Source organism: Scyliorhinus torazame, chromosome 7 (genome assembly GCF_047496885.1).
Source record: "Scyliorhinus torazame isolate Kashiwa2021f chromosome 7, sScyTor2.1, whole genome shotgun sequence".
Classification (NCBI taxonomy): Eukaryota; Metazoa; Chordata; class Chondrichthyes; order Carcharhiniformes; family Scyliorhinidae; genus Scyliorhinus; species Scyliorhinus torazame.
In genome coordinates this window covers 11872336-11996717 of record NC_092713.1, presented here as the reverse complement: position 1 = coordinate 11996717, position 124382 = coordinate 11872336, and the positions used below count along the sequence as shown (strand labels likewise).

Here is a 124382-nt window from a genome sequence, read left to right as displayed (position 1 = left end):
TAAATTGAGGCACGATCAATTGAACAAAGACTAGAGTTGGATACAACTGAGGCTTTATTGCTCTAAGGTATGTGGCCTCCCACAGCAGCTGGCGAAATGGCTGCTGAATGGAGGACACGCATATTTATACTCCGCCTACTGGGCGGAGCCAGCAGGCAGGAGCTACTGGCGAACAGGTCCTCCCTTACATCACCTAATACGGGGCAACAGTGGTTTACCACATCATGTTGAATCTAAAAGTACTTTTCTTTATTTTACTCAGTGTGGGCTCTCCCGTGTCCTTATCAAACATATGGACAGAGGACCTGAAGGTAGCACAGTGGTTCGCACTGTTACTTCACAGCACCATCGACCCAGGTTTGATTCCCTGCTTGGGTCACTGTCTGTGCGGAGTCTGCACGTTCTCCCCGTGTCTGCGTGGGTTTCCTCCGGGTGCTCCTGTTTCCTCCCACAAATCTCGAAAGACGTGCTTGTTATGTGAATTGGACATTGTGAATTCTCCCTCTGTGTACCCGAACAGGCGCCAGAGTGTGGCAACTAGGCGATTTTCACAGTAACTTCATCGCAGCGTTAATGTAAGCCTACCTGTGACAATAATAAAGATTATTATTACTTAAGAGCAGGAGTCAGCCATTCGGACCCTTGAGCCTGCTCCACCGCTCAACAAGATTATGGTTGATTGGTTGTGCTCTCAGCTCCACTTTTCTCCCCTGCCCCCCCGCACCCCCCCCCCCCCCACCCCCCCCCCCCCCCCCCCCCCGGCCCGCCCCCATGATAATTCACTCCCTTGCCGAACTCAAACCAGCTCACTCAACCTTGAATAATTCCAATGACCCAGCCCATACTAACTTCTGAAGATGTGAATTCCACAATCTAATGACCTTCTGAGAAAAAGAAAATTGCTAAATTCGCTGACGAAGTGTAGCCACCCGGGTTGTCCACTTCCCGACTTAAAACGGAGATCCGCAAAGAATGCAGGGAAATTCAGTCAAGCCAGGAAAAACAAGCAGGTGCAAAATTTCCTGTGTATTAGAACTTGCAGAAACCCAGACAGCACTGAAACTAGCAACCATCTGCATATTAATGAGCGATCCCCGGGAACAATTGGAAACATTTAAGGTAAACAAGGCCAAGCCAGACTCCTCGGCGCCAGCAGGAGCCAAGACAAAGGAAGGCCAACGGACACTCAGGATCCGCCCAGCGATCAGGGAACAGCTCCAGTATTGGAGAAATCGATCCAAGTGATCAGAACCTAGTCCAATCACTTGGAACCAGGTACGGGGTCCGCCCCGAATGGCACGAAGCCCCTGGGGACTATAAAATAGAGTCCCCAAGTTCAATTTGTCCTTCTTGGCAGGGTCACTCAGCAGCTCGAAACAACCCTTGACAGTGACCTGCCTAGTAGCTGCATCAACCAAGTAAGTCTCCAGTCAACGCACGCTGCGAGATAGGCGCTCCTAGCTACCGGTCCGTACCAGCTTTCAATCCTGCAGACTCCGAATCGAATGAAAGGCCATTTGTTCCCCTGACCTGGTGGGCCAGTTCCAAACCTAAGTATAGGCCTTTTAGTGATAGAGATAGTCTAGTAAGTAGAGTTTTATGCATGAGTAGTGATTGACTGTGTATAATAAATGTGTTTTGATTTGAATCTTACTAACTGGTGTATTGAGTTATTGATCAGCACTTGAATTTGAACCTTTGTGGCGGTATAAAGCTACCTGGCGACTCTAGAGCAAAGGTTATAAAAACAGAGCAAATTAAGTAAAGACACAACGAGCAACGAATTAAGAGCCAACCAAAAGTTAGCAACAAAAGATAGGTGGAAAATAATTTATGAAGAAGACATAAGGAAGTGATAAAGGGGAGGCAGTGGGGCAGTGGTATTGTCACTGGACTAGTAAACCAGAAACCCAGGGCCATGCTCTGGGGACCCGGGGTAGAATCCCACCAGGGCAGATGGTAGAATTTGAATTCAACAAAAATCTGCAATTAAAAGTATAATGATGACCTTGAAACCATTGTCGATTGTCGTAAAAACCCATCTGGTTCACTGATGTGCTTTAGAAGAAGTATTATTATCTCAGAGGTGCAGAGGAATCTGGGTGTCTGAGTGTATGAATTACACAAGGCTAGCATACAGGTCCAGCAAGTAATTAGGAAAGCTAATAGAATGTTACTGTTTATTGTGAGGGGAACTGATTACAAAAGTAAGGAAGTTATGCTCCAGCTGTACAAGGCACTGGGGGGACCACATCTGGGATATTGTGCACGTACTGGCCTGCTTATTCAAAGTTAGATGTAAATGCATTAGAAACAGTTCAGAGAAGGTTTACTCGACTAATATCAAGAATGGGCAGGTTGTCTTTTGAGTAAAGGTTGGAGAGGTTAGATTTGTATCTGCTGGGGTTTAGAAGAGTAAGAGGTGACTTGATCAAAACCCTAAGGGGTATGGACAGGGTGGATGTGGAGGGGATGTTTCCTCTTGTCGGAGAATCTAGAACTAGGGGATTACTATTGAAAAATAAGGGGTCCAAAAACCTTCTACGAAAGGAGACAAGGACGTACCCACAACCGCCACGACAGACATTACTGGAGGAGTTACTGGACGTAAGCACACTGAATAAAGGAAACTGTAGCGACATGTATGACCGATTGGTATAAGGGACCAACATCGTACTGGGCGCAACAGGAATGAAATGGGAGAAGGACCTGGAGATTGAAATAGGGTGGGGACTCTGGAGCGAAGCACTGCATTGGGTCAACTCCACCTCCACGTGCGCAAGGCTCAGCCTGACGCAACTAAATGTGGTACATAGAGCCCACTTAACAAGGACCCGTATGAGTAGGTTCTTCCCGGAGGTGGAGGACAGATGTGAACGATGCCAAGGAGACCCGGCCAACCACGCCCACATGTTCTAGTCTTGCCCCAGACTTGTGGAGTACTGGACAGCCTTCTTCAAGGCAATGTCCAAAGTGGTGGGGGTGAGGGTGGAGCCATGCCCGAAAGCGGTGGTCTTCGGGGTTTCAGACCAGCCAGATCTATTCCTGGGGAGGAGGGCGGATGCCCTTGCCTTTGCCTCCCTGATCGCCCGCCGTAGAATCCTGTTCGGCTGGCGGTCAGCAGCACCACCCAAAGCTGCAGACTGGCTGGCGGTCAGCAGCACCACCTAAAGCTGCAGACTGGCTGTCCGACCTCTCGGAATCTCTCCAAATGGAGAAAATCAAATTCGCCGTCCGAGGGTCAGACGACGGCTTCCACAGGATCCATTCACCCGATTGTTCCGGGACCTGTTTGTGGCCAACGAACAAGCAGAAGAATTGCCAGGTAGCCAAGAACCAGGGGAAAGTAGCCAAAGCATGAGAGGGAGAGATAGACCGGGAGAGGGGGGGGGGGGGGGGGGGGGGGAGACAGCTAAATCTAAGAGGAAGGAAAGGCGAACCACAGGGCAGGGGGGAGGGGGGGACGGGGCAGAAGCGGGGGGAGGGGGGGAAGAGGGAAGAGACAGGGAACAATAGAGGAGAGCCAGGGAGGTGGGGTGAGGGGGGGGGGGGGGTGGGAGGCAGGGAAACATTAACAAACTTGGCATCCACAGGAACAGAGAAAAAGGAGAATCCAGGCGGAAGAGGGGAGGGCCGGCTGAAGCGGAAGCGAGCACGAGACGACAACGGCAGCGAAATCCGTCCAGGAGAAGCAAGAGACAACACTGGCACCAGACCCATTCGAGTATTGCCCTCCACAATTGTCTCTCCGGCACCCAAATGTATATCTACCCCCCCCCCCCCCCAGTCTCCGCACCCCCCTCTCCGCCACAAACAGATGCCTACCTATGTGTGTAAATCATTGATTTTGTATTTCTCTCGTGGTGTTAGCTTTTTTGTTCCTTTCCTTTGTGATTTGTGTGTGTGTGTCCTTCTCTTCTATATATATAAAGATATATCATACCCTGTGTACATAACGGCAAATATACTTTGTGCAAAAACCCAATAAAAAATATTTAAAAAAAAAAATAAGGGGTCGTTCACTCAGAAGGTTGTGAGTCTTTGGAACTCTCTTCTTGAAAAGGCAGTGGGTAATAATCTTTGGATGTTTTTAAGGCAGAGCTGGATAGGTTTAGGATTAGCAATGGAGCGTAAGGTTATCGGGGAAGGGCAGGAATGTGGGGTTGAGGGTACAATCAGTTCAGCCACGATCTGACCTGATGGCAGAGCAAGCTCGAGGGGCCGAGTGGCCTAAGCCTGCTCCTAATTCAGCAAAAGAGAACCATGGGATTGATTATTAAGAAGGAGGAAATTGAATAGGCGAGTAAGCTCGCAGGGAAGAGAAAAACCTGATTGTAACAGTTTCTATACGTACGTGAAGTGAAACAATTGGTGAAGACAAATGTAGGTCCCTTGCAATCAGAAACAGGAATTTAAAGTGGGGAACAATGAAATGGCTAAGCAACTAAATACGTACTTTGGTTCTGTCTTCACAAGTGAGGACACAAAGAATATAACAAAGATGTGGGGGAACACAGGGTTTAGTGAGATGGAGGAACTGAAAGATACCAGTATTAGGAAGGAAATTATTTTGGGGAAATTGATAGAATTGGAGTCCGATTAATCATCAGAATATGATAATTGACATCCCTGAGTAGTTCAGGAAATGGCCCTAGAAATAGTGGTTGCATTGGTGGTCATCTTCCGGGATTCTATACTCTGGAACAGTTCCTGCAGATTGGAGGGTGGCTAATGTAACTCCACTATTTAAAAAGGGAGGTAGAGAGAAAGCAGGGAATTATAGACTAGTAAGCCTGACGTCGGTAATTCTAGAATCCATTGTCAAGTATATTATAGCAGAACACTTAGAAAACAGTGGCAGGGTCGGACAGAGTCAGCATGGATTTATGAAGGGGAAATAATGCTTGACCAATCTACTGGAATTCTTCGGTGGTGTAACTAGTAGGGTTGATGAGGGAGAGCCAGTGGATGTAGGTTATTTGGACTTTCAGAAAGTTTTTGATAAAGCCCACATAAAATGTTAGTGTGCAAAATTAAAGTGTGGGATTGGGGGTAGTGTATTGAGATGGATAGAAAACTGGTTGGCAGACAGGAAACAAAGAGTTGGAATTAACAGGTCTTTTAACAGGTCTTTTTCAGAATGGCAAGTAGTGACTAGTGGAGTACCGTAGGGATCGGTGCTGGGACCCTAGCTGTTCACAATGTATATTAATGATTTATATGAGGGAACTAAATGTAATATCTCCAAATTTGCAGATGACACAAAGCTGGGTGGGAGGGTGAGCTGTGAGGAGGATGCAGAGATCCTTCAGGGTGATTTGGACAAGTTGAGTGAGTGGGTAAATGAATGGCAGACACAGTATAATTTGGAAAAACATGAGATTATCCACTTTGGTAGCAAAACCCGGAAGGCAGATTGTTATCTGAATGGCCATAAACTAGGAGAGGGGAATGTGCAACGAGACCTGGGTGTCCTCATACACCAGTCACTGAAGGTGGGATGGCAAGGTAGCACAGTTAGCAGTGTTGCTTCACAGCTCCAGGGACCTGGGTTTGATTCCCGGCTTGGATCATTGGACAGCGGAATCTGCACGTTCTCCCTCGTGTCTGCGTGGATTTCCTCCGGCTGCTCCGGTTTTCTCCCACAAAGTCCCGAACGGTGACTAGGGAAATTTCACAGTACCTTCGTTGCAGTGTTAATGCAAGCCTACTTGTAACACTAAATAAAGATTATTATTATTAAGCATGCAGGTGCAGCAGTCGGTAAAGAAGGCAAATGGTAGGTTGGCCTTCATAGCGAGAAGATTTGAATATGGAAGCAGGGATGTCTTGCTGCAATTATACAGGGCCACGGTGAGGTCGGACCTGGAATATCGTGTGCTGTTTTGGTCTCCTTATCTGAGGAAGGATGCTCTTGCTCTAGAGGGACTGGACAGGGTAGATGCAAGAAGGATGATCCCAATCGTGGGGGTGTCTAGAACCAGGAGTCACAGTCTGAGGATTTGGGGTAGTCCATTTCGGACTGAGATGAAGAGAAATTTCTTCACCCAGAGAGTGGAATTCGCTACCACAACGTAATTGAGGCCAAAACATTGTATGTTTTCAGGAAGCAGTTAGATATAGCTCTTGGGTGAAGGGGATCAAAGGATTGGAGAGGAAAATGGGATTAGGCTATTGAGTTGGATGATCCACCATGATCATAATGAATGGCGGAGCGGGCTCGTAGGGCCGAATGGCCTCCTCCTGATCCTATTTTCTATATTCCCCAATGTCCGCAGTATTGGTGGAGGCAGCCTGCTAATTGCTACACCCTTTTCTCTGTGATGACCTTGGTGGGCTCCTCTGGAGGGCTCAAACGGGGATAGCCCCAGCCTACTGTGGGGTCCTGCTGTGCGGCTGTGCCATCCTCCTTGGCCAGTGGAGCTGGAGATGAAGCGGTCACAGGAAGAAGGGGTTCGGATGTGCGGGACACTCCCGGGGTCACCTGAGTGGATGGCCCCAGGGTGTGCACCTGTTGGGTCTCCTCCCTATGCGTGCCCGAGGGCTCCCGGCTGATTCTTTATCGTGGAGGGCAGCTGGTGAATTTGAGATGCCCCCTGTCATTGACACACATGGAGGTGAACAGATTTTCGGCCATGGAGTGCAGCTCCCGCAACAGTGCAGGACCATGTTCCTGGGTTAAGGCCTTTACGGCGGCCGTCACCCTATCAGTGTTGACCGTGGTGCATTGGCCTGTCGGCGCTATCACTTCGGTTTGACAGAGGATGGATTCCTCCATTGAGTATTGCAATCGGAGGAGAGCAGCAAACGTGCCTTCCTGGTTTTCCCGACTTTGCCTTTGGAGCTCCAGAAACTGAGGCACGACCAAATCCAGAGGCTCCTCATCCGACTGGGACTCTGCAAATTCCGGGTCTCCAGCAATCTTGCGTGCTGTAACTCTAGGATGCTCCAACCTCTGCCTGCTGTGGATCACAGTAAGAAGTCTTACAACACCAGGTTAAAGTCCAACAGGTTTGTTTCAAACACTAGCTTTCGGAGCACTGCTCCTTCCTCAGGTGAATCAGACAGTGTGGATCAGACAGTGCAACGTGCTCACCAGATTGTGACTCCGAGGGTCACTAGAACCAGGTCCCATCAGGGTGTCTCTCTATGATCATGGAATGTGTGGGTGGACGCTGTGATGGATCAACAATGTTGGGGTCTGTGGTTCCTCGTCTCTGCTCTTGTTGGGTCTGGATTCGTGGACCTGTCTTGCGGACCCCCTCAGCTGCTTCTCGGGCATGCCAGAGAAAGAAAGGAGGGATTATTAGTGCCTGGCCTGTGAAACAGGAGACTTCACCCACCAGCATGACTGTCTGATGGATGTTTAACGCCTCCACCATTTCCTTCTTTACCATTATCAGTTCCACAAACTCACTGTTTAGAGCAGTGTTTTTCAAACTTTTTTTCCAGGGACCCATTTTTACCAACCGGCCAACCTTCGGGACCCACGCCCGCCGACCTTCGCGATCCACGCCGACCAACCTTTGCCAGCCGGCCGAACTCTGCGACCCATGCCGGCTGACCTTTGCGACCCACGCTGGCCGACCTTTGCGACCCACGCCGACTGACCTTTGCCATGCCGGCCGACCTTTGTGACCCACACCGGCCAACATTCGCGACCCACCATTTTCTCTTACCTTGAATGCGACAGGGGAGCCTGCTTGGTCCTCACGATCGCACTCCAATCAGGTTCACAGGAGGAGAGGGCTATGCACATATCCAGCTGCAGCGTTCAGCCAGGTCCCTTGTGCCGTCTTCATCTTTCTGAGAATGGAAAATCCAACCTCGCACATGTAGGTCGTTGTGAAGGACAAAAGCAACAAAATGCTTGTTTTACTCAGCTCTGGATACTCCTCGGAGGCTCTACTCCAGAATGCTGACAGTGTCATTGACTAGTGTGTTTTTAATGTGCTGTCAAAGCTGAGTCAGCTTCATTTGGAGTCAGATTTGGCACTCCATTTACAGTTTCCTTACTAATGCTGTCTTCTTCGATATGTCGTAGCAGTGTGGGAAACATGTAGCAATTTTGGCTTTGTATTCGCAATTGCCAAACTTTCAAAGGGTTTTGGAAAGTGTTTTTGAAAACTCACCACTATTCTTAGAAGTCCCCCTATACTAAAAAGGGCCGACATTCTAAATGGTGAACAGGGATTCTCACTCCCCGACTCCGATGCAAGCTTCAGTGGGTGCTACTCAGGTCAAACTATGTTTTCAAGTTATCCCCGGTATAACCCATACCTTCACCGAAGATTTCATCTACTTACCACTTAGTAGCATCGATCCTGGGTCCCGCGTTGCTAAGTAAGTAAAGTAGGCTAATAACCACTGTTTCAGGTTAAATTAAGTTTTTTTTTTCTGTTTAAAAGATGCACTCACTGTCTTTACAGAAAAGTAAAAAGATCTTGCTTCTGGATCCTTCTGGTTGGTTGAAGGGACCTTCAGGCCCAACTTGACAATCAATCATCTTTTTAAAATCTGGTCTTCTTTAGATGTATTCGCTGATGAGCTTGGTTGCTGTGTCCTATCTTTCCCATGTACCGAGCTGTGAGAGCTGGCTCTGCTGGCTGTCACTGAGCTCACTCTGAGCTGACTCTGGCTACTCTTTAAATTCTAGTCTTCCTTGGATGTATTAGCTGTTTTAGCTTGGCTGCTTTGCACTGTCTCTTTCCCATGGCCGAGCTGACTGTAATCTGACTCTGCTTCTCCCCTCTCTCTCTCTCTCTCTGAGTTCTGGTTCTGGTTCTGCCTGCTGTTCCCTTTCTTCGGGTTTATATATTTTCCTAACAGTTATTAAGTTTTTATGACGTTATTGTCAAGTAACTCTTATTTAACTTTGATTGTAAAAAGTATCTTTGATCTAAACTTTCTAATCTAAGTATTCATTTTGACATGACTTCATCTCATAGATCTGATTACATGGTTTCCTTTGTGATGTTCAAACTGCTTTGACTTCAAGAGGTGTTACTTTTAACTCCTGTCATTTCTATAGTTTTATTTTCCAATTGTGTCCTCAGCTCATAATTTTGACTTTGATTCTGGCTTTGAATTATGTTTCTCGTAGACTGATAGTCTCCAGTTTTCTTTAATTTACCTGGTGTTAGCAAATTTTCACACCTAGAATTATCACCAAATTCAACTGAACCTCATCCTTTCTTCCAGCTGCTAACTAAGATAGTTACTTTCAATGAAGGTGTGAGCCATTGTTTTTGGCTTCTTTCAAAATCCTGTTTGTCTTGTTTGCTAAGACTGCTTGACCAAGGCTATCTGCATTTTACAATCCTTCCCTGGCAGCTGCTGTTAACCCTTTGTGGGATCTTTCCCTGTATCCTCTCATGTTTCTCTCAGACCAGATATTGCCAGACTTCCATGTTTCAAATGACACATCTTTCCATATTTTCAATTACAAAAGCCATGGGGCTGGATTCTCCGTTTCAGGGACTATGTCCCCACGTCGTTGTGAAAACTGTGGTCTTTTACACCAGAAAAACTGGCGTCAAAAGGCCACAGATTCCCCGTTTTGCATTGGGCTAGCAGGCAGACTTCGTGGAGCTCGCAGCTCCAGCTGCCGATTCCACCCCCCCACCCCCCCCCCCCGGCACATCCAGGTCAGAGGCCGCGCATGCACATGACGGCGACCTCCAGCAGCCGCGCCCTGCTTCGTGGGGACTCAGACCGCGGACCTGGACCGTGGAATTAGTGCCTCTGATCAGCGTTGGGGTGCAGAGAATCCAGCCCGTGATTTCTTCACAATACCAAAAGCAATCATCATCCTTCCCTTGCAATTTGAGGTTCAGTTCATTTAGAATTGAAAAGATGTCTGCAAGATAAGACATAGTTAGAACAGAGAACATAGAACATAGAACATTACAGTGCAGTTCAGGCCCTTCGGCCCTCGATGTTGCGCCAACCTGTGAAACCACTCTAAAGCCCACCTACACTATTCCCTTATCGTCCATATGTCTATCCAATGACCATTTAAATGCCCTTAGTGTTGCCGAGTCCACTCCTGTTGCAGGCAGGGCATTCCACGCCCTTACTACTCTCTGAGTAAAGAACCTACCTCTGACATCTGTCCTATATCTATCTCCCCTCAATTTAAAGCTATGTCCCCTCATGCTAGACATCACCATCCGAGGAAAAAGGCTCTCACTGTCCACCCTATCCAATCCTCTGATAATCTTGTATGCCTCAATTAAGTCACCTCTTAACCTTCTTCTCTCCAATGAAAACAGCCTCAAGTCCCTCAGCCTTTCCTCATATGATCTTCCCTCTATACCAGGCAACATTCTGGTAAATCTCCTCTGCACCCTTTCCAATGCTTCCACATCCTTCCTATAATGCGGCAACCAGAATTGCACGCAATACTCCAAATGCGGCCGCACCAGAGTTTTGCACAGCTTCAACATGACCTCATGGCTCCGAAACTCAATCCCTCTACCAATAAAAGCGAACACACCGTACGCCTTCTTAACAACCCTCTCAACCTGGGTGGGAACTTTCAGGGATCTATGAACATGGACACCGAGATCTGTCTGCTCATCCACACTGCCAAGAATCTTACCATTAGCCCAGTACTCTGTCTTCCTGTTATTCCTTCCAAAATGAATCACCTCACACTTTTCTGCATTAAACTCCATTTGCCACCTCTCAGCCCAGTGCTGCAGCTTATCTATATCCCTCTGTAACTTGTAACATCCTTCCGCACTGTCCACAACTCCACCGACTTTAGTGACACGACTTTAGTGTCATCTGCAAATTTACTCACCCATCCTTCTCCTCCAGGTCATTTATAAAAATGACAAACAGCAGTGGCCCCAAAACAGATCCTTGTGGTACACCACTAGTAACTGGACTCCAGTCTGAACATTTCCCATCAACCACCAGCCTTTGTCTTCTTCCTGCTAGCCAATTTCTGATCCAAACTGCTAAATCACCCTGAATCCCATGCCTCCGTATTTTCTGCAGTAGCCTACCGTGGGGAACCTTATCAAACGCTTTACTGAAATCCATATACACCACATCAACTGCTTTACCCTCATCCACCTGTTTGGTCACCTTCTCAAAGAACTCAATAAGGTTTGTGAGGCATGACCTACCCTTCACAAAACCGTGTTGACTATCTCTAATCAAATTATTCCTTTCCAGATAATTATACATCCTATCTCTCATAAACCTTTCCAAGATTTTTCCCACAACAGAAGTAAGGCTAACTGGTCTATAATTACCAGGGTTGTCTCTACTCCCCTCCTTGAACAAGGGGACAACATTTGCTATCCTCCAGTCTTCTGGCACTATTCCTGTCGACAAAGATGACTTAAAGATCAAAGCCAAAGGCTCAGCAATCTCCTCCCTAGCTTCCCAGAGAATTCTAGGATAAATCCCATCCGGCCCAGGGGACTTATCTATTTTCACACTTTCCAGAATTACTAACACCTCCTCCTTATGAACCTCAAGCCCTTCTAGTCTAGTAGCCTGAATCTCAGTATTCTCCCCGACAACATTGTCTTTTTCCTGTGTGAATACTGACGAAAAATATTCATTTAGCACCTTTCCTATCTCCTCGGACTCCAAGCACAACTTCCCACTACTGTCCTTGACTGGCCCTACTCTTACCCTAGTCATTCGTTTATTCCTGACATATCTATAGAAAGCTTTAGGGTTATCCTTGATCCTACCTGCCAAAGACTTCTCATGTCCCCTCCTGGCTCTTCTTAGCTCTCTCTTTAGCTCCTTCCTAGCTAACTTGTAACTCTCGAGTGCCCTAACTGAACCTTCATGCCTCATCTTTACATAAGCCTCCTTCTTCCTCTTGACAAGTGTTTCGACTGCTTTAGTAAACCACAGTTCCCTTGCTCGACCACTTCCTCCCTGCCTGACAGGTACATACTTATCAAGGACACGCAGTAGCTGTTCCTTGAACAAGCTCCACATTTCCATTGTGCCCATCCCCTGCAGTTTTCCTCTCCATCCGATGTATCCTCAGTCTTTCCTTATCGCATCATAATTGCCTTTCCCCCAGATATAACTCTTGCCCTGCGGTATATACCTATCCCTTTCCATCACTAAAGTAAACGTAATCGAATTGTGGTCACTGTCACCAAAGTGCTCACCTACCTCCAAATCTAACACTTGTCCTGGTTCATTACCCAGTACCAAATCCAATATGGCCTCGCCTCTCGTTGGCCTATCTACGTACTGTGTCAGGAAACCCTCCTGCACACATTGGACAAAAACAGACCCATCTAAAGTACTCGAACTGTAGCGTTTCCAGTCAATATTTGGAAAGTTAAAGTCCCCCATAACAACTACCCTGTTGCTTTCGCTCCTATCCAGAATCATCTTTGCAATCCTTTCCTCTACATCTCTGGAACTTTTCAGAGGCCTATAGAAAACCCCTAACAGTGTAACCTCTCCTTTCCTGTTTCTAACCTCAGCCCATACCACCTCAGTAGACGAGTCCTCATCAAACGTCCTTTCTGCCACCGTAATACTGTCCTTGACTAACAATGCCACCCCTCCCCCTCTTTTACTACCGTCCCTGAGCTTACTGAAATATCTAAACCACGGCACCTGCAACAACCATTCCTGTCCCTGCTCTATCCATGTCTCCGAAATGGCCACAACATTAAAGTCCCAGGTACGAACCCATGCCGCAAGTTCACCCACCTTATTCCGGATGCTCCTGGCATTGAAGAAGACACACCTTAAACCACCTTCCTGCCTGCCGGTACAGTTGGCATCCAAATTTCACCAGGAAACGAATTAGTCCAAGAGGACAATTTTTTCGAGGAGGAAAGCGTGGATTTCATACCTCAGTTGGTAAACTCTGAGTAGCTCCCCTGTTGACTGATCGTTACAGTAACTCTTGAAGCGGATGAAGTCCGCCGTCATTGGGAATGACTGGAACTGTTTCAATTCAATGCTTTAATGTGGTCTAAATGGTCAGCAAAAAACGTATATCCACCCTTCAGTACACATAGGGCGACGTTGTGATGATTTCCTGTGGCTTTCATTCTATCCCTTGCCAAACGTTCAGTTCTGTCCATGATGAAACCATGAGGAATATCTCCTCTCTCCAGATCATTTGAGTAATGTTTAGGGCTGCAAAACAGATCGAGGCCATAGCCTTGTTCATCGTCGGTGACCACCACGCAGTCAGCCGCCGCCATGCCGCGATCGCACTTTGACCCCGGGTTCATGTCCCAACACTCCCGGGCCGTATGCGCACTGATGAGAGGGCACGCATGAACAGTGCGCCCGCATCTCTTTAGCTGGTCACGGCCGCCATTTGTAAAGCTGGCATTGTTAAAACCGGCTGCTGCGCAGAAGGTCCCACGAGCTGGAACGCCGCGATGGACGTTTCCGCGACCCCCCCCGACACCCGTCCGTGACCCACCCGTGGAACACGATCCCCACTTTGAAAATGCCGGGTCTAGAGGCCAACACTAGCTTTTCTTCTTCAAATACGTGCAGGAACTCTCACTATCTGTTGTCATATTACCGGTTAGCTTTCTCTCATAATCTGCCTTCTGCCTCTTTATTATTTTTTCAGTCACTCTTTGATGGTTCTCAATGTCTGCCTAATCCTCTGACCCACCATTAAACTTTGCAGATTTGTAGAGTGTTTCGTTCAGTTTGACACTATCCTTAACTTCCTTATTTAGCCATGGATCATGTGTCCTTCTCAAAGAGTCTTTCTTTCTCACTGGGAGAAACCTTTGCTGAGACGTATTATATATCTCCTTAAAAGTACTTAAATCTCCTGCCTGGCAATTTATCATTGGAAGTTTGTAGTTATTAAAAGCTTTAATGCTTCACTATTTACATTACTGGCACCTTCAGGACTCGAACCAATACCAACAAGATCACTCTTATGTCTCGGATCGTGTTTTCCGGGTCCTTAAGGGGGAGGGGGAGCAGCCCCAAGTCGTGGTCCACATTGGCACTAACGACATAGGTAGGAAAGGGGATAAGGATGTCAGGCAGGCTTTCAGGGAGCTAGGATGGAAGCTCAGAACTAGAACAAACAGAGTTGTTATCTCTGGGTTGTTGCCCGTGCCACGTGATAGTGAGATGAGGAATAGGGAGAGAGAGCAATTAAACACGTGGCTACAGGGATGGTGCAGGCGGGAGGGATTCAGATTTCTGGATAACTGGGGCGCTTTCTGGGGAAGGTGGGACATCTACAGACAGGATGGTCTACATCTGAACCTGCGGGGCACAAATATCCTGGGGGGGAGATTTGTTAGTGCTCTTTGGGGGGGTTTAAACTAATGCAGCAGGGGCATGGGAACCTGGATTGTAGTTTTAGGGTAAGGGAGAATGAGAGTATAGAGGTCAGGAGCTCAGATTTGACGTCGGAGGAGGGGGCCAGTGTTCAGGTAGGTGGTTTGAAGTGTGTCTACTTCAATGCCAGGAGTATACGAAATAAGGTAGGGGAACTGGCAGCATGGGTTGGTACCTGGGACTTCGATGTTGTGGCCATTTCGGAGACGTGGATAGAGCAGGGACAGGAATGGATGTTGCAGGTTCCGGGGTTTAGGTGTTTTAGTAAGCTCAGGGAAGGAGGCAAAAGAGGGGGAGGTGTGGCGCTGCTAGTCAAGAGCAGTATTACGGTGGCGGAGAGGATGCTAGATGGGGACTCATCTTCCGAGGTAGTATGGGCTGAGGTTAGAAACAGGAAAGGAGAGGTCACCCTGTTGGGAGTTTTCTATAGGCCTCCAAATAGTTCTAGGGATGTAGAGGAAAGGATGGCGAAGATGATCCTGGATATGAGCGAAAGTAACAGGGTAGTTATTATGGGAGACTTTAACTTTCCAAATATTGACTGGAAAAGATATAGTTCGAGTACATTAGATGGGTCGTTTTTTGTTCAGTGTGTGCAGGAGGGTTTCCTGACACAGTTTGTTGACAGGCCAACAAGAGGTGAGGCCACATTGGATTTGGTTTTGGGTAATGAACCAGGCCAGGTGTTGGATTTGGAGGTAGGTGAGCACTTTGGGGACAGTGACCACAATTCGGTGACGTTTACGTTAAGGATGGAAAGGGATAAGTATACACCGCAGGGCAAGAGTTATAGCTGGGGGAAGGGAAATTATGATGCCATTAGACGTGACTTGGGGGGGATAAGGTGGAGAAGTAGGCTGCAAGTTTTGGACACACTGGATAAGTGGAGCTTGTTCAAGGATCAGCTATTGCGTGTTCTTGATAAGTATGTACCGGTCAGGCAGGGAGGAAGGTGCCGAGCGAGGGAACCGTGGTTTACCAAAGAAGTGGAATCTCTTGTTAAGAGGAAGAAGGAGGCCTATGTGAAGATGAGGTGTGAAGTTTCAGTTGGGGCGATGGATAGTTACAAGGTAGCGAGGAAGGATCTAAAGAGAGAGCTAAGACGAGCAAGGAGGGGACATGAGAAGTATTTGGCAGGAAGGATCAAGGAAAACCCAAAAGCTTTCTATAGGTATGTCAGGAATAAGCGAATGACTAGGGACAGAGTAGGACCAGTCAAGGACAGGGATGGGAAGTTGTGTGTAGAGTCTGAAGAGATAGGCGAGATACTAAATGAATATTTTTCGTCAGTATTCACTCAGGAAAAAGATAATGTTGTGGAGGAGAATGCTGAGCCCCAGGTAAATAGATTAGATGGCATTGAGGTAAGTAGGGAAGAGGTGTTGGCAATTCTGGACAGGCTGAAAATAGATAAGTCCCCGGGGCCTGATGGGATTTATCCTAGGATTCTCTGGGAGGCCAGGGAAGAGATTGCTGGACCATTGGCTTTGATTTTTATGTCATCATTGGATACAGGAATAGTGCCAGAGGACTGGAGGATAGCAAATGTGGTCCCTTTGTTCAAAAAGGGGAGCAGAGACAACCCCGGCAACTATAGACCGGTGAGCCTCACGTCTGTAGTGGGTAAAGTCTTGGAGGGCATTATAAGAGACAAGATTTATAATCATCTAGATAGGAATAATATGATCAGGGATAATCAGCATGGCTTTGTGAAGGGTAGGTCATGCCTCACAAACCTTATCGAGTTCTTTGAGAAGGTGACTGAACAGGTAGACGAGGGTAGAGCAGTTGATGTGGTGTATATGGATTTCAGCAAAGCGTTTGATAAGGTTCCCCACGGTAGGCTATTGCAGAAAATACGGAGGCTGGGGATTGAGGGTGATTTAGAGATGTGGATCAGAAATTGGCTAGCTGAAAGAAGACAGAGGGTGGTGGTTGATGGGAAATGTTCAGAATGGAGTTCTGTCACAAGTGGAGTACCACAAGGATCTGTTCTGGGGCCGTTGCTGTTTGTCATTTTTATCAATGACCTAGAGGAAGGCGCAGAAGGGTGGGTGAGTAAATTTGCAGACGATACTAAAGTCGGTGGTGTTGTAGATAGTGAGGAAGGAAGTAGCAGGTTACAGAGGGATATAGATAAGCTGCAGAGCTGGGCTGAGAGGTGGCAAATGGAGTTTAATGTAGAGAAGTGTGAGGTGATTCACTTTGGAAGGAAAAACAGGAATGTGGAATATGTGGCTAATGGAAAAGTTCTTGAAAGTGTGGATGAGCAGAGGGATCTAGGTGTCCATGTACATAGATCCCTGAAAGTTGCCACCCAGGTTGATAGGGTGGTGAAGAAGGCCTATGGAGTGTTGGCCTTCATTGGTAGAGGGATTGAGTTCCGGAGTCAGGAGGTCATGTTGCAGCTGTACAGAACTCTGGTACGGCCGCATTTGGAGTATTGCGTACAGTTCTGGTCACCGCATTATAGGAAGGACGTGGAGGCTTTGGAGCGGGTGCAGAGGAGATTTACCAGGATGTTGCCTGGTATGGAGGGAAAATCTTATGAGGAAAGGCTGATGGACTTGAGGTTGTTTTCGTTAGAGAGAAGAAGGTTAAGAGGAGACTTAATAGAGGCATACAAAATGATCAGAGGGTTAGATAGGGTGGACAGTGAGAGCCTTCTCCCGCGGATGGAAATGGCTAGCACGAGGGGACATAGCCTTAAACTGAGGGGTAATAGATATAGGACAGAGGTCAGGGGTAGGTTCTTTACGCAAAGAGTAGTGAGGCCGTGGAATGCCCTACCTGCTACAGTAGTGAACTCGCCAACATTAAGGGCATTTAAAAGTTTATTGGATAAACATATGGATGATAATGGTATAGTGTAGGTTAGATGGCTTTTGTTTCGGTGCAACATCGTGGGCCGAAGGGCCTGTACTGCGCTGTATTGTTCTATGTTCTATGTTCTATGTAAAGATGGAGTGAGTTGTGAAGAGGACCCGAGGGAAAAGAATCTTGACCAGAATTTTATACTCTCCCAACTCCTTTTGACCCACCCCCACCCTTCAGGTGGACTATGAGCCTGGGTGGTGTATAGGGGGAAACATTAAATTACGTAGAGGGGATTCCCTCCTGTTTCCTGCCCACTCCAAATTCATCGATTTTACGCTGGAGCGGACAGGGCCTCGGAACGGAATCCGGGCCTTGCCCCAATTGATGTCAATTAATGGCCACTTCAGGGCTGTTTCCGACCCAGCCTCAATGTTTAGGCAAGCGGGCGTAGGAACGGAGGACCATGGGACATAGAAATTAGGAACAGAAGTAGGCCAATTCAGCCCTTTGCGTCTGCTCCCTCATTCAATCAGACCATGGCTGATCTCTTCCTGGTCTCAAATCCACCGCCCCACCTGTCCCCCATATCCCCTTAACCCGTTTTTAAAATCAGAAATATATCTATCTCTTTCTTGAAACCAATTAATGCCTCAGATTCTACCGCACTATGGGGCAGCAATTTCCACAAGTTCACCACGCACTGCGAGAAATAGTTCCTCCTCATCTCAGTTCTAAATCTACAGCTTCTCAACCTATATCTGTGACCTCTCGTTCTAGATTGCCCCACGAGGGGGAACATTTGGTCTACATTTACTTTATCAATCCCTTTTAGTATTTTATACACCTCGATCAGATCCCCTCTCATCCTTCTAAACTCACAATCTGGTGGACCTCCTGTGAACTGCCTCCAATGTCCCACATCCGTCCTCAAATAAGGAAACCAAAACTGGACACAATACTCCAGATGTGGTCTCACCAACACCCTATACAATTGCAACAACACCTCTCTACTTCTATACTCCAGTCCTTTTGCAATAAACGCTAACATGGGCAGCACGGTAGCACAGCGGTTAGCACTGTTGCTTCACCGCACCAGGGTCCAAGGTTCGATTCCCGGCTTGGGTCACTGTCTGTGCGGAGACTGCACGTTCTCCCCGGGACTGCGTGGGTTTCCGCTGGGTGCTCTGGTTTCCTCCCACAAGTCCCGAAAAACGTGCTTGTTGGGTAATTTGGACATTCTGAATTCTCCCTCCGTGTACCCAAGCAGGTGCCGGAGTATGGCGACTAGGGGCTTTTCACAGTAACTTCATTGCAGTGTTATTGTAAGCCTACTTGTGACAATGGCTAAACTGGTGGTGTAGTGTCATGTGAGGGTACATTTAAGACATGGATGTTTAAGCAATGTACCTTTACGAAAACAGTGATGTCAGAGAGTGGGTGGGGCTGAGGTCAGGTCAGCCATTTTGCAGTTTTGTTTTGCAGTTTAGTTTTGCAGTTTGCAGGAAGAAAGCAAGATGCTGGAGCTGAAGTCACCCAAGCTAATATATCTCTGCCATTCTACAGAAAATATATATATCCTTTAACCTGATGTGATACTGTTTAAAGGTGTTAAGTCTCTTGGAAGTTTGAAGGAACATTTTAAGGAGTTATTTACTGTTGCAATATTTTCTGAGTTATCTTTGAAGTAAGGGGTGTTAAGAGATCCAATGTTTATTTGCGATGTTAAGTTGAGTTCATGGAATAAACAGAGTTTTGTGTTTCAAAACCCACGTGTCCAGAATTGTAATCCCACCCCTAGGGAAAAAGCCGCGTGCTCGGAAAAGAAAAGCAACAAATCCATTAAAGGGAGGGGTTGGTTGAACTCCATGATACATTTTGGGGTTCTGAACACGCCTCGCCCATAACAGTAAGAGGGAGGGTTTCAGATTTCTGGACCACTGGGATCTCTTCTGTTGAAGGTGGGACCTGTACAAGAAGGACAGGTTGCATCTAAACTGGAGGGGCACCGATATCCTGGCTGGGGGGTTTGCTAGTGTCACTCGGCAGGATTTAAAATAGTATGGCAGGGGGGTGGGAACCAGAGCACTAGCTTAGAAGGTGTAATAACTGAATGGGAAATAGAGAACAAAATAAGAGAACAATATCACCATGTCTGATCAAACGCATTGGTTTGAAGTGTATTTGTTTCAACGCCAGAAGTATAGTGGGTAAGACAGATGAACTTAGTACTTGGAATTACGAGGTTGTGGCTACCAAGGAAACATGGTTAAAGGAAGGGCATGATTGGCAGCTGAAGGATATAGATGCTTCAGGAGAGATAGAGGGGGTTGTAAAAGGGGTGGGGGTGTAGCATTACTGATTAAGGAGCATATTATAGCTGTACTGCGGAGGACACCTTGGAGGGCTCATACAATGAGGCAATCTGGGTAGAGCTTAGGAACAGGAAGGGGGCAATCACAATGTTGGGGGTTTATTACAGTCCCCCCCCCCCCAATGCCAGCGAGAGATAGAGGAGCAGATAGGTAGAGAGATTTTGCATAGATGCAAAAGTAACAGGGTTGGTGTGGTAGGGGATTTTAATTTCCCCTATATTGACTGGGACTCACTTAGGGAATCTACGTGTTGAGCCAGAGGAAATGGGCGAGGTACTAATTGAGTACTTTGCATGAGTGTTCACCAAAGAAAGGGACTTTGCGGAAGATGATTCTTGGGTAGAATGTGTGGACAGTCTGGATCATGTTAACATCGAAAAGGAGGAAATATTGGGTCTTTTCAAAGATATTAAGGTAAATAAGACTCCTGGGCTGGATGGGATTTACCCAAGAATAAAGAAGGATGGGGCAGCAAGGGGAGGGGGGGCAGTGAGGGGGGGAATTGATCTAGAAGGGGAGAAGAAGTCATAATAGCAGAACACAGGTGAAGTAGGGCAGAGGGGAGCCAAAGGGGCCCGGGGGAATACCGGTCAGCCCAGGGAAGATTCCCAGAACAGCACCTGGGGGACCGGTATTGTGCTCCTGGTATTTTTCAATACCAGGGAGCCACACATAAATAAAAGAACAGAGAGGTTGGGTCGCCAACCACCCGGGGCCTATAGAAAACAACCTCCACCCTCCGAAACCTGCACATATGTTCTCCGGAAATTCGTAACAAATTACATTAACTCCCAGACAGAGTTTACTGCTGTCAGACCGCCATTTTGATTTGATCGGGCGCCCGCAACCCAGCGTCCAGGGACAGGCTCCCCTCCCCCGCACAGTGCAAGTGTTGACCCCTCAGCTGACAAGGGGAGCACTTCTAACCCCTCACCAAGGAGGGGCATCTTCCCACTCACCACGGGAATACCAGGTCACCCTCCCCCACACCACGCATGCAAGAGACTGACCCAACCGCCTCACCCGACAACACCCCCCCCCCACCCCCGCTCCTTTTCAGCGATCCCCCCCAGGTCCTGCACTTCAGGCTCCACCCCCTGGCATTGCCATGGTGCACTGCCCCCTGGCACCATGCCATTGACACAATGTGTATAAACATTCTGCTTCTGATTAACAGCTGCTGGACACTTCAAAGCATCTAAGAGCGTTCACATCCTCTTTTCTAACCACAGCAAGCACTGGACATTGTTGAAGTAGCTTACAGCTGTCAATCAGAACAACAATGTTTATAAACATTACAATTAATATCAATGAAGAGTACTTCAGATGCATTCAAGCATGAAGGGAAAGATAAATAAATAAATCTCTTGGTAGTTGTGCTTAAACCTGTCAATCAAAGGCCAGTTAACTGTGAAATTGAATGAATACTTAGTATTTCAAAGGACCTCAGGGGATTTATTGTGGGCTTTCTAGGATGGCTCAGACACTTTAAAAAGCTATAGTTTTCAAAGCATAGGGCTGCCGGGGCAGATGTGAGGAAAGGGAAAGTCTTCCTGCCGTGAATCTTCAACAAACTATCTGATCTGCTCATCTGTTGTCAGGCAGAGTAGCTCAGACTGAGAAGGCCACTTCAGAGTCAGACAAGAATGATTATTTTGTACAGTGGGCTGTCTGAGATCACTATGCCAAGAGCGATCTTCAGGTTGTCCAGGCCTGGACGGAGCAGTCCATACATAGGACCATTTTCCCAGAGGAGGGTCCCAGGCTCAACCCCATACCCACAGCCAGAGCTTACCGAACCCCAGGACCCCTGGGGAACCCTCTCTGTGCAGCCTGGCAGTGGAAGAGGGCACATGAACAATGGGCTAACACCCTTGACCCTCTTTGGGATCCAGCGCACCCAGACAGCCGTTGTCAATATTTACACCAAAGCCCGGGCAGTGGAGTTCCCATTGTTGGGGTTGGAGCATAATGGGGGCCGCGGCGGAGTGCAGATTCAAACTTCCAGCCTGTTACACACGTTCTAACCATTGCACTTGAGATGTTTGCATGTTCCCACTGGTGTGGGCGGGACCGGAGACTGGGGACCACCGGTCTGTCGCCCTGCACCAATCCCATTTGTGGGTCAAGGCGAGATTCCCGATCTTAACGGCGGAGAACAGAGGGCTGGATTCTCTGCACCCTCGCGCCAAAATCGCGGCCGGCGGGGGGCGGAGAATCCATGTTCCCGCAAGAAATCAGGACCGGCGCCGGTTCACCGATTCCGCGGGCCCCGAAAAACGGCGTACTCAGGGAGGACACCGCGCCACCTGGTACCAACCTGGGGCCATTGCCAGAGGCCCGCTCAGCCATTCTCCGACCCCTGACCAGCCGAAGTCCTGACAGCGTGGAACAAATGTGCTCAGTCCGTGGCCGCCCTGGTCGGGGGGTGGGCCGATCGGTGAGCAGAGAGGCCTTACAGGCGGGCAGAGAATGCTTGTGCGGGGGTTGAGGATTGGGCACGCGGCCGATCGGGGGGTGGGTCTCTTTTTTGGGTTTAGTCCGCGGTCCGAGTCCGGCATGGAGCATGGCGCAGCCGCTGGAGGACGCCGCCATGCATGTGCACGACATCCGACCTGGAAGTGCGTGGGCCATATCTGCAGCAAAAGCTGCGAGATCTACTCCACGTCCCTGATAGCCCCCTGCAGAGCTGGAAATTCATGGCCCTTTTATCCAAGTTTTTCTGGCGTAAAACCCGACCGTTTTGACGCCGGCTTGGGGACATAGTCCCAATAATGGAGAATCCAGCCCACAGAATCCCTGTCTATGGACAGGGTTCTCTAATCTGACAGGCTCCATCAGAGACCACATTAGACTCCCCCATCAGAGACTCCCAACAGAGACCCCCATCTGGCCCCCAACAAAGGCAGCACGGGAGTACAGTGGTTAGCACTGTTGCTTCATAGCGCCAGGGTCCCGGGTTCGATTCCCGGCTTGGGTCGCAGTCTGTGCGGAGTCTGCGCATTCTCCCCGTGTCTGCGTGGGTTTCCTCCGGGTGCTCCGATTTCCTCCCACAAGTCCCGAAAGAGGTGCTTGTTAGGTGAATTGGACATTCTGAATTCTCCCTCTGTGTACCCAAACAGGCACCGGAGTGTGGCAACTAGGGGATTTTCACAGTAACTTCATTGGAGTGTTAATGTAAGCCTACTTACTTGTGACAATAATAAAGTTTATTAAAAGACTCCCAACAGAGACCCACATCAGAGAGCCCTGTCTCTGCAAGCTGACAAACAATCCAGGCTGTAGGGGGAGAAATCACTGCATTTTCACGTACCCTTTCCTGACATCTGCTGCCTCAGGCAAAAGTGTTTACAGAGTTGATTTCCTCTTTCTTACAGCACAAAGCACTTACTGCTTTCAGTGTGATGAGCAGCAATCAATCACAGCAAGATTATTTAGAAATACTGTGGTTAGCATCAAAGCAGGGTAATGGAGATCTTTTCAAGCATAAAGGGAAATATAGATCAAGATTCCATCAAGCAGCTTTCTCTGGAGTAACAAAACTGCCAATCACTGGCTAATGCAATGGATTGCAATTTTAAATTGAATGGAAGATTTGAGTTTCAAAGGGTATCAAGGGATTTCAAGCCCTTGAAATGTATTTGGTTTCAATGAAGCCTCTGACACTTGTAACAGCTACTGCTTTAAAACTTTTGTTTGCAGATATTAGGGAAGGGTAAGTGAAAATGCAATGATTTTTCACTTTACTGCCTAGACTGCTCTTCAGCTTTCAGACAGGGCTCTCTGATTGGGGGTGGGGGGGGGGCTGGAGGGGAGGCGTCTCTGATGGTATTGTCTATGTTGGGGGTTTCTGCTGGCTCTCTGATGTTGGGATCTCTGATCGGTGTCTCTAATTGGGGTCTCTGATGGGAGGGCCTCTGATGGTGGGGGTCTGTTGGGAACCTCTGTTGGGGGGGGTGTCTCTGTTGTGGGGTCTGATGAGGGGCTGGGGTGGTCAGGTGGGTGAGGCAGGCTTTGTATTGTGGGGTGCCTTCCAATGGACTTTGCGGGTGGGGGGGGAGGACATCCGTTATGCACTGACCTCCTTGACTCACCACCGGGTACACCACATCAAGGCCAAGTTTGAAAATACCTGCACTAATTCACACTGCTTGAATCCTGGCCAAGAGGGCCTGGAGTATCACGGGGTGGGGGGGGGGGGGGGGGGGGGCTGGAGAATCTGGCTTCCAGTCTATGAATTGGATGTAAATAGATGCAAACGGCCCATTTACGTGGAGCTGCCAGCCAGGGCGCGTAACACGTGGCCACCGCCAGTGAGGGACCGGAACGTCGGAACTTGATCCGCTGATCCTGTTTTTTGGCCGATGTTCGGTTCTGTGCCTGATCAGGAAACCCACTATCGACAGCGAGCAATAAAGAATCTACCCTTATATCTTTACGGTCAGAGTTAGAATTATAAATACTGAACAATTGATGACTGGATCTCTGGCCAGGGTGTCTGTTGTTATTTCCATAAAAAGCCAAAAGCAAGAAATTCTGCGAAAGAGGGTCATAAAACTCCATTACAGATAGAAATTGTTCATGCGGGTTACATTTCAAAAAGTTATGTTTAAGGTAAAATAATTTGTTTGCATTCCTACCAAAGCGTGTCATTTTGTCATGGAAATGAGATGTGGGGCCCATTGTTTAATTAATGCGCTCGCTGATAAAAGCAGACAGTTCAGTTTGAGAATAGAGAGAAGCAATTGTAGCTTCGCTCTCATAAAAACCACATCTCACGGGATTGAGGGAACAGGCAAAAGGCGTGTCAGTTTGGCCTGCATTTCAAGCAGAGAAAATACTAAATTATTTATGGTATGAAAGGATGGTGGGGCTCCTTTTCAGTTTTGATTAAATGAGAGAAAGCAGCTGGAAGATTTGTCTAGCTTGAAGCCAGAGAAAGATACCTACAATGGTCCTCACAGGGCTTTGTAGCAGAATGTAGCTAGCAGAAAGAGTTTTTTAAAGCTGTGCAAAGACAGTGGTTGAGGCATTCACAGCTGTATGGTCAGTAAAGGAAACCGTGGAAGCTCATGTAGACAAAAAGCTAATGGAAAGACCCCATGCATCTTACGTGTGAGGAATAGCTGGAACACCATGGAGAATTTATGGAGGGCTGTGGCATACCTTTTGGGTTTGTTACAGGAAAAGTGAATGAACCCATAAGATTTTGTGAGATAAGGCAAGTAAAAATGTAGAATTGAGTTTATATATGCCTTTATAAGCTACAGGGTAAAGTAAATAGTGTTTATTCTGTTTAATTCTTTTTGATGTGAAGCTGTTTTTTGTATAAAAATGTTGAATCATGTGGTGTAGTTTCGGCGATTAATTGATGGGTGTTCAGATTTTGACTTTGAAAAAAAAACTAACAGGATGAAAACGCCTCCATTGCTTTATCAAAGACAACTAGTGTTGGCAAATGAATACTGACCTTGCCAGTGATGTGCCTAAGCAAAGGAAGAGGGTGGGGATTTCTACCCCATCACCCCCACCCCCAACTTCATGGCATGCTTAGCGGAATCGAAGGCATCTTGCCAGTGCCTGTTGGTGGGATATTCTGGTCCCACCGATGTCTACGTGTTTTGCGTGGTCCCGCCTGTTCTGCTGTTGGGGAATATGCCACGGGAGGGGGGGGGGGGGGGGGGCATCTTGGGCCAGACATGAAGATCCCGCCAATGGGAAGGGCTGGAAAATCCCGCCCAGAATACTTTTTTTAAAACCAGCAAAAAAAAAAGTACAGGTAAACATTGTGAATCCTGTTAATGCTTTTAGGCTTGTTTAAACACTGTTCCTACTGCAGATCACGTTTCTGGAAAGAAAAAACTTGCATTTATACAGTGTCCTTCAGAACCTCAGGAGAGCCCAATAGCTAATGAGGTGCTTGTGAAATGTAAGCAATGGAAAACCAATAGGGTGAATTTCCCCATTGAAAACGTGTTGAAACTGTTCTTGAGAAGCCTGTTGAATCAAAGCTGATTGAACCTCAATCCAAAATAAAATCCTTGCTACTGAAGCACACACCATGGCTATCACAAGACAAAGAAAAGAAAGACAGAGGATGATGTAAACTGAACAGATTTAAGCTCCTGAGAAATTGAAATATGTAAGAGCCCATTGCTGACAAAAAATTGCATTCGGACAAACTTAAACAAACGACATTCCAGTTGGCTGTAATCAGTACTTTTGTTTGCATAGCTCTTCAGGTTTTATCGTTTCATTTTAAAAGGTACCATTTTATGGATGGGATTCTTCAAGTCACCATTAACAAAATTAATATGACCTTATCTGTAACTACCAAATCATACTGACATTTAGAAGTGGCTTCAAACAGAACTTCCTGTTACACTGATGTGACAGAGCATTCTACATGTTAGGACAGTGGAGAACACCTGACCTTCCAGACATACACATTTTCTCTTGCGTCGAGGTGTAGCAAATAAAAGGTGGAATTTAAGGTCAGCGTGGTGTTTGCTCGGTGCTGCGACTGCACAGTTAGACAGACATACGATGTGGCTGCGCGCCAGACATCTGGTTTCCAAGCTGTACAAAAAAAAGCTCTTCAATTACTTTCGGCCTTCCTGCTCAAGTGATGCCAAGCCAATCAGCGGGAGCCTTTGATTAAATGGATGCTAGTTTTGGTTGTACGCGTTAAGTCCTTTACTCATTTAGTTACAACAATCAGAAACAGTTAGGAGAGTCAATGGAACAGGTGTTTACAGTAGTAGCTTGTCATCATCATCAGTACTGCCATGTCTGTGGAAAAACATTATCCGTCAATAGTGTCACATTTATCCATCAATAGTGTCACATTTATCCATTACTAGTGTCACATTTATCCATCAATAGTGACACATTTATCCATCAATAGTGACACATTTATCCATCAATAGTGACACATTTATCCATCAATAGTGTCACATTTATCCATCAATAGTGACACATTTATCCATCACTGGTGAGACATTTATCCATCAATAGTGTCACATTTATCCATCACTAGTGTCACATTTATCCATCACTAGTGAGACATTTATCCATCAATAGTGACACATTTATCCATCAATAGTGACACATTTATCCATCAATAGTGTCACATTTATCCATCAATAGTGACACATTTATCCATCACTGGTGAGACATTTATCCATCAATAGTGTCACATTTATCCATCAATAGTGTCACATTTATCCATCAATAGTGACACATTTATCCATCACTAGTGAGACATTTATCCATCACTGGTGAGACATTTATCCATCACTGGTGAGACATTTATCCATCAATAGTGTCACATTTATCCACCAATAGTGACACATTTTAGTAACTCACATCCACAGGTCAATAGCCCGCCAGAAAGATAATTCTACAGCCTCACTTTGTAACAAATCAATCTGTAGCCCTGGAGCATTGAGGATTTGGGGAGGACCATCCTTAATGACACGAAAGATTGTACAGTAAAACTGATGGGAAAATGGGATAAGACTCTCTGATATAGGCTCTGAAAGCACAGACGGAGGCCACTCGCTCCATCATGGTTGTGCTAGCTCTTTGAAAGAACATAAGAGCCAAGAACTAGGAGCAGGAGGAGGCCATTCAGCCCCTCGAGCCTGCTCCGCCATTCAATGCGATCATGGCTGATCTCGGCCTCAACTCCACTTTCCTGCCCGCTCCCCATCACCTTTCACCCCTCTACTAAAAGGTGTCACCGGGTACCATTGGACACGTTCACAATTCAGTTTGTTTCATAGAATTATGAGTGGGTTACATTTGGCCCATTGTGTCTGTGTTGGCCCTCTGCAAGAACAAGTCTGCTCATCTCACACACTTGCCTTTTCCCTGTGGCCCTTTAATCTTTCCTATTGAGATAATTATCCAATTCCCTTTAGAGGGTCATGATCAAACGTGACGTCACCACACTCTCGGGCGGAACATTCCAGATCCTAACCCTCGGCCGCTTATAAATATTTTTCTCATGCTGACGTTGGTTCTTTTGCCAATTGCCTCAAGTCTGAGCCCTCTGGTTCTGGACCATTCTGCCAAAGGGAACAGATTTCAAACACCTGCTCACTTACCTCAAAACATTCTCTGTCTGAAGGATAACAACCACAACTTCTCAGGTAAGGACAACAAATTTCCTTCCCTAAAGGACATCAGTGAACCAGATGGGTTTTTACAACAATTGCCAATGGTTTCATGATCATCATTAGACTTTTAATTCCAGATTCCTTTATATCAAATTCAAATTTCACCATCTGCCCTGGGGGGATTCGAACCCAGATCCCCAAAACATGGCTGAGTGTCCCTGGATTGCTAGTGCAGTGACAATACCACTACGCCACTGCTTCCCTTATCCGAGTACCATTATCGGACAGGCTCAATGGACAAGCTGGCCCGATCCTGTCCTGTGTATGTTCTTATTTTTGGAATTTATAAAGAAATCTGGAATTTGAGTTTTATTCGCACTTTGTCTATTTAGTCTGTAATATATGCATAATTCTGACTACACGACAAAGCTATCCACTCCACTGATTATCTCTCCTGATTGCACTTTGATTATTAAAATGTTATATTCCACAGAGGTGCCTGAAGACAGCTTGTGAACCATACTCCAGGAATAAGGCGTTCGTCTATATCTGGCAATCACAATCAACCTGTACAGCTGATCTACAGCAGGGTTGCAGTTAAAATGAACTATTTAATCAAAACAGATTAGAGTAGGAGACTGACAGCGCTCCATCTTTGTAGCAGGTGGGTGAAAGGTGTCCAATTGAGAGAGATTGCGTTTTCCACGCTCTCTCTGGAATCCAAAGTGCACCAATTTGGATGATGGTGTAGTGGAAGTGCCACTGGACGAGGAATCCAGACATGGATCCAAATCCTACTTCCCAGCTGAATGAATAAATCTGGAATATGAAGCTAGTCTCAGTGAAACTACCATGGATTGTTGTAAAATACCATCTGGTTCACTAATGACCTTTAGGGAAGGAACTCTGCCCTCCTTAGCAGGTCCCACCTACATGTGACTCCAGGCCCATAGTCATATGCCCTCTGAAACATTCAGCTCAAGGGTAATTAGGGATGGACAACAAAAGCTAGCCTTGCCAGTGAGGCCCACATACCACAAAAGACTAAAGACAAATTGTTCCTGCTACGTCTCCTTGTCTGAAGGCGGTGCCTCATATTGGATCTGGGTTCTACTTGCACCGTGGTCCAATCGCAGGCAAACTGCATCACACCCATCAGAAACATTCATCGAAATGAATGCAGATACTGAGGGTGGTGACTAATGTCCAGGCAGAATAGAGTGGGTGACTATAAATGGGTGGCACAGTAGCCACAGTTGCCTCACAGCTCCAGGGTCCCAGGTTCGATTCCCGGTTTGGGTCACTGTCCGTGTGGAGTCTGCACGTTCTTCCCGTGTCTGCGTGGGTTTCCTCCGGGCGCTCCGGTTTCCTCCCACAAGTCCCGAAACAAGTGCTGTTCGGTGAATTGGACATTCTGAATTCTCCCTCTGTGTACCCGAACAGGCGCCGGGATGTGGCGACTAGGGGCTTTTCACAGTGACTTCATTGCAGTGTTAATGTAAGCCTACCTGTGACAATAATAATAATCTTTTATTGTCACAGGTAGGCTTACATTAACACTGCAATGAAGTTACTGTGAAAAGCCCCTAGTCGCCACATTCCGGCGCCTGTTCGGGTAATGAGCCGATACGGGAATTGAACCCGCGCTGCTGGATTTGTTCTGCATTCCAAACCAGTTGTCTCGCCCACTGAGCTAATAAAGATTATCATGACAATTATTATTAAAAAGCTCGACTGTGATGCCCCAGTAGCCCCAGAGCAGATGCAGCCGACAGTGGTGAGGGGTGGCCCCAATACCCCCACCCACCCTCCACTATCCAAATCCTTACCCTACTGACACTTGCTATCAAACGCCTTGTAATGCACAGTCATGGAGTTAGCTGTAATAAGGCAAACAACACCCCAAAAATTGAGAAATGGTGTTAGGCATTGTTTCTGAAGTTAGAATCTTTTGCATCACGTTGGACATCAGCTCAGGTGACCCGAGGGACACAGTTCTTTATCAAATGGATCAGTCTGCAAATCTCATCTTGACTGAGGCATACCTGCTGAGGTGTGGGGTCATGCTGCAGGCTGTCATGAAGTTGTGTAAATCTGTCTGTGGAAATCCATTCCGCTGGCATTTCTGTAACGTGAAACCGACCGTGAGGGGTTAATCAGTGAGATCTTTACCATTAATAATTGCACATGAAACAACTCTCTGCTCGCAGAATGAGCAATCTTTCACGGTGGCTGTACAAAAACTGACCTTCCGAATCAGCACTCGAGTCTTAGTTTGATTAACAGGGGCGAGGGATCGCAGTCAACGTGGAGGAATTGGCGAGGCGGGGTCTGAACTCAGAGAGAAAATGTCACAGGGAAAATTAATGGAAGTGTTCAAAATGATGAAGCTTTTTGGTGGAGTAAATAAAGAGAAAGTGTTTCCACTGGCAAGAGGGTAAGTAAAATGATTGGCAAAAAACCCCAGAGGCAACATGAAGGGACATTTTTTGATACGGCGAGTTATGATATGGAGTGTGCTGCTCCCGGAATAGGCAGTGGAAGTAGATTCAATACAAACTTTTTGAAGGGATTATTAGATGTATACAGAAAGTCTTTGTTTATTGTTGTTTTGCTTTAATGTTGTTAAATTAATGGGGCCTGTAGTCTTGTTGAGCATCACAGCATTTGTTTAACATTGTTTCCCACAGGGGCAGCACGGTGGCGCAGTGGGTTAGGCCTGCTGCCTCACGGCGCCGAGGCCCCAGGTTCGATCCCGGCTCTGGGTCCCTGGCCGTGTGGAGTTTGCACATTCTCCCCGTGGATTTCACCCCCACATCCCAAAAGATGTGCAGGGTGGGTGGATTGGCCACGCTAAATTGCCTCTTAATTGGAAAAAATGAATTGGGTACTCTAAATTTATTGAAAAAAACATTGTTTCCCAGGCATCCTGATTGGTACTGTTTTGGAGAAGCCGATCTTGTCTCCCCAACCTCGGAGTTTCAGCCCCACCCACTCCGCCCCCCCCCCCCCCCCCCCCCCCCCCCCCACCCCGCCCGCCCCCCTGGACCTGCGTTCCAGTACAGGATCCAGATCTGATCCGGAGCTCCCACTTGCGGAGGTGCGTGCCGCGATGCTGCCGAAATGCTGAGCTGCAATCCAAGTCTCTTAAATTTAACAATAATAATCTGCCATTGGTTATAGATTGAGAGAGGGGAATGTACAACGAGACCTGGGTGTCCTTGTGCACCATTCGCTGAAGGTAAGCATGCAGGTGCAGCAGGCGGTAAAGAAGGCTAATGGTATGTTGGCCTTCGTAGCGAGAGGATTCGAGGACAGGAGCAGGGGTGTCTTGCTGAGATTATACAGGGCCTTGGCGAGGCCACACCTGGAATGTAGTGTGCCATTTTAGTCTCTTTACCTGAGGAAGGATGTTCTTGCTCTGGAGGGAGAGCAGCGAAGGTTTACCAGACTGATTCCTGGGATGGTGGGACTGATGTATGAGGAGAGATTGAGTCGGTTAGGATTATATTCACTAGAGTTCAGAAGAATGAGGGGGGATCTCATCGAAACCTATAAAATTCTAACAGGGCTGGACAGGGTACATGCAGGAATAATGTTCCCGACGGCGGGGGTGTCCAGAACCAGGGGTCACAGTCTGAGGATACGGGATAAAGTATTTAGCACTGAGATGAGGAGAACTTTCTTTATCCAGAGAGTGATGAATCTGTGGAATTCGCTACCACAGAAGTAAGTCGAGGCCAAAATATTGTATGCTTTCAAGAAGCAGTTAGATAGCTCTTGGGGCTAAAGGGATCAAAGGATATGGAGGGAAATGAAATGAAAGTGGCTTATTGTCACGAGTAGGCTTCAATGAAGTTACTGTGAAAAGCCCCTAGTCGCCACATTCCGGCACCGTTCGGGGCTCGAATAGCTCGAAATGCCGAATGGCCTCCTCCTCCTCTTTTTTATGTTTCTCTGTTTCTATCAGAGTACAGATGAGAGACCAACCACATTGCTGTGGGTTGGAAGTCATAGATTGGCCAGAGCAGATAGACGTTAGTGACCCAAATGGAGTTTTAATGACAATACTGCCACAATTACTGAGATTAGCTTTTCATTTAGAACTTAGAGAACATAGAACATAGAACATTACAGCGCAGTACAGGCCCTTCGGCCCTCGATGTTGCGCCGACCTGTGAAACCACTCTAAAGCCCATCTACACTATTCCCTTATTGTCCATATGTCTATCCAATGACGATTTGAATGTCCTTAGTGTTGGCGAGTCCACTACTGTTGCAGACAGGGCATTCCACGCCCTTACTACTCTCTGAGTAAAGAACCTACCTCTGACATCTGTCTTATATCTATCTCCGCTCAATTTAAAGCTATGTCCCCTCGTGCTAGACATCACCATCCGAGGAAAAAGGTCCACCCTATCCAATCCTCTGATCATCTTGTATGCCTCAATTAAGTCACCTCTTAACCTTCTTCTCTCTAATGAAAACAGCCTCAAGTCCCTCAGCCTTTCCTCATAAGATCTTCCCTCCATACCAGGCAACATTCTGGTAAATCTCCTCTGCACCCTTTCCAATGCTTCCACATCCTTCCTATAATGTAGCAACCAGAATTGCACGCAATACTCCAAATGCGGCCGCACCAGAGTGTTGTATAGCTGCAACATGACCTCATGGCTCCTAAACTCAATCCCTCTACCAAAAAAAGCTAACACACCGTACGCCTTAACAACCCTCTCAACCTGGGTGGCAACTTTCAGGAATCTATGTACATGGACACCGAGATCTCTCTGCTCATCCACACTGCCAAGAATCTTACCATTAGCCCAGTACTCAGTCTTCCTGTTATTCCTTCCAAAATGAATCACCTCACGTTTTTCTGCATCAAACTCCATTTGCCACCTCTCAGCCCAGCGCTGCAGCTTATCTATGTCCCTCTGTAACTTGTAACATCCTTCCGCACTGTCCACAACTCCACCGACTTTAGTGTCATCTGCAAATTTACTCACCCATCCTTCTACGCCCTCCTCCAGGTCATTTATAAAAATGACAAACAGCAGGGGCCCCAAAACAGATCTTTGTGGTACACCACAAGTAACTGGACTCCAGTCTGAACATTTCCCATCAACCACCGCCCTTTGTCTTCTTCCAGCTAGCCAATTTCTGATCCAAACTGCTAAATCACCCTGAATCCCACGCCTCCGTATTTTCTGCAGTAGCCTACCATGGGGAACCTTATCAAACGCTTTACTGAAATCCACATACACCACATCAACTGCTTTACCCTCATCCACCTGTTTGGTCACCTTCTCAAAGAACTCAATAAGGTTTGTGAGGCACGACCTACCCTTCACAAAACCGTGTTGACTATCTAATCAAATTATTCCTTTCCAGATGGTTATAGATCCTATCTCTTATAAACCTTTCCAAGATTTTTCCCACAACAGAAGTAAGGCTCATTGGTCTATAGTTACCGGGGTTATCTCTACTCCCCTTCTTGAACAAGGGGACAACATTTGCTATCCTCCAATCTTCTGGCACTATTCCTGTAGACAAAGATGACTTAAACATCAAGGCCAAAGGCTCAGCAATCTCCTCCCTAGCTTCCCAGAGAATCCTAGGATAAATCCCATCCGGCCCAGGGGACTTATCTATTTTCACACTTTCCAGAATTGCTAACACCTCCTCCTTATGAACCTCAAGCCCTTCTAGTCTAGTAGCCTGAATCTCAGTATTCTCCCCGACAACGTTGTCTTTTTCCTGTGTGAATACTGACGAAAAATATTCATTTAGCACCTTTCCTATCTCCTCGGACTCCAAGCACAACTTCCCACTACTGTCCTTGACTGGCCCTACTCTTACCCTAGTCATTCGTTTATTCCTGACATATCTATAGAAAGCTTTAGGGTTATCCTTGATCCTACCTGCCAAAGACTTCTCATGTCCCCTCCTGGCTCTTCTTAGCTCTCTCTTTAGATCCTTCCTAGCTAACTTGTAACTCTCGAGCGCCCTAACTGAACCTTCATTTCTCATCTTTACATAAGCCTCCTTCTTCCTCTTGACAAGTGTTTCGACTGCTTTAGTAAACCACGGTTCCCTCACTCGACCACTTCCTCCCTGCCTGACAGGTACATACTTATCAAGGACACGCAGTAGCTGTTCCTTGAACAAGCTCCACATTTCCATTGTGCCCATCCCCTGCAGTTTTCCTCTCCATCCGATGTATCCTAAGTCTTGCCTCATCACATCATAATTGCCTTTCCCCCAGATATAACTCTTGCCCTGCGGTATGTACCTATCCCTTTCCATCACTAAAGTAAACGTAATCGAATTGTGGTCACTATCACCAAAGTGCTCTAAGCTTTAAGTAAGTTTAAATTCCTCAGCTGCTATGGTGGGATCGGAACTCAAAATGCAGAACAAATACAATCCATCCTGGCAATTTACTCTTGACCATCAGCAAAGGTGTGGTTGATTGTGCTATCAAGCAGCACTGACTCAGCAATAACCTGCTCACGGATGCTCAGTTTCGGTTCCGCCAGGGTCACTCAGCTCCTGACCTCATTACTGATGCACGATCAATTACACAAAGATGAGAGTAGGATGTAATCGAGGCTTTATTACACTGAGATGTGTTGCCTCCTACAGCAGCTGATGAAATGGCTGCTGTACTGGGAGCACACATATTTATACTCCGCCTACTGGGTGGAGCCAGCAGGCAGGGATCTACCCCCGTACCTGTAGTACAGGAGCCTTACCGTAAAGCACCTATATCAACATCCTATATATACAATATATATATCAGTGGTGACTACCACAATTACAGCCTTGGTTCAAACAATGGACAAAAGAGCTGAACTCCAGAGGTGGGTTAGAGTGACTGCCCTCGACACCAAGGCAGCATTTGATCGAGTGTGGCATCAAGGAGCCCGAGCTAAACTGGAGTCAATGGGAATCGAAGGGAAATTCTCCACTGAATTCATACCCAAGACAAAGGAAGATGGTTGTGGTGGTTGGAGGTCAATCATCTCAGCTTCAGGACATCACTGCAGGAGTTGCTCAGGGTAGTGTCCTCAGCCCAACCACTTTCAGATACCTCATCAATGACCTTCCATTCATCAGAAAGTAAAATGTAGCAAAATTCTCTGATAATTGTTGTGTTCAATACTGTTTATAACTCCTCAGATACTGAAGCTGTCCATGTCCAAATGCAGCAAGACTTGGGCAATATTCAGGTTTCAATGATAAATGGCTAATGTGGAAGGCTGGAGATTTCTTACACCAGGGACATTGTGGTACTCTTGAGCTGAAGGCATTTCTGATGCTGGCAGGATAAGGGCAGCTAATTTTTAATTTCAAGGGGGAGCAGTTTGTGGTGGTAACACTAGTGGACCTCGCCGGGTCGGGCAAAACTTCGGACACCTCAGCCACCATTTTGAGGTTGGAAATGCATGTTCTCAATGTAGGAACCCTAGAGCAAGTGAATATTAACAAGGTGCCATTGTATTCTCCCCGGTATTATTCTTTTTGTTTACAGATGGTCGGGACCAAAACTTTGAACAGTTGTGGTGCTGGGACTGGGTGGTGTACTTGAAAATGTTAACTTTCTAAATGAAATTTTTTTTGGTGCAACTTAGCTGTAGCTAGAAACAGAAGGTAAGATTAATCAATAGTGAACACTTCTTAAAAAATAAAATAGTTTTGAGATTGCTGGCTGAGGGTTTAGGTTGAGCTATTGGCTATTTAGATGTGACAATAGTATTGATTTTAGATGTGACAATAGTATCGGTAATACAACAGTTATGTGGATAAATATTGTGTGGAAATACAAAAAAAAAGTAACATTCGTGCCACACAAGTGCCGGGCAATGTCCTTCTCCAACAAGAGAGACATTCAATGACATTACCATCACTGAATCTCCCATTATCAATATCCAGGGGGTTACCATTGATCAGAAACTGAACTGGACTAGCCACATTAATACTGTGCCTACAAGGGCAGGTCAGAGGCTGATAATCCTGTGGCGGATAAATCACCTCCATCTACAAGGCACAAGTCAGGAGTGTGATGGAATGCTTTTCACTTGCCTGGATGAGTGCAGCTCCAACAACACTCAAGAAGCTGGACAATTGGCTCCTTTGAAAGCACCTTCCAAACCTGTGACCTCTCCTGACCTAGAAGGACAAGGCCCGCAGACGCATAGGGACACCACCACCTGCAGGTCTCTTTCCAGCTCATGCACCATTCTGACTTGGCGCTATATTGCCACTCCATTACCGCGCTGGGGGGCAAAAAACCTGGAACTCCCCCAATAACATCCCTGTGGGTGTACCTACAGCATGTGTCTTGCTGCAGTGCAAGGTGGCAGCTCAACACCCCCTCAGTTAGCGATGGGCAATATGGTTAAGGTGTTAGGGATAGAGTTAGCTCTATACCTGACCCAATTGAGATGGGTAATAAATTATGGTCTTGCCAACGATACCCACATTGCACAAAGGAGTTTTTTTAAAAAATCTAATTCTCCTGCACGAAAATCTATTGATGCAAACTATCAACCAGTCTGTTTTTAGTTTGAATTTAGCTTACCTTAATTGTTTCATAAGTGTCAGTAATTAGGGCAATAAATAGGCTCAGGATCATGTAGATGAAGAGGCTGATGAAGGAGTACAGGTAGATCCTGCTAAAGAGCCAGAGCAAGTTACTTTTCTCTTGTATTTCCGCAAATGTTGCAAACATGTCATCGCCATTGATTAGAGAGAAAAGGCATTCAGCAACAGCGCTTAACTTTTCAAACTGAAAGAATAGAGAATATAACAAATAGGGTTATTCAAATGTGACTCATACAGATATATTAATCTAGATGGGTAACTGGCAATGCAACATTGTGTATGACCAGCCCTGCTTCCTGATTGGTGCACACCAGCAACAGGAAACGTTATCACATGCTCAGCAGAGACCAATCATATCAGCATAACACAACCCACAATACCACCACCACCTTGTTTGAAAGCTCAAGTTAAAATAATTTGAGTTATAAATCTAACTGGTTATTAAATAATATAACAATAATATTCATTGTCACAAGTAGGCTTACATTAACACTGCAATGAAGTTACTGTGAAAAGCCCCTGGTCGCCACATTCCGGCGCCTGTTCGGGTACACTGAGGGAGAATTCAGAATGTCCAATTTACCGAACAGCACGTCTTTCGGGACTTGTGGGAGGAAACCGGAGCACCCGGAGGAAACCCATGCAGACAGGGGGAGAGCGTGCAGACTCCGCACAGACAGTGGCCCAAGCCGGGAAGCAACAGTGCTAACCACTGTGCCACCATGTACCGCGCATCTGTAAATGCAGCAAAAATGACTTTGAACTGAACCTCGAGCCAAGCCAGGTGGATGAACTGAGTCCTGGGGCGGGGGGGGGGGGGGGGGGGGGGGGGGGGGGGCCTCATGGCTGAATGTCGATGAAACCCATGTAGAGGTGTTGGCTGATTTTGAGCAGTACCACAAGAGGCTCAGCTAGGTGCCTCCCCTTCCGCAAATTAACACATCCCAGCACCACCCACCTCCCGCCATCACTCACCTGTGCCTGGGTCCCCTTATCCTCAAACTGTGACCCCCCTCGTTCTGGACTCCCCCACCATCAGGAACATTCTTTCTGAATCTACCCTGTCTAAACCTGTTAGAATTTTATATGTTTCTATGAGATCCCCTCTCACTCTTCTAAACTCCAATGAATATGATCCTAACCGACTTAGTCTCTCCTTAAACGAGTGTCCCGCCATCCCAGGAATCAGCCTGGTAAACCTTCGCTGCACTCCCGCCACAGCAAGAACATCCTTCCTCAGATAAGGACACCAGAACTGCCCACAATACCCCAGGTGTGGCCTCACCAATGCCCTATGCAATTGCAGTAAAACATCCCTATATACAAATCCTCGCGCTAAGAAGGCCAACATACCGTTTGCCTTCCTTGCTGCCTGCTGTATCTGCGCGCTTACTCGAAATGAAAGCAGGACATTCTGGGAAAAAATGTTGCAGCTCTCTTAGCCTCTGGGAGAGAATAATAGGACAGATTTCATATTCACCAAGTTTGTGTGTTGGCAGTGATTACCTTTGAGTGATACGGTCCCAGTACAATCCAGCCACAGAACATATAGCCCAGGTAGATCATGCCAGCGCAGCAACAGAAGCGCAACACCTTCGGAAAAGCTCCTCGCATTGTTAAAATAAGCACCTGTGAACAGGTAGAGCAGCATTTAACAGAGGATTAATTCTACCAACAGATGGAAATTTGGAGTTGGGTCTACCTCTGCCAGTAACATTGGCGCAGTTTGCCCATTCTCGACTGGAACGGTGTAAAGGACTGGGTTATTTTAAGTGCAACTGTGTTATGCCTGGAATTACTTCCGCCCATGCTTACCCTGACCTGTCTCACTGGTTCCAAAACACAATTCCCTGGATTAGGACCTGACCACAAACCTCACCGCTCCCCAGGCCACAGTTTCGAGATTCCACCAAGTCCGCTCTTTGGGGAAGACGCTTTGAGTTACACTCCCCGTCTGAGGTGTGCAGCCAAGTGTCAGCACTTTTTGAAGGGGTTTTCCACTTTACTGAAAACGTTTCAACGATTCAGGAATTGACTGGTGAAAAAAAAAAAGAAAATCGCTTATTGTCACAAGTAGGCTTCAAATGAAGTTCCTGTGAAAAGCCCCTAGTCACCACATTCCGGCACCTGTTCGGGGAGGCTGGTACGGTGTCCACCTGTGCAACTATTAAATGTTTGATTTATCAAGTCATTTTAAATCAGGTCACTTAAAAGTTGCAGATTGGACAAACTTATTAAAAATGAGATAATCCCATTTCCAGCTGTATTCGTACACCTGCACCAGGATACCATTCGTAAATCCATCATGGAAAACATCATTAATGGAAAAAAAATCGTTCCACTCTATTCTGCTTTCCAATTGTGTTGCTTCATGGAAGATTATACATTACTGATTACGTAGATTGGTTATCCCAATTGGAAACTCTACCCTGCAAAGCTATCCTGCAATGATACTTACATTGTATTTCTGGAAACACCCCAGGTACCTGAGGACACCAACCCAGGCAAAAAGTGTCGAGGTGCCCAGAGAGATGCTACAGACGTCATAGGTCGTGAGGTTCTGAAATCAGAAACAAGGATTAATTTTGCACCTTGGAAAATGGGGCAGTTGGTGGTGGGGTAGTGGTATTGTCACTGGACTAGTAACCCAGACACCCAGGGTAACGCATGGGGAGCGGGTTCGAAACCCACCATGGCAGATGGTGGAATTTGAATTCTTATTCGTTCGTGGGGTGTGGGTGTCACTTGCTGGGCCGCAATTTATTGTCCGCCCCCCAGGGCAATTAAGAGTCAGCCATTGCACGTTGCTGTGGACCTGGAGGTCAGACCAGGTAAGGGTGACAGGTTTCCTTCCCGAAAGAGCATCATTGAACCAGATGGGTTTTCAGCAACAATTGACAATGGTTCCACGGTCGTCGTTCGACTTAATTCCAGATTTGGAATCAATTCAAATTTCACCGTCTGCCATGGGTACGATTCGAACCCAGGTCCGCAGAGCGTTACCCTGCGTCTGACAATTACGAGTCCAGTGACAATGCCATTACGCCACTGCCTCTGGAGTTATTAGACCATGAAACCAGAGTCAGAAAAACCCAACTGGTTAACTAAAGAGATCTGCCGTCCTTACCCGGTCTGTCTGACCTGTGACTCCAGATCCACGGCCATGTGGTGGACTCTTTAATACCCTCAGGGCCATTATGATGGACAACAAATGCAGGCCCAGCCAGCACTCCCACAGTCCATGAACACATTTTTAAAAACTGAATTGGATAGAAGAGCAAAGAAACCGAATGTTAAAGCTAACGAATAATCAGACGTATTGTAAATTAATTCAATAGATTATTAGAAGAGATATTACTAATTATTAGAGATTAAAATGATTTTAAACATTAACAAAGCACCGGGGTGTATTTTTTTGGTGTATAGAATTCAAACTAGTGAAGTTCTGGGATATAGAAGTGTGTAGGATACTGGTCGGGGTGAACTTAGTGTGCTGTGCATAGCTCTGTGCATAGCTCTGTGTATAGCTCTGTGCATAGCTCTGTGCATAGCTCTGTGTATAGCTCTGTGCATAGCTCTGTGTATAGCTCTGTGCATAGCTCTGTGTATAGCTCTGTGCATAGCTCTGTGCATAGCTCTGTGTATAGCTCTGTGCATAGCTCTGTGCATAGCTCTGTGTATAGCTCTGTGCATAGCTCTGTGTATAGCTCTGTGCATAGCTCTGTGCATAGCTCTGTGCATAGCTCTGTGCATAACTCTGGCCAGAAACCATTGATACGGTGCCACGTCAAAAGTTATTGTAGAAAATAAATGTTCATGGCGCAGGGGTAACATATTGACGTGGGCTGAAGACTGGCGAGCTACCGGGAAACAGAGAGTAGGCTTAAATGGGTCATTTTCTGGGTGGAAAAATGTGACAAGTGGTGTCCACAGGGATCAGCGGTGGGGCCACAACTGAGGTGAGTGTGTGGGGAGTGAGGTGAATGTGATGGGAGTGAGGAGAGAGTGGGGGGAGTGAGGTGAATGTGTGGGGTGTGGGGGGAGTGAGGTGAGTGTGTGGGGAGTGAGGTGAGTGTGTGGCGAGTGATGGGAGTGTGTGGGGAGTGAGGTGAGTGTGTGGCAAGTGATGTGAGTGTGTGGGGAGTGAGGTGAGTGTGTGCGGAGTGAGGTGAGTGTGTGAGGAGTGAGGTGAGTGTGTGGGGAGTGAGGTGAGTGTGCGGGGAGTGAGGTGAGTGTGTGGGGAGTGAGGTGAGTGTGTGAGGAGTGAGGGGAGTGTGTGAGGAGTGAGGTGAGTGTGTTGGGGGTGAGGTGAGTGTGTGGGGAGTGAGGTGAGTGTGTGGGGAGTGAGGTGAGTGTGTGGGGAGTGAGGTGAGTGTGTGGAGAGTGAGGGGAGTGTGTGAGGAGTGAGGTGAGTGTGTGAGGAGTGAGGTGAGTGTGTGGGGAGTGAGGTGAGTGTGTGGGGAGTGAGGTGAGTGTGTGAGGAGTGAGGTGAGTGTGTGGGGAGTGAGGTGATTGTGTGAGGAGTGAGGTGAGTGTGTTGGGAGTGAGGTGAGTGTGTGGGGGTGAGGTGAGTGTGTGGGGAGTGAGGTGAGTGTGTGGGGAGTGAGGTGAGTGTGTGAGGAGTGAGGTGAGTGTGTGAGGAGTGAGGTGAGTGTGTGGGGAGTGAGGTGAGTGTGTGAGGAGTGAGGTGAGTGTGTGAGGAGTGAGGTGAGTGTGTGGGGAGTGAGGTGAGTGTGTGAGGAGTGAGGTGAGGGAGGAGTGAGGTGAGTGTGTGAGGAGTGAGGTGAGTGTGTGGGGAGTGAGGTGAGTGTGTAAGGAGTGAGGTGAGTGGGTGGGGAGTGAGGTGTGTGGGGAGGGAGGCGAGTGTGTGAGGAGTGAGGTGAGTGTGAGAGGAGTGAGGTGAGTGTGTGGGGAGTGAGGTGAGTGTGTGGGGAGTGAGGTGAGTGTGTGAGGAGTGAGGTGAGTGTGTGAGGAGTGAGGTGAGTGTGTGGGGAGTGAGGTGAGTGTGTGAGGAGTGAGGTGAGGGAGGAGTGAGGTGAGTGTGTGAGGAGTGAGGTGAGTGTGTGGGGAGTGAGGTGAGTGTGTAAGGAGTGAGGTGAGTGGGTGGGGAGTGAGGTGTGTGGGGAGGGAGGCGAGTGTGTGAGGAGTGAGGTGAGTGTGAGAGGAGTGAGGTGAGTGTGTGGGGAGTGAGGTGAGTGTGTGAAGAGTGAGGTGAGTGTGTGAGGAGTGAGGTGAGTGTGTGAGGAGTAAAGTGAGTGTGTGAGGAGTGAGGTGAGTGTGTTGGGAGTGAGGTGAGTGTGTGAGGAGAGTGGTGAGTGTGTGGGGAGTGAGGTGAGTGTGTGGGGAGTGAGGTGAGTGTGTGAGGAGTGAGGTGAGTGTGTGCGGAGTGTGGTGAGTGTGTGGCGAGTGAGGTCAGTGTGTGAAGAGTGTGGTGAGTGAGGTGAGTGTGTGGGGAGAGAGGTGAGTGTGTGAGGAGTGAGGTGAGTGTGTGAGGAGTGAGGTGATTGTGTGGGGAGTGAGGTGAGTGTGTGGAGAGTGAGGTGTGTGTGTGGGGAGTGAGGTGAGTGTGAGGGGAGTGAGGTGAGTGTGTGAGGAGTGAGGTGAGTGTGTGAGGAGTGAGGTGAGTGTGTGAGGAGTGAGGTGAGTGTGTGGGGAGTGAGGTAACTGTGTGAGGAGTGAGGTGATTGTGTGGGGAGTGAGGTGAGTGTGTTGGGAGTGAGGTGAGTGTGTGGGGAGTGAGGTGAGTGTGTGGGGAGTGAGGTGAGTGTGTGGGGAGTGAGGTGAGTGTGTGAGGAGTGAGGTGAGTGTGTGAGGAGTGAGGTGAGTGTGTTGGGAGTGAGGTGAGTGTGTGGGGAGTGAGGTGAGTGTGTGGGGAGTGAGGTGAGTTTGTGGGGATTGAGGTAAGTGTGAGGAGTGAGGTGGCTGTGGTGGAAGTGAGGTGGGTGTGTGAGGAGTGAGGTGAGTGTGTGAGGAGTGAGGTGAGTGTGTGGAGAGTGAGGTGAGTGTGTGATGAGAGTGTGAGGAGTTAGGTGAGTGTGTGGGGAGTGAGGTGAGTGTGAGGAGTGAGGTGAGTGTGTGGGGAGTGTGGTGAGTGTGTGGGGAGTGAGGTAAGTGTGAGGAGTGAGGTGAATGTGTGGTGAGTGTGTGAGGAGTGAGGTGAGTGTAAGGAGTGAGCTGAGTGTGTGGGGAGTGAGGTGAGTGTGAGGGGAGTGTGTGGGGAGTGAGGTGAGTGTGTGGTGAGTGTGTGAGGAGTGTGGTGAGTGTGTGAGGAGTGAGGTGAGTGTGTTGGGAGTGAGGTGAGTGTGTGAGGAGAGTGGTGAGTGTGTGGGGAGTGAGGTGAGTGTGTGGGGAGTGAGGTGAGTGTGTGAGGAGTGAGGTGAGTGTGTGCGGAGTGTGGTGAGTGTGTGGCGAGTGAGGTCAGTGTGTGAAGAGTGTGGTGAGTGAGGTGAGTGTGTGGGGAGTGAGGTGAGTGTGTGGGGAGTGAGGTGAGTGTGTGGGGAGTGAGGTGAGTGTGTGGGGTGTGAGGTGAGTGTGTGGGGAGTGAGGTGAGTGTGTGGGGAGTGAGGTGAGTGTGTGAGGTGAGTGCGTGGGGAGTGAGGTGAGTGTGTGGGGAGTGAGGTGAGTGTGTGGGGAGTGAGGTGAGTGTGTGGGGAGTGAGGTGAGTGTGTGAGGAGTGAGGTGAGTGTGTGAGGAGTGACGTGAGTGTGTGAGGAGTGAGGTGAGTGTGTGGGGAGTAAGGTGAGTGTGAGGAGTGATGTGAGTGTGTGAGGAGTGTGGTGAATGAGTGGGGAGTGAGTTGAGTGTGAGGAGTGAGGTGTGTGGGGAGTGAGGTGAGTGTGTGAGGAGTGAGGTGAGTGTGTGGGAAGTGAGGTGAGTGTGTGGGGAGTGAGGTGAGTGTGTGGGGAGTGAGGTGAGTGTGTGGGGAGTGAGGTGAGTGTGTGGGGAGTGAGGTGAGTGTGTGGCGAGTGAGGTGAGTGTGTGGGGAGTGAGGTGAGTGTGTGAGGTGAGTGCGTGGGGAGTGAGGTGTGTGTGTGGGGAGTGAGGTGAGTGTGTGGGGAGTGAGGTGAGTGTGTGGGGAGTGAGGTGAGTGTGTGGGGAGTGAGGTGAGTGTGTGGGGAGTGAGGTGAGTGTGTGAGGTGAGTGTGTGGGGAGTGAGGTGAGTGTGTGAGGAGTGAGGTGAGTGTGTGGGGAGTGAGGTGAGTGTGTGGGGAGTGAGGTGAGTGTGTGAGGAGTGAGGTGAGTGTGTGAGGAGTGAGGTGAGTGTGTGGGGAGTGAGGTGAGTGTGTGGGGAGTGTGGTGAGTGTGTGAGGAGTGAGGTGTGTGGGGAGTGAAGTGAGTGTGTGGGGAGTGAGGTGAGTGTGTGAGGGGTGAAGTGAGTGTGTGAGGAGTGAGGTGTGTGGGGAGTGAGGTGAGTGTGAGGAGTGAGGTGAGTGTGTGGAGAGTGAGGTGAGTGTGTGGGGAGTGACGTGAGTGTGTGGGGAGTGAGGTGAGTGTGTGGAGAGTGAGGTGAGTGTGTGGGGAGTGTGGTGGGTGTGTGGGGAGTGTGGGGAGTGTGTGGCGAGTGAGGTGAGTGTGTGGGGAGTGAGGTGACTGTGTGGGGAGTGAGGTGAGTGTGTGGGGAGTGAGGTGAGTGTGAGGAGTGATGTGAGTGTGTGAGGAGTGAGGTGTGTGTGTGAGGAATGAGGTGAGTGTGTGGGGAGGTGAGTGTGTGAGGAGTGAGGTGAGTGTGTGGGGAGTGAGGTGAGTGTGTGGGGAGTGAGGTGAGTGTGTGAGGAGTGAGGTGAGGGTGTGGGGAGTGAGGTGAGTGTGTGATGAGAGTGTGAGGAGTGAGGTGAGTGTGTGAGGAGTGAGGTGAGTGTGTGAGGAGTGTGGTGAGTGTGTGGGGAGTGAGGTGAGTGTGAGGAGTGATGTAAGTGTGTGGGGAGTGAGGTGAGTGTGTGAGGAGTGAGGTGAGGGTGTGGGGAGTGAGGTGAGTGTGTGATGAGAGTGTGAGGAGTGAGGTGAGTGTGTGAGGAGTGAGGTGAGTGTGTGGGCAGTGAGGTGAGTGTGTGGGGAGTGAGGCGAGTGTGAGGAGTGAGGTGAGTGTGTGAGGAGTGAGGTGAGTGTGTGAGGAGTGAGGTGAGTGTGTGGGGAGGTGAGTGTGTGAGGAGTGAGGTGAGTGTGTGGGGAGGTGAGTGTGTGAGGAGTGAGGTGAGTGTGTGGGGAGTGAGGTGAGTGTGTGGGGAGTGAGGTGAGTGTGTGGGGAGTGAGGTGAGTGTGTGGGGAGTGACGTGAGTGTGTGGGGAGTGAGGTGAGTGTGTGAGGAGTGTGGTGAGTGTGTGGGGAGTGAGGTGAGTGTGTGGGGAGTGAGGTGAGTGTGTGAGGAGTAATGTGAGTGTGTGGGGAGTGAGGTGAGTGTGTGGGGAGTGAGGTGAGTGTGAGGAGTGAGGTGAGTGTGTGGAGAGTGAGGTGAGTGTGTGGGGAGTGAGGTGAGTGTGTGGGGAGTGAGGCGAGTGTGTGGGGAGTGAGGCGAGTGTGTGATGAGGGAGTGAGATGAGTGTGTGGGGAGTGAGGTGAGTGTGAGGAGTGAGGTGAGTGTGTGAGGAGTGAGGTGGGTGTGGTGGGAGTGAGGTGAGTGTGTGGGGAGTGAGGTGAGTGTGTGGGGAGTGAGGTGAGTGTGTGGGGAGTGAGGTGAGTGTGAGGAGTGAAGTGAGTGTGAGGAGTGAGGTGTGTGGGCAGTGAGGTGAGTGTGTGAGGTGTGAGGTGAGTGTGTGGGGAGTGAGGTGAGTGTGAGGAGTGATGTGAGTGTGTGAGGAGTGAGGTGAATGAGTGGGGAGTGATGTGAGTGTGAGGAGTGAGGTGTGTGGGCAGTGAGGTGAGTGTGTGAGGTGTGAGGTGAGTGTGTGGGGAGTGAGGCGAGTGTGAGGAGTGAGGTGAGTGTGTGAGTTGTGAGGTGAGTGTGTGAGGAGTGAGGTGAGTGTGTGGGGAGGTGAGTGTGTGAGGAGTGAGGTGAGTGTGTGGGGAGTGAGGTGAGTGTGTGAGGAGTGAGGTGAGGGTGTGGGGAGTGAGGTGAGTTTGTGGGGAGTGAGGTGACTGTGTGGGGAGTGAGGTGAGTGTGTGGGGAGTGAGGTGAGTGTGTGAGGTGAGTGTGTGGGGAGTGAGGTGAGTGTGTGAGGAGTGAGGTGAGTGTGTGGGGAGTGAGGTCACTGTGTGGGCAGTGAGGTGAGTGTGTGGGGAGTGAGGTGAGTGTGTGAGGAGTGAGGTGAGTGTGTGGGGAGTGAGGTGAGTGTGTGACGAGTGAGGTGTGTGGGGAGAGAAGTGAGTGTGTGGGGAGTGAGGTGAGTGTGTGAGGAGTGAGGTGAGTGTGTGAGGGGTGAAGTGAGTGTGTGAGGAGTGAGGTGTGTGGGGAGTGAGGTGAGTGTGAGGAGTGAGGTGAGTGTGTGGAGAGTGAGGTGAGTGTGTGGGGAGTGACGTGAGTGTGTGGGGAGTGAGGTGAGTGTGTGGAGAGTGAGGTGAGTGTGTGGGGAGTGTGGTGGGTGTGTGGGGAGTGTGGGGAGTGTGTGGCGAGTGAGGTGAGTGTGTGGGGAGTGAGGTGACTGTGTGGGGAGTGAGGTGAGTGTGTGGGGAGTGAGGTGAGTGTGAGGAGTGATGTGAGTGTGTGAGGAGTGAGGTGAATGTGTGGGGAGTGAGGCGAGTGTGAGGAGTGAGGTGAGTGTGTGAGGAGTGAGGTGTGTGTGTGAGGAATGAGGTGAGTGTGTGGGGAGGTGAGTGTGTGAGGAGTGAGGTGAGTGTGTGGGGAGTGAGGTGAGTGTGTGGGGAGTGAGGTGAGTGTGTGAGGAGTGAGGTGAGGGTGTGGGGAGTGAGGTGAGTGTGTGATGAGAGTGTGAGGAGTGAGGTGAGTGTGTGAGGAGTGAGGTGAGTGTGTGAGGAGTGTGGTGAGTGTGTGGGGAGTGAGGTGAGTGTGAGGAGTGATGTAAGTGTGTGGGGAGTGAGGTGAGTGTGAGGAGTGATGTGAGTGTGTGAGGAGTGAGGTGAGTGTGTGGGGAGGTGAGTGTGTGGGGAGTGTGGTGAGTGTGTGAGGAGTAATGTGAGTGTGTGGGGAGTGAGGTGAGTGTGTGAGGAGTGAGGTGAATGAGTGGGGAGTGATGTGAGTGTGAGGAGTGAGGTGTGTGGGCAGTGAGGTGAGTGTGTGAGGTGAGTGTGTGGGGAGTGAGGCGAGTGTGTGGAGTGAGGTGAGTGTGTGAGGAGTGAGGTGAGTGTGTGAGGAGTGAGGTGAGTGTGTGGGGAGGTGAGTGTGTGAGGAGTGAGGTGAGTGTGTGGGGAGGTGAGTGTGTGAGGAGTGAGGTGAGTGTGTGGGGAGTGAGGTGAGTGTGTGGGGAGTGAGGTGAGTGTGTGGGGAATGAGGTGAGTGTGTGGGGAGTGACGTGAGTGTGTGGGGAGTGAGGTGAGTGTGTGAGGAGTGTGGTGAGTGTGTGGGGAGTGAGGTGAGTGTGTGGGGAGTGAGGTGAGTGTGTGAGGAGTAATGTGAGTGTGTGGGGAGTGAGGTGAGTGTGTGGGGAGTGAGGTGAGTGTGAGGAGTGAGGTGAGTGTGTGGAGAGTGAGGTGAGTGTGTGGGGAGTGAGGTGAGTGTGTGGGGAGTGAGGCGAGTGTGTGGGGAGTGAGGCGAGTGTGTGATGAGGGAGTGAGATGAGTGTGTGGGGAGTGAGGTGAGTGTGAGGAGTGAGGTGACTGTGTGAGGAGTGAGGTGGGTGTGGTGGGAGTGAGGTGAGTGTGTGGGGAGTGAGGTGAGTGTGTGGGGAGTGAGGTGAGTGTGTGGGGAGTGAGGTGAGTGTGAGGAGTGAAGTGAGTGTGAGGAGTGAGGTGTGTGGGCAGTGAGGTGAGTGTGTGAGGTGTGAGGTGAGTGTGTGGGGAGTGAGGTGAGTGTGAGGAGTGATGTGAGTGTGTGAGGAGTGAGGTGAATGAGTGGGGAGTGATGTGAGTGTGAGGAGTGAGGTGTGTGGGCAGTGAGGTGAGTGTGTGAGGTGTGAGGTGAGTGTGTGGGGAGTGAGGCGAGTGTGAGGAGTGAGGTGAGTGTGTGAGTTGTGAGGTGAGTGTGTGAGGAGTGAGGTGAGTGTGTGGGGAGGTGAGTGTGTGAGGAGTGAGGTGAGTGTGTGGGGAGTGAGGTGAGTGTGTGAGGAGTGAGGTGAGGGTGTGGGGAGTGAGGTGAGTTTGTGGGGAGTGAGGTGACTGTGTGGGGAGTGAGGTGAGTGTGTGAGGTGAGTGTGTGGGGAGTGAGGTGAGTGTGTGAGGAGTGAGGTGAGTGTGTGGGGAGTGAGGTCACTGTGTGGGCAGTGAGGTGAGTGTGTGGGGAGTGAGGTGAGTGTGTGAGGAGTGAGGTGAGTGTGTGGGGAGTGAGGTGAGTGTGTGACGAGTGAGGTGTGTGGGGAGAGAAGTGAGTGTGTGGGGAGTGAGGTGAGTGTGTGAGGAGTGAGGTGAGTGTGTGAGGAGTGAGGTGAGTGTGTGGGGAGTGAGGTGAGTGTGTGGGGAGTGATGTTAGTGTGTGGGGAGTGAGGTGAGTGTGTGGGGAGTGAGGTGAGTGTGTGGGGAGTGAGGTGAGTGTGTGGGGAGTGAGGTGAGTGTGTGGGGAGTGAGGTGAGTGTGTGAGGAGTGAGGTGAGTGTGTGGGGAGTGAGGTATGTGTGGGGAGTGTGTGAGGAGTGAGGTGAGTGTGTGGGGAGTGAGGTGAGTGTGTGGAGTGAAGTGAGTGTGTGGGGAGTGAGGTGAGTGTGTGGGGAGTGAGGTGAGTGTGTGAGGAGTGAGGTCAGTGTGTGGGGAGTGAGGTGAGTGTGTGGGGAGTGAGGTGAGTGTGTGGGGAGTGAGGTGAGTGTGTGGGGAGTGAGGTGAGTGTGAGGAGTGAAGTGAGTGTGAGGAGTGAGGTGTGTGGGCAGTGAGGTGAGTGTGTGAGGTGTGAGGTGAGTGTGTGGGGAGTGAGGTGAGTGTGAGGAGTGATGTGAGTGTGTGAGGAGTGAGGTGAATGAGTGGGGAGTGATGTGAGTGTGAGGAGTGAGGTGTGTGGGCAGTGAGGTGAGTGTGTGAGGTGTGAGGTGAGTGTGTGGGGAGTGAGGCGAGTGTGAGGAGTGAGGTGAGTGTGTGAGTTGTGAGGTGAGTGTGTGAGGAGTGAGGTGAGTGTGTGGGGAGGTGAGTGTGTGAGGAGTGAGGTGAGTGTGTGGGGAGTGAGGTGAGTGTGTGAGGAGTGAGGTGAGGGTGTGGGGAGTGAGGTGAGTTTGTGGGGAGTGAGGTGACTGTGTGGGGAGTGAGGTGAGTGTGTGAGGTGAGTGTGTGGGGAGTGAGGTGAGTGTGTGAGGAGTGAGGTGAGTGTGTGGGGAGTGAGGTCACTGTGTGGGCAGTGAGGTGAGTGTGTGGGGAGTGAGGTGAGTGTGTGAGGAGTGAGGTGAGTGTGTGGGGAGTGAGGTGAGTGTGTGACGAGTGAGGTGTGTGGGGAGAGAAGTGAGTGTGTGGGGAGTGAGGTGAGTGTGTGAGGAGTGAGGTGAGTGTGTGAGGAGTGAGGTGAGTGTGTGGGGAGTGAGGTGAGTGTGTGGGGAGTGATGTTAGTGTGTGGGGAGTGAGGTGAGTGTGTGGGGAGTGAGGTGAGTGTGTGGGGAGTGAGGTGAGTGTGTGGGGAGTGAGGTGAGTGTGTGGGGAGTGAGGTGAGTGTGTGAGGAGTGAGGTGAGTGTGTGGGGAGTGAGGTATGTGTGGGGAGTGTGTGAGGAGTGAGGTGAGTGTGTGGGGAGTGAGGTGAGTGTGTGGAGTGAAGTGAGTGTGTGGGGAGTGAGGTGAGTGTGTGGGGAGTGAGGTGAGTGTGTGAGGAGTGAGGTCAGTGTGTGGGGAGTGAGGTGAGTGTGTGGGGAGTGAGGTGAGTGTGTGGGGAGTGAGGTGAGTGTGTGAGGAGTGAGGTGAGTGTGTGGGGAGTGAGGTGAGTGTGTGGGTGAGGTCAGTGTGTGGGGAGTGAGTTGAGTGTGTGAGGAGTGAGTTGAGTGTGTGAGGAGTGAGGTGAGTGTGTGGGGAGTGAGGTGAGTGTGTGGTGATTGTGTGGGGAGTGAGGTGAGTGTGTGGGGTGTGTGGTGAGTGTGTGGGGTGTGAGGTGAGTGTGTGAGGAGTGAAGTGAGTGTGTGGGGAGTGAGGTGAGTGTGGTGAGTGTGTGGTGAGTGTGTGGGGAGTGAGGTGAGTGTGTGGGGAGTGAGGTGAGTGTGTGGGGAGTGAGGTGAGTGTGTGAGGAGTGAGGTGAGTGTGTGGGGAGTGAGGTGAGGGTGCGAGGAGTGAGTTGAGTGTGTGAGAAGTGAGGTGAGTGTGTGGGGAGTGAGGTGAGTGTGTGGTGATTGTGTGGGGAGTGAGGTGAGTGTGTGGTGAGTGTGTGGGGTGTGAGGTGAGTGTGTGAGGAGTGAAGTGAGTGTGTGAGGAGTGAGGTGAGTGTGTGGGGTGTGTGGTGAGTGTGTGGGGAGTGAGGTGAGTGTGTGGGGTGTGTGGTGAGTGTGTGGGGAGTGAGGTGAGTGTGTGGGGAGTGTGGTGAGTGTGTGGTGAGTGTGTGGGGAGTGAGTTGAGTGTGTGGGGAGTGAGGTGAGTGTGTGGGGAGTGAGATGAGTGTGTGAGGAGTGAGGTGAGTGTGTGGGGAGTGAGGTGAGGGTGCGAGGAGTGAGGTGAGTGTGTGGGGAGTGAGGTGAGTGTGTGAGGAGTGAGGTGAGTGTGTGGGGAGTGAGGTGAGTGTGCGAGGAGTGAGGTGAGTGTGTGGGGAGTGAGGTGAGTGTGTGAGGAGTGAGGTGAGTGTGTGGGGAGTGAGGTGAGTGTGTGGGGAGTGAGGTGAGTGTGTGGGGAGTAAGGTGAGTGTGGGGAGTGAGGTGAGTGTGTGGGGAGTGAGGTGAGTGTGTGGGGAGTGAGGTGAGTGTGTGGGGAGTGAGGTGAGTGTGTGAGGAGTGAGGTGAGTGTGTGGGGAGTGAGGTGAGTGTGTGAGGAGTGAGGTGAGTGTGTGGGGAGTGAGGTGAGTGTGTGGGGAGTGAGGTGAGTGTGTGGGGAGTGAGGTGAGTGTGTGGGGAGTGTGGTGGGTGTGTGGGGAGTGTGGGGAGTGTGTGGGGAGTGAGGTGAGTGTGTGGGGAGTGAGGTGAGTGTGTGGGGAGTGAGGTGAGTGTGTGGGGAGTGAGGTGAGTGTGTGGGGAGTGAGGTGAGTGTGTGGGGAGTGAGGTGAGTGTGTGGGGAGTGAGATGAGTGTGTGGGGAGTGTGGTGAGTGTGTGGGGAGTGAGGTGAGTGTGTGGGGAGTGAGGTGAGTGTGTGGGGAGTGAGGTGAGTGTGTGGGGAGTGAGGTGAGTGTGTGGGGAGTGAGGTGAGTGTGTGAGGAGTGAGGTGAGTGTGTGGGGAGTGAGGTGAGTGTGTGAGGAGTGAGGTGAGTGTGTGGGGAGTGAGGTGAGTGTGTGGGGAGTGTGGTGGGTGTGTGGGGAGTGTGGGGAGTGTGTGGGGAGTGAGGTGAGTGTGTGGGGAGTGAGGTGAGTGTGTGGGGAGTGAGGTGAGTGTGTGGGGAGTGAGGTGAGTGTGTGGGGAGAGAGGTGAGTGTGTGGGGAGTGAGGTGAGTGTGTGGGGAGTGAGGTGAGTGTGTGGGGAGTGAGGTGAGTGTGTGGGGAGTGAGATGAGTGTGTGGGGAGTGTGGTGAGTGTGTGGGGAGTGAGGTGAGTGTGTGGGGAGTGAGGTGAGTGTGTGGGGAGTGAGGTGAGTGTGTGGGGAGTGAGGTGAGTGTGTGAGGAGTGAGGTGAGTGTGTGGGGAGTGAGGTGAGTGTGTGAGGAGTGAGGTGAGTGTGTGGGGAGTGAGGTGAGTGTGTGGGGAGTGTGGTGGGTGTGTGGGGAGTGTGGGGAGTGTGTGGGGAGTGAGGTGAGTGTGTGGGGAGTGAGGTGAGTGTGTGGGGAGTGAGGTGAGTGTGTGGGGAGTGAGGTGAGTGTGTGGGGAGTGAGGTGAGTGTGTGGGGAGTGAGATGAGTGTGTGGGGAGTGTGGTGAGTGTGTGGGGAGTTAGGTGAGTGTGTGGGGAGTGAGGTGAGTGTGTGGGGAGTGAGGTGAGTGTGTGGGGAGTGAGATGAGTGTGTGGGGAGTGAGGTGAGTGTGTGAGGAGTGAGGTGAGTGTGTGGGGAGTGAGGTGAGTGTGTGAGGAGTGAGGTGAGTGTGTGGGGAGTGAGGTGGGTGTGTGGGGAGTGTGGTGGGTGTGTGGGGAGTGTGGGGAGTGTGTGGGGAGTGAGGTGAGTGTGTGGGGAGTGAGGTGAGTGTGTGGGGAGTGAGGTGAGTGTGTGGGGAGTGAGGTGAGTGTGTGGGGAGTGAGGTGAGTGTGTGGGGAGTGAGGTGAGTGTGTGGGGAGTGAGGTGAGTGTGTGGGGAGTGAGGTGAGTGTGTGGGGAGTGAGATGAGTGTGTGGGGAGTGTGGTGAGTGTGTGGGGAGTGAGGTGAGTGTGTGGGGACTGATGTGAGTGTGTGGGGAGTGAGGTGAGTGTGTGGGGAGTGAGGTGAGTGTGTGAGGAGTGAGGTGAGTGTGTGGGGAGTGAGGTGAGTGTGTGAGGAGTGAGGTGAGTGTGTGGGGAGTGAGGTGAGTGTGTGGGGAGTGTGGTGGGTGTGTGGGGAGTGTGGGGAGTTTGTGGGGAGTGAGGTGAGTGTGTGGGGAGTGAGGTGAGTGTGTGGGGAGTGAGGTGAGTGTGTGGGGAGTGAGGTGAGTGTGTGGGGAGTGAGGTGAGTGTGTGGGAAGTGAGATGAGTGTGTGGGGAGTGTGGTGAGTGTGTGGGGAGTGAGTTGAGTGTGTGGGGAGTGAGGTGAGTGTGTGGGGAGTGAGATGAGTGTGTGGGGAGTGTGGTGAGTGTGTGGGGAGTGAGATGAATGTGTGGGGAGTGAGGTGAGTGTGTGGGGAGTGAGGTGAGTGTGTGGGGAGTGAGGTGAGTGTGTGGGGAGTGAGGTGAGTGTGTGGGGAGTGAGATGAGTGTGTGGGGAGTGTGGTGAGTGTGTGGGGAGTGAGGTGAGTGTGTGGGGAGTGAGGTGAGTGTGTGGGGAGTGAGGTGAGTGTGTGGGGAGTGAGATGAGTGTGTGGGGAGTGAGGTGAGTGTGTGAGGAGTGAGGTGAGTGTGTGGGGAGTGAGGTGAGTGTGTGAGGAGTGAGGTGAGTGTGTGGGGAGTGAGGTGAGTGTGTGGGGAGTGTGGTGGGTGTGTGGGGAGTGTGGGGAGTGTGTGGGGAGTGAGGTGAGTGTGTGGGGAGTGAGGTGAGTGTGTGGGGAGTGAGGTGAGTGTGTGGGGAGTGAGGTGAGTGTGTGGGGAGTGAGGTGAGTGTGTGGGGAGTGAGGTGAGTGTGTGGGGAGTGAGGTGAGTGTGTGGGGAGTGAGGTGAGTGTGTGGGGAGTGAGATGAGTGTGTGGGGAGTGTGGTGAGTGTGTGGGGAGTGAGGTGAGTGTGTGGGGACTGATGTGAGTGTGTGGGGACTGATGTGAGTGTGTGGGGAGTGAGGTGAGTGTGTGGGGAGTAAGGTGAGTGTGTGAGGAGTGAGGTGAGTGTGTGGGGAGTGAGGTGAGTGTGTGAGGAGTGAGGTGAGTGTGTGGGGAGTGAGGTGAGTGTGTGGGGAGTGTGGTGGGTGTGTGGGGAGTGTGGGGAGTGTGTGGGGAGTGAGGTGAGTGTGTGGGGAGTGAGGTGAGTGTGTGGGGAGTGAGGTGAGTGTGTGGGGAGTGAGGTGAGTGTGTGGGGAGTGAGGTGAGTGTGTGGGGAGTGAGATGAGTGTGTGGGGAGTGTGGTGAGTGTGTGGGGAGTGAGGTGAGTGTGTGGGGAGTGAGGTGAGTGTGTGGGGAGTGAGATGAGTGTGTGGGGAGTGTGGGGAGTGTGTGGGGAGTGAGGTGACTGTGTGGGGAGTGAGGTGAGTGTGTGGGGAGTGAGATGAGTGTGTGGGGAGTGTGGTGAGTGTGTGGGGAGTGAGATGAATGTGTGGGGAGTGAGGTGAGTGTGTGGGGAGTGAGATGAGTGTGTGGGGAGTGTGGTGAGTGTGTGGGGAGTGAGGTGAGTCTGTGAGATACATTGAACTGGGGTGAGTTTAAATATCTTTTGCAAAGTGATGGTAGAATCTGAGGTGCAGGGTGAGTCTAAGGCAGGCATCGTCCAACTCGGGGGCGCGACCCGCGGGTGGGTCGCAGGCAGGTGTCGGGGGGTCGCGGAGCCGTCCATTGCAGCGCTTCCGATCACGCAAATCCCACGCATAATAACGCCAGCTGCAAGCGGCCTTCAAAATGTCCTCGAATATGTAAAAATGTGGCCGCACTGTGCATGCGCGCCAACGATCGGGCATGCATGCGCAGTGCGGTCGCTTTTTTTTTATGGTCGCAGCTTTTTGTTTTACAAGGGCGGGGTGGTTTTATTCCATTCCTTCATTTATTTTATTCATTTTTTTTCTTTTTCTGCCGTTTATTTATTTATTTTCACAAGTTCGGCGGGGGTTTTATTTGATAAAATTTTACAGGAAAAAAATGCAGAACTTTGGACAGATGGAGACTCCATACTTTCTGACACCGGACGGCTTCACCTTCATCCAACAGGTTCCATTGGAGGAGCGGGTACGAGGGCCAAAGGGACCCAAAGCCATTTCCTCCATTTTTGTCAGCAGCAAACAAGGTAAGAGAAAATGGTGGGTCGCGAAGGTCGGCCGGCGTGGGTCGCGAAGGTCGGCCGGCGTGCGTCGCGAAGGTCGGCCGGCGTGGGTCCCGAAGGTTGGCTGGTTGGTAAAAATGTGTCCCCGGAAAAAAACGTTTGAGAAACACTGGTCTAAGGAATGACAGCTCTGGAAAAGTGCAAATTGTGTGACAGTAATCCCTCTTTACCTTTGATGTTATTTCCATTTTAATAATAGAGCCAACAATAGTCATCAGGTCACTGATAATGATCAGGATGTACCATCCATTCAAAAACTCTAAATGGTCGGATAAACACACAGCCTTGTGTTTCTTCAGAAAGAAAGTGATGAACCTCTGGAAGAATCAGACAAAACGTAAATTAACATCAGCTGTTTGTTCACACCGCAATATCTTACATTAATACCGCATTCTCTGCACAATGAACCATCACATGCTGTTTTGTGGGAATGATTATTAAATAAACTTGGTCATCTGACCCAACATCTCCCATTGTGGTTTGGCGTCAAACTTTGTTTACTGATGTCCGTGGAGGGTTTACAACATTAAAGGGTGACTGCCTTCCACAAATGGCAATTGGTGGTTGGTCAATTATTAATTTTAAAAGTGGGATTGATAGACATTTCCGAGCCAAGAATATTCAAGGATATGGGACAAAGTGGTTAGGTCGTATTTCAACCATGGTTTCACTAAACAGCAGAACCAGCGAATGGCTATCACTTATTTTAACTCATTTAAGCAAAAGAAGTGACAGCCATTCGCTGGTTCATTCCTCAGGGAAATACCTCGACCCACCAGAGTCAAGCTGCCTAGTTGAAATTTTCAAACAATGCTTGGCGGTTAACTGTCGGTCACCATTCACTGGTCTGTTGTTTCCCTTGAAATTGGTATCCTTACGATTGTGCGAGGTGAAAAGCTTTGATAAAATATCTTTTTCAGCAATACTCAGGTTTTTATTCTTAAAGGCAATATGATGAACGCAGGTTGTTGCGGTTAAGAATAATTTTAAACATTTCTATTTGTTCCATTGGAAACGTCCAGAGTTCCTTTAGTTCCAGCCTGTTACACAACCTGGACTCCTGCTCACAGGGCCATATTTTCAAGTCGCACATCATGTCAGGGATTTTGGGGGAGATGGGGGTGTAGTAGTAATGTCACCAGTTTAGCAATCCAGCGGCCTGAATTAATGCTCTGGGGACATGGGTTCAAACCCCACCAAGGAAGCCGGCGGAATTTAAATTCAATGAATAAACCGGGTCTCAGTAATGTTGAAACCACTATCGAAAAAAAAAAACATCTGGTTCACTAATGCCCTTTAGGTAAGGAAATCTGCCGTCCTTACCTAGCCTGGCCCACATGTGACTCCAGACCAGGTCCACAGCAATGTGGTTGACTTAAATGCTCTCTGAAGTAGCCTAGCCAACCACTCAGTTCAAGGGCAATTAGCGATGGACAACAGGTTCTGGCCCAGTGATGCCCACATCAAGGAATTCTATGCACACTTTTGTCGTTTGTTTCTTCAGTCCTGCCATTTCCATTTGAGGAGCAGAAACATGTGAAGTGCGAGTGTCAGCCAGCCAATCGAGATCCTCCCAGCCCTTGAGCATAAAGCTTCAGACTGATGCCCCCTCTGCCGTAGCGCGGGGGAATTGTTCTGTCTGAGCTGCTGTCTTCAAGACCAGACATCAAACTCTCGGCCACCTCTGCCCTCGCTGGTAGACTGGAAAGATCCCATGGCTCCCACTGGGAAGGATTTCAGTGCAATTATCCTCTGGCCAACATTTACCCCCCCAACATCACTAAAGTCCGAAGATGTGCAGGTTAGGTGGATTGGCCGTGCCAAATTACCCCCTTAGGGTCCAATAGGTGCAGGTTAGGTTGGGTTATGGGGTTACGGGGATAGGGCAGGTGAATGGCTTAGGTTGGGTTCTCTTTCAGAGGGTCGGTGCAGACCCGATGGGCAGAATGGCCTCCTTCTGCAACGTAGGAAATCCATGGTTCTAAATCTGATGAACAGAATTTCGCTGTCTGTGGGATCTTGCTGTGTGTCCCATTTCCTACAGAACGGCAAGGGAGTGTCAAACGTTAGCGGTGTCCGGAGACGGTTCGAGACTCGGATTGCCGCGGGAAGGGAGCAGGTGAGCCTTCCTGTCGCATCAGCCCAGACCCTGTGGTGAGGTTGGAGTGTCGGAGCTCGCTCACAAATTCTTGCTGCCAGTTGGTCGATCTTTGCTTTATCAGATCCACAGGTTAAAGAACGGAGCGACAACCCATTTAAAATCAGTCGGGAGTTTAAGACACGGCCGAATCCGTGTCGATTCCAGGCTTCTTTAACCATCCCATTCTCCAGTAAAACACGGCGCCCCGCTAAAACCAAACATTAAAGCGAAATGCTACACAGCTAACTTGTCGGAACAGACAAATCATGAGAAACGTTTAATGCTGAGCGCAGCTGCAGTTGGTAAGATACCTGGTGTAGGTTCCAGCCAAGAACAATAGATCGAGTGCAAAGGACAACTGACGTCAAACAGATCAACATGACAAGGGCGTCAATGACCAGGATTTTGTGCATGTTCTTTGAAACTGGAAAAATAAAGCAATATAGACTTGTTTGATTATATAATATGAGGAGTAAAGTGCTAAAATCCTTCACTGAAGAACGCCATGATTAGACCCACAACCTAAAGGGTGAGAGTTCAAAATCTATAATGTCAGAGTGCCAAGTTAGCATGAACAGCCAATGAACTCACTAATGTCCTTCAGGTCTGTCCTGCACACTCTAATTCCAATTCACCCTTGATGTCAATCAGTTACTGCCAGCCACCGCTAAGTGAGGAGCACTCTCGCCCCTGAGTTAGAAGGTTGTGGGTTCAAACCCCACTCCAGGGTGTTCAAATCCCACTCCAGGGCGGCACGGTAGCACAGTGGTTAGCACTGTTGCTTCCCAGCTCCAGGGTCCCAGGTTCGATTCCCGACTTGTGTCACTGTCTGTGTGGAGTCTGCACGGTCTCCCCGTGTCTGCGTGGGTTTCCTCCGGGTGCTCCGGTTTCCTCCCACAATTCCTCAAAGACGTGCAGGTTAGGTAGATTGGACATTCTGAATTCTCCCTCTGTGTGCCCGAACAGCCGAGTGTGGCGACTAGGGGCTTTTCACAGTAACTTCACTGCAGTGTTAATGTAAACCTTCTTGTGACACTAATAAAGATTATTATTATTAGGTACACATCACTGAGTTTTAATTTATAACTGAACCCCCACTGGTGGTCAGTTCTTGGGCAGGATTTCAGCACTAACTTGGAATTATTTGAAGCAAGCCACACTAGTCTCCCTGTTTCACTCTCTCCCCGTAGCTCTGTATCTTCAGAGAAGCATAGAAGGATACACAGAAAGAAGCCATTCGGCACATCATCTCTGTGTCTGCCGTAAGAGCTTATCCAGTCTAACGTAACCTTCCAGCTCTTGGTCCGCAGCCCAAGTGTTTTTTTTTTCAAATGTGAGGAGGGCTTCTGCCTCTATCATTCTTTCGGTCAGTCAGCCCCTGGCCCTCGGCAACCTCAAAACGTCCCTTCAACTCTCTCCCCTAACCTTTCCACCAATCGCTTGAAATCTAAGCTCCCTGGCTATTGATCTCTCCGCTGAGCGAAAGGGATCCTTCCCCTCCAAACAAATCCTGGCCCATCATCATGTTACCTCAGTGAAATCTCCCCTCGGCCTCAGCTGTCCCAATGAAAACAACTCCAGTCTATCCGATCATTCCTCCGAGCTAAAATTCCCCATTCGCGTAAACCTCCTCTGGACCCTCTCTCTCGTGGTCCCATCCTTCCTCCAATGTGGTGACCTCGAATATTGATCCGATTTTACTCTTAAAAGATGCAGTAGTGTTTGATTGATGAAGTCCAATCACAGTTTTATTTACAACACAATATATACGCAGTCTGATAGATCCCCTGTTCTGCTTGGTCCGCCTTACTGGCCAACAGTTTAAACAGAGGTTAATAGAGATCCCCGGTCCCTAGCGGGGGAGCTCGTACTCCACATGGACCACAGGGAAGGTAATGTTGAGGCGCTGCATCCGGGAGATGGCCGGCGCACTTTCCGCCTCGTGGGAGGCTAGTTTATCATTTTCTGCCGTTTTGTACTGGGCATAGCGATTTTCAGAGTGCTCATGCACTGTGCATGTTTCAATCGCAACTGGCAGGGTCATTTGCTTGATTTTCAGTAGCTGCTCTCTCAGAGGATCAGAGTGAACTCCAAACATGATTTGGTCTCTGATCATGGAGTCCGTGATATCGCCGAAGTTGCAGGATTGCAGCAGCAGTCTAAGGTTAGTTAAATATGAGTTGAAGGATTCGGCTTTACCTTGCAATCGCTGCTTGAATATGTAGCGCTCGAAGATTTCGTTGGTGTCCACCTCACAGTGGCTGCCAAACTTGTCCAGGATGGTCTGAAACTTTGTCTTGTGCTGGTCTTCGGCGAAGTGAAAGGAGTTGAATATTTCCAAGGCGTGACCACCCGCTGTGGTGAGGAGAAGAGCTATCTTCCGTGCATCAGACGCACCATTGAGGTCTAATGCTTCGACGTGAAGCTGAAATATCTGCTTGAATGTCCGCCAGTTGGCACTGAGATTGCCGGAGGTCCTTAGCTGGCGAGGAGCCTGAATCTTCTCCATTGTGCCAGGATACATTCGCTGGTCATCACGGATCTTGCTGAGTTGAACTAACTAGATTGAACAGACCCCTGGTATCATGTTGTGTGATGTAATTTGGAATAACACAAGCTGCCACTCGATGCAGTTTTGAGTAAAAGGTGCTCCGGACTTTGAAGTGAGTTCACTGTGTTTTATTGAACTATTAGCACAGTTCTCAATGAGTTCGACTCTCTGCTAATCTAAATGTAGTAACTCAGTCTAACTGAGCCAGCCTTGCTCTAAGCCACGTGCTGGGGTGTGATGCTGAGGATACGCCCTGTCTCACTCTGTAGATGTTGGTCTGTGGAAAGAGGCGGGGTGTGAGTGGCCTCATCCCTTTTATAGTGAGATACCACCCCTGAGTGTCCTGACTGCTCATTGGTCATGTCCTATTCTATGTGTTCATTAGCTGCATTTTTGCATATCATGACAATTCCCACGCCGCAGGCCCCGCACCGGCTATTACACAGGGGTTTCCATGGTGAGGTGTCAAGGCGCAGGCTTCAGTCGAACTAAAACTGGCCATGTGTATGCACAATTGAATCTGGAACAATGCTGCCATCGAGTGGCTCTCCCGGGAACTGCAGCTGTGAAGATCTCTCATTTCTCAGTCGCTGGCTTATTTGACAGAATCCCCAAACACTCCTCACCCTTCATACGTACCAAAACACAAATCAGGAGCAGGAATAGGCAGGCCTGCCCGCCATTCAATACGTTCACGGCTATCCTGACTGCGCACCACCGCCCCCTCCACCCCCCCCCCCCCCCCCCCCACCCCCACCCACCACCACACCCCATCTCACACGGCAGGGCACCCCGGGGTCCGATCCTCACCGTGGCCGCCCATGCCAACCTGGCACCGCCATCCCAGGCCCACTCACCCCCAACTCTATCCCCGAAGCCCCACCCAACCTGCACCACTGAGGGACAATTGACCACGGCCAATCCACCTGACCTGCACATTTTGGATTGCGGGCGGAATACCGGAGCGGAGAAAATCCACGCAGACACGGAAAGAAAGTCCAAACTCCATACAGACAGTCACCCGAGGCTGGAATTGTACCCTGTGAGGCAGCAGTGCTAACCACTGTGCAACCCTGCCACTCAGTAGTTGGACGGTCATCCTCACCCGCTTCATCAGTGACCTTCCTTCCACAAAGAGGCCAGAAGACGGGACGCTTGTTAATGAGTGCACAATGTTCAGCTCCATTCACAGACCTCCCTAACAGCACTGTGGGTGTACCTACACCCCATGGAGTGTTGCGGTTCACGCTGGCATCTCACCACCCACTGGTCAAGGGTAATTATGGAAGGGCAATAAATGCTGGCAGAGCCAGTGACTTTGTGTGTTCATAGGAATGGATAAAAAGAAACTAGTATTGCTGAAAAAAATGAGACATTATTGTTGAAGTTTTTTGTCTTGCACCCATCAGAACGTTTTGCAAGAATGCAAATCCAAGGGGGACAACAAATTTATACTCCCCAGAAGAGGCTGCTGATTGCTAGGCAATTGCACCCTGATTGGTACAGGTGTTGCCATGGAGAACTCAGCCAGTTAACGAAAGGCTGATGGCCGAAGCTTGGCAGTTAACTGCCAGTCATCAGTTAACTGGTGCATTCTCCATGGCAATGCCCCAACCAATCAGAGTCCACCTGCCAAAAAACAGCATTTTCTTCCCATGAAGTATAAATTGTTGTTCTCTTTATATTTGGTATTCTTGCGAATTTCCCTGGTGAGTGCGAAACAAAAAGCTTTGACCTGTCTCTTTTTTCAGTGGTTAAGTGTTTCTTCACAGGCAACAAGCCCTGCCCCAACCAGCCCACCAGGCAAAGCACCCATACACTGGAACAACCTTCCGATAGGCTGCAGAAAGGACGTGTTCAAATGGACCATCAACCTTTACGGTTTGCTGTACAGCTAACCTATGCAATACCTGGAATAACTGATTTGTCAAAATATGGCTTCCAACAAAAAGTAGGATATTCCATAGTATTCCATAGTATGCCCAAAGTCACTGGTTGTGCCTGGAATGGATCTGAGCGATTTTATTTGCCTTATCTTTGTCTAAGTCTGGAGTGTTTGACGTAGCGCATGTTGATATATAAAAGTCACAATTACCGTATATTTAGATTTTGTAAAAAAATTTAATTACGTACGGTATCCGGAGATCTCCCAATCTTTACATTCCCTGCTGCTCGTCTCAGTGTCCAAACCTATCTTGATGATTCCACTGTGGGCTGCGTTGTTAAAGGTGATCTGAAATTGGATGGAGTCGAATAAACCATCAGATATCGATCACAAGGATTTCAGAAAACCTCTTCTGGGAAACTCTCATCACCGAGTGAGTCGGGTGCGCAATCGAGGAAACATTGAAAGTGGAGTGATCGTTCTGCCCGTCAAGCTGTCCCTTATCACATTATTAGAGACTCCGTTACATCCACTTATCCCTGGACAAATCCGTGGATTTGAATTAAATCCAGCAAATCCCCCACCCAATGTTCATCCAGACACTTCCCACTCTGCGCAATCCACATTCTCTAATATTCAACTCCAGTCGGATGTTCTCCATAGCTCCTCAACTTCTCAAAACCCAGATTTACTCAGAGAGTGGTTAGGGTGTGGAATGGACTGCCTGCTGTGATAGTGGAGTCGGACACTTTCGGAACTTTCAAGCGGTTATTGGATAGGCACATGGAGCACACCAGAATGACGGGGAGTGGGATAGCTTGATCTTGGTTTCGGACAAAGCTGGGCACAACATCGAGGGCCGAAGGGCCTGTTCTGTGCTGTGCTGTCCTATGTTCTATGACAGGAATCAATGTTCCTAGGGGGACAAGGTGGTGGGGAGGGGGGGGGGGGGGGGGAGGGGGGGGGGTTGGTGAGGGGCAAGATGGTGGGGGGAGGATGAGAGGGTGGGTCACAAGGCACAGCGAGTTCCCGGCACCCACTACCCTCTTTACACAGAGGGTAGTGGGTGCCTCGAACTCGCTGCCGGAGGAGGTGGTGGAAGCAGGGACGATAGTGACGTTTAAGGGGCATCTTGACAAATACATGAATAGGATGGGAATAGAGGGATACGGACCCAGGAAGTGTAGAAGATTTTAGCTTAGACGGGCAGCATAGTCGGCACGGGCTTGGAGGGCCGAAGGGCCTGTTCCTGTGCTGTACTTTTCTTTGTTCTTTAAGGCAAGAGAGAGGAACAGGAGAATGGTGAAGGACTGTCGGGAGGAGGGGCGAGAGGGGAGAGAGGGTGAAAGGTGGAGTCAAGAGTGAGGGGGGTCCTAGAGGAGTGCGGGGGTGTATGGGAAGGGGTGAGAGGGGATGGCCGAGAGGGGTTGGAGGATCAATACAGCGGGGGGGGGGGGGCGGGGGGCAATATGGGCAGGGCCGACAATCTGGGTGAGAGTGAGGAGCAACATGGAGTGACGGGGGAGCCAAAGGGGGGAGGTGAGGCGGAGGGATTGAGGAGGGAAGGTGGGAGGGAAGGTGAAAGAGGAATGAAAGGAAGAGACCTGTGGAATTATCCTGCTGGAAGGAACCAACACCTTCGAGAGAGGTGGAAAGGAAACTGAGAGTCCAGGAGAGATTGGAGGGGCTGAAGATATTTTCTCTTCATGTTTACATTGAAAACGTGAATAGTTTGAGTCAGATTCTGCTACAAAGAGTTTGTGAATGATGCTGGCTGAAAACCGGGTATACAGATCAGCTGAAGCCATGTGGTGAGGAAGACACAGTGAATTCCAAATCAGCACAAAGATGATTAGCGCTGCCCTTTGTTAACTATGTGGAAATAGCCATCCCACGCTTAATGTCAGTTTCATTGTTGCTACATTTACACATGAATTACTGTTTAAATTTTCCACAGACTCTCCAGTCTAGTAATTAACAGTGTACTTAACCTTTGCCTTATTATCTCACAAGATTTAAGCATTGCTGCCGAGACCAGCAGTTATTGACCATCCGTAATTGTCCTTAAGAAGGTGATGGTGAGCTGCCTTCTTGAACCATTAAGTCTATTTCGAGTAGCTACACCAAGGTGCTGTACGGGTGGGAGCTCCAGGACTTTGACCCAGCGGCAGTGAAAGAATTAGCCGAGATATTTCCAAGTTGGGATGGCGAATGGCTTGGAGGGGAACTTCCAGGTGGTGGGGTTCCCAGGTGTCTGCTGCCCTTGGCCTTCTGGGTGTTAGAGGTTGTTGCTTTGGCAGATGCTGCCAAAGGAGCCTCAGTGAGTTGCTGCAGCGCATCCCGAAGACGGTCCACACTGATGGTAATGGAGCGAGTGAACGTTGAAGATAGCTCACTGGGTAATCATGTGGTCATTGTTACTGTCGGCCAATCAACCGATTGGAAAATTTACATGTTTGGTCTCACCTTTTCTAATATTGACCAGCTCGTGATTACAGCTGGGTCATCACTTACTCACATCTCAATCACACAAGGGGAGAGGCAGTAAAGGAGGTGACTTACTCACAGTAATTCTAAACTCATAGCAGTCTGGCAGTTCATTGTTGCGAATGGTTTGCAGATTAATCCCCTTTAGTTTAAAAGTGATTTCCAGAAGGATTAACCTTAATTAAATTAAAGAAAAAATTATGCAGAACATGAACACAACTTGAGAGACGTAGTAACCGATAGTCAAACATCACACACACACTCAAACCACACACACACTCACTCACACACACTCACTCACACTCAAACCACACACACACTCACTCACACACACTCAAACCACACACACACTCACTCACACACTCAAACCACACACACACTCACTCACACACACTCAAACCACACACACACTCACTCACACACACTCAAACCACACACACACTCACTCACACACACTCAAGCCACACACACACTCACTCACACACACTCAAACCACACACACTCAAACCACACACACACTCACACACACACTCAAACCACACACACACTCACTCACACACACTCAAACCACACACACACTCACTCACACACACTCAAACCACACACACACTCACTCACACACACTCAAACCACACACACACACTCAAACCACACACACACTCACTCACACACACTCACTCACACAAACAAACACTCACTCACACACACTCAAACCACACACACACTCACTCACACACACTCACACACACACACTCACACACACACTCACACACACACACTCGCTCACACAAACAAACACTCACTCACACACACTCAAACCACACACACTCACTCAGACACACTCACTCACACACACTCACTCACACAAACAAACACTCACTCACACACACTCAAACCACACACACTCACTCACACACACTCACTCACACAAACACTCACTCACACACACTCACTCACACACACTCACTCACACACACTCAAACCACACACACACTCACTCACACACACTCACTCACACACACTCACACAAACAAACACTCACTCACACACACTCAAACCACACACACACTCACTCACACACACTCACTCACACACAAACAAACACTCACTCACACACACTCAAACCACACACACACTCACTCACACACACACACTCACTCACACACACTCACACAAACAAACACTCACTCACACACACTCAAACCACACACACTCACTCAGACACACTCACTCACACACACTCACTCACACAAACAAACCTCACTCACACACACTCAAACCACACACACTCACTCACACACACTCACTCACACAAACACTCACTCACACACACTCACTCACACACACTCACTCACACACACTCAAACCACACACACACTCACTCACACACACTCACTCACACACACTCACACAAACAAACACTCACTCACACACACTCAAACCACACACACACTCACTCACACACACTCACTCACACACAAACAAACACTCACTCACACACACTCAAACCACACACACACTCACTCACACACACACACTCACTCACACACACTCACACAAACAAACACTCACTCACACACACTCAAACCACACACACACACACTCACACACACTCACTCACACACACTCACACAAACAAACTCACTCACACACACTCAAACCACACACACTCACTCACACACAAACAAACACTCACTCAAACCACACACACACTCACTCACACGCACTCACTCACACAAACAAACACTCACTCACACACACTCAAACCACACACACACTCACTCACTCACACACACTCACACACACTCACACAAACAAACACTCACTCACACACACTCAAACCACACACACTCGCTCACACACACTCACTCACACACAAACAAACACTCACTCACACACACTCAAACCACACACACTCACTCACGCACACTCAAACCACACACACACTCACTCACACACACTCACACAAACACACACTCACTCACAAACACACACTCACTCAGAAACACACGCTCAAACCACACACACTCACTCACACACACTCACACAAACACACTCACTCACAAACACACACTCACTCAGAAACACACGCTCAAACCACACACACACTCACACACACACTCACTCACACACACGCACACAAACAAACACTCACTCACACACACTCACTCACACAAACACACACTCACTCACAAACACACACTCACTCAGAAACGCACGCTCAAACCACACACACTCACTCACACACACTCACACAAACACACACTCACTCAGAAACACACGCTCAAACCACACACACACTCACACACTCACTCACAGACATACACACACACACTCACACACACACAAACACACACTCACACAAACACTCACTCACAGACATACACTCACACACACACAAACACACACTCACTCACAAACACACACTCACGCACACACACTCAAACCACACACACTCACTCACACACACTCACACAAACAAACACTCACTCACACACACTCACACAAACACACACTCACTCACAAACACACACTCACTCAGAAACACACGCGCAAACCATACACACACTCACTCACACACACTCACTCACACAAACAAACACTCACTCACAGACATACACACTCACACACACACAAACACACACTCACTCACAAACACACACTCACTCACACTCACAAGCACACGCTCACACACACACAAACACAAACATACACTCACTCACAAACACACTCATTCACAAACACACGCTCACACACTCAAACCACACACACTCAAACCACACACATAAACACACACTCAAATGCACTCACAGACACACTCACTCACAAACACTCAAACCACACACACACACAAACACACTCAGAAACACACACTCATAAAAGCACACTCAACAAACACACACTCACTCACACAAACACACACTCACTCAAACACACACTCATGCACAAACACACACACTCAAACCACACACACAAACACACTCAGAAACACACACTCACAAACGCACACTCAAACACACACTCACACAAACAAACTCACTCACACACACTCAAACCACACACACTCACTCACACACAAACAAACACTCACTCAAACCACACACACACTCACTCACACGCACTCACTCACACAAACAAACACTCACTCACACACACTCAAACCACACACACACTCACTCACTCACACACACTCACACACACTCACACAAACAAACACTCACTCACACACACTCAAACCACACACACTCGCTCACACACACTCACTCACACACAAACAAACACTCACTCACACACACTCAAACCACACACACTCACTCACACACACTCAAACCACACACACACTCACTCACACACACTCACACAAACACACACTCACTCACAAACACACACTCACTCAGAAACACACGCTCAAACCACACACACTCACTCACACACACTCACACAAACACGCTCACTCACAAACACACACTCACTCAGAAACACACGCTCAAACCACACACACACTCACACTCACTCACACACACGCACACAAACAAACACTCACTCACACACACTCACTCACACAAACACACACTCACTCACAAACACACACTCACTCAGAAACACACGCTCAAACCACACACACTCACTCACACACACTCACACAAACACACACTCACTCAGAAACACACGCTCAAACCACACACACACTCACACACTCACTCACAGACATACACACACACACTCACACACACACAAACACACACTCACACAAACACTCACTCACAGACATACACTCACACGCACACAAACACACACTCACTCACAAACACACACTCACGCACACACACTCAAACCACACACACTCACTCACACACACTCACACAAACAAACACTCACTCACACACACTCACACAAACACACACTCACTCACAAACACACACTCACTCAGAAACACACGCGCAAACCATACACACACTCACTCACACACACTCACTCACACAAACAAACACTCACTCACAGACATACACACTCACACACACACAAACACACACTCACTCACAAACACACACTCACTCACACTCACAAGCACACGCTCACACACACACAAACACAAACATACACTCACTCACAAACACACTCATTCACAAACACACGCTCACACACTCAAACCACACACACTCAAACCACACACACAAACACACACTCAAATGCACTCACAGACACACTCACTCACAAACACTCAATCCACACACACACACAAACACACTCAGAAACACACACTCATAAAAGCACACTCAACAAACACACACTCACTCACACAAACACACACTCACTCAAACACACACTCATGCACAAACACACACACTCAAACCACACACACAAACACACTCAGAAACACACACTCACAAACGCACACTCAAACACACACTCACACAAACATACACTTACTCAACAAACACACCCTCACTCACACAAACATATGCTCACTCGCCCACACACTCGCTCACAAACACACACTCAAACCACATGCACACAAACACACACATTCAAATGCACTCACAAACTCAAACTCACACACACTCACCAACACATTCAAATACTTGCACAAATACACACACTCACTCAGAAACACACACAAACTCACACTTACACACTCGGGGACACACACACTCAAACTCACACAAACACACTCACACACTCAAACAAAAACACATACATCCAAACACACACTCTCACATCACACGTACAAACACACACAGGCGCAGCGACAGGGGACAGATAGGGCTGGACATTACACATACTGTGCTGTATATTTGTGTGAATCTATCCTGCTCCATCAGATACAGAGTAAATAGCAACACTGGAGCTGAAGTCAGCCATTCTGCCCATCAAGCCTGCTGCAAACTCAGTTAGATCACGGTTGATCAGCTATTCCCGCACTACTTCCATATCTCTTGATGTATCCAGAAATCTATCGCTTTCTGTTTTGATCACACACAATGATGGAGCTTCCACAGGCCTCTGGCGTAGAGAATTCCAAAGATTCACCATCCTCTGAGTGAACAAATTCCTCCTCATCTCGGTTTTAAATGGCCTTCACCAAATCCTGAGCTCATGGGGCCCTGGCTCTAGACTCACCAGCCATGGGAAACACCTTGGGTAGGAAACTATCAAAACCTGTCAGGCTTGCTGAGGTGGCTGCCTCACCCGCGGGAGCAGCGGGGAATGACTTGGTGCCAAGTCCATGGACTCGGGGTGGTCCCCCTCTGGATCCGGGTGGCCTGGTTCAGACCGCTGTGGCTGCAGAGTGCGTTGTAAACACAATCCTCTGGTGCTACTTAAAGGCTCCTAGCTGCCCACACTACTGACTACTCCCTGTGTCCTGCAAATACTCAGAGAGCCTCTGGACACACTCATAACCCAGCGGTATCAGCAATGGGATGGGGGTGGTCAAGCTTAATCAGGGGATTTCCGGCCCCCGCGGTTACTCTGCCAGTGGGGTTGGGAATTTCAGCCCCCGCGGTTACTCCGCCAGTGGGGTTGGGAATTCCGTCCCCCGCAGTTACTCCGCCAGTGGGGTTGGGAATTCCGGCCCCCGCGGTTACTCCGCCAGTGGGGTTGGGAATTCCGGCCCCTGCGGTTACTCCGCCAGTGGGGTTGGGAATTCCGGCCCCCGCGGTTACTCCGCCAGTGGGGTTGGGAATTCCGGCCCCCGCGGTTACTCCGCCAGTGGGGTTGGGAATTCTGGCCCCCGCGGTTACTCCGCCAGTGGGGTTGGGAATTCCGGCCCCCGCGGTTACTCCGCTAGTGGGGTTGGGAATTCCGGCCCCTGCGGTTACTCCGCCAGTGGGGTTGGGAATTCCGGCCCCCGCGGTTACTCCGCCAGTGGGGTTGGGAATTCCGGCCCCCGTGGTTACTCCGCTAGTGGGGTTGGGAATTCCGGCCCCTGCGGTTACTCCGCCAGTGGGGTTGGGAATTCCGGCCCCCGCGGTTACTCCGCCAGTGGGGTTGGGAATTCCAGCCCCCGTGGTTACTCCGCCAGTGGGGTTGGGAATTCCGGCCCCCGTGGTTACTCCGCTAGTGGGGTTGGGAATTCCAGCCCCCGCGGTTACTCCGGCAGTGGGGTTGGGAATTCCGGCCCCCGCGGTTACTCCGCCAGTGAGGTTGGGAATTCTGGCCCCCGCGGTTACTCTGCCAGTGGAGTTGGGAATTCCGGCCCCCGCGGTTACTCTGCCAGTCGGGTTGGGAATTGCTTCCGTTTCGCAGCGGCCGAGTGCTGGCCAATTTTCATTCCCCGAACCTCGGAACAAATATCTGCCCCCAACAGGAATGCGAATTGCATGCTATTCAGTTGCAGCGGGACCACTTCGGGCTGGAGCCACCCGTCCTAATGCGCCCAAAAAGCAGCGTGGCCCAATGCGACTGGTAGATGCCACTTGCGGGATCTTCCCGGCTCACCGCGCCTCGTGAGATCCTACACGATCTCGTGAGACTTTGTGATGTGAATCCCGCCCATTGCGGACGGGATCACTTTCTTGCAGATCTGCAATTAGTCTCATCCTAATATGCGTTCCCAAGATCTACCCAAGGTATGGGATCTAGCACGGTTCTGTGTTGGTCTCCCCAAATGGGGGCCAAATGGGAGAACACTTGTGGGGGTCTCCCTGGGGGTTGGAGGCCCTCAGGTGCATGCCCTCTGGGCAGGGTGGTACCCTGGCACTACCGGTGCCACCTGGGCACTGCCAGCTGGCAGGGGCACTGGCAGGGTGCCAGGCTGGTATAATTTCACGGTGGTGATCAGGCCGACGGGTGGTGTTGGGGATGCAGGGTGACCTGGGAACACCCTTATCGTGTTTTGGGGGTGCTCAGGGATTGCATCAGATGCTCGAGAGATCAGGATCTGGCGTCCCGATGCTCTCTCACTGCACTGGGGAGTTCCTCAGTGCAGAACGGGGAGTTCCCTGCTAAGGCTCCTGATCTACCCGGATAATCATTAGATAGTGGGGTGTTTCTTGACGTTCCGAGCACCCGGCTAATATCATGCTACGGGACTCTGTTCCCATTCGGGTAGATCGTGCCCAGAGTCTCCCAAACGGAGAATCCGGACCCTTGCCCATATCCAGTGTGTTACACCCTGTCAGCATTTTGTAAATTTTATTGAGGTCATTCTGCGAAACTCTAGGGAGTACAGACCCAAAAATCTCCTCAATCTTTGTACGTATATTACCTGTAAAATTCCAGGTCGAAAAATGAGGAATTGCTAATTTTCCATTCTTTTGGGATGTCACTTGGTTCTATATTGAAGCAAACTGATAGTAAACAAATTACAATTAATATATTAATTACAATTCATCACTGAATGAAAACATGCATTGATTTTTCACAAGGACAAAGTCCACCAACTATACCATGAACTATTCCCCACCTCTCAGGTCAAAATGATTGAAACCCATTTTCAACACTAGTGGTCAAATTAACTTGAAACGTTATCAGATAAACAAATAGTCCCAGGGAGTTGCTGAGTAATTTCGGTTTGCTCACAAGCAGAAATATATTTTTCCCCTTCAATTGTCTCTTCGGACGTTTCTGGCCTCCAGTTCCCTCGAGATCTCCCGTGTCATTGTGGTAATGGGCAGACAAGTCAGAATTCCAGCCTTATACGTTCGCACACTTGACATTCCAACCAAAGGCCACTTGATAAGCATTAGATGCAGGTACTGAGTGCCCTCTTCCTGACCCTTCGGAAGGTGATTGCAGAAAACCCTCTCCAACCCCACCGCCATAACCCTAACATGGGCAATCTGGCACCCCGGCACCTTGGCACTGCCAACCTGGCACCATGGAAGTGTCACACCAGCCTGGCAGTGTCACCCAAGCACCCAATGCCAGGGTGGCACTGCCAGGTTGCCTGGGTGACAATGCCAAGGTGCCAGGTTGGCAGTGCCAAAGTGCCCAGGTGCCAGCAGGAGTGTTGGGGTACCACCATGCCCAGAGTCGACCACCGCACCAGGGTCCTCCGATGGCCTGGGAGACCCCACCAGATGCTGTTACGCTTCGTCCATGTTTGCGTGGACCAGTGCTAACTATCGCCTTGCCGAGGTCTCCCAGGCGACACTGTTAGCTCCAGGGTGAATACGGTGCAGCCATATTTAAATGAGCCTGGCTCATTTGAATATGATAATCTGGATCACGCCCAGCGAGGGCGAGATCCAGGCCATGACACCTCGCGAGATTTTTGTTAAATTTCGCAAGGCATTCCGAGAGTCACAAAGCTCACGATAGGCCTCTCGTGAGATTGGACAGCTCGGCACGTCACCGAGTCGGGCGTGACGAGGCAATTAAATCGAGGCCTAGCTTTCAATTCTGGATTTATTCCTAAAAAAAGAATTTAAATTCCACCAGCGACCAAGGTGGGATTTGAACCTATTTCTCCAGAACATTAGCCCGGACCTCTGGATCATTAGTCAAGTGACATCATCACTACGCCACTGTCCCCATAAAAGTTTCTTGTTCGTGAGTGAATGGTGAATATTACTGTCTGTACACTCGCCCGACAAGTCCGAAATGTAAAGGTTCTGCATCTGCCAACCTGCCTTTTGGCTACAGGTATTAAAAACTCTGACTTTTCTTTTGACCTCAGGAGCTGAGGGTTTATTGTGTGAGAATCGCAGTGTCACTTGTTACATGAACCCAGCTCTGGCGACACAACCAATCTCAATCCACTGCAAACATATGAAAAGAAAGGGAAGACGGTTGGTAAATCCGTACTCACGACGATTTCCATTGGAAGTCAGATAGTGCTACACTGTTAGAGGTGACACCTTTGACATGAGACCTCAAACAGAGGCCTCGTCTGTCCTTTTCGATGGATGTAAAAGATCGCGAAACCCTTTTGAAGAAGAGCAGGGGACTTAACCCCAATGTTCTGGGTAATATTTATCCTCGTTCAGTATCACAAATACAGACTACATGGTCATTTTCACACTGCTGTTGTGGGAGCTTGCTGTGCACAAGGCGGCTGCCATATTCCCTACATTACAACAGTGACAACACGTCATTGGCTGTTAATGCTTTGGAACATGCTGAGATTGCAAAAGGCAGTCTAAAAATCCAAGTGTTTTTTCAATTCTCTTCAGCCCAACTCAGCTCTCACCTGTTTCAATCTCTGGGTTCGTGGCCAGTTTGTTGCTTGCGGTCACTGGTATGTTTTTCTTATACAGCTGCTTACAGACTTGCAAAGACGTCTTATTATTTCCATTTGGACCATAGCCATAATTCCCGACTGTCATATTTTGTAGCTGCAGATACTTGGAGGGAAAGTAAAGGAATTAAAAATTTATGGTGAACAGCATGGCGCAAAATATTAAAAACCAAAATGCCATACCCTCCCTCCGAGGGTGCCTTCTCCTGGTGAGTCAGACAGCACTTCCATTCAAACCTGATCTCCAGTGAGTACCAACAGGTCAAACCACACAGATGGTATTGTTGACAAAGACTTCATTAAACCGCGTGACTATTGGCTTCTCGAAACATTGATTTCTCATAACTAATTGGGACTGGTCTCATGAATAGTTTGGTTATCCCTTTGATAGAGCAGGAGAGGCCTGTATTTTGGCCAATGATTCTCCGCTTGGGTCACTGTCTGTGCAGAGTCTGCACGTTCTCCCTATGTCTGCGGGGGGTTTCCTCCGGGTGCTCCGGTTTCCTCTCACAAGTCCCGAATTGGACATTCTGAATTCTCCCTCTGTGTACCCGAACAGGCGCCGGAGTGTGGCGACTAGGGGATTTTCACAGTAACCTCATTGCAGTGTTAATGTAAGCTTACTTCATAGAATCATAGAATTTACAGTGCAGAAGGAGGCCATTCGGCCCATCGAGTCTGCACCCGCTCTTGGAAAGAGCACCCTACCCAAGCCCACACCTCCACCCTATCCCCATAACCCAGTAACCCCACGCAACACGAAGGGCAATTTTGGACACTAAGGGCAATCTATCATGGCCAATACACCTAACCTGCACATGTTCGGACTGAGGAAACCCACGCACACACGGGGAAAACGTGCAGACTCCGCACAGACAGTGACCCAAGCCGGGAATTGAACCTGGGACCCTGGAGCTGTGAAGCAATTGTGCTAACCACTGTGCTACCGTGCTGCCCACTTGTGACAATAAAGATTATTACCTAAAGAGGATTGGAAAATTGTGGACAGGACCTCCACAATTTCCATCCTTACTTCCCCCAGGATCCTGAGATGCATTTGTTTCGGTCCTGGTGCCTTATCAACTTTAGGTAAAGCAGTCTTTCTAATATTGCCTCTGTCAATTATTAGCCCATCCAGTGTCTCAATTACTTCCTCCTTTACTGTGACTTTGGCAGCATCTTCTTCCTTGATAAAGACAGATGTAAAGTGCTCCTTTTGTTCCTCAGCAATGCACAAATCCTTTTTTAAATACCAAATCAGGCCCACTCTTTTACTCAATTGATGTATATAGGCTTTGGATTTCATTTCATGGTAGTTGCCAGTCGCTTCTCTTACTCTCTCTTTGCTGCTGTAATGTCTCTTACCACAACCCCTCTGAAGTTTTGATACCCTGATTCTCACAAGTATTATTAACGTGATATCTGTCATCACAGAAAAACACAGTGCAGGAAAGGCCCCCCAGCCCATCGAGTCTGCACTGACGCATGAAAGGCACCCGATCTGCCAGTCCTGATCCCATTTGTCAGCACTTAGCCCACAGCCTCAAATGTGAAGACGTGCCAAGTGCTCATCCAGATACTTTCTAAAGGATGTGAGGCCTACCCGCCACTACCGCCCCCCCCCAGGCCGTGTGTTCCAGACCGTCACCACACTCTGGGTAAAAATGTTTTTCCTCAACTCCCCTCTGAACCTCCCGCCCCTCACCTCGTACTTGTGTCCCTTCGTATTTGGGCCAAAAGACCTCCTTCTGAGCTGTAGGGATTCTATGCTTCCTTCTGGATTATTACTATCCAAGACCAAATACCAATAATCAAAGTCCCTCCTTTTGTTCTTTCATCTTTATAATTTCCATACAAGTTTGGTCCTCCACATCTTTCCCACTCGCCAATGGAATAAATCCAGTAGTGCAATGGTATCTGTATTATTTCTTATCTCCAGACAAATAGATTCTGACCTTGACTCCTCTGGGACATCCTCTGTCTCCAGCACTGCAATATTCTCCTTAATCAATGCTGCCATCTGCCCTTCTTTGCTTGCATGTCTTTCTTGAACAGGGATTTACCCAGCCCTGCCCAATTTTGAACCAGGTTTTCGTTAACCCCACTTCATATTCCCATGTGGCTACCTCCAGCTGCAGCTCACCAACAGTATTTATATCTCTAACGTTTCGAGTCCAGATGACCCGTTGTCAAAGGGTCATCTGGAGTCGAAACGTCAGCTCTTTTCTCTCCCTCCAGATGCTGCCAGACCTGCTGAGATTTTCCAGCATTTTCTCTTTGGTTTCAGATTCCAGCATCCGCGGTAATTTGCTTTTATCCAGTAAGGGCTGGTTTAGCTCCTTGGGCTAGACAGCTAGCTTGTAATGCAGAACCAGGCCAGCTGCACAGGTTCAATTCCCATACCAGCCTCCCCGAACAGGCGCTGGAATGTGGCGGCTAAGGGGCTTTTCACAGCAACTTCATACTTGTGGCAATAGAATATTATTATTTATATCTCTACCTGCCTTCACAAATATGCACAGTAAACCTAATCGAGACCTTCATTGCAATTCTTTTTACTCTGATCTTGCCTACTACTTTATTATTTCTTACTTTCGAGCTTTCTGTCTCTCCTAATACTTTGTGCACCTGATTTTTCCTCTCTAATATTACCTCTTGGTTCCCATCCCCCTATCATGTTAGCTAAACCCCCCCCCCAATAGCACTTGCAAACTACCCAACAACGTCATTGGTCCCAGCTCTGTCCAGATGCAACCATCCAGCCAGTGTAATCAATGGTCAGGCCTTTGTCACACTGTTATTTGTGGGACGTTACTGCACACAAACCTCTGGACCTACATTAGGAGGGTGGAGCCATGGCACAAAAGTACAAATTTTGCTTTGAGAGGTCAGGACATTGTAAACTTTATTTTGTTTTCTTGCTGTTAATCACAAACATTAACAAGCAGCCTCCAAGGCATCCAAGATGATTGGATTTCCACCACCTTTCAGTTACTCTGAAAGAAATGCTGTACCAAACATTAGTCAGACCGCACCTTGAGTACGGTGTAGCTACTTGGGGTCCACATACTTCTAAAAACATTACCCTCCTTGAGAATGTTCAATGTCGGGCAGCTCACTTTACTTGTCAGGTACCAGTGCCCAGAACTGAAGAAAGGTCCAATTTTGAATGGACAATCAATTATTTATAAACAGTACATCAAGCCCAAAAGTGACTGAGTTTGATGCATTCAAAGTCAACAGCCCCAGCTGTGTACGCCCTAACGTGCTTCCTTTGCCAACTCCTATTTCCAAAGAACAATTAACTGGAAATGCCTTCCACAAACATTAATCTCCAAGCCATCTAAAGAGTCACTTCAGGGAAATTTGTTGAACATGTTTAATTAATGTGACCACTGTCTGGACTCAATGTGCCCCTCTCGTGAAAGTTCCCCAGTGGAAGATTACGGAGCAAAACCTTTCCAAATGCCAAGCTCCTTACTTTGTCAGATGCCTGGATGGATTGTCAGCTTAGCCTTTCACCTCTAATCCCATTAATTTGGTTTGGTTGCCTTATTACATATCTTACAAGAAGTGCTGACAGTTTATCACTGGTGATTACACAGCTCGAGATAGCTTTGTAGGTTTTGATTGTGTACATTTCAAAAATAAAAGTACAAAAAAAAGTAAACATGATTGAAATGAATCATATTTCAAACATTGTTCCACTTTTCCCTTTGGAAAATTTCAAATATATTAAGAAATACAGAGAGCTGGGTTGATTGAATACCTGGTTAATAGAATAAGACACGCTATCATAAACTTCCTGCTGAGTATAGAGGACAAAGCTCTCGTCATTCTCATTTACGTCTTGGTATCCTTTCAGGAAGAGATGTTTAAAGGCGATTGAATTTTCCTCTTTGAATGACGCAACGAGTTGATTACTCAGACCAAAGATAATCAGCTGGAAGAGACAGAATGGTGGTTGTTCAATCAAACTCATAGATTTGTCACAAACTGGTACTTCCTTGTCTCACGCTCATCCTACATCCTCTCCTTGTCAAGGGTCCAGGGCACTGGCACCTTGCCTTGTCTTCAGTTATCACTCATGATAGTGCAGCACGGTAGCCTTGTGGATAGCACAATTGCTTCACAGCTCCAGGGTCCCAGGTTCGATTCCCAGCTTGGGTCACAGTCTGTGCGGAATCTGCACATTCTCCCCGCGTGTGCGTGGGTTTCCTCCGGGTGCTCCGGTTTCCTCCCACAGTCCAAAGATGTGCAGGTTAGGTGGATTGGCCATGCTAAATTGCCCTTAGCGTCCAAAATTGCCCTTAGTGTTGGGTTGGGTTATGGGGATAGGGTGGAGGTGTGGGCTTGGGTAGGGTGCTCTTTCCAAGAGCCGGTGCAGACTCGATGGGCCGAATGGCCTCCTTCTGCACTGTAAATTCTATGATAATATCTATGATGATTTATAGAGATATGTGTTGAGCCTTTATGAGGGAAAATACCCGTTAGGATTCCAGCAACAAGCATTTATCATCTTTACATGTAACATTTTTTTTTAAAAACATTTTATTAAGGCATTTGTGATTTTTTAACAACAATTTTGAATGCAAACATTACGCAGTAAATAGCACCCTCCCCCAACCAACATGGTTTACACACACAGTTCCCCAGTTACCCCCTCCTCCTCTCGCTGATCACCCCTCAACTATCGCCCCCCCTGCACCCGCCCCCTCCCTAATCCCACCCCTATCTTATCTGTTAACAGCTTAATTTTCCCCGAAGAAGTCAACAAATGGCTGCCACCTCCGGGCGAACCCCAACATCGATGCTCTCAGGATGAGCTTGATCTTCTCAAGCCTGAGAAACCCGACCATGTCACTGACCCAAACGCCCGATGTTGGGGGCTCCGAGTCCCTCCACGCCAATAAGATCCAGGCTACCAGGGAGGCAAAGGCCAAAGCATCAGCCTCTCTCGCCCCCTGGACTCCCGGGTCCCACCCCAAAAATCGCCACCTCTAGACTCGGCGCCACCCTTGTCTTTAGTCCCATGGACATGACATCGGCAAATCCTTGTCAGAATCCCCGAAGCTTCGGACACCCAAAACATGCGGACATTATTTGCGGGCCCTCCCGCACACCTCACACACCTGTCCTCCACCCCTTCAAAAAACCTGCTCATCCGGGCCACAGTCATGTGTGCTCGGTGGACCACCTTGAATTGCATCAGGCTGAGCCGGGCACACGATGAGGATGTGTTGACTCTGCTCACGAGCATCCTCCCACAGACCCGCCTCTAGTTCCTTGCCCAACTCATCCTCCCATTTTCGCTCCAGTTCCCCTATCCACGTTCCCTCCCACTCCATCAGCTCTTTGTGAATTTCTGAGACCTTCCCCTCCCCCACCCTGTTCTAGAAACTACCATGTCTTATATCCCCTTAGGCGGCAGAAGCGGAAAGGTCGAGACCTATCTCCGTGCAAAGTCCCTCACCTGCAAATACAGGAACCCATTCCCACCTGGCAGCTCAAACTCCTCCTCCAAGTCCTCCAAGGCTGCCGGGAGCGCACAGATCCCCTAACCGCTCAATCCCAGCTCGCTGCCATCTCTGAAACCCCCCCATCCAGCCTCCCCGGCACAAACCGCTAGTTACCACAAATTGGAGTCCATGCCGATGCTCCCTCCGCTCCCATGTGCTTCCGCCACTGCCCCCATACCCTCAAAGCTGCCACCACCACCGGACTTGTGGAGTACCGAGCCGGCGAGAATGACAGAGGTGCCGTTACCAGTGCCCCCAAGCTTGTGCCCTTACACGATTTCATGGTTTCACAGGTCGCCGCAACATCGAGGGCCGAAGGGCCTGTACTGCGCTGTAATGTTCTATGATGCCGCCTCCACCCGCTCCCACACCAACCCCTCCCTCACTACCCACTTCCTAATCAAAGCTATATTTGCCACCCAATAATAGTTCCTAAAATTCGGTAGGGACAACAGCCCCCATCCTCGGCCCCGCTCCAACAGAACCTTCGTTACTCGCGGGGTTCTACCCGCCCGTACGAACCCAGAGATCACCGCATTGACCCTCTTAAAAAAGGCTTTTGGAATAAAAATAGGGAGACACTGGAATATGAACAAAAATCTCGGGAGAACCGTCACCTTTACGGTCTGTACCCTCCCCGCCAGTGACAGCAGGAGCATGTCCCACCGTCGAAAATCCTCTTTACACATACCTTTGAATGTAGCAAAACATCCCAATTTCACAGGAGTGTATATTTAACAGGACGTAACATGGAGCCACACCTGATGATATTGGGACAGGTGACGAAAAGAGATAGGGAGGAAGCAAGGTCAGGGAGGGATTTAAAAACAAGGAGGGGGATTTGAAAATCAAGATGTTGCTTCACGAGGCGCCAATGTAGATCAGTGAGTACAGGGTGAGGGATGGAATGGTATCTCAGACTGCTCCAATCTTACCCGCAAATCCAAGAATACTTGCATTATGATCGCCAGCTCGACCTCACTGAACCACTCTTACTCCAAACCCCGTGACACCCATACCTAACCAAAAACCTTTCAATCGCAGCTTTGAAATTTCCAATTGGTACAACATCCATGGCCATTTGGTGGTTTCTCGAGATTTCACCCATTACGTGGCACAGCTGTCATTTGAGGATTATGCTCTCTGGTTGCGCTCTATAGCAGAGGAGATCATTGTCTCTCTATCCACTCTATTGAAGACGTTGATTAGATTGTTCTTCAAAGCTCAGTGATGCAATTTGTCCTCACCGTTTAACTCTTTTAGCTCTGGCATCATTCTTGTGAATCTGCACTGCACCCCGTCCAAGGGCAAAGTATCGTTCCTGAATCTCGCTGGCTAAAACGGAGCACGCTGCTCCACTTGGGGATGGTGGGAATAGCGGAGATACCGAATATGGACTTGGCCGCAGTTTTCATGAAAGCAGATTTTGTTTTGTTCACAGAATGTGAGGTTATTGACAAAGCCAACATTTATTGTCCCTCCCGAATCATCCTTGGGAAAGTGGTGATGAGCCTCCTTTTTGGATTGGTTTGATTTGGCTTTTCACAATAACTTCATTGAAGCCTACTTGTGACAATAAGCGATTATTATTATTATGATTTCTTTATTGTCACGTGTACTGAGGTACAGTGAAAAGTATTTTTCCGCGAGCAGCTCAAACAGATCATTAAGTACATGAAAATAAAAGAAAAGAAAAAGAAAATACATAATAGGGCAACACAAGGACCACAATGTAAATACATAGACACCGGCATCGGGTGAAGCATACAGGAGTGAAGTATTAATCAGGTCAGTCCACAAGAGGGTCGTTTAGGAGTCTGGTAACAGCAGGGAAGCTGTTTTTGAGTTCGTGCGTGTTCTCAGATTTTTGTATCTCCTGCCCGATGGAAGAAGTTGGAAGAGTGAGTAAGCCGGGTGGGAGGGGTCTTTGATTATGCTGCCCGCTTTCCCCAGGCAGCGGGAGGTGTAGATGGAGTCAATGGATGGGAGGCAGGTTCGTGTGATGGACTGGGCGGTGTTCACGACTCTCTGAAGTTTCTTGCGGTCCTGGGCCGAGCAGTTGCCATACCAGGCTGTGATGCAGCCCGATAGGATGCTTTCTATGGTGCATCTGTAAAAGTTGGTAAGAGTCAATGTGGACATGCCGAATATCCTTTGTTTCCTGAGGAAGTATAGACGCTGTTGTGCTTTCTTGGTGGGAGCGTCGACGTGGGTGGACCAGGACAGGTTTTTACTGATGTGCACCCCTAGAAATTTGAAACTGCTAACCATCTCCACCTCGGCCCCGTTGATGCTGACAGGGGTGTGTACAGTACTTTGCTTCCTGAAATCAATGACCAGCTCTTTAGTTTTGCTGGCATTGAGGGAGAGATTGTTGTCGCTACACCACTCCACTAGGTTCTCTATCTCCCTCCCGCCTGTATTCGGACTCATCGTTATTCGAGATCCGGCCCATTATGGTCGTATCGTCAGCAAACTTGTAGATGGAGTTGGAACCAAGTTTTGCCACGCAGTTGTGTGTGTACAGGGAGTAGAGTAGGGGGCTAAGTACGCAGCCTTGCGGGGCGCCGGTATTGAGGACTATTGTGGAGGAGGTGTTGTTGTTTATTCTTACTGATTGTGGTCTGTGGGTCAGGAAATCGAGGATCCAGTTGCAGAGTGAGGAGCCAAGTCCCAGGTTTTGGAGCTTTGATATGAGCTTGGCTGGGATTATGATGTTGAAGGCGGAGCTGTAGTCAATAAATAGAAGTCTGATGTAGGAGTCCTTGTTGTTGAGATGCTCTAGGGATGAGTGTAGGGCCAGGGAGATGGCGTCTGCTGTGGACCGGTTGCAGCGGTATGCGAATTGCAGTGGATCAAGGCGTTCTGGGAGTATGGAGGTGATGCGCTTCATGACCAACCTCTCGAAGCACTTCATTACGACTGAAGTCAGGGCCACTGGACGGTAGTCATTGAGGCACGTTGCCTGGTTCTTCTTTGGCACCGGTATGAAGTGGCCTTCTTGAAGCAGGTGGGGACCTCGGAGTGGAGTAGGGACAGGTTAAAGATGTCCGCGAACACATCTACCAGCTGGTCCGCTCAGGCTCTGAGTGCACGACCAGGGATCCCGTCCGGGCCCGTCGCCTTCCGAGGGTTTCAGGAAGGCCGATCTGACTTCGGAAGCTGTGATGGTGTGGGTGTGTCCGAGGCTGCTGGAGCACTCGACAGTGGATCGATGGTTTCCTGCTCGAACCGAGCATAGAGTTCATTGGGGAGGGGTGCGCTGCTGCTGGGGATACTGCTCGGCTTCGCTTTGTTGCCCGTCACGTTGTTTAGGCCTTGCCACAACCGCCGAGAGTCTGTAACGTGAATCTGTGACTCTAGCTTGGTCTGATATTCTCTCTTGGCATCCCGGGTGGCTTTGCGGAGGTCGTACCTGGTCATACCAGTGATGCAGTTCACCGAATAATTTATTGGGTCAGTTCAGAGAGTATATATAGACTAGAGTTGTCCAGGAAGGCAGATGTACTTTACTTAAAAGACATTAATGAACCAGAGATTCATTAGTGAACTGGATTAATAATAATCCAGTAGTTTTATGCTTACCATCACTGATCACAGCTTTCTTTTTAGTATGCCAATATTATTTTTTTTTTCATTTATGGGATGTGGGTTAGACCAGCATTTATTGCCCATCCAATAATTGCCCTCGAGAAGGTGGCGGTGAGCTGCCTTCTTGAACCGCTGCAGTCCAAATCCGGTGTAGGTACACCCACAGTGCTGTTAGAGAGGGAGTTCTAGGAGTTTGACCCAGCGACAGTGAAGGAACGGCCGATATATTTCCAAGTCGGGGTGGTGAGTGACTTGGAGGAGAACCTCCAGGTGGTGGGGTTCCCAGGTACCTGCTGTCCTTCTCTTTCTAGATGGTAGTGGTCGTAGGCTTGGAAGGTGCTGTCGAAGGAATTCATTAATTGAACTTAAATTTCCAATTGCTGTGGTAGAATTTGAACTCGTGTTTCCAGCTCATCAGTGCAGGCCTCTGGATTAGCAGTTCAGTAATATATATAGAAACATATATGATCTGTAAACCACCATATTGCGAGTATTGGGATTGTAGAAATAGATTAAAAACTATTAGTGTTGGTTCTTATTCAATGAGAGGTTTTACGATAGAAGTTATTCACACTCAGGATGAAGAAATCACTAAAACCTGGTAAGATTCCCTGAGAAGGAGATTGGGGAGAATTAGTGGGATTTCTGATTGAAGTCTTCAAATAATTTGGAGACAGATGGATTTTTCGGGAGCATGTGACTCTTCTTCAAAACAAAGGGCAGCATGGTGGCACAGTGGTTGGCATTGCTGCCTTACAGGGCCTTGGTCTTGGGTTCGATTCCGGCCTCAGGTCACTGTGGGTGCGGAGTCTGCACGTCCTCCCCGCGTCTGCGCGGGTTTCCTCCGGGTGCTCCGGTTTCCTCCCACAGTCCAAAGACGTGCAGGTTAGGTGGATTGACCACGATAGATGTTATGGAGGAAGGGCAGGTGAGTGGCTCGGGACAGGCTCGATGGGCCGAATGGTCTCTTCGACAATGTAGGGATTCTATGAATGAAAGTGGGGGAACACTAACAAAACACGAACACTAACAAATTCTTGGACAGTTAATCTTCCTTTTTTGACGATGAACCACTTTGTTTGGGCTTTCAGCTGCATTATGAGCCATAGTTCCCTGCCATGTGCTGACACTCCTCGGCTTCACCAGGTGCGATGAGATAGGAAGCGTCTTAACCCAGTGAGCAGTGGGAATGCAGAACCCTCTACAACTCGGCATCAAACGGCAACGGAGCAAGCAATAGAAGGAGATTCTGCTAGATTTAAGTGGAGTAGAGTGAGAGGGGGCCTAACTGCTTGCATGGATTGGACGGGCTGAATGGTATGTTTGTGTGATGCACACTCAATGTAAACCACGATAATTGACAACAATAATGATTAATAATGAGAGGTCTAACACAATAATAATATAACTATTCACTCCTCTGATGCCAGAATAGCAGGACTGTGAGGTTAGAAAAATCAGAAAAGATCACTGCAGGCTCAAACATTTTGCTCTGGGAAAGGGAAGGCTGTAGGGTGACATTGGAGGAAATGTTAAAATTATGAAAGGTTTTAGGATCAGCTTGGAGGAGATATTTCCACTTCTGTGCAAAACCAGAACAAGAAGCTATAAATAAACGATATTAGAGAATTGTGGAGAAACGCCTTTACCCAGAGAGTGGTGCAGAATGTGGAACTCGCTACAGCAGGAAGTGGTTGAAGTAAATTATAGAATTTACAGTGCAGAAGGAGGCCATTCGGCCCATCGAGTCTGCACCGGCTCTTGGAAAGAGCACCCTACCCAAGGTCAACACCTCTACCCTATCCCCATAACCCAGTAACCCCACCTAACACTAAGGGCAAATTTGGACACTAAGGGCAATTTATCACGGCCAATCCACCTAACCTGCACATCTTTGGACTGTGGGAGGAAACCGGAGCACCCGGAGGAAACCCACGCACTCACGGGGAGGATGTGCAGACTCCGCACAGACAGTGACCCAAGCCGGAATCGAACCTGGGACCCTGGAGCTGTGAAGCAATTGTGCTATCCACAATGCTACCGTGCTGCCCACTTGTGGCACTGTGGCAAATGACACAGATGTATTTTAAACAGAAGCTAAATAAACACAAGGGAGAACGGGGTAAACGGATAATTAGACACGGTGCAATGAGGAGGGTAACTGTCATGCACAGTGCTTCTTTTTTGCCCATCTTATTACTGTGGGAGTTTTGTGAATCTCAACTGCATCTTTTGGAACATATTCTCAGCTTCAAACAGCTATTGCACCTTAACTGGAACCCCAAAAGGCTGTTCCTTGGACTTGAATATTAACTGAGTACATTTAAAAATAGCTGACTGCCACTTGTACAACACTTAAATTAATTACAAACAGCCCAGATCCCAAAGTAGTTTAATTTGTTCCTCACTCGATCTTCCTGGACAAAGACAAACATTAGAGCCTGTGTATCAGCTTAAACTGGGAGAAGATGCTGGCAATATATATATTTAAAATATATATATATGCTGTGATGCAGCCAGATAGGACGCTTTCTGTGGTGCATCTGTAAAGGTTAGTAAGGTTCAGTGTGGACATGCCGAATTTCCTTAGTTTCCTGTGGAAGTTTTCTGATAGGCGCTGTTGTGCTTTCTTGGTGGTAGCGTCGACGTGGGTGGACCAGGACAGATTTCTGGTGATGTGCACCCCTAGGAATTTGAAATTGCGAACCATCTCCATCTCAGCCTCATTGATGCTGACAGGGGTGTGTACAGTACTTTGCTTCCTGAAGTCAATGACCAGCTCTTTAGTTTTGCTGGCATTGAGGGATAGATTGTTGTCGCTGCACCACTCCACTAGGTTCTCTATCTCCCTCCTGTATTCTGACTCTTCGGGTTCTGACCCAATATGATCGTGTCGTCAGCAAACCTGTAGATGCAGTTGGAGCTGGGTTTTGCCAAATGGTCTCTTGCTGCACTCGAACGATTCTGACGGCAGAATCCTCCCATCGGTAGCACAGTGGTTAGCACAGCGCCAGCTTCCCAGGTTCAATTCCCGGCTTGGGTCAGTGTCTGTGCGGAGTACGCACGTTCTCCCCGTGTCTGCGTGGGTTTCCTCCGGGTGCTCCGGTTTCCTCCCACAGTCCCGAAAGACGTGCTGTTAGGTGAATTGAACATTGTGAATTCTTCCTCTGTGTACCCGAACAGGCGCCGGAGTGTGGTGACTAGGGGCTTTTCACAGTAACTTCATTGCAGTGTTAATGTCAGTCTACTTGTGACAATGATAAAGATTATTATTATTATTATTATTATTATTAATTCCCGTGGCGGGACAGAAAGGTGGAGAGTTGGGAAAACGCACCAAATCCACTGAGTGACCTCATCAATCATTCAACCGGGTGTTTTGCTCCACGTTCTGTGGCGGGGCGGGCCTCATGGCACCTAGTCCGCCATCGTCTTTGTGCGCCAAATTGAAAATGTGCCCAACATCACTGACCCACAACTGAAGAAAGAAGATGAACTTCCTAAATTTTCTTTGAGCTTGTGCAGGAATCACCAAGCCAGACAATAACTTCTGCAGCGGCTAAAAGGTTCTCTCTGAGACCCACCTCTGAATTTTGTCTAGGGGCAGTCATCGATTGGGGTACTGCACTAGCTGCAGTCCTGGTTCCCCGTAGGCCCCAAACACCCCGCCACACAATGGCCTTGGCCAGTGTGGAAACGGTTAAGGATTGCCCAACGATTGGCAGGTTGAAGCTGGGTGAGCGTGCTGTGAGGTCTGTGATGAGGAAGTGGATTTTAATGGTGGCGTGTTGGTTCCATTCCTGCTGCCCCAGGGCCTCTGCTGTTATTCCTCATCTCGGGGGGTCTCAACAATCCTGAAAGTGAAGGCCGATCTCCGGGAGCACTCGGAGGTTGGAAGACGGACCTGCGGAGAAAGAAAATGAATCTCCAGTGTTATGAGTCCGGGTTTACAGAACCCCAAAGTGTTTCATGGAGTTCAACCGACCCACAACCTGTAATAGATTGTGGTGTGGGAAGCACACGGTGTGCTCTCCAGGTGTGGTACAGCAGAAATGGACAAATGGTTTTTAAAACAAAACAATGTTTATTCTATGAACTCAAGTTAACCTTTTCAAAACAAACATTGAATATCTTAACAGCCACTACTTCAAAGATAACCCCAAAAGACTACAACACTAAACAATCCTTCAAACCGTTCCTTTAAACATCCAAAAGACTTCAAACCTTCAAAAATAATAACACATTAGGTTACATTCAATATATTTATAGTCTTTGGATTGTAGAAATCAACAGACCAGCTCTGTGTTTCTTCCTGCAGCTCACAGCAAAACACACAGACACTCCCAGCTGCCTTCTCAAACTGAAACTCAAAAAAGCAGAAGTGAGCTCAGCTCCCCCCACCCTCTGACATCACTTCAGTAATATGATCAGCTCCATTTCTTTTTTTTTAAATATATTTTATTCAAGATTTTTTGGCCAAACCTAACAGTACATACATAGTTTTTCTTTTAAACAACAATAAAGCAATATAAATAACAGTGGCCAGTTTTAAACAAGTAAATAAATAATATATAAACAGAAACAAAAACAAAACAAAATGGCAACTGCCTTGTCAAAAATAGTTACTCTCCAAAAATACAATCCAACAGTCCAATATACATTACCTATAACAAATGTCTATACATATACAATGACATCCCTAAGAGCCCGCCCGGATCCTCCCCCCCCCTCCCCCCTGGGTTGCTGCTGTTGTCTTTCTTTCTTTTGATTCCCTCTATCTTTCTGTGAGGTAGTTGACGAACGGTTGCCACCGCCTGGTGAACCCTTGAGCCGAACCCCTTAATACGAACTTGATCCATTCTAACTTTATAAACCCTGCCATGTCGTTTATCGAGGTCTCCACGCCCGGGGGTTTGGCTTCCTTCCACATAAGCAATATCCTGCGCCGGGCTACTAGGGACGCAAAGGCCAAAACATCAGCCTCTCTCGCCTCCTGCACTCCCGGCTCTTCTGCAACCCCGAATATAGCCAACCCCCAGCTTGGCTCGACCCGGACCCCCACCACCTTCGAAAGCACCTTCGCCACCCCCACCCAGAACCCCTGTAGTGCCGGACATGACCAGAACATGTGGGTGTGATTCGCTGGGCTTCTCGAGCATCTCCCACACCTATCCTCTACCCTGAAAAATTTACTGAGCCATGCTCCAGTCATATGCGCCCTGTGTAGAACCTTGAATTGTATCAGGCTTAGCCTGGCACACGAGGACAACGAGTTTACCCTACGTAGGGCATCAGCCCACAGCCCCTCCTCAATCTCCTCCCCCAGCTCTTCTTCCCATTTCCCTTTCAGCTCATCTACCATGATCTCCCCCTCGTCCCTCATTTCCCTATATATATCCGACACCCTACCATCCCCCAGCCATGTCTCTGAGATCACTCTTTCCTGCACCTCCTGCGTCAGGAGCTGCGGGAATTCCCTCACCTGTTGCCTCGCAAAAGCCCTCAGTTGCATATACCGAAATGCATTCCCTTGGGGCAACCCATATTTTTCCGTCAGCGCTCCCAGACTCGCAAACGTCCCATCTACGAACAGATCTCTCAATTGTACTACCCCAGCTCTTTGCCATGCTCCAAATCCCCCATCCATTCTCCCCGGAACAAACCTATGGTTATTTCTTATCGGGGACCGCTCCGAGGCTCCCGTCCTTCCCCCATGCCGTCTCCACTGCCCCCAAATTTTTAATGTTGCCCCCACCACCGGGCTTGTAGTGTATTTCTTCGGTGAGAACGGCAACGGCGCCGTCACCATTGCTTGTAAGCTGGTCCCCTTGCAGGACGCCCTCTCCAATCTCTTCCACGCCGCTCCCTCCCCTTCTCCCATCCACTTACACACCATTGAAATATTGGCGGCCCAGTAATAATCATATAGGCTCGGTAGTGCCAACCCCCCCCCCTATCCCTACTACGCTGCAAGAACCCCCTCCTCACTCTCGGGGTCTTCCCGGCCCACACAAAACTCATAATGCTTTTCTCAATTCTCTTAAAAAAGCCTTTGTGACCATCACCGGGAAGCACTGAAACACAAAGAGGAATCTCGGGAGAACCACCATTTTAACCGCCTGCACCCTACCCGCCAGTGACAGGGACACCATGTCCCATCTCTTGAAGTCCTCCTCCATCTGTTCCACCAATCGTGTTAAATTAAGCCGGTGCAAGGTTCCCCAATTCTTGGCTATCTGAATCCCCAAGTATCGGAAGTCTCTTGTTACCTTCCTCAGCGGTAAATCCTCTATTTCCCTGCTCTGCTCCCCCGGATGCACCACAAACAACTCACTTTTCCCCATGTTCAATTTATACCCCGAAAAATCCCCAAACTCCCCAAGTATCCGCATTATCTCTGGCATCCCCTCCACCGGGTCCACCACATACAACAACAAATCATCCGCATACAGAGATACCCGGTGTTCTTCTCCTCCCCTAAACACTCCCCTCCACTTCCTGGAACCCCTCAGTGCCATGGCCAGGGGCTCAATCGCCAGTGCAAACAATAACGGAGACAGGGGACATCCCTGCCTCGTCCCTCTGTAAAGCCGGAAATAATCAGACCCCCGTCCATTCGTAACCACACTCGCCATCGGTGCCCTATACAGCAGCTGTAACCATCCGATATATCCATCTCCGAAGCCAAATCTCCTCAGCACCTCCCACAGATAATCCCACTCCACTCTATCAAATGCTTTCTCGGCATCCATCGCCACCACTATCTCCGCTTCCCCCTCTGGCGGGGACATCATCATTACCCCTAGCAACCTCCGTATGTTCGTGTTCAGCTGTCTCCCCTTCACAAACCCAGTCTGGTCCTCATGTACCACCCCCGGGACACAGTCCTCTATCTTCGTCGCCATTACCTTGGCCAGAATCTTAGCATCCACATTTAAAAGAGAAATGGGCCTATAGGACCCGCATTTCAGCGGGTCTTTTTCCTTCTTTAGGAGGAGCGATATCTTTGCCTCTGACATAGTCGGGGGCAACTGCCCCCTTTCCCTAGCCTCATTAAAGGTTCTCGTCAGAAGCGGGGCCAGCAAGTCCATATATTTCCTATAAAATTCCACCGGGAATCCGTCTGGTCCCGGGGCCTTCCCCGCCTGCATGCTCCCAATCCCTTTCACTACCTCCTCCATCTCAATCTGTGCTCCCAGTCCCGCCCTCTCCTGCTCCTCCACCTTAGGGAATTCCAGCTGATCCAGAAAGCACATCATTCTCTCCTTTATATAAGGGGCTGAGCTTTATATAATCTTTCGTAGAATACCTTGAACACCCCATTCACTCTCTCCGCACCCCGCTCCATCTCTCCCTCCTCGTCTCTCACCCCCCCTATCTCCCTCGCTGCTCCCCTCTTCCTCAGTTGGTGGGCCAGCAACCGGCTCGCCTTCTCCCCATATTCATACTGTACACCTTGTGCCTTCCTCCATTGTGCCTCTGCATTACCCGTAGTCAACAAGTCAAATTCTACATGTAGCCTTTGCCTTTCCCTGTACAGTCCCTCCTCCGGTGCCTCCGCATATTGTCTGTCCACCCTCAAAAGTTCTTTCAGCAACCTCTCCCTTTCCCTACCCTCCTGCTTTCCTTTATGTGCCCTAATAGATATCAGCTCCCCTCTAACCACTGCCTTCAACGCCTCCCAGACCACTCCCACCTGAACCTCCCCATTGTCATTAAGCTCTAAGTAACTTTCAATACACCCCCTCACCCTTAAACATACCCCCTCATCTGCCAATAGTCCCATGTCCATTCTCCAGGGCGGGTGCTGTTCTTTTTCCTCCCCTATCTCCAGGTCCACCCAATGTGGAGCGTGGTCCGAGATAGCTATTGCCGTGTACTCCATCCCTGTCGCCTTCGGGATCAGCGCCCTTCCCAATACAAAAAAGTCTATCCGTGAATATACTTTATGGACATAGGAGAAAAACGAGAACTCCTTTCTCCTAGGCCTGCTAAATCTCCAGGGGTCTACTCCTCCCATCTGCTCCATAAAGTCCTTGAGCACCCTAGCTGCAGCCGGCCTCCTCCCAGTCCTGGACCTCGATCTGTCCAGCCCTGGGTCCAGCACCGTATTAAAGTCTCCCCCCATTACCAACTTTCCTGCCTCTAGGTCCGGGATACGTCCCAACATTCGCCTCATAAAATTGGCATCATCCCAGTTCGGGGCATATACGTTCACTAGAACCACCGCCTCCCCTTGCAATCTGCCACTCACCATCACGTATCTACCCCCGCTATCCGCCACTATGGTCTTTGCCTCAAACAGTACCCGGTTCCCCACTAATATAGCCACCCCCCTGTTCTTTGAGTCTAACCCCGAATGAAACACCTGCCCCACCCATCCTTTGCATAGTCTGACCTGGTCTATCAGTTTCAAATGCGTCTCCTGCAACATAACCACAACTGCCTTTAATTTCTTTAGGTGTGCGAGTACCCGTGCCCTTTTAATCGGCCCGTTCAGCCCTCTCACGTTCCACGTGATCAGCCGGGTTGGGGGGCTCTTTAACTCTCCCCCCCCCCCCAACCCCCCCCTTGTCGACTAGCCATCCCCTTTTTTAATCCAGCTCCTCACCCGGTTCCCACGTAGCCGTATCTCCCCCCGAAGGCGCCCTCCAGCCTCGACCACCCCACCCCGTACCAGCTCCCCCTTCTCCCCAGCAGCAGCAACCCAGTTAATCCCCCCCCCCCCCACTAGATCCTCTTCTAGCGTAATTGCACCCCCCATGTTGCTCCCAGAAGTCAGCAAACTCTGGCTGACCTCGGCTTCCCCCCGTGACCTCGGCCCCCACTGTGCGAGGCCCCCTCCTTCCTGCATCCCTGTTCCCGCCATGATTACCATAGCGCGGGAACAAAGCCCGCGTTTCCCACTCGGCCCCACCCCCAATTGCCGGCACCCACAATTCCTCATCCTTCCCCCCCTCCCCCTCCCTCCCCCACGACATGGTGAAGAGAGAAAAGTTACAGGGTCGCAAGATTAACAACCTGAGAAATCATCCCTTCCCCCTTTTTCCCCCCCTTCACCCCACGTAATCACACCACCACTTTGTCCCAAACGTTCTTTTTCTGGCCCGCCTGTTCCAGCTGCTCCTCCACAATAAATGTCCACGCCTCTTCTGCCGGCTCAAAGTAGTGGTGCTTCCCTTGGTGTGTGACCCACAGTCTTGCCGGTTGCAGCATTCCAAATTTGACCTTCCTTTTGTGAAGCACCGCCTTGGCCCGATTGAAACTCGCCCTCCTTCTCGCCACCTCCGCACTCCAATCTTGATATACGCGGATCACCGCGTTCTCCCACCTACTGTTCCGAGTTTTCTTCGCCCATCTGAGGACCATCTCTCTGTCATTATATCGGAGAAATCTCACCACTATGGCTCGAGGTATTTCTCCAGCCCTCGGTCTTCGCGCCATAACTCGATAAGCTCCCTCCACCTCCAATGGGCCCGTCGGGGCCTCCGATCCCATTAACGAGTGAAGCATCGTGCTCACATATGCCCCGACGTCCGCCCCCTCCGCACCTTCGGGAAGGCCAAGAATCCTTAAATTCTTCCTCCTCACATTATTCTCCAGCACCTCCAGCCTTTCCACACACCTTTTGTGTTGTGCCTCGTGCATCTCTGTCTTCACCACCAGGCCCTGTATTTCGTCTTCATTATCAGCGGCCTTTGCCTTCACGACCCGAAGCTCCTGCTCCTGGGTCTTTTGCTCCTCCTTTAGCCCTTCAATCGCCTGTAATATTGGGGCCAGCAGCTCCTTCTTCATCTCCTTTTTAAGTTCTTCCACACAGCGCCGCAGGAACTCTTGTTGGTCAGGGCCCCATACTAGATGGCCACCTTCCGACGCCATCTTGCTTTGTGCTTGCTTTCCTTGCCGCTGCTCTAAAGGATCCACCGCAATCCGGCCACCTTCCTCTCCTTTTTCCACCTGTGTCCAGGGGGAATTCCCTTCTGGTTTACCGCACAGTGTTTTTAGCCGTTAAAATTGCCGTTGGGGCTCCTATTAAGAGCCCAAAAGTCCGTTCCACCGGGAGCTGCCGAAACGTGCGACCTAGCTGGTCATCGCCGCACCCGGAAGGTACATTGCTTAAACATCCATTTCTTAAAGGTACTCTCACATGACACCAGGAAGTATCTGAGGCAGGAAGATGGACCCCTCCAGGATTCCGAATCTGGAGGGGTTCACTCCAGGTTGCCATCAGCCTCCATCCTGAACTCCGGAGGCAGTTTCAGGAATTGTCCAGGTGAGACTCGGCATCTTCAGGCCATGTTATTCCAAAGGTGTCGCTCACCGGAGACCTGGCCCTGCAGAGAATCAGACCTGTGGGGGAGTCGGACCTTCATCTGCATCCGATTTGTGGCAGTGACAGTGAAGGAACGGCGATAGATTTTAAAGTCCTTTTCAACAGAGATGAGGAGGAATTTCTTCAGCCAGAGGGTGGTGAATCTGTGGAACTCTTTGCCGCAGAAGGCTGTGGAGGCCCAATCACTGAGTGTCTTTAAGACAGAGATAGATAGGTTCTTGATTAATAAGGGGATCAGGGGTTATGGGGAGAAGGTTGGAGAATGGGGATGAGAAAATATCAGCCATGATTGAATGGCGGAGCAGACTCGATGGGCCGAGTGGCCTAATTCTGCTTCTATGTCTTATGTTCTTATGGTTTTAAGAGGCGAGTGACTTGGAAGGGAACCTCTGGGTGATGGTGTTCCCAGGTCCCTGCTACCCTTGTCCATCTCGGTGGTAGAAGTTGTAAGGAGCTGCCTAAGGAGCCTTGGTGCTTATCTGCAGTGCACCTTAGAAGAGAATCATAAAATTCCTACAGCGGCCATCCGGCCCATTGAGGCTGCACCAACCCTCTGAAAGAGCACCGAGGCCCACAGCCCTGCCCTATCCTCATAACCCTACCTAATTTGGTTTATGGGAGGAAACCGGAGCACCACGAGGAAACCCACGTAGACACGGGGAGAAAGCGCACACTCCACGCAGCCACCCAAGGCGGGATTTGAACCCGGGCCCCTGGAGCTGTGAGGCAGCAGTGCTAACCACTGTGCTACCGTGCCGCCCCATGTGGATGGTATACTGTGTGTCAGCGCCGGAGGGGCTGACGATGTGGATGGGATGCCAATCAAGTGGGCTGCTTTGTCCTGGATGGTATCAAAGCTGGAGCCACATTCACCCAGGCGAGGGATGGAGCATAAAGACAGGCGGGGACACGTTACAGCGGAAGATTGATTTCTGTGCCGTACGCTCGATGTAAAACTTTTCAGCATTTCAAAAATCTCTTAAATCTCCCATTCACCTCCTGTAGTCTGATGGAAATAAAGCCTGTGCCTCAAGGTTCACCTGAATTTTGCTTTGAAAATAATGTTTAGATTATCAGAGCTCAACAGTTTTATATATTAAATCCACAAACCAGTCCCGGAATCCATGGATGTGCAGCTAGATGCCGCATATTGGAAGGTTGAGGGGCCGCTGCAGTGTTAGGTGTGCCTTCATTCATTACACAAAGACCTCCCAAGTGGGCATAAAATATGCCTTGGAACAATTATGAAGCAAAGGCGGAGAGTTATCTTGTTGTCCCAGGCCATATTTATCCTCAACTCACGTCACAAAAACAGATTGCCTGGTCCTTAACACACCATTGTTCCTCTGCTAAATAGCTGCCATGTTTCCTACATTATAGCACTGGTGTGATTGGTTTCAAAGTGCTCTGGGGCTTCCTAACGTCATGAAAGGTGCTATAGAAATGCAAGTTTTTCTTTCTACCTCTCTCCAAGGTGGATGTTAAGTCCAGCTCTTTACGTCAACAGTTTTTGTTACCTGCATCGTTACGATGCCAATTTTCAAAACTTGCAAGCAAAGCTTCCAAGGAAATTGGTTCCTGGCTCTGTATTTCTCACAGGGACTCATGAAGAAATAGTTTAGGTCTTCTCTCAGAAATCTCCACTCTTCATCTGTTGAGTCCGCCCTCAGGATTGTGGTGAACTGAAAGTCCATTGACTCGTTCAGAGAGAGGTTATTCGCTGATGTGCCCAGCCGTTTTCTGCAAAGAATGTCAAATCAAAGGTTTTTACAGAAACATAAAATCAGAAGCAGGTCAATTAGCCCCTCAAGAATGTTCTGCTATTCAAGGAGATTGATTGATTGATTGATTGATTGCTAGATCATAGCTGATCTGTTTACAAACTCCATCCACCGACTTTGTCTCCAGCTCCCTTAATACTCTAGTATAGCAAATGTCATTCTGTCGTAGATTTTAAACTGATCTGAGCTAGCAGCGGCTTTTTGTGAGAGAGAGCTCCAATCTTCTGCAGTCCTAGTCTGAAGGAGCTGTGGTACTGAAAACAGGCTGACAACACACATAGGCCAGGAACAGAAATGCCGCGAGGCTGAATTGATCCTGGCCATCTGAAAGGGCGCTCAAGTCAACACATAAACCCGTTCTTGCTATCTGGACTTTGTGATTACCCACTCACGTTTACACAAAGAACAAGGCCAGGCTACGAATACGTAACAAATTTCCAGACACAGGTGATCAACTTTGCAGCAGGATGAAGGACAAACAAAACAAGCTATCAGACTCCATAATGGGCTATTAGCTGGTCAGATGAGGGTGTCTCCGAGGATGAGGGACCTTGATTGAATCACCCCGGATGAACAGGGGTATCCTATTTATTCCCATCCAGCAGAGGGCAGTAGAGCGGAGCTGCTGATTGGCTGTTGCGGGGTAAATTTGCATACGTCCGTGTGCTCACCCTAACTTGAAGGTGTACCTGAGCAAGAGACCCTAGCTGTTCAAGTGAAGACAAGCATCCAGCAGAGGGCAGTAGAGTGGAGCTGCTGATTGGCTGTTGCGGGGGTAATTTGCATACGTCGGTGTGCTCACCCTAACTTGAAGGTGGTTTGTGGAGGAGCTGTTGTCAAGTGAGACTTAAACCCAAAACGCTTCTCCAGTGTTTCCCTCCCTACCCCCTCCTCTAACCAAAAAACAACAACCGCTGTAAAGATCAAGAGGAAGAATTGAGGGCAGGTAGAAGTAGAAAGAAGACTTCCGGGTGCGGCGATGACCAGCTAAGTCGCACGTTTCGGCAGCTCCCGGTGGAACGGACTTTTGGGCTCTTAATAAGAGCCCTAGCGGCAATTTTAATGGCTGGAAGCACTGTGCCGTAAACCAGAAGGGAATCCCCCCTGGAAACGGATGGAAAAAGGAGAGGGAAGTGGCCAGATTGCAGTGGATCCTTTGGAGCAGCGGCAAGGAAGGCAAGCAAGAACCAAGATGGCGACGGAAGGTGGCAGTTTAACATGGGGCCCTGAACAACAAGAGTTTTTGAAATGTTGCGTGGAAGAACTTAAAAAGGAAATGAAGAAAGAGCTGTTGGCCCCGATACTACAGGCGATCGAAGGGCTAAAGGATGAGCAAAAGACCCAGGAACGGGAGCTTCGGGTCGTGAAGGCAAAGGCTGCCGAGAACGAGGACGATATACAGGGCCTGGTGGTGAAGACGGAGATGCACGAGGCACACCATAAACAATGTGTGGAAAGACTGGAGGTGCTGGAGAATAACGCGAGGAGGAATAATTTAAGGATTCTTGGTCTTCCTGAAGTTTTAGAAGGAGCAGACGTCGGGGCATATGTGAGCACGATGCTGCACTCGTTAATGGGAGCGGAGGCCCCGGCGGGTCCGCTGGAGCTGGAGGGAGCATACCGAGTGATGGCGCGAGGACCGAGAGCAGGAGAAATTCCTTGAGCCATAGTCGTGAGATTCCTCCGTTTTAAGGACAAAGAGATGGTCCTTAGATGGGCAAAGAAAACTCGAAGCAGTAGGTGGGAGAACGCGGTGATCCGTGTATACCAAGACTGGAGTGCGGAGGTGGCGAGAAGGAGAGCGAGCTTTAATCGGGCCAAGGCGGTGCTTCACAAAAAGAAGATAAAATTTGGAATGCTGCAACCGGCAAGACTGTGGGTCACATATCAAGGGAGGCACCACTACTTTGAGACGGTGGATGAGGCGTGGACTTTTATTGTGGAAGAAAAACTGGAATAAGCGGGTTATTAAAAAAGAACGTTTGAAACAAAGCGGTGGGGCGAGTATGGGGGGCGAAGGGGGTGAAAAAGGGGGGGAAAGATGAGTTTTATGTTATTAATCCTGCGATGCGGTAACTTTTCTCTCTTCCACAGGTGGTGGTGGAGGGAGGAAGGGAGGTGGAGGAGATGGGGCGTTGGCCATTGGGGGTGGGCCCAAGGGGGAAGCGCGGGCTCGGTTCCCGTGCTATGATAATCATGGCGGGAATAGGGAAGCAGGAAGGAGGGGGCGTCGCACGGTGCAAGCCGAGGTCACGGGGGGAAGCCGAGGTCGGCCAGAGTTTGCTGACTTCTGGGAGCAACATGGGGCTGTAACTACGCTAGTGGGGGATCTAGCGGGGGGGGGGGGGGAGCCAGAATGGGGTGGGGTGGGGCGGGGGGGGCACCGCCTGGGTGGGACACAGCTGCGTGGGAACCGGGTGAGGAGCTGGGAAAAAGGGGATGGCTAATCGACAAGGGGGGAGGGTAAAAAGCCCCCCAACCCGGTTGATCACGTGGAATGTGAGAGGGCTGAACGGGCCGATAAAGAGGGCACGAGTACTCGCACACCTTAAGAAACTTAAGGCAGACGTGGTTATGTTACAAGAGATGCACTTGAAACTTATAGACCAGGTTAGACTACGCAAAGGATGGGTGGGGCAGGTGTTTCATTCGGGGCTAGATGCGAAAAACAGGGGGGTGGCTATACTAGTGGGGAAGCGGGTTATGTTTGAGGCAAAGACCATAGTGGCAGATAGCAGGGGCAGATACGTGATGGTGAGTGGTAAAATACAGGGGGGAGGCGGTGGTCTTGGTAAACGTATATGCCCAGAACTGGGATGATGCCAATTTTATGAGGCGCATGCTAGGACGCATCCCGGACCTAGAGGTGGGAAAGTTGGTAATGGGGGGAGAGATTTTAATACGGTGCTGGAGCCAGGGCTGGACAGGTCGAGATCCAGGACTGGAAGGAGGCGGCTGCAGCCAAGGTGCTTAAAGATTTTATGGAGCAGATGGGAGGAGTAGACCCGTGGAGATTTAGCAGACCTAGGAGTAAGGAGTTTTCGTTTTTCTCCTATGTCCACAAAGTTTATTCGCGAATAGACTTTTTTGTTTTGGGAAGGGCGTTGATCCCGAAGGTGAGGAGGACGGAGTATACGGCTATAGCCATTTCGGATCACGCTCCACATTGGGTAGACTTGGAGATAGGGGAGGAAACAGAAGGGTGTCCACCCTGGAGAATGGACATGGGACTAATGGCAGATGAAGGGGTGTGTCTAAGGGTGAGGGGGTGCATTGAAAAATACTTGGAACTCAATGATAACGGGGAGGTCCAGGTGGGAGTGGTCTGGGAGGCGCTGAAGGCAGTGGTTAGAGGGGAGCTGATATCAATAAGGGCACATAAAGGAAAGCAGGAGAGTAGGGAACGGGAGCGGTTGCTGCAAGAACTTCTGAGGGTGGACAGGCAATATGCGGAGGCACCGGAGGAGGGACTGTACAGGGAAAGGCAAAGGTTACACGTAGAATTTGACTTGCTGACAACGGGTACTGCAGAAGCACAGTGGAGGAAGGCACAGGGTGTACAGTATGAGTATGGGGAGAAGGCGAGCAGGTTGCTGGCCCATCAATTGAGGAAAAGGGGAGCAGCGAGGGAAATAGGGGGAGTGAGGGATGAGGAAGGAGAGATAGAGCGGGGAGCGGAGAGAGTGAATGGAGTGTTCAAGGCATTCTATAAAAGATTATACGAAGCTCGGCCCCCGGATGGGAAGGAGAGAATGATGTGCTTCCTGGACCGGCTAGAATTTCCTAAGGTGGAGGAGCAGGAGAGGGTGGGACTGGGAGCACAGATTGAGATAGAGGAAGTAGTGAAAGGAATTAGGAGTATGCAGGCAGGGAAGGCTCCGGGACCGGATGGATTTCCAGTCGAATTTTATAGGAAATATGTGGACTTGCTTGCCCCGATACTGATGAGAACCTTTAATGAGGCGAAGGAAAGGGGACAGCTGCCCCCGACTATGTCGGAGGCAATGATATCGCTTCTCCTAAAGAAGGAAAAAGACCCGCTGCAATGCGGGTCCTATAGGCCTATTTCCCTCCTAAATGTAGACGCTAAGCTTCTGGCCAAGGTAATGGCAATGAGGATAGAGGATTGTATCCCGGGGGTAGTCCATGAGAACCAAACTGGGTTTGTGAAGGGGAGACAGCTGAATACGAATATACGGAGGCTGCTAGGGGTAATGATGATGCCCCCACCAGAGGGGGAAGCGGAGATAGTGGTGGCGATGGATGCCGAGAAAGCATTTGATAGAGTGGAGTGGGATTATTTGTGGGAGGTGTTGAGGAGATTTGGCTTTGGAGATGAGTATATTAGATGGGTACAGCTGCTGTATAGGGCCCCGATGGCGAGCGTGGTCACGAATGGACAGGGGTCTGCGTATTTTCGGCTCCATAGAGGGACGAGGCAGGGATGTCCTCTGTCCCCATTATTGTTTGCACTGGTGATTGAGCCCCTGGCAATAGCATTGAGGGGTTCCAGGAAGTGGAGGGGAGTACTCAGGGGAGGAGAGGAACACCGGATATCTCTTTATGCGGACGATTTATTGGTGTATGTGGCGGACCCGGCGGAGGGGATGCCAGAGATAATGCGGATACTTGGGGAGTTTGGAGAATTTTCAGGATATAAGCTGAACATGGGGAAAAGTGAGCTGTTTGTGGTGCATCCAGGGGAGCAGAGCAGAGAAATAGAGGACTTACCGCTGAGGAAGGTAACAAGGGACTTTCGCTACTTGGGGATCCAGATAGCCAAGAATTGGGGTACATTGCATAGGTTAAACTTAACGCGGCTGGTGGAACAGATGGAGGAGGACTTCAAGAGATGGGACATGGTATCCCTGTCACTGGCAGGGAGGGTACAAGCGGTTAAAATGGTGGTCCTCCCGAGATTCCTCTTTGTGTTTCAGTGCCTCCCGGTGGTGATCACGAAGGCTTTTTTCAAAAGGATTGAGAAGAGTATCATGAGTTTTGTGTGGGCCGGGAAGACCCCGAGAGTGAGGAAGGGATTTTTGCAGCGTAGTAGGGATAGGGGGGGGGGGGGGCGCTGGCGCTACCGAGCCTGAGTGAGTACTACTGGGCCGCCAACATCTCAATGGTATGTAAGTGGATGGGAGAAGAGGAGGGAGCGGCGTGGAAGAGATTGGAGAAGGCGTCCTGTAGGGGGACTTGCCTACAAGCCATGGTGACGGCACCGTTGCCGTTCTCACCGAAGAAATACACCACAAGCCCGGTGGTGGTGGCTACTCTGAAAATATGGGGGCAATGGAGATGGCATAGGGGAAAGACGGGAGCCTCGGTGTGGTCCCCGATAAGAAATAATCATAGGCTTGCTCCGGGGAGAATGGATGGGGGATTTGGAACATGGCAAAGAGCAGGAGTAACACAATTGAGAGATCTGTTTGTAGATGGGACGTTTGCAAGTCTGGGAGCGCTGACCGAAAAATATGGGTTGCCCCAAGGGAATGCATTCCGGTATATGCAACTGAGGGCTTTTACGAGGCAACAGGTGAGGGAATTCCCGCAGCTCCCTACGCAGGAGGTGCAGGACAGAGTGATCTCAAAGACATGGGTGGGGGACGGTAAGGTGTCAGACATATATAGGGAGATGAGAGACGAGGGGGAGATTATGGTAGACGAGCTGAAAGGGAAATGGGAAGAGGAGCTGGGGGAGGAGATTGAGGAGGGGCTGTGGGCTGATGCCCTAAGTAGGGTAAACTCATCGTCCTCGTGTGTAAGGCTAAGCCTGATACAATTTAAGGTGTTACACAGGGCGCATATGACTGGAACACGGCTTAGCAAATTTTTTGGAGTAGAGGATAGGTGTGCGAGATGCTCGAAAAGCCCAGCGAATCACACCCACATGTTCTGGTCATGTCCGGCACTACAGGGGTTTTGGGTGGGGGTGACAAAGGTGCTTTCGAAGGTAGTGGGGGTCCAGGTCGAACCAAGCTGGGGGTTGGCTATATTTGGGGTTGCAGAAGAGCCGGGAGTGCAGGAGGCGAGAGAGGCTGATGTTTTGGCCTTTGCGTCCCTAGTAGCCCGGTGCAGGATGCAGGATACTGTTGATGTGGAAGGAAGCCAAGTCCCCGGGGGTGGAGACCTGGATAAATGACATGGCAGGGTTTATAAAGCTGGAACGGATTAAGTTTGTCCTAAGGGGATCGGCTCAAGGGTTCACCAGGCGGTGGCAACCGTTCGTCGAATACCTCACAGAAAGATAGAGGGAATGGAAAAGAAGAAGACAGCAGCAGCAGCCCGGGGGGGGGGGGGGGGGGGGGGGGGCGGGGGGAGGAACCGTATGGATTCTCAGGGATGTTAATATATAAGTATAATAGGTATAGGTTGTTGTTATAGATAATTGTATATTGGACTGTTAAAACATATTTTTGGAGACTATTTATCTGGGACAAGGCAGTTGCCATTTAGTTTTGTTTTTGTTTAAATATTATTTATTTCTTGTTTATAAAACTGGCCATTGTTATTTATACTGTTATATTACTGTGTAAAGGATACACAATGTACTGTGATGGTTGGCCAAAAATTTTCAATAAAATATTTTATTTAAAAAAAAGTAGAAAGAAGTTGAACCGTGACGTCACAGCCTGCAGGTAAGGGATTGGCTGGTGACTGGTAAGTAGTTTTTCTTTTATTTTCCCTCAGGTGCTATCCTGCGGGGTGCAGAGGTTGCTGAGTGAGTGCTTGCTGAGAAGGGGAGTGAATAACAGGTAAGCTCTTTCTTTCTTTTTCTTTTTTTATCGAGAGGGGATGGCAGGGAAGGTAGTGCAATGTTCCTCCTGCAGAATGTTTGAGGGATGCGGTCAGTGTCCCTGCTGATTTAATCAGTGGGAAGTGCACCCAGCTCCTCAGAAACCGCGTGAGGGAACTGGAGCTGGAGCTGGATGAACTTCGGATCATTCGGGAGGCAGAGGTGGTCATAGATAGAAGCTTCAGGGATGTAGTTACTCCAAAGAATAAAGATAGATGGGTGACGGTGAGAGGGGCTGGGGGGGGTGGGTCTTAGCAGGGGTAAGCCATGGGGTACAGGTCTCTGGCACAGAGTCTGTCCCTGTTGCTCAGAAGGGAAGGGGGGAGAGGAGTAGAGCATTAGTCATTGGAGACTCCATAGTTAGGGGGATAGATGGGAGATTCTGTGGGAATGAGAGAGCCCCACGGTTGGTGTGTTGCCTCCAAGGTGCCAGGGTGCGTGATGTCTCGGATCGTGTTTTCGGGATCCTTAAGGGGGAGGGGGAGCATCCCCAAGTCGTGGTCCTCATAGGTACCAATGACATAGGTAGGAAAAGGGATAGGGATGTAAGGCAGGAATTCAGGGAGCTAGGGTGGAAACTTAAATCTAGGACAAACAGAATTATTATCTCTGGGTTGTTACCCATGCCATGTGAAAGCGAGACGAGGAATAGGGAGAGAGAGGAGTATGTAGATAGGCCAATGAGAGGCGAGCCCATATTGGATTTGGTACTGGGTAATGAACCAGGACAGGTGTTAGATTTGGAGGTAGGTGAGCACTTCGGTGATAGTGACCACAATTCGATACGTTTACTTTAGTGATGGAAAGGGATAGGTATATACCGCAGGGCAAGAGTTATATCTGGGGGAAAGGCAATTATGGTGCGATGAGGCATGACTTAGGATGCATCGGATGGAGAGGAAAACTGCAGGGGATGGGCACAATGGAAATGTGGAGCTTGTTCAAGGAACAGCTACTGCGTGTCCTTGATAGGTATGTACCTGTCAGGCAGGGAGGATGTGGTCGAGCAAGGGAACCGTGGTTTACTAAAGCAGTTGAAACACTTGTCAAGAGGAAGAAGGAGGCTTATGTAAAGATGAGACATGAAGGTTCAGTTAGGGCACTCGAGAGTTACAAGTTAGCTAGGAAGGAGCTAAAGAGAGAGCTAAGAAGAGCCAGGAGGGGACATGAGAAGTCTTTGGCAGGTAGGATCAAGGATAACCCTAAAGCTTTCTATAGATATGTCAGGAATAAACAAATGATGAGGGTAAGAGTAGGGCCAGTCAAGGACAGTAGTGGGAAGTTGTGCTTGGAGTCCGAGGAGATAGGAGAGGTGCTAAATGAATATTTTTTATCAGTATTCACACAGGAAAAAGACAATGTTGTCGAGGAGAATACTGAGATTCAGGCTACTGGACGAGAAGGGCTTGAGGTCATAAGGAGGAGGTGTTAGCAATTCTGGAAAGTGTGAAAATAGATAAGTCCCCTGGGCCGGGTGGGATTTATCCTAGGATTCTCTGGGAAGCTAGGGAGGAGATTGCTGAGCCTTTGGCTTTGATCTTTAAGTCATCTTTGTCTATAGGAATAGTGCCGGAAGACTGGAGGATAGCAAATGTTGTCCCCTTGTTCAAGAAGGGGAGTAGAGACAACCCCAGTAACTATAGACCAGTGAGCCTTCCTTCTGTTGTGGGCTAAATCTTGGAAAGGTTTATAAGAGATAGGATGGATAATCATCTGGAAAGGAATAATTTGATTAGTCAACACGGTTTTGTGAAGAGTAGGTCGTGCCTCACAAACCTTATTGAGTTCTTTGAGAAGGTGACCAAACAGGTGGATGAGGGTAAAGCAGTTGATGTGGTGTATGTGGATTTCAGTAAAGCATTTGATAAGGTTCCCCACAGTAGGCTACTGCAGAAAACACGGAGGCATGGGATTCAGGGTGATTTAGCAGTTTGGATCAGAAATTGGCTAGCTGGAAGAAGACAAAGGGTGGTGGTTGATGGGAAATGTTCAGACTTGAGTCCAGTTACTAGTGGTATACCACAAGGATCTGTTTTGGGGCCACTGCTGTTTGTCATTTTTATAAATGACCTGGAGGAGAGCGTAGAAGGATGTGAGAGTAAATTTGCAGATGACACTAAAGTCGGTGGAGTTGTGGACAGTGCGGAAGGATGTTCCAAGTTACAGAGGGACATAGATAAGCTGCAGCGCTGGGCTGAGAGGTGGCAAATGGAGTTTAATGCAGAAAAGTGTGAGGTGATTCATTTTGGAAGGAATAACAGGAAGACAGAGTATTGGGCTAATGGTAAGATTCTTGGCAGTGTGGATGAGCAGAGAGATCTCGGTGTCCATGTACATAGATCCCTGAAAGTTGCCACCAGGTTGAGAGGGTTGTTAAGAAGGTGTACGGTGTGTTAGCTTTTATTGGTAGAGGGATTGAGTTTCGGAGCCATGAGGTCATGTTGCAGCTGTACAAAACTCTGGTGCGGCCGCATTTGGAGTATTGCGTGCAATTCTGGTCGCCGCATTATAGGAAGGATGTGGAAGCATTGGAAAGGGTGCAGAGGAGATTTACCAGAATTTTGCCCGGTGTGGAGGGAAGATCTTATGAGGAAAGGCTGAGGGACTTGAGGCTGTTTTCGTTAGAGAGAAGAAGGTTAAGAGGTGACTTAATTGAGGCATACAAGATGATCAGAGGATTGAATCGGGTGGACAGTGAGAGCCTTCTTCCTCGGATGGTGATGTCTAGCAAGAGGGGACATAGCTTTAAATTGAGGGGAGATAGATATAGGATAGATGTCAGAGGTAGGTTCTTTACTCAGAGAGTAGTAAGGGCGTGGAATGCCCTGCCTGCAACAGTAGTGGACTCGCCAACACTAAGGGCATTCAAATGGTCATTGGATAGACATATGGACAATAAGGGAATAGTGTAGATGGGCTTTAGAGTGGTTTCACAGGGCGGCGCAACATCGGGGGCCGAAGGGCCTGTACTGCGCTGTAATGTTCTATGTTGTAACGTGTTAAGAGTCTGGATGAGACAATTGAGCTCAGGCCAGTTGTGAGCGTATGACTACGACTCAATGCTAGCAGACCAGCATAAAGGAAGGAACATGGGAACGGATATTTAGCGATAACCTGCGAGCACCCCCAGGCACAACCATCGCAAGGAGAAGAGACCCTGGACTCCAAGCCCACAGAAGAGGTCTACATCGAGTGAGCGTAGTCTGGCCATCCTCCTTCACGAAGTATGAGTAATACCTCGAGCTCAGCTGTGAATCTGAGTCATATTTTGTGTGAGTGAGAATTCCCGGTCAGGGTACCAGAATTGTGAGTATAATTGGGCTAAACCGTGTACCTGTTTTGCCCTTTGCTCATCTCGCAAGTAAGGGAACCTGGGTAAAACGTTTGAATAGTAAAAGCTGGCCAAAGTGTCTGAGGTTTTACAGAAACCACAAGGTGTTTCCAACCCCCTCTCCTGAATGGCCCGGCTCTCATTTCAATGTCCCGTCCAGCTTTCCGTGCACTCCTCCCGGCTATAAAAACGGGAGATTGACCTACATTCCCTCTCCGGGCTGCTCGGAGACCAGCAATCTCACTGCCGGTCCAGCTTTATTCGATGTGACATTGCAAATATGCCGAGTGCAATAATTCACATGATGTTCTGACTCATCAACTCGAGTCCCCGAAATCTTTTGTGCTAAAAGCCGAAAAACGTCAACGACGTCAGAGTTGAAAGATTTAGTTGATGCGTGGACTTTCACTTGTGCCTTCCTTCAGAAACCCCTGAATTCTATCACCAAATAGTTCCTCTTGTTGTTTCACATCAGTAGCCTCTCAGTGGAAAGATAATTGCAATGTGTTGCCCTCAGTACCAATAATACAGGTTAAAATACAGACTGGCCAAGATCTGAGTGAGCGTTAGGACAGGGTCAATGGACTGAATAACCTGCTCGTCGTCCAATATTTCAAACGTATTACATAAGCGTTGACTGCAACAGCAAATCACCTCAGTTTCAAAACAGCCAATGAAACGGTAAACCGGTTTTCCAGTCACTTTGGCCAGACCCAGATTCGCAAAATCCATTGAACAACGCACTTGAATTGTTGTCCTTCCGTTTAATGAATAAATAAATCTCTCCTATTATGGCTGTTGGCATTATTTTCAAAGAGGAAACGCAACCAAAGATATTTCATAAAACACAACTGCAGCTTATCAGATATGTAGATACATAAAGCTGATGAACATACAAAGGTTAAACATTTACAAAAGCCCTCTTTATTAGCAACAACCTTTAACACAGGGCGGGCTCTCCCCCCCGCCCCCAGGGCTCGCTCATCCTGCTGTTGGAGAACCCACCAGGAGGGGGTTCACCTCTGACGGGACTGGAAGATCACACTGGTGGGAAGGGCCGGATAATCCCACCTATTGTAAAACACGGTAGAATAGTGGTTAGCACAGTTGCTTCACAGCTCCAGGGTCCCAGGTTCGATTCCCGGCTTGGGTCACTGTCTGTGCGGAGTCTGCACTTTCTCCCCGTGTCTGCGTGGGTTTCCTCCGGGTGCTCCGGTTTCCTCCCACAGTCCAAAGATGTGCAGGTTAGGTGGATTGGCTGTGATAAATTGCCCTTAGTGACCAAAATTGCCCATAGTGTTGGGTGGGGTTACTGGGTTATGGTGGCTGTGTGGGCTTGGGTGGGGTGCTCTTTCCAAGAGCCGGTGCAGACTTGATGGGCCGAATGGCCTCCTTCTGCTGTGTAAATTCTATACCCTCCATTGCCTAGAAACACAAGACCAGCATGCAGAGGCAAAACATATCCACCTGGAGGTTCCCCTCCAAGTCACTCACCATCCTGACTTGGAAATATATCGGCCGTTCCTTCACTGTCGCTGGGTCAAAATCCAGGAACTCCCTACTCTAACAGCACTGTGGGTGTACCTACACCTCATGGACTGCAGCCATGCAAGAAGGCAGCCTCTAAAGGGCAATTAGGGATGGGCAATCAATGCTGGTTTAGCTAGGGACACCCGCACCCCCAGAATGGATAAGAAAAATAAGAGTGTCTTAAATTAAATTAATCCCATCTCAAATAAAATTACAACTGCAAACTAAACAAACATTAAAAACTGAAATTGGAGAGATATACAGGTCAGTCAACAACTATGAAGCTGAGAATAGGGTTAACCCTTCACTGGTAGGAGGTCCTGGTCACATCTTACCTGTTGTCTTCCTGCTTGGCTGGTTCAATTTCATTTAAGGGGCTCCTCACTTTCAGTTTGAGCCCCATCTGGAATTTAAAAGATGCTGCCAGACCTCAGCGCCTCAGGCAGTTAGTGTGGAGTGACCCTCAGGCCTGGGGTGTGGGATTTCCACCTCCCTCCCTCGCTCTCCTGGAGGAGGCACTTCTGAAACTCGTTTCGTGCCTGAGTGCTCCGCAAGTCTCCAGTTCCTCCGGGGAACAAGCGTCCTCCCCCGCCGAGGAGCAGCCCCGGGCAGGCGGCGCATCAAAGCGGAGCCGAGCCCGGGGGGGACCCGGTCCAGATCGGGAGGCAGCTCAGTTACTGCACTGGGCAGAGCGGCGCCAATCACTCCGGGAGGCTGCATCCGATTATTTGGATGTATGTGTATCTGTGTGCATGTGTTAGTGTGTGTGCATCCGATTATTTGGATGTATGTGTATCTGTGTGCATGTGTTAGTGTGTGTGCATCGGGGTGTGTGTATCTGTGTGCATGTGTTAGTGTGTGCCTGTCTGTGTGCCTCGGGGTATGTGTGTCTGTGTGCATGTGTTAGTGTGTGTGCATGTCTGTGTGCCTCGGGGTGTGTGTATCTGTGTGCATGTGTTAGTGTGTGTGCATGTCTGTGTGCCTCGGGGTCTGTGTGCATGTGTTAGTGTGTGTGCATGTGTGTGCCTCGGGGTATGTGTGTCTGTGTGCATGTGTTAGTGTGTGTGCATGTCTGTGTGCCTCGGGGTGTGTGTATCTGTGTGCATGTGTTAGTGTGTGTGCATGTCTGTGTGCCTCAGGGTGTGTGTATCTGTGTGCATGTGTTAGTGTGTGTGCATGTCTGTGTGCCTCGGGGTATGTGTGTCTGTGTGCATGTGTTAGTGTGTGTGCATGTGTGTGCCTCGGGGTATGTGTGTCTGTGTGCATGTGTTAGTGTGTGTGCATGTTTGTGTGCCTCGGGGTATGTGTGTCTGTGTGCATGTGTTAGTGTGTGTGCATGTGTGTGCCTCGGGGTATGTGTACATGTGTTAGTGTGTGTGCATGCCTGTGTGCCTCGGGGCGTGTGTATCTGTGTGCATGTGTTAGTGTGTGTGCATGTCTGTGTGCCTCGGGGTATGTGTGTCTGTGTGCATGTGTTAGTGTGTGTGCATGTGTGTGCCTCGGGGTATGTGTGTCTGTGTGCATGTGTTAGTGTGTGTGCATGTCTGTGTGCCTCGGGGTGTGTGTATCTGTGTGCATGTGTTAGTGTGTGTGCATGTCTGTGTGCCTCGGGGTATGTGTGCCTCGGGGTGTGTGCATGTCTGTGTGCATGTGTTAGTGTGTGTGCATGTTTGTGTGCCTCGGGGTATGTGTGTCTGTGTGCATGTGTTAGTGTGTGTGCATGTTTGTGTGCCTCGGGGTATGTGTGTCTGTGTGCATGTGTTAGTGTGTGTGCATGTTTGTGTGCCTCGGGGTATGTGTGTCTGTGTGCATGTGTTAGTGTGTGGATTTCGGCGGCAGCGGTGCGCAGGGGCCTTCTTGGAGGTGAGTAGTGAATTTAAAACCACTTACCTTTACAGGAGCAGCCCTTTGGATTTCGGCGGCAGCGGTGCGCAGGGGCCTTCTGGGAGGTGAGTAGTTAGTTTAAAAGCTCTTACCTTTACAGGAGCAGCCCTTTGGATTTCGGCGGCAGCGGTGCGCAGGGGCCTTCTGGGAGGTGAGTAGTTAGTTTAAAACCACTTACCTTTACAGGAGCAGCCCATTGGATTTCGGCGGCAGCGGTGCGCAGGGGCCTTCTGGGAGGTGAGTAGTGAATTTAAAACCACTTACCTTTACAGGAGCAGCCCTTTGGATTTCGGCGGCAGCGGTGCGCAGGGGCCTTCTGGGAGGTGAGTAGTTAGTTTAAAACCACTTACCTTTACAGGAGCAGCCCATTGGATTTCGGCGGCAGCGGTGCGCAGGGGCCTTCTTGGAGGTGAGTAGTGAATTTAAAACCACTTACCTTTACAGGAGCAGCCCTTTGGATTTCGGCGGCAGCGGTGCGCAGGGGCCTTCTGGGAGGTGAGTAGTTAGTTTAAAAAGCCTTGCCTGGTCCCGTGTCTGTTCTTCTTTTCAGTTTTATTTGTTTTTATATAAGGCGGGAACCGGAAGTTCTACCTCTGGCAAGTGCCCCCCCCCCCCCCCCCCCCCCCCCCCAACCAATAAATTCTGGTGGAGAGGAAACCCGAGACACTACACGTGTAGTGTCTCCCACCCGCCCTCCTCCTCTAACCTAATAATAAGACCCATTGGTGTAAGGTAAGTGCCATATTATATTATTAGCATTGTGCAGGTCAAGGATCGGAGGTGGAGGAGCAGTCTCTGTCAGCGAGAGAACCTGAGAACATCTCAGACACTCAGAAGGCAAGTAAGTGATTTTTACTTTTATACCTTTTTTCAAATTGTGTGTGTCGGGGGGAAATTGAAGCGACATCACAGAAAAGCTGTGACCTGAGTGGCTGGTTGGGATTCTAACCTAAATTTAAAAAATATTTGAGTATTTGGGAACTAATTAAACATATCCTCTAAATTATAATTAAGTTATTATCTAAGCCAGAGATCGGAGAGTATTATAGTTAGCTATCGCATTTCTATTAGAAATCTAGTGCTAGGAAACAGATAGTTGACAGTAACTTTGCAATTTAAAAAAAAAAAAAAAGTATTTAAAAAAAAAAAAGAGACAAATTTTAATTAATTGACGCAATGTCAGTTAGAGGGGTGCTGTGCTCTGACTGTGAGATGTGGCAGGTCCGGGAGGCTTCCAGCGTCCCGGGTGGCTTCATCTGCAGAAAGTGCACCCAACTGGAGCTCCTCACAGACCGCATGGTTCGGTTGGAGCAGCAATTGGATGCACTTAGGAGCATGCAGGTGGCGGAAAGCGTCATAGATCGCAGTTATGTAAATGTGGTCACACCCAAGGTGCAGGCAGAGAAATGGGTGACCACCAGAAAGGGCAGGCAGTCAGTGCAGGAATCCCCTGTGGTTGTCCCCCTCTCGAACAGATATACCCCTTTGGATACTGTCGGGGGGGATAGCCTATCAGGGGAAAACAGCAGCAGCCAGAGCAGTGGCACCACGGCTGGCTCTGATGTTCAGAAGGGAGGGTCAAAGCGCAGAAGAGTAATAGTAATAGGGGACTCTATAGTCAGGGGCACAGATAGGCGTTTCTGTGGACGTGAAAGAGACTCCAGGATGGTATGTTGCCTCCCTGGTGCCAGGGTCCAGGATGTCTCCGAACGGGTAGAGGGAATCCTGAAGGGGGAGGGCAAACAGGCAGAGGTCGTTGTACATATTGGTACTAACGACATAGGCAGGAAGGGGCATGAGGTCCTGCAGCAGGAGTTCAGGGAGCTAGGCAGAAAGTTAAAGGACAGGACCTCGAGGGTTGTAATCTCGGGATTACTCCCTGTGCCACGTGCCAGTGAGGCTAGAAATAGGAAGATAGAGCAGACAAACACGTGGCTAAACAGCTGGTGTAGGAGGGAGGGTTTCCGTTTTCTGGACCACTGGGAGCTCTTCCGGGGCAGGTGTGACCTGTATAAGATGGACGGGTTGCATCTAAACCGGAGAGGCATAAATATCCTGGCCGCGAGGTTTGCTAGTGTCACACGGGAGGGTTTAAACTAGTATGGCAGGGGGGTGGGTACGGGAGCAATAGGTCAGAAGGTGAGAGCATTGAGGGAGAACTAGGGAATAGGGACAGTGTGGCTCTGAGGCAGAGCAGACGGGGAAAAGTTGCTGAACACAGCGGGTCTGGTGGCCTGAAGTGCCTATGTTTTAATGCAAGGAGCATTACGGGTAAGGCAGATGAACTTAGAGCTTGGATTACTACTTGGAACTATGATGTTATTGCCATTACAGAGACCTGGTTGAGGGAAGGGCAGGATTGGCAGCTAAACGTTCCAGGATTTAGATGTTTCAGGCGGGATAGAGGGGGATGTAAAAGGGGAGGCGGAGTTGCGCTACTTGTTCGGGAGAATATCACAGCTATACTGCGAGAGGACACCTCAGAGGGCAGTGAGGCTATATGGGTAGAGATCAGGAATAAGAAGGGTGCAGTCACAATGTTGGGGGTATACTACAGGCCTCCCAACAGCCAGCGGGAGATAGAGGAGCAGATAGGTAGACAGATTTTGGAAAAGAGTAAAAACAACAGGGTTGTGGTGATGGGAGACTTCAACTTCCCCAATATTGACTGGGACTCACTTAGTGCCAGGGGCTTAGACGGGGCGGAGTTTGTAAGGAGCATCCAGGAGGGCTTCTTAAAACAATATGTAGACAGTCCAACTAGGGAAGGGGCGGTACTGGACCTGGTATTGGGGAATGAGCCCGGCCAGGTGGTAGATGTTTCAGTAGGGGAGCATTTCGGTAACAGTGACCACAATTCAGTAAGTTTTAAAGTACTGGTGGACAAGGATAAGAGTGGTCCGAGGATGAATGTGCTAAATTGGGGGAAGGCTAATTATGACAATATTAGGTGGGAACTGAAGAACATAGATTGGGGGCGGATGTTTGAGGGCAAATCAACATCTGACATGTGGGAGGCTTTCAAGTGTCAGTTGAAGGGAATACAGGACAGGCATGTTCCTGTGAGGAAGAAAGATAAATACGGCAATTTTCGGGAACCTTGGATGACGAGTGATATTGTAGGCCTCGTCAAAAAGAAAAAGGAGGCATTTGTCAGGGCTAAAAGGCTGGGAACAGACGAAGCCTGTGTGGCATATAAGGAAAGTAGGAAGGAACTTAAGCAAGGAGTCAGGAGGGCTAGAAGGGGTCATGAAAAGTCATTGGCAAATAGGGTTAAGGAAAATCCCAAGGCTTTTTACACATACATAAAAAGCAAGAGGGTAGCCAGGGAAAGGGTTGGCCCACTGAAGGATAGGCAAGGGAATCTATGTGTGGAGCCAGAGGAAATGGGCGAGGTACTAAATGAATACTTTGCATCAGTATTCACCAAAGAGAAGGAATTGGTAGATGTTGAGTCTGGAGAAGGGGGTGTAGATAGCCTGGGTCACATTGTGATCCAAAAAGACGAGGTGTTGGGTGTCTTAAAAAATATTAAGGTAGATAAGTCCCCAGGGCCTGATGGGATCTACCCCAGAATACTGAAGGAGGCTGGAGAGGAAATTGCTGAGGCCTTGACAGAAATCTTTGGATCCTCGCTGTCTTCAGGGGATGTCCCGGAGGACTGGAGAATAGCCAATGTTGTTCCTCTGTTTAAGAAGGGTAGCAAGGATAATCCCGGGAACTACAGGCCGGTGAGCCTTACTTCAGTGGTAGGGAAATTACTGGAGAGAATTCTTCGAGACAGGATCTACTCCCATTTGGAAGCAAATGGACGTATTAGTGAGAGGCAGCACGGTTTTGTGAAGGGGAGGTCGTGTCTCACTAACTTGATAGAGTTTTTCGAGGAGGTCACTAAGATGATTGATGCAGGTAGGGCAGTGGATGTTGTCTACATGGACTTCAGTAAGGCCTTTGACAAGGTCCCTCATGGTAGACTAGTACAAAAGGTGAAGTCACACGGGATCAGGGGTGAGCTGGCAAGGTGGATTCAGAACTGGCTAGGCCATAGAAGGCAGAGGGTAGCAATGGAGGGATGCTTTTCTAATTGGAGGGCTGTGACCAGTGGTGTTCCACAGGGATCAGTGCTGGGACCTTTGCTGTTTGTAGTATATATAAATGATTTGGAGGAAAATGTAACTGGTCTGATTAGTAAGTTTGCAGACGACACAAAGGTTGGTGGAATTGCGGATAGCGATGAGGACTGTCTGAGGATACAGCAGGATTTAGATTGTCTGGAGACTTGGGCGGAGAGATGGCAGATGGAGTTTAATCCGGACAAATGTGAGGTAATGCATTTTGGAAGGGCTAATGCAGGTAGGGAATATACAGTAAATGGTAGAACCCTCAAGAGTATTGAAAGTCAAAGAGATCTAGGAGTACAGGTCCACAGGTCATTGAAAGGGGCAACACAGGTGGAGAAGGTAGTCAAGAAGGCATACGGCATGCTTGCCTTCATTGGACGGGGCATTGAGTATAAGAATTGGCAAGTCATGTTGCAGCTGTATAGGACCTTAGTTAGGCCACACTTGGAGTATAGTGTTCAATTCTGGTCGCCACACTACCAGAAGGATGTGGAGGCTTTAGAGAGGGTGCAGAAGAGATTTACCAGAATGTTGCCTGGTATGGAGGGCATAAGCTATGAGGAGCGATTGAATAAACTCGGTTTGTTCTCTCTGGAACGAAGGAGGTTGAGGGGCGACCTGATAGAGGTCTACAAAATTATGAGGGGCATAGACAGAGTGGATAGTCAGAGGCTTTTCCCCAGGGTAGAGGGGTCAATTACTAGGGGGCATAGGTTTAAGGTGAGAGGGGCAAGGTTTAGAGTAGATGTACGAGGCAAGTTTTTTACGCAGAGGGTAGTGGGTGCCTGGAACTCGCTACCGGAGGAGGTAGTGGAAGCAGGGACGATAGGGACATTTAAGGGGCATCTTGACAAATATATGAATAGGATGGGAATAGAAGGATACGGACCCAGGAAGTGTAGAAGATTGTAGTTTAGTCGGGCAGTATGGTCGGCGCGGGCTTGGAGGGCCGAAGGGCCTGTTCCTGTGCTGTACATTTCTTTGTTCTTTGTTCTTTGTGTGCCTCGGGGTATGTGTTAGTGTGTGTGCATGTCTGTGTGCCTCGGGGTGTGCGTGTCTGTGTGCATGTGTTAGTGTGTGTGCATGTTTGTGTGCCTCGGGGTATGTGTGTCTGTGTGCATGTGTTAGTGTGTGTGCATGTTTGTGTGCCTCGGGGTATGTGTGCCTCGGGGTGTGTGTATCTGTGTGCATGTGTTAGTGTGTGTGCATGTCTGTGTGCCTCGGGGTATGTGTGCCTCGGGGTGTGTGCATGTCTGTGTGCATGTGTTAGTGTGTGTGCATGTTTGTGTGCCTCGGGGTATGTGTGTCTGTGTGCATGTGTTAGTGTGTGTGCATGTTTGTGTGCCTCGGGGTATGTGTGTCTGTGTGCATGTGTTAGTGTGTGTGCCTCGGGGTATGTGTTAGTGTGTGTGCATGTCTGTGTGCCTCGGGGTGTGTGTGTCTGTGTGCATGTGTTAGTGTGTGTGCATGTTTGTGTGCCTCGGGGTGTGTGTGTCTGTGTGCACGTGTTAGTGTGTGTGCATGTTTGTGTGCCTCGGGGTGTGTGTGTGTGTGTGCATGTGTTAGTGTGTGTGCATGTTTGTGTGCCTCGGGGTATGTGTGTCTGTGTGCATGTGTTAGTGTGTGTGCCTCGGGGTATGTGTTAGTGTGTGTGCATGTCTGTGTGCCTCGGGGTGTGTGTGTCTGTGTGCATGTGTTAGTGTGTGTGCATGTCTGTGTGCCTCGGGGTGTGTATCTGTGTGCATGTGTTAGTGTGTGTGCATGTTCCTTTGATCATCCCCCCCCCCAGTCAAAAACGAGAATGGAATTTTCTTCTCGACCTTTGTTTAGGTTCAGCGTAAACATGCCAAGCTAATTAAAGGAACACCCACAGGTTTGATTCTACTCCTGGGGGCGTCCGCCTCCGGCGGCCTTCCTCTCTTCCACCATTTATATAAAAACATATTCCTGGGGTGTGGTTGTGTTTCTATCACACATTGGGTTTCCCGAGAATCAACTGATTGTGTTCCCTTTTTCAGGGGCCACAATTATTAAGGGAAAGGAAATAATATTACACCCAGTGTCAATGATACACTCCTGCCACAGGCACCTGGCAATCATGAATAGAATCAGCACACAAACACTTGGGCGATGTTACTGGAGTAATAATCCAGAGGCCTAATCTAATGATAATACAATTCATTAACACTGGGATAACAAGGCAGTCTCACCAATGGTGCCCATGTCATTACTTGATTGCTGTAACATCCCATCTGGTTCGCCAACGTCCTTTAGGGAAAGAAAGCTACCGTCCTTACCTGGTCTGGCCTACACTTGACTCCAGGCCCACGGCAATGTGGTTGACTCTTAACTGCTCTCTGAAATGGCCGAGCGACGTGCTCCGAAATGTTCAAGAAGGTGCCCAGGGCGATTGAGCATGGGTGATAAATGCCAGCGTTAGCGGAAACAACCACACCCCAGGAATATGTTTTTATATAAAAATGGTGGAAGAGAGGAAGGCAGCCGGAGGCAGACGCCCCCAGGAGTAGCATCAAACCCGTGAGTGTGTGGGTGTTCCTTTAATTAGCTTGGCATGTTTACGCTGAACCTAAACAAAGGTCGAGAAGAAAATTCCATTCTCGTTTTTGACTGGGGGGGGCGGGGGCGGGGTGGGATGATGGACCAACAACAGAGGCAGCGGGTAGCACCGAGAAAATCAAAAGTGCACCCTTTTAGCAAAAAGAAAATCACAATTATGATATTATCCAAACAAATTAAAAATAAGCATCAAGCAAAGAATACATTCCCACTTAAATCAGTATTGTATTATCGAGTCAGCAATGTGCACAATACCCTGTAGTGCCCACAGGTGTGCAGGCCCCTTGTGTTTACGATGAGAGAACAAATGTTGCGAGGATAATTCTATTCTCGTGGGGGAATTAAAAAGCCGCAACACCAGTATCATTATGTGAAAGAAGAGGTGGCGTTCCGGTTGCCAATTCCCGCTGCCGGTCCTGGAGTCGAAGATTAATTCCTTGGCCACTGCGTCAAACAAAGTCAGGAGTAATGGCCAAAGGGAATTCAGATACAGGTGTCTTTACATTTTATTTCCTGTGATTTTCATCAGTTAGAAAAAATGCTGGAGAGTGGATGTGGGCCTCGCTGGCGAGACCAGCAGTTATTGCCCATCCCTAATTGCCCTTGAGAAGGTGGTGGTGAGCTGCCTTCTCGAACCGCTGCCGTCCGTGTGGTAGGTACTCCCACAGTGCTGTTAGGGAGTTCCAGGAATTTGACCCAGAATTAGTGAAGAAATGGTGATTAAAGTTGCCAGTCAGGGTGGCGATTGACTTGGAGGGTAATTTGTAAGTGGTGGTGTTCCCTTATATCTGCTGCCCTTGTTCTTCTAGGTGGTAGACGTAGCGAGTTAGGAAGGTGGTGTCAAAGAAACCTTTGTGAGTTACTGCAGTGCATTTTGTAGATGGCACACACGGCTGCCACCGTGTCTCGGGAGTGGAGGGAGTGAACGTTTAAGGTGGTGGGTGGGGTGCTAATTAAGTGGGCTGCTTTGTCTTGATGACGTTAAGCCGAGTGTTGCTAGGACTGCACTCATCCAGGCAAGTTGAGAGTATTCCATCACAGTCCTGACAAGTGCCTTGTAGAGATGGTGGACAGGCTTTGGGGAGTCAGGTGGTGAATTACTCACTGCAGGATTCCTAGCCTCTGACCTGCTATTATAGTCACAGTATCAATTCAGTTAGGGTCAATATTAACCCCAACGATGTCGATTGTGGGGGGAGTCAACCATGTTAATGCCATTGAATGTCAAGGGCAATGGTTAGATTTTCTCTCCTGAATATTGCCCGGGTCTTGCTGCATATGGCATAGACTGCTTCAGTATCTGAGGAGTCGCAAATGGTGCTGAGCATCAGCAAACGTCCCCACGTCTGACCTTATGATGGAGGAAAGTTCATTGATGAGGCAGCTCAAGGTGATTGGGCTTAAGACACTCCCCTGAGGAACTCCTGCAGTGATGTCCTGAAACAAAGATGATTGACTTCCAACAGCCACAACCATCTTCCTTTGTGCCAGGTCTGACCCCAACCAGCGGAGAGTGACTCCAGTTTTGCTAGGGCTCCTTGATGTTACTGTCAGTCAACTGCTGTCCTGATGCCCAGGGCAGTCACTCTCACCTCAGGAGTCCAGCTCCTTGAAGATTATTATCTAAACATGGACTAAATGTCACAAGTAGGCTTACATTAACACTGCAATGAAGTTAGTGAAAATCCCCTAGTCGCCACACGATGGCGCCTGTTTGGGAGGGAGAATTCAGAATGTCCAATTCACTGACCCAGCACTTTCGGGACGTGGGGGAGGAAACCGGAGCACCCGGTGGAAACCCACGCAGACACGGGGAGAATGTGCAGACTCCGCGCAGGCAGTGACCTGATGCACTATCAATTATGACGAGACGAGAGTAGAATGTAATCGAGGCTTTATTACACAGAGATGCGTGGCCTCCTACAGCAGCTGATGAAATGGCTGCTGTACGGAGAGTACAGATATTTATACTCCGCCTACTGGGCGGAGCCAGCAGGCAGGGATCTACCCCCATACCTGTAGTACAGGGGCCTTACCGTAAAACTTATATATACAGTATAATACATCAGTGGTGACTACCACATGACCCAAGCCGGGAATCAAACCCAGATCCCTGGTGCTGTGAAGCAACTGTGCTAACCATTAAATGCTGAAATGAGGGCAGGAGCTGAGTGACCCTGGCAGAACCCCAACTGAGCACCGGTGAGCAGGTTATTGCTGAGTAAGTGCTGCTTGATAGCTGGCTGCTTTCATTCGCTTGGCTGATGGGGTTGGTGTGATAAGGTTATTTGAGTGCAGGCTGTGGGGAGGGTTGGCACGTGAGATCCATGTGAGAAACCTACAGGAAGAAATCCAATTGGAGTTGACAAGGAGGGAGGAATGAACGTTCCCAGAATTTGGAGAGACAGCGGGGTGGACAGTCAACTTTCACAGCAGCAGAGGGGACACCACTGAGCCTTAAACATGGTTAAAGTTTGTAGGAAATCTTTACTTTGCTCATGGTTTGCACAAGGGAACATTAGATCACCTGCTCGTTATACAACTCCACTTACGTTTACAGAGCCTCTAAACCTCAACTCTGTCTTAGCAACATTTCTTTCAAGGTTTTCTGCCACACCCGGAATACGGTGTACAGTTTCGGTTCTCTTACTTTGGGGGTGGGGGGGGGGGGGGGGGGGGGTATACTTATATTAAAAACAGTTCCGAGAAGGTTCACTGGGATGATTCCTGGGATAAATGGCTTTAGCGCATGAGGAACGGGTTGAGCCGATGCCCATTGGAATTTAGAAGAATAAGAGTTGATCTTATTGAAATCTGGAAGATCTTTGGGGGGACACGAGAGGGTGAATTCTGAGAGGATGTTTCCCCTTGTGGGAGGGACCAGGACTAGGGGGTCACAGTTTGAAAATAAGGGGTCTCCCATTTAAGCTGAAAATGAGGAGAATTTTTGCTCTAAGAGTTGAGAGTCTGTGGAACTCTCTTCCCCAGAGAGTGATGGCAGTTGGCACATTGAATATTTTTAAGGCTGAATTAGTTAGATTCCAGTCTGAGTATAAGGGGCAGGCAGGAAAGTGGAGTTAAGGACTCAATCAGATCAACCATGATCTTATTAAATGGGAGAGGAGGATCGATGGGCTGAATGGCCCACTTTTATGATATCAAGATACGGCTGGAAGTACTGGATACAGCAAAGGTTATGGGCCCTGACAACATGCCAGCAATAGTTCTGAAGACTTGTGCTCCAGAACTTGCGCGCTTCTAGCCAAGATGTTCCAGCACAGTTACAACACCAAGAAATCTTACAACACCAGGTTAAAGTCCAACAGGTTCATTTGGAACCACTAACTTTCGGAGCGTAGCTCCTTCATCAGGTGAGTGAAGATGTGGGTTTTTTTGTTGTTTTCTTCCTGCACAAAGAACAAAATGGCACAGGAACAGGCCCTTCGGCCCTCCAAGTCTGTACCGGTCATGATACCGCCCTTGGCCAAAACCCTCAGCACTTCCTTGTGCCGTATCCCTCTATACCCATCCTATCCATGTGTTTGTCAAGATGCCTTTTGAACGCCGTTAATGTATCTGTTTCCACAACCTCCCCTGGCAACGCATTCCAGGCACTCACCACCCTCTATGTAAAAAATCCTGCCTCGCACATCTCCTCTAAACTTTGCCCCATGGACCTTAAACGTATGCCCCCTGGTGACTGACCCCTCCACCCTAGGAAAGAGTGCCTGCCCATCCACTCTATCATTGACCCTCATAACCTTGTAGACCTCTATCTGATCACCCCTCAATCTCCGTCGTTCTGAAGGGCAGCACGATGGCACAGTGGTTAGCACTGCGGTCTCACAGCTCCAGGGTACCCAGGTTCAATTCCGGCCTCGGGTTACTGTCTGCATGGAGTTTGCACTTTCTCCCTGTGTCTGTGTGGGTTTCCTCCGGATGCTCCAGTTTCCTCCCACTGTCCAAAGAAGCGCAGGTTAGGTGGATTGGCCTTGTTAAATTACCCTTAATGTCCAAAAGGTTAGGTTGAGTTGCTGGGTTGCAGGGATAGGGTGGAGGTGTAGGCTTATGTAGGGTGCTCTTTCTAAGGGCCGGTGTGGGCTTGATGGGCCGAATGGCCTCCTTCTGCACTGTAGATTCTATGTTCTATGTTCAGTCCGAGTCTATTCAGCCTCTCCGCATAGCTAACAGGAGGGGTGAGGTTAATCGTACAGATGCATTGAAGGAGAAGCATATGAGAGAGAAAGGAATAAATGTATAGGATGAGGTGAAGAGGGGTTAAAGGAGGAGGCTTGTGTGAATCATAGACCAGGCAATGACTTGTTACTATGCTGGAGACCATCTTAGATGAATGCTATTCTGTGAACGCACTACCAAGATCCAGGGCTGAATTACCCTTTTCAATAGTTGTGCGTGATATTTTTTTCAATGTACAAGCTTCATGCTTAAGCCTTCCACTTTAAGATCACAGCAGAGATCTGCCAATTTCAGCCTGCAAACCTCTGTGCAATATTACACAGACCTTCCCCGATTCCCATCAACATGAATGTTTATCCTGTTAAACTGCAGCTTTCATTTTTAAAATATAAATTCCAAAATTATTTCCAACCAACATAAATGTTTTGTACAACATTCATGTCAAACTACCGTCAAGTATTATGCTTTTAACTGTTCGCCTGCACTGTCCATTGTGCAGTAAAGGTGGGTGGTTTAAAACAGAAATAAATTTTAAAAATCTGGAGTCTCTTGTAGCTCACACCACAATTAAGTTTTATCATCCAATCTAGTTCCGCTAGCTTATCAGCAAAGTAAATATCAGTTATCTGACTAACTTATATGAATGTGGTTTACAGCTGGTTAATCATTAAACAGTGGATAAAAGCAAATTACTGCAGATGCTGGAATCTGAAACGAAAGAGAAAATGCTGGAAAATCTCAGCATCTGTAGGGAGAGAAAAGAGCGAACGTTACGAGTCCGATGACTCTTTGTCAAAGCTAACAGACAGAGAAAATAGGAAATATTTATACTGTGGAGTGAGAATGAAAGATGAGTCATAGCCACAGAAACCCAGGGAAACCGGGTGCTAATGGCCACAGAAACCCCGGGGAAAGAGGGTCAATGGCAGTCCCCAGAGAAGACAGTTAAAATGAAATGGGATGAAAACAAATGGGTCGAGGTGGGTTGGAGCTGATCATCTGAAGTTGTTGAATTCGATGTTGAGGCCGGAAGGCTGCAGCGTGCCTAACCGGAAGATGAGATGTTGTTCCTCCAGTTTCCGTTGGGCTTCACTGGACTAAGGAAATTTGGCATGTCAGCTATGACCCTCATCAACTTCTACAGATGCACCATAGAAAGCATTCTTTCTGGTTGTATCACAGCTTGGTATGGAGCCTGCTCTGCCCAAGACCGCAGGAAACTACAAAAGGTTGTGAATGTCGCCCAGTCCATCACGCAAACCAGCCTCCCATCCATTGACTCGTCTACAATTCCCGCTGCCTCGGAAAGGCAGCCAGCGTAATTAAGGACCCCACGCACCCCGGACATATTCTCTTCCACCTTCTTCCGTCAGGAAAAAGATACCAAAGTTTGAGGTCACGTACCAACCGACTAAAGAACAGCTTCTTCCCTACTGCCATCAGATTTTTGAATGGACCTACCTCGTATTAAGTTGATCTTTTCTCTACACCTTGCTAGAACTGTAACATTATATTCTGCAGTCTCTCCTTCCTTCCCTATGTACGGTACGCATTGTTTGTACAGCACGCAAGAAACAATACTTTTCACTGTATACTGATACATGTGACAATAAATCAAATTAAATCAAACATTGCAGCAGGCCAAGAACAGACATGTGGGCATGGGAGTGGGGTATTTTGTTAAAATGGCAAGCAACAGGAAGGTCAGGGTCCTGAATGCGCACAGACCGAAGATGCTCAGCAAAGCGATCACCCAGTCTGCGTTTGGTCTCTCCGATATAGAGGCCACCACATTGGGAGCAGCGAATGCAGTAGAACAAATTGGAAGAGATACAAGTGAAACGCTGCTTAACCTGGAATGAGGGTTTTGGGCCTGGGATGTTAAGCATGGAAGAGGTAAAGGAGCAGGTGTTACACCTCCTGCGATTGCATGGGAAGGTGCCATGGGTGATGGGAGAGGTACTGGGTATGATGGAGGAGTGGACTAGATTGTCTCGGAGGGAACGGCCTCTGCGGAATGCTGACAGAGGGAGTGAAGGGAAGATGTGTTTGGTGGTGGCATCACGCTGGAGTTGGTGAAAATGGCGGAGGATTATGCTTTGCACACGGAGGCTGGTGGGGTGAAATGTGAGAACGAGGGAGACTCTATCCTTGTTGAAGGAGTGGAGGGGGCGAGGGTAGTGGCGCGGGAGATGGACCGCACACTGTTGAGGGCCCTGTCCACAATTGTAGGTGGGAAATCACAGTTGAGGAAGAAGAAACACATTTTCAAAGCACCATTTTGGAAAGTGGCATCATCGGAACAAATGCGACAGAGGCGAAGGAGTTGAGAGAAAGGGATGGAGTCCTTGCAGGGTGTCGGGTGCGAAGAGCTGTAGTCCAGATAGCTGTGGGAGTCAGTGGCTTGTCATTAATTAGTGCCATGTTTCAAAAGTGGCATATTATACATGCGAACGGATTAGAACCAGGAGGCCATTCTGCCCCTTGAACCTGTACTGCTGTTCAATATCATGGTTGATCTAATTTTAACTGATGGAGATTGTATCTATCGGATTGTGGCCTTAACTCCAATTTCTTCCTACCCGCTACGCCCTTTAGACTCCCTTGTCACTTATGAACCTAAGAACCAAATTAAGAGCCTTAAAAATATTAAATAATAATAATCTTTATTATTGTCACAAGTCAGCTTACATTAACACTACAATGAAGTTACTGTGAAAATCCCCTAGACGCCACATTCTGGCACCTGTTCGGGTACACGGAGGGAGAATTCAGGATGTCCAATTTGCCTAACAAGCACGGTTATGGTCTCCTTTCGGGACTTGTGGGAGGAAACCGTAGCACCCGGAGGTAACTCACGCAGACACGGGGAAAACGTACAGGCAGTGACCCAAGCGGGAATCGAACCCGGGACCCTGGTGCTGTGAAGCAATAGTGCTAACCACTGTGCTACTGTGCCTAAGGGACTGAGAGGGATTTTAAAGGGTGTTTTAGGGAGTGGAGTTTGGAAATTCCCACATGACAATCATCTGGGGGGGATACGGAGAAGAAATCCACAGGCACTAACTTGGGTTCAGGAGTGGATTGTGTGTATTTGACCACAGTCATCTTGTGTGATTAAAAGGGACTTTGTAGGGCAGCACTGTGGCGCAGTGGGCTAGCCCTGTTGCCTCACGGCGCCGAGGTCCCAGGTTCGATCCCGGCTCTGGGTCACGGTCTGTGTGGAGTTTGCACATTCTCCCCGTGTTTACGTGGGTTTCGCCCCCACAGCCCAAAGATGTGCAGGGTAGGTGGATTGGCCACGCTAAATTGCCCCTTAATTGGAAAAAATAAATTAGCCACTCTAAATTTATTTTTCAAAAAGGGACTTTGTGCTAATAAGATCATTGTAGATTAAGATGTACTTTGCGCATCATGTTAATCTTAAAACCGGTGTGTAATTGTGAAGCTGAGGGGGGGGGGGGGGGGGGGCGGGGGAGAAAGACTAAAATCATATTACACCATTGTCCAATTTTTTCAGGTTTTCTTTTTGGCTATTAAAACTAATTAGTAATCCTGTGATTCTGGAGCTGAGTCCACAAAGATCAGCCATGATCTCATTAAATGGCGGAGCAGGCTTGAGGGGCCAGATGGCCTACTCCTGCTCCTAGTTCTTATGATTCTATTCCTCCACATTTAATGAAATTTTTTTTCCCGTCTTTTGAGCCAGGGTTTCATTCTGGGATCTTCCCATCTAATAATCTCAACTGTGATCGTAACACCCCCAGTTCTAGTCTCTCCCTTTCAGCATCCACACTGTCAAGTCCCCTCAGGATCTTGTATCTTTAAGATCACCTCTCATTCTTCTAAACTCCAATTCAGTCAAATAGGTTTCAGATTTCTTCAAACTGCTTCTAATCCATTTATATTCCTAAATAAGGAGACCATAACTGTTTATAATACTCTAGATATGGTTACACCAAAACTCTGGCAAAATATCCCTGCTTCTGCATTCCATTCCCCTTGCAATAAATAACAACATTCCATTCCTCTTCCTAATCACTTGCTGCATCTGCATACTAACTTTTCCCGATTCATGTATCAGGACACTCGGGTTCCTCTGTAGCACCGGGTTCTGCAATCTCGCTGCATCCAAATGATTTGCTGCTTTTCTATTTTTCCTGCCAAAGTGGACAAGTTCACATTTTCCCACATTATACTCCATCTGCCAAATATTTGCCCACTTACTTACCTTTCTATATGCTTCTGCAGACTCTTTTATGTCCTCTTCGCAAGTTAGGCTCAGCTTTTCCGGCCCCACCACAGCAGGTTCACCCTCGGTGGATGTGGTGAGCCATTCAAATGCCCCTCGACAACTACAGGACTGAAAGATCCCACTGATGGGAGGGGCTGGAAAACCACACCCTTACATTCACCTATCATTTGCATCAGCAAATTTAGCAACCGTACATCGGTCTCTTCATTGAAGTCACGCTAATCACTGTGGCACTCCGCTCATCGCGTCTTGCGAACTGAAAAATTACCCATTCATGCATTCTCTACATTTCCTATTAGCTAACTAGTTTTCCATCCGTGCTAATATGTTATCCCTTACACCATCAGCTCTTAATTTGCACCACGATGCAGAAATCGAAGTACACCACATACTTCCCCTTTATCCATGTCGCTTGTTACTTCCTCAAAGCTAATTTCCCTTTAGCAAATCATGTTGACTCTGTTGGATTGCATTGAAATTTTCTTAGTGCCCTGCTATAACCTCCTTAATAATAGATTTGAGCTTTTAGCATGACAGATGTTAACCTAACTGGCCTGTAGTTTCATATTTTGTCTCTCTCCTCTCTGGAGTAGGGGAGTCACATTCACTACTTTTCAATCCGATGGGACTTTTCCAGAATCTAGGGAATTTTGGAAAGTTAAAGTGAATACATGCAACTACACCAGCAGCCACGTCTTTTAAGGCCATAGGACGAAGTCCATCAGGACCTGGGGACTTGTCAGCTTTTAGTTCCAATAGTTTTCCCAGTCCCCTAGTTTTTCCTTACTTTCACTTCCTGATTCACATTTATTTCTGGGATGTTATCTTCTATGGTGAAAACAGGCTCAAAAATGTCCGTTCAATTTATCTCTTTTCTTATTTTCCATTAGTCCCTCAGGCTCTCACTCTCTAGGGGAGGAACATTCACTTTTCTAGCTACTTTCTCTCTTGCTCTAACTTCACAGAATTTTTATGACGCAGAATTTGGCTCATTACGTCTGCACCAGTTTCCACAAATGCATCATGATTTAGTGCCATAACTCCGGACCCTGCACATCTCTTCAAACTACCATCGAATTCAGCCTAGAATACCTCGATTGAACCTGCCTCCACCACACTTCCAGGCCGTGCATTCTGGACCCGGACCACTTGCTGGGTGAAAAAGCTTTTATCGCATATCACATTTATTTCTTTTGCAAATCACCTTAAATCTCTGCCCTCTCGTTCTTGACCCTTTTACCAGCAGGAACAGTTTGTCCCCCGTCTACTCTGTCCAGCACCTCATGATTTTGAGCATCTCAATCAACTCTCCTCTCAGCCTTCTTCCCTCAGAGGAAAACAGTCCCAACCTCTCCAATCTACCTTTGTAACTGAAATTGCTCATTTCTAGAACCATTCTTGTACACCTCTCCTGCATTCTCTCCTTATTAATCTTTTAAACATTTTTTGGATGTGCATTATATTCTGTCTAATCTTCCGACCTTTGCAGAATCTTTTTCTTTCAACTTGATACTATCTTTAACTTCCCTAGGTAAGACACAGATCGTGCAACCTTCCCGTTAAGTCTTCCTTTTTGCACAAGAATGCATCTATTCTGAATATGCGGAAATTCTTGCTTCAACTCTGCATTTAAACATAGAAGCTATGTGCTGGTGTACTCATTGTAAAACACCATCGACTAACCTGGGATTGACGACTGTAAGGTTAATGATTCCCTTGTAACCCTTTACACCAAACCAGCTAAAGAAAGCATTCTGTTGTTTCGCTCCTTCTGACTGATATGCTCTCGACCTCCAATAACGTAGTGGCTGAGGTGTCACTGACACCAATGTTACTTCCTTTAGACTTCTCTTTTTCAGGTTTGCGCACACAAAAAAATGACTTCAAAATTCTGATCGAGACCAACCACGCAGTTACGCCAACAGGAAGTGTATTGCTGGTTCAAAGCTTGCAACTTTACAGTACAAGGGTGATGCACTGCAACAGATACATGTTCCATTTCTTATGGTCGCATTTTAACAAATCATAAGACCATAAGACATTGGAGCAGAATTAGGCCACTCGGCCCATCGAGTCGCTCCGCCATACAATCATGGCTGATATTTTCTCATCCCCATTCTCCTGCCTTCTCCCCATAACCCCTGGTCCCCTTATTGACCAAGAACCTATCTATCTCTGTCTTAAAGACACTCAGTTCCCAGCATAATGTCCAGACATTTGGTCAAATAAATAAATTCATTATTAATAATAAGACGACCATCTATAAAACAGCAAAAATAACCTATTCAAGAATGGAAAAAATAAACATTACAAAACTG

At 48.9% G+C, this 124382-nt stretch overlaps 1 protein-coding gene across 4 annotated transcripts; it reads right to left on the bottom strand.

Annotated features, from left to right (window-relative positions):
- Positions 1 to 25613: 25613 nt before the first annotated feature.
- On the bottom strand, positions 25614 to 123815 carry LOC140426031 (mucolipin-2-like). Of its 4 annotated transcripts, none has more exons than XM_072510319.1 (14): positions 123748 to 123815; positions 93110 to 93332; positions 75919 to 76092; positions 72102 to 72255; positions 70176 to 70257; positions 63045 to 63141; positions 60727 to 60826; positions 56354 to 56466; positions 54073 to 54219; positions 38706 to 38807; positions 37754 to 37876; positions 36225 to 36431; positions 29686 to 29765; positions 25614 to 26309 (listed from the first exon to the last, which is right to left on the bottom strand). In XM_072510319.1, exons 2-14 carry the CDS (start codon positions 93284 to 93286, stop codon positions 26270 to 26272), a joined length of 1596 nt encoding a protein of 531 aa, XP_072366420.1. In that variant the 5' UTR covers positions 93287 to 93332; positions 123748 to 123815; the 3' UTR covers positions 25614 to 26269. The 4 variants fall into 4 exon arrangements, with proteins under 4 accessions (XP_072366420.1, XP_072366421.1, XP_072366419.1 ...); XM_072510320.1 differs by lacking the exon at positions 123748 to 123815 and adding an exon at positions 122041 to 122671; XM_072510318.1 differs by lacking the exon at positions 123748 to 123815 and adding an exon at positions 105366 to 105681.
- Between the last annotated feature and the right edge of the window lie 567 nt (positions 123816 to 124382).

Coding starts and splice junctions, on each gene's coding strand:
- LOC140426031 (XM_072510318.1), bottom strand. CDS start 105,433: ATGGGGCTCAAACTGAAAGTGAGGAGCCCCTTAAATGAAATTGAACCA. Junction 72,256..75,918: donor TGTCTTATTCTATTAACCAG/GTATTCAATCAA, acceptor TTTCCCTCCAAG/TATCTGCAGCTACAAAATAT. Junction 63,142..70,175: donor TTCGACCTGGAATTTTACAG/GTAATATACGTA, acceptor AATTTAATTAAG/GTTAATCCTTCTGGAAATCA.